This window comes from Hyaena hyaena, unplaced genomic scaffold (assembly GCF_003009895.1).
Source record: "Hyaena hyaena isolate Hyena2069 unplaced genomic scaffold, ASM300989v1 scaffold_102, whole genome shotgun sequence".
NCBI lineage: Eukaryota > Metazoa > Chordata > Mammalia > Carnivora > Hyaenidae > Hyaena > Hyaena hyaena.
Window position 1 is genome coordinate 2886542 of NW_024080734.1, and position 129423 is coordinate 3015964.

Here is a 129423-nt window from a genome sequence, read left to right on the forward strand (position 1 = left end):
TTAGCCTGGAGCTACAGATGGACACTTTGGCACCACAAAGGGAAAGCTTTCCTTGAAATGAAGCCAGAAGGAGAAAGATGAGCCCAGAATGGAGAGAGAGATTCCTGATGCAATCGTTGAGGTGCCCAGATCCGACTGTGCCTGAAACCCAAATCTATCTCTGGACTTTTTTCCCCCCTTGAGACAGTGTGCTTTGATTTGAGACGACCTCTTTCACCTTCACCTGAAAGAGTTCAGGCCACGTTGTCCCTAGGGGTGCAATCAGGGACCCCTTCCTGGCATCCCAGGGCCTCTGGTGCTGCTCATACCACAGCACTTACCACACAGCTGCATCCACACAAGAAATCCGTGCCCCTGACCCTGGTTTTTTATAGTGGTCCCACACTCTTGTTAACCTCCTTCTTGAAAGCAGGGATTTGTCATGGCCATCCTAAAGTCCTGTCCCGAAGAGGTGTTCAGTGAATGACTTATAATGAATGAATGTCCTCCGATAGGTGAGGAGACTTTAATAGAGCAAGAAAGAAGAGCTATTTGTCCAGAGGCCCAAGTTACCCTCAGGACCTCTCTGAGCTGACAAAAGATGATTGTTTCTTAATCTCTCTCTCTCTCCAGACCACATCTGAACCAGCCACACCCGTGGAACACAAAGAAGTCTCTCATTACAGAAAAGGAAATCTGACCCAACGACTCCCCTGCTTAAAACACCTTTCAGTGACGTGTTTGGCAAGAGGTGGTGGAGGCAGTGAGCATTTGGTTCCAGGGAACGTTCCACGTTATAGAACAATCGTCTGTTTATTGATTGATCTAGCAAACTTTTAATTAGCACCTCCTGTGTGCTTGACACATGTCACTTCATCTTGGCAGCAAGCTTTTAGGACCATGTATTTGTTCTGCTTTATAACGAACCACCCCAAGCGTAGTGGCTTCAGCAGCAAACCTTTGTTATCTCACAGGATTCAAGCAGAATTTGGCTGGATACTGCGGGGTCAAGGTCGCTCAAGAGGTCACAGTTGAGCTGTCCACTAGGGCCGCAGTCATCTCAAGGCTCGGCCAAGGCTCAGAATCCATTTCTATGCTCGTGCACAAGGGTGTGGTCAAGCCTCAGGTGGTTCACACACAGCCCTCTCACACATGGCCTAACTCACACATGGCCCTCTCACCACGACCCTCTCACACACGGTCTAACTCACACATGGCCCTCACACACGGCCCTCTCACCACCACCCTCTCACACACGGCCCTCTCACACATGGCCTAACTCACACATGGCCCTCTCACACACGGCTCTCTCACACACAGCCATCTCACCACAGCCCTCTCACACATGGCCTAACTCACACATGGCCCTCTCACACACAGCTCTCTCACACACAGCCATCTCACCACAGCCCTCTCACACACGGCCTAACTCACACATGGCCCTCTCACACACGGCTCTCACACACGGCTCTCTCACACACGGCCATCTCACCACGGCCCTCTCACACACGGTCTAACTCACACATGGCCCTCTCACACACAGCTCTCACACATGGCTCTCTCACACATGGCCATCTCACCACGGCCATCTCACCACGGCCCTCTCACACACGGCCCGCTCACACACAGCCTAACTCACACACGGCCCTCTCACACATGGCCCTCTCACCACAGCCCTCTCACACACGGCCTAACTCACACACGGCCCTCTCACCACGACCCTCTCACACACGGCCCTCTCACCATGGCCCACTCACACACGGTCTAACTCACACACAGCCCTTTCACCACGGCCTAACTCACACACTGCCCTCTCACCATGGCCCTCTCACACACAGCCTAACTCACACATGGCCCTCTCACCATGGCCCTCTCACACACAGCTTAACTCACACACGGCCCTCTCACACACGGCTTAACTCACACATGGCCCTCTCACCACCGCCCTCTCACATACCGCCCTCTCACAGAGGCTTCTCCCCTGGCTGCCTCACAACAAGGCAGCTGGCTTGCCCCAGGGCCACTGATGTGAGTGACAGCAAGAGTGCCCAAGACAGAAGCCACCATCTCTATACAACTCAGTGTTAGGAACAACGTGCCATGACTTCTGTCACATTCTGTTCATTAGAAGTGAGTCACTAAATCCAGTGTATGCTCTAAGGAAGGTGATTGCATAAGGGTATGAATACCAGAAGGTAGATTGATTAGGGTGGCGATTTTAGAGGCTTCCTGACACAGATAAGGTGTCATTATCCTTAATTTCATGCTCAGACACCCAGCTAGTTAAACAATGTGTCCAGGTGGCTCAGCCAGGGGGCTGAGTGACCAGTTGGGGTCAGGCACAGGAAGGAAGGGAGAAGGTGCTGGTAGAAAAACAAACAAATGGGGATAGAGTCTCTAATAATTGGAACTGTGTAACTGATTAACTGCAACTCTGTGGCTTAAAAGAAGCATTTATTATCTCACATAGCTTCTGAGGGCCAGAGCTTCAGAGGCAGGCTGGCCTGGTGGCTCTGCTTCAGGGTTTCTCATGAGGCTGTAGTTAAGCTGTGGGCCAGAACCGCAGCTCTGAAGATTCGACTGGGGCTAAGGATCCACTCCCAGGGTGGGCCACTCACATGGCTGTTGAGGGGAAGCCCTCAGTATCTGGCCGCACAGACCCCTCTATAACGGCGCTTGAGTATCTTTGCAACATAGAAGCTGGATTCTTCCAGAATAAGTGGTTCAAGAGAGCCTGAGCGGAAGCCTCAATGCCCTTTATGGCTTTGTCCCAGGAATCATACACTGTCATTTCTGCAATGTCCTGTTGGTTACCCAAGTCAGCCCTATTTGTCATGGGGGTTGATTACACAGGGCATGGGAACATGAATGAGGGCCATTGGAGGCTGGCTCTCATAGGGTCCTACGAGATGAGTAATCCTAAAACTCGACTTGTATGAAGTTACTCCTCTGGTCCAAGGGACCCAGAGCTTTCTCTCATACGGCAGCACATAACCTGATTTCCTTAGCCCTACCTCCCACTGTCTTTGGGGTGGATGGGTCACCTGGTCTGCTTACAGACCCCCACAGTCTCCCCAGAGATCCTTGTGGATGTGCTCCCCTCCCCATCCCCTCTATTCTGGGGGAGATCCTACTTCCCTGGGAAGCCCCCAACCTGCCTTTGACACAGAGTCTTTGCATCCCTCCCGCGTGCAGGCTCTGGTGGGATGCTGGGATACAAGAGTGAGCAAACAGACACCCATGCTTCCCAGAGAGCCTCCAGTCAAGGTGGGGGAGGTTGACATTAGCCAACTGACTAACCTAATCACAAATTGTGATGGGTTCCCCAGGAAAACTACAGGTGCCATGCAAACATATAAGGGGGGAGTACCTGGCCAATTCTATAGATAATATTTGAGCTGCCAAGTAATTAACTAGTCTGAGCAGGGGTATTAGCATTAGGGTTAGGTGTAAGCACTTGAAAATCCAAAATAAAGGTGGCTTATATAAGATACATGTTCATATCTCTCTTGTTTAGACGTCTGGGAAGCTGTTTGAGGACAGGTGCTGTGTCACTCAGTGACAGGGACCCAGGCTCCTTCTATCTGCATGACTTTCCCCACATGGTCCAGGATGGTGGCATCCACATTCTGGGCAGCCATGTGGAAAAAGGGACACAGAAGCTCATATATCCCAACTATCTCTGAAGTTGCCATGGAAGCTTCCCCTTACATATCAATGGCCACATGTCATGGCTACATGGTCATATGGCTACACAGCTTGCTGCTAGGGGAGCTGAAGCATGCAGCTTTCATTCTGAGCACCCGTGTGCCCAGCCCAAAACTGGAGCTCCATCAGCATGCAAAAATGCCAATGAGAGTCCACCCCACCTTGCATTATTCTGTGCCAGGCACAGCACCATCTTAAGTCCTTGACATATGTCGACTCATTTCTTTTATGTTTTTAACTTTTTAATGTTTATTTATTTTTGAGAGAGAGACAGAGAGACAGGGCACGAGTGAGGGAGGGGCAGAGAGGGAGAGGGAGACACAATCTGAAGCAGGCTCCAAGCTCTGAGCTGTCAGCACAGAGCCCCAGGCAGGGCTCGAACTCATGAACCGCAAGACTATAATCTGAGCCGAAGTCAGATCCTCAATGGACTGAGCCACCCGGCACCCTTTTCTTTTCTTCTTTTCATTAAAAAAATTATATCAGCTCATTTTACCCTCCTAACAAATCTGTGAGAAAGGTTCTAATATTGTCCCCATTTAAAGGATGGGGAAACTGAGATACAGATGTAAAATAAGTCAGTGAGTGGACAAGCTGGAACATGAACCCATGTGGCATGGCTCCAGAGTCTGGGATCTGTTCAAGCGGCTAACAGGCAAGAAGAAAGGGAGAATAGATACTGGAAAAACATGTGCATTCTCTGCCTCTATAGCGGGCGGAAGACAAAGAAGAAAAGTGCTCCAGGCAAAAGTAATAGCCAAGGCAAACCCCACCCCTGTCTGCTTTCAGGAGCAAGGTCTTTCTAGCAGTGCCTCTCTAACTTAACTGTGCCAACAGATCTCTTGGAGACCATGCTGAATGCAACTTGATTCAATAGGGCTGGGCTGAGGCCCAGCAAACAGTGGTTTGGGCCCAGTGGCAGGCCACTCAAGGGCCCTTCACATTTGCTGCTACCCCAGACTTCGAGTTCAGGTTGATTTCCTTCTCTCACTCCAAAATGCCAGGCTGCTTGCAGAAAGAAAGGAAGGAAAGAAAGAGAGAGAGAGAGAAAGAGAGAGAGAGAGACCGAGCAGGGAGGGAAGGAGGGAAGGAAGGAAGGAAGGAAGACAGACAGACAGACAGACAGGAAGGTAATGGGGGAGGTCAGAGGAAGGAAGAGGTAACTGGCGAGGCCACTGTGTATTCTCCAGGGGAAGATTTTGGTTCACCCCCCACCCCCACCCCCCAGTGCTGCCACTGCACATTCTGAATCCCCGCAGAAGAACAGGTACCATGATTTACCTCTTTTTATAGATGAGGAAATTGCCCTCTGGCCCTGCTTTTAGAACACCAGCCTGCACCTTCCTGTGCGGGGATTTTTCAAGCCCTGTGACTGATACCTCGGAGGTGGGGTCAGCAATATAACCCCAGGGGAAGTTCAGAATTAGTTTCCTTGACATCAGTCTCCTGCTACCTCAACTGTCAACTCCTCTGACCCACCAGTCCTGGAGGGAGGTGCTGATGAGGTGTGAATTTTGCAGGCTGAAACCGAGGCTCAGAGAGGTCTGCCCTAGACCAAGTCACAGACTTGGGCAGGCCTCAGTCTGCCCGAGACAACCCGCATGTGCTGTATGGACCTGACTCACAGCCGGCTCTCAATGAATCCTGTTGGAGAGAACCAAAAATAGAAGATGAAAGAAGAGGCAGCTGTCTGGTCCACCACAATCACTTCGGGTGATTGAACCCTCATTATGTGCCAGGCACTGCCCTAAGCCAGTCTCCCCAACTTTTTTATCTGACCCCCAGGAAAAAGTCCCTCGAATGTCATCAGCCTCTTCGTTGCATACGTGAAAGGGGGTGGGAGCTCAGAGATGCCAAGTGTGTTTCCCAGAGAGGCACAGCAGGGTAATGGTGGGTTCACTTTATAAGTCTAGGATTGCCTGGTCTTCTCCTTTCCCAGAGCTAGCCGCTGTGTGCGACCCAAATCTGGATCATTCATTCATTTAATCCTTACAACTCAGGGAAACTGTTTTACAAATGCAAAAGGGCGCTGTGAGGCTGAGGTTTGCCGGAGGCCACAGAGACAAAGCGAAGGAAAACACAGCGGGTGCTGCGAAGGAAGGAAGGCGTCTTTGCGGGTTCCGGGCCCCCCCGGTCCAGTCTCGAACCCCAAAGGTCGGCCCCTCCCCCTACGCGCCCGCGGGGCCCCTTTAACCGGACGGCGGAAGGGGCGGCCGGGGGCGGCGGGCAGCGCCCAATGGGCTGCGCGGAGCGTCACTTCCCGGCGGCGGGAGGCGAGCGGCGGGTGTCGGGGGCGGTGGGCGGCCCGCGGGGGCGGGGCGGCCGGAGGAGGCGTTGGCAGCGGGCTGGGACCCACGCGGCGCCGCGGCCCACCTGGCCTGCAGCGCTCCCACCCCCGGCGGCGGCGGCACGATGCCCTTTGACTTCAGGAGGTGAGTGTGGCGACCCCGGACCCGTGGCGGGAGGTGCCCGGGCACGCCGCGGACCCCTCTTGCCGGCACGCAGAAGCAGCCCCCAGCTCTGTGCATGCCTCGACAGGCCCTCAGGGACCCGGGGCGGGCCCCCTGCAGCACACAAAGCCGGCCGGAACCGCGGAGGGCCCCCTCCTGCAGGGAGAGGCAAAGGCATCCACCTTCGGGCCGCCGCACCCCTTCCCTCAGCGGAGCCGCCTCCCCAGCCTGGCCCCACACCACGCTAACCCGCATCTGCGCCCCCATTCTGGGAAACAGAGGAACTCCCCCCCCCCAGATCCCCAGATGGGGACGAACGAGCCATCCCCCTCCTGCCGTCCGTGGAGTCTCTTTTCGTGGCCCCTGCTGACAGGTGCGTCGGGGCACCTCCAGTGAGTCCGCAGGGGTCTGCAGCCCCATCCCGCCTGGCAGCAGCTGGAGGGTTTTAGGTTTCCGTAGGCTGAGGCTGCCCCAGCCTGGGCAGAACAGGAGGCCTGTGCCGGTCCAGGTCCTGTTCTCTGGGTATGGGGGGCACCACGGGAAGGGGGGAGGCCAGGAGTCCCCAGAGGGCCCAGCCTGGTCTGGCCTTGGCTTTCTGCAGTCACTACAATGGGTCCTTTGTAGGGTCCGGCTGCTTCATAGCCCACGTTGTGCTGGGCTAGGCCTTCTGGAAGCCTGCCTGGGAAGGGGTCTCCACCAGGCTTTCCCCTGAGGTACGGAGCCCCAGGGAATGCCCTGGCCTGAGGCAGCCACATTTCCGGGGTCTGGCCAGGAGAAAGGCAGGACTTTGGAGTAGGGGAAGAGCTGGATTAGAATCCTGGCTCTGCTCCCTCCACTGAGCAGCTCGGTATATTCTGGAAGTTAGGGGCGAAGGCTCTGGATTCATTCAGACCTCCCCTTAGCTGTGCAGCAGGATAACTTGGGCAAATGTCTGAACCTTCTCCGTATCTCTAAAATTTACCACCTGCAGACTGGGGCTAAAATAAGGTCCTCGCCTGTGGGGATTGAATGCATGAGAAGCGCATAAGTCAGAGCCTGCTGTAGGGTTAGAGCTCAGGAGGAGGATGTTAGAGCTTTTCCAGGAGGTCATTTCTTCATCCACAAATGGGGATTCTGATGCCTCACAGGAGGGAACTCTCCCCCTCTCCTGCCCTTTCCCTCCCTCCAGGTGTGAGTGAAGTCAGGGTAAAGTGAGAGCTTTCCCAGGAAGAAAAGCCTGGCAGTGACCCCGATGCATTGGCTGATGTGGTACTCCAGCCTGTCCTGGGCACCGATGCCATCTAGCAAGCATCCCGCCCCTTCCATGAAGCCCAGAGGCTCGCACCCGGGTCTCAGACAAATGCTTGCAGACCCAGGGCAGTTCCAAACAAAGAAAATCCCTCTGATGGAATTCAGGGGCAGTCCTTCTACTGATAGTTAACATCGGGCCGTGAGAGCTGTGGCTGGCACGTTGGATTCCTGGTTCCATAAAGCCTCCCCTTACCAGGCTGATAATAAAGGTTCCAGATCTTCCCCCTCCCATCTCCATGTGATTTAGTAGGTTCTGGTGATTTTGACTTTGTTGGAGAAATCACTGCTTTTGGTCACTTAATCCTGTCTCTCTGCACTTCCTAACCCGTTATCTTAAAAGCAGGAAGTTGATGCTCCACGTTGAGCGTCTTGCCTTGGACCGTCTTGCCTTGGACCTCGTGGGAACTAGACTGAAGGGTGGGCCAGGGTTACAGGTCAACGAGCAGCATCTTACCTGGTGCCCCTTGAGTTGGTGGCTTGGAGTGCCCTGGTACCACAGGGGCCCCAGCTAGATGAAGTGTTGTAATACGTTTTCTTAAGGGCTTGGGCTTACCACAGAATGGTGAGAATAGATTTCACCACTTCGCATTTGCCCTTTGGGGGACAAGACATTTCTGCCCAGTAACCTGTACTTTTAAAGGTCTGTTAACTCCAGGGCTCAGTTTCTGAGGAAGGTTCCACCATCCTGCACATCTTCTTCCTCTTCAGTGTTCATCAGATGTTTACCGTGCTCAGCACTCTGCCACGTGGCCCACAGTACCCAGCTGGGTGGCGGGTAGCCGTGCCCTCTCAGCACTGGAGGGAAGAGAGGAGGGTGTTGTGGGTCCCAGGAGTGGGAGAATGTATGAGCCAGCGTGCTTGGGGCATCTGCCCCTGTACAGGCACTGCAAGGTCCAGACTTGATGTCTGTTCCTTTGTCACCTGTGAGAGGGAGTTTTCATCTTCATTTTAAATCAAAGGACAGGGAGGCTGACAGGTGGAAGCTGTTTGCCCAGGGCCATATGTTGGTGAGCTGGTGGAGTTGGGATTTGAACTCTGGGCTATTAGCTCCAAAGCCTTAGCTCTGGAAGAAAAGGGAGAGCTTGGAGGGTCCCACGGTCCTGTTAGATCTCTTAAGAACTATGGGGGAATAGAAAGGGGTACTGTGATTGGAACCCCACCCCCAGTTCAGTGTCCTATGACTTCAGGTTTTCTCTGTTTGAGAGATGCAGGCAAGTAAAATGTATGGAGCTCCTTACTTCTCCGCCATCTTGCCTCCTCCTCCCCCTCTCCCAGTTCAAGGCCTTCCTGCCTGTTTTGGTGCCTTAAAACCAACCAGAAACAGGAGGAGGCTGGGGGGAATGGCAGACTCTTGCCCTTTCTTATCAGCACTCTTGTTTTCTTAGTGCATGTGGGATCGATCTTGCACAACTTACCTCCTGTGTATTCTCCTGTCTGTGAAATGGACATGAGAGCAGTAGCCCTTCTTGAGAGGATTCAATGAATCAATGTGTGTAAAGCATTCAGACACAGAGTATGCACCCAATAACTTTTGGCCGCAATTTTCATGATTGGTGTTATTTCATGTAAGCACCTCTATTTCCTAACACTGTATAATTCACCTAATTATTATGCTTATTCTCTTTCTCCCTGCCATTAAAACATGAGCTCCTTAGGGCAAAGATTTTTATCTGTTTCATTCTCTGTTGTAACTCCAATACCTAGAACAGCACTTGGGCCAAACTTGTCCTTGGAAATGCCTCTCCAAGTCTGTCCAGGACGCCAAAGACATGGTGTGATTTGATACGTCGACTCTTCCTTTACTGGGCAGATTTTGAGCTCTTGTTGGAGAATTTCCTCCCCCTTCCTTCCTTGAATGTGCCCTGAATTGGTTTTGGGGGTTAGGGGAGGAGGGATCCCGGGACTGCAAAGATTACTCGTGTTTGCTTTGCTCCTGGTGAATTGTTTCATTAACTGCTGGCCCGTTTCTGTTGTGGAACTGGCCTGTGGCTGAGATCCGGGGGCGTTGGCTCTGAGCGTACCCAGTTCCGGCTGGCTGGGGTCAGCAGCACCTGCCTACCACTCCGCCTGGGCTGAGGGTGGAGGACAGTTCCTGGAGCCCAGGCTGGGAGGAGCCTGAGCACTGCCTTCGGAGAGGCAGAGGGGGCCACTTTCCCACAATGGAGGCCCCCAAGTTGGAACCCCTAAGACCCGAGTGTGCTGCTGCCCCGTCACTGACCAGCTAGCTTAACTTCTCAGAGCCTCCGTGTCCTATTTTGAGGACATGTGGTAACCTTAAGTGCCTCAGCTGGTGTGTAGATGGAGGGGCACACAAGGGATCCCTGCAAGGTAGGGCCAGTTACGTAATTGGTGGGGCCCCGTGCAACACGAAAATGGCAGCACCCCGTGTTGGGAAAGTGTTGAGAATTTCAGGACAGACCTAGCAGAGCATTGAAATCAGCATGGGGGCCCTCGGAGCACGGGGTCCTATGTGACTGCCTAGGTCAGACGCCATGCTGTGGTGCCTGGGTTTGACCCCAGACTTCCTCAAGAACCCCGAGTGAGCTTTCCAAAGTTGACCGGTGTGTGTGTGTGTGTGTGTGTGTGTGTGTGTGTGTGTGTGTGTGTATTTTTATAGTGAGCTTTCCCCAGTTCACCTAATTTTCTCGTGTCCTGGTTTCAGCCTCCAAGCAGGGCCCATTGCTGTGAGGATCCAGTATGAACTCCTTAGCTCCTCATGCGGCTTTGTCTGAGGGGGGCCCTGCAGACCCTGAGCCTCCCTCACTCCCTACACCAAGCCAAGCCCCAGCTGCCGCCAGGGACTGTGAGCACATAGTTAACACTCTGCACCTAGTAGTTATCGCAAGTGTCTGTATTTCTATCCTGCCTCATTTCAGAAGTAACTTGAGGAAACTGATAGAAACATACTTCACAACAGTTTTTTTAAGAATATAAATTGACCGGGGTGCCTGGGTGGCTCAGTCGGTTAAGCATCTGACTCTTGGTTTAGGCTCAGGTCAGGATCTCGCAGTTTGAGTTCCAGCCCCAAATCGGGGTCTGCACTGACAGTGTGGAGCCTGCTTGGGATTCTCTGTCTCCCACTCTCTCTGCCCTTCTCCCGCTCAGGGACATGCTCTCTCTCTCTTTCTCTCAAAATAAGTAAATGTGTGTGTGTGTCACACACACATACCACACAAATGGAATTAAAAATGAGGTCAAAAGGGAAATGATTAGACCTGAGGAAAAACGGTGTGAAAACGAAGCCAGTATTTTGTGTTCATGGAGCAGTTACTAGTGCCTGACATGATTGTAAGAATCTTACCTGTATCGACTCATTGACTCCCACAGCACCCCTGCAAGGCAGACACTGTTGTCCCACTTTACAGATAAGCCACTTGAGGTGCAGCAGAGTTCAGGAACGATGTGGGTCAGCACAAGGTGCTCAGGATGGATTGCTGCCTCCTGGCTCCAGAGCCCCACTTGTTCGCTGTAAGTAAGTTCCTCTCAAGTTTTCCCCCTTTCATTTACCAAGTGCAGACAGAACGGGTGTCTCCTCTAACGGGATTCATTGGGTTTCTCATCTCTAATTCTTTTCCTACAGTGCTCATTAAGAAGCTTAAAGTCACTCATTTTTTTCTTCTTTTTTTTTTTTTCTTTTTTCCTTCCTTTTCTTTCTTCCTTTTCTTTCTTTCTTGCTTCCCTTCCTTGCTTCCTTGCTTCCTTGCTTCCTTCCTTCCTTCCTTCTGCCTCTTTTGGTCTGACACCTGTTTTGGAAATTGTCTTTAAAGATGCCAAGTAAGGGTCTCATACTAACTTAGAGCATCTCACTCCGGAGGGTCCAGATTTTCCCACTTTGGCCCCTGGGGCTTTAAAGCTTAGAACATCAGTTTACCTGCTCATTGGGACCCAGAAAAGATGGAAAATCTGTCCCCTCGGGGCGGTTTGGACTCCTGACTGTGATACCTGATATTCTGAGAGGGGCTTTAGCCAGCTGTGGCCTCGATAAGTGCCGTTTCCCATCTGGTAATCCTTTCCGGTTTTATTTTGGAGTTGCTGCTGGGCTGTTTTCATCAGGCATTAGAGGGTCAGGCAGGGCGTGAGGAGGGCATTTGGGGTGATGCTTACGCATCCCCTCTGTCTCACTGACCCTCTCAACACTGGCTGGCTGTGCATTAGAATCACTGGTGGAGTTTAACTCAGGCCACCCTCCAGACCCAATAATCAGGATCGGAGGGGGAGGGGCCCAGGCATCCGTACTTTTTAAAGGCGCCCCAGCACACAACCAAGACTAAGAAGATTGCTTGAAACCCAGAGAACGAGGGCAGCCAGAGGTGGAGTAGGGACTTGCAGGGAAGGCTGGGGTGCAGGGTCTGGTCCCACCTGTCACTCTGTGTGACCTACAGCAAGCCATTTCCCTACCTGGGGACTGTTCCTCACCAGTAAAGGGGTCGATAAGTGGTCTTACCTTTCCACTGACGCCCTTGCTCTTGAGAGTGTGGTCCCCAGACCAGCAGCTTCAGAGTCACCCGGAGCCTGTGGGACATGCAGAACCTCAGTGCCCACCCCGAATGTGCATCTGTGGTTTGATAAGACTCGCAGGTGGTTTGGATGTGTGGTGGGGTTGCCAGAGCCCTGCTCTAGATGACTGATGCAACTCGGCCCCTCCGAGTCCGTGCTCCGTACTGTGCCCCCGCCTGTGGATTCACAACATGTGTGCACCTTTCTAAAGTCACTTAGAAGTCCTGCGTGAGAGTAAGCCGAGTCACTGGTTTCAGTGCAGCTTTTGCCAAACCAATTGTCCAAGCCACCAAGTGGTTCATGAGGCACCCGGTACCCTTTCTCAAAGATAGTGTGGGAGACCGCCCTAATTGATCCCTTAAGGAAGTAGTAATTAGCCTAATTGTCTGCTGTCCACTTTAACATTCAGGTCTGTTAACTTAATTACGTGGGTTGTAGATGCAGGAAAAGTATAGGACAGGAAAAAAACCGCCTAACACTAGCATGTGTTTGTTTAAAAAAAATTTTTTTTAATGTTTATTTCTGAGAGAGAGAGACAGCGTGAGCAGGGGAGGGTCAGAGAGAGAGGGAGACAGAATCTGAAGCAGGCTCCAGGCTGTGAGCTAGCTGTCAGCACAGAGCCCGACGCGGGGCTCAAACCCACGAACCGTGAGATCATGACCTGAGCCGAAGTTGGACGCTTAACCGACTGAGCCACCCAGGAGCCCCAGCATGTGTTTGTTTTTAAAAGTCTTGGCCGTTGGGAGAGGCGGGACAAAGTCAAGGTTCCCTATACTGTCCAGAGCATGGGGTGCATAGGTGCTTTGCAAATCTACTCTCCCTGAGGGGGCATTACTATGCCTGTCGTCCATCCAGGGAAATCGACCTCAGAGATGATGATCGCACAGCCAGTGCATCAAGGGGCCCTGGGGACCGGTGTGCACCTGACTGTGTAGTCCTCCCCCTGAAGCCCCTTCCTCCTGCAGCCCACTGGGCGGCACAGCTGGACAGGAAGCAAAATCCATTTGAAATGGATGAAATGTTCTGTTTCTCCAAAAGGTGAAAACCCTGTTGGAGATGAGAGACCTGGCTGTTACGAAACCGAAGTACAGTCACGGTCCCTGGAACATTGGGTCCTGGTGTTGGGGCAGCCCCTCTGTGGCCTTAGCTCTTTTTCTCCCTCGCCTTCAGTCTAGAGGCCAGACTCTAGAGGAGGAAAGGAGTCAATGCTCATCTCGCGAGTTGTGCCTGACGGTTCCTCAGCTTGTGATGGGCGAGTGCTCTGCTGGGCCCATCACGGGACTTACGTCGCCCGGGCCCCACGAGATACAGTTATTTGTAAATTGGTTTCTTTTCATTTTCTTTTTTGAAATGAACATACCAAAAATTGGACTTTTCTTTTTGTGTTCTCTTCTATGAAATTCGAGACCTTATGTCGTATAGCCACCTCCGCCCCCATATGGATACAGAACAGTTCTGTCACCCTAGGAAACTCGCGTGATCTCACTTTACAGTCACGCTGCTGATTCGGTGTTTTAGAAATTGTGTGGTAAGAATGCTTAAGATGAGATCTACCCTCTTAACGAACTTCTAAGTGTGCAGTAGCGTTAACCGTAGGCACAGTGTGGTAGAGCAGACCTCTGGAACTTTCATATATGACTGGAGCTTTAGACCCATTGAACAGCAACTCCCCATTTCCCCCTTTCCCCAGCCCTGGCACCCACCATTCCACTGCCTCTTTCTATGAGTTTAATGGTGTTGGATACCTCGTGTAAGTGGATTCGTGTAGTATCTGTCCTGTGACTGGCTTGTTTTATTTGCATAATACAGGATGCATCCATATTGTTCCATGTGGCAGGATATTAAGGCTGAATAGTATTCCACTGGACATCTGACCACATTTCTTTGTCCATGGACATTTAAAGTTGTTTCCACATCTTGGCTGTTGTGAATAATGCTACCGTGAGCGTGGGGGTGTGGGTTTGTCTTCAAGATCCTGATTTCAGTTCTTTCGAATAAATATCCAGTTAACAGGATTACTGGATCATATGGTATTTCTGTTTTTAATTTTTTGAGGCACCTCCATACTGTTTCCCCAGTGGCTGCACCAGTTTGCATTCTGACCAATAGCACATGAGGGTTGCTTTTTCTCCACATCCTCGGCAACACTTACCGTTTGACAGTGACCATCTTAACAGGTGTCAGGTGATAGCTCATTGTGGTTTTGATTTGCATTTCCCTGATGATCAGTGATGTTGAGCAGCTGTGCATATACCCTGTTCCCCATTTGCACATCTTCTTGAAAGAAATGTTTAAGTTCTTCGCCCAGCTTTTAGTCAGGCTATTTGTTTTCTCATTTGTTTGTCTTGTTTTGCTGTGGAGTTGAAGGAGTTTCTTCTATATTTTGGATAGTAACCCCTTTTTAGATCTATGGTTCACAAATATTTTCTCCCAGTGACAAGGTTGCCTTTTCACTCTGTTAATTATTGCCTTTATTCAGTTTTATTATTTGTTTGTTTATTTTTAAAGCCGTTGAATTGCACGCTTTATTTTTTTTTAAGTTTATTTACTTATTTTGAGAGAGAGTGTGTATGCTCATGCATGGCGGGGGCAGAGAGAGAGAGAGAGAGAGAGAGGAGGAGGAGGAGGAGGAGGAGGGAGAACACCGGGGGTGCTTTGACCCAGAGCTTGCCCCTCTCTGAGTGGCACCCACGTGGTGACCCTAGACACCAAGGCATTGACCTGTGGTGAGAGCAAAAATGATTGGTGGCATGCCCGGAATCCCTCAGGGCCCAGGCAGGCAGCTTGGTGGGTGATGGGGTGTGGGCTGGGGCCCGCCGGAGAGCAACCCTCCCACCAGGAAGGGGCAGCTCTGGTGTAGCTCTGGGGTTCTTTGCTCCTCACATTCCCCGGTTTTTCAGGAAATGATGAAAATTTTATAAGTTGTGTGAAAATGGCTAGTAAGCATTTCCAGTTTTATTTTTGTTGAACATGAGACTGGGCCAAATCCACGCCTCCTCATGGCCGACAGTGGCCCATGCCGACAGCACGTAGCCCGTGTGTCACACATACCAGTGTGACCACACACTAGCTGGGTGGACAGGGCTCAGGGCAGAGCCCCAGGACTCAGAGGTACTCTGGTGGGCGTGGCCTTGGAGCCTGAGGCAGGGACGTGAGGGTCCCCTGGGTTTGGGGTGAGGCAGCCTTGGGCCACGGGGTGTTCCCTGGTGGATGGTCCTGGGATGGCACGGACGGCCCTGTCGGTGGCCCGGCCCTCCCTCTCCGGTGGTCCCAGCCTGCTCCAGATCACTGGGTGTGTCTTCAGGTGGCCTTCAGGGGCTGTGCTGTGGTACCAGCGGCACCCACAGTGGTCCCTGTGTATCGAGTGCCAGGCTGACGGCCTTCCTCGGATTCCCTCAGTCGATCCTCACATTGAGGAAGAACCATTTATCATTCCCATTTGCCTGGTGAGGCTGCTGGGCACAAAGAAGGGACAGGACTTGGCCAAGGTCACACATACTGCGCGTGACGCAGCTGAGACTCGAAGGCTCATCCACGATGCTGGAGCTGGCTTTCTTAACAACACTCTTGTGTCCCGGAGGCGAGTGGTATGAATTTCTTGGGGCTCTCCATGGACAAGCCTAATGTCATCCGCCGTCCACTTTGTTGTGTTTACAGTTCCTTTCTTTGGAAGCCTTGGAGGGACTCTGGGTCACTGGAGAGGAGGCCGGGCCTGGTGATCATGTCCTGTCACCATACACACCTATGGGCAGGAGGTCACCACCAGTGAGCCCCTGCTGGGGACCCAAGCAGTGGGGTGCAGCCCCTCCAGTGGGGAGCAGCTAGGGCTGGTCTATGGAGCCCCCGTCTGAGGCAGGAGTGGATGGTAGAGGCGGGGCCGGTTCACTGAACATATTTATTGGGGCCCTACCATGTGCCAGGCTCTGTTCTAGAAGTTGGGGATATAGCACTGGTGCAGAGAGATCCTCCCCCATCCCCCCAAGCCCACGAGACTTGTTTTGTTTTGGCATTTGCTTTTCTCTCTCTGTCTCTTTTAAATTAAATACACTTCATATTTGGGAATAATCTAGACTCACAGAAAATTTGTAAAGGTAGTCCAGCTTTCCCTGTGGCTCACAGCAAACATTCCCACATCTGTTACACCTAAAACATTGGTATCAGCACATTATGATTAACTAAAATCCGGACTTTCTCTGGACTTTGCCTGTTTTCCACTGACGTCCTGTTACTGCACCGGGATTCAATCCAAGACCTTACCTTGCTCCAGTGGTCCTGTCTCCCCAGTCGCCTATGGTGGGACACAATCCGCAGCCCTTGTCTTTCGTGACCTTGGCAGCCTTGAAGAGCACTGTGCAAGTGTCCTCAAGAATGTCCTCCAGTCTGGATTTGGTTGGTGTGTTCTTATGATTAGACAGGGCTATGGGTGGAGTGCCTTTCGCAGTGCATCCCGTTCGGGCTGTCACGCGGTGTCAGTGGTGGTGGTGACCTGAGCTGGCTCGGACAGCATTGCCAGGCTACCCCCGTGTTGCTCCTCTTTTCTTTTTTTTTTTTTTTTAAATGTTTTATTTATTTCTAGGAGAGAGAGAGAGAGAGAGACAGCGTGAACAGGGGAGAGTCAGAGAGAGAGGGAGTCACAGACTGAAACAGTCTCCAGGCTCTGAGCTGGCAGTCAGCACAGAGCCCTATGCAGGGCTCGAACCCACGAACCACGAGATCATGACCTAAGTGAAAGTCGGACGCTTAACTGACTAAGCTACCCAGGCACCCCTCCTCTTTTCTTTTTCTTTTTTTACTTTTAAGAAAATGTTTTATTTAGTTTTGAGAGAGAAAGGGAGAGGGAGAGCATGAACAGGGGAGAGGCGGGGAGAGAGGGAGACAGGATCCAAAGCAGGCTCCAGGCTCCAAGCTGTCAGCACGGAGCCCGACGCAGGGCTGGAACTCATGAACTGCGAGATCATGACCTGAGCCGAAGTCGGACACTCAGCTGACTGAGCCCCCAGGCGCCCCTCTATTGCTCCTCTTGATCAGCAGTCTTTCTCTCTCCCTTCCTCACTGTGGAGTTGGCCCCCTGTAGGGAAAGCCACTGCAGTGGGGACCATCTGTCACATTGCAGGGGGCAGAGGTAGCATCACGGCTTGGAGCGGTCATTCCCTTAGGCCCCAGGCACTTTCAAGAAAGAGCTGAGAATGAGGCCTGTTAAGAGGAAACTTGGAAGCACTAGGAGTGTTTCATCCAGTGCAGGGAGGTGTTTTAAAGACTTGTCCACAGTCTGATAGGCCCCCTACAGTACACAGGGTGCTGGGCCTGTCCTGAGCCAGTTCCTGTGGATTCAAGAGGTGACTGTTGGCTTGGATGAGACAATATCTCCCTATTTGCCTCCACCAGCAGAAATCTTACCCACCCTCCTCAGCCAGCCTTAAGCACTGCCTCCTCCAGGAAGCCCTGCCTGTTCTTCCTGAGTGGCAATGCCCTCCCTGACCATACCAGCCCCTCCTCTCGCCATCTGGCTCTGTGCTACGTGCCTCCCTTGCTCCCTTCTTCTCTGGCTCCAACGACTCTGGGCTGTGACAGCGTCACACTTGTGCTCTCTCCTGCAGGACCCAGCCTAGGGACCGGCACATAGGACGTGGCATTCCCTGGGTGATGTGCTTTGCAGAGGCACATGGCATTATGACAGAGGAAGGCCTTTGTCTATCTCCAACAGTCCCGGGTTCAATTTTCAGCTGCATTACTTCCTAAATGTTTGACTTTGGGCAAGATGCTTCACACCTCAGCCTCATTTGCTTCATTGTAAAGCAAGTATTTGGTCACAACTGCAAATAGTAGTGTATGGCTCCCAGGATTGTCATGAGGCCTTGTTGCGCTTGTCTCTGTAAAACCCTTAAGACCACCTGGCATCTGTTAGGTGCTCAGTAATTATTTGCTACAGAAAAAAAAGCACCAGGAAATCTCGGCTGTTGTAGAAGATTTATTTCCAGGCTGGCAGGAAATTAGAACAGAGATGCCGCCTTTCTATCAGCCTAAGTCAGCTACTTTCCATAAACAACCTGAAAGTCACAGTGATTGAAGGCAGCAGAAGTTCATTTCTCACTCATGTAGAGTCCCAGGGTGGCTGGGGATGCGTTGCCCCTCACGGGTTCCCAGAGACCCAGGTTCCTTCCATCTTGTGGCTCTGTCTTCCCCAAGGGTATGTCGGATCCTCTCCCAGGCTTGGCACTGGGGAGAGAAGGATGTGGAGGACCAGGTGGAAGGTGTGGGTGTGACACCATCGCTTCTGTCCTGAGCTGGGGACCCGTACCCACGCAGCCGTGGGAGTGGTCAGAGATCCGGGTGTGCCGGGTGCCTGGAGGAAGGGAAGAGGATGGGCTTCGATGTGCCTGTCATTCGCAGAGGTGGTAACTAGCTGCCGCCAGTGCTGCTCAGCCTTCTGCCGTTCTGGTCCCAGTTCCATAATTTGAGGGCACATTCCTAAACAACGTGTATTATTTACTTAATTTTTCTTGAAAGTATTCAGTTGTTTAACTTCACATCCTTATTTATAAAAGGTAGCTTTATAATGTCTTTGAACATGGCGAAACCGTATCACCCGCCATAAATAGATACAAGTAATTGCAGGGTTGTTCCGTTCTGGCCAGCTGGTGCCTGCCAGCATTGTTCAGTCTGCTAGAAAAGGGATCGGCCAGTGCCGGAAGGATGAGAGGCCTGAGACTTCTTCACTGTTTGCAGAATGCTCAAATGAGAACTGAGCAGGGATTAACCACACTGTGAAGTCCAATGCCACTTAACTGCCAGGTCACCCCCTGCCCCCATATTATCTGAAATCACCCTAGGTCACACTGGTGGCAGGGAATGCAGGCTTAGGGGACAACTAGCACACAACATGTACAGATCTAGAACTTGGTGGAGGGAGAGGTAGGTGGGATGTACCCTTTCACCTCATAGCACTTTACCATGTTATAGTTTGCACCTTGATCTGGGGAAACTGAGGCCCAGGGCAAGACATGAGCCTCTCCACCACCACCACCCACCCTTTGCCCCCACTGCCCCCACCACCAAGGCCATACAGCAGATTTGAGTGCTCCTTCCGCTGTCCCTGGCTGCTGTCCTTGGCTAGGGAAGGATTCCTCTGCCAGGTGCGACTGCACTGGGCCGGGGGCGTGTGGATTCGTGCTGCTCTCCCACCTCTCTGTCCCTGGCACCCATTACCCGCCTGGTGCACGGGGCCGGGTTTGCACAGGAGTGCCAGCCTCCCAGGCCTGCTTCAAGGAGCCAGGAAATCAAAAGGCAGCCTGGGCCTGCCGGGGAACGTCACCCAGTCACGGGCCCTGTCGGCGAAATCAATTTGTCTGGTGACAGCATCAGTTGGTACTGGCACCTGGGAAGCCGCTTGGCTGTGTGCTGTTGAAGGGAAGCCTCCCCGTGTGTCCTGGCATGCCCGTTTGACGTTGTTTTTTCCTCTTGACTGGGGCGGAGTCCTCAGAGTGATTTGTTCACAGAGTAGAGGCGCAGCTTCCTCTCCTAATTCCCCATGCCTGATGCACCATCCTCCTCACTTATAGCAACACTAGGCTCTGCCCACTGAAAACAGGCAGTGTGCCCTGGGCTCCCAGGCACACGGCCAGAAGGTATTGTTATTCCCATAGTGGCGATGAGCTGGAGGCCCAGGGAAGTGGGGTTCATCCATCCATCCATCCATCCATTCATTCATTTAAAGATTTACTGGGGAAGATTCCAGTGAAAACAAGACTGATGTTGTCTTCACCTTCATGACACTTCCAGGCTAGTGGGGAAATATGGGCAGACAACGGTGAACAAACAATGGCATAAAAAGTTCTTCTCTGTTGTGGTGAGTACTGAGAAGGCAGGAAAGTAGATGGGGCGCTCAAGAGTTCGTAGAGGAGGAACTAACTGGATTAGCTTGGCCATCTGGTACTCTGCCTCCACAAAGACCCTCCCAGACTGCCTCTTCAGTCTGCTTTGGGTCACCTCCCACCCCTTCCCTGGCTGAACATTTTTATCATACCTGGGAATGTCCTTCAGATCACTGAGCACAGTTGTGATGATCTGTGTGTGCCCTTCGTCATTTAACATTCTGTGTGGATGGAGCCTAAGCTCTTGAGAGCAGGGGCCAAATCTATTTGCTTGTCACCATCACAGGGTCCTGGTGCTGAGGCCAGGGTCTGCGCACAGCAGATGCTCCGAAAGTATTTATCAAATGAAAGAGAGAGGCCGGGAGGAAGGGGCCAGTCCAGCTGGAGTCAGATCCCAAGTATGGGGATGGGGGGGGGGTCCATGCTCTCCCCACCTCACACCTTCCACGAAACAGCTCAGAACCCTGCCCCCCAGCACCTGGCAGAGGGGTCCAGACCCACTGGGGTTGGGCGCTTTGTTGCCATATCTCTGCATTTGGAAAAGTTTCTAGTTTTCTCCTAAGGGTGTAAGTGTGTCTGAAAGGATTTTTATGTCTCTAGCAGTGAGAATGGAAAACGTTCCCTTCCTACTGTGTCCTGAGGAATTGGGAACTCACACATTACTAAGGCCCTGCCCAAAGCGGGAATGGGTAGCCGGCTGCCTGTCCTAACGCGAGGCCACTGGCTATCCCCCACCCTCACTGACTCACTTGCTTGAAATGGCATGTTAGCCCCCTGAATCTGAGGCGGGGGAGTTGGGAGGGAGAGGATACCTGACGTTGCTTGCTCACCCCAGCTTAGGGGTTTAGCCTGATCGTTCCCATTTTGAACAAACAGACTCAGAGCAGTTGAGGGCTTGGCCCAAAGTCACATAGCTGGCAAAGTAACAGAACCAGACCCTGAACTTAAGACTTTCTGACCTCCCCAAAATGATGCTTCTGTTAGATTCTTGACCCCGGAGGCTTAGCCCACCCATTTTCAATTTCAGTCTAGAATGGGCGGGTTTCCCTAGTCACCTCGGCCCTGTGTCCCCCACCACTGTGACCCCCTTCCCGTGGCCTCGTCTGGTCCAGGGTACACCTAAGAGTCTACATTTCCAAAGCATCCTCTGTGATTCTTTTTTTTTTAATATTTTTATTTATTTGTAGGAGAGGGAGAGAGAGACAGCGTGAGCAGGGGAGGGTCTGAGAGAGAGGGAGACACAGACTCTGAAATTGGCTCCAGGCTCCGAGCTGGCAGTCAGCACAGAGCCTGATGCGGGGCTCGAACCCACGACCCGCGAGATCATGACCTAAGCGAAAGTCGGACGCTTAACCGACTAAGCCACCCAGGCGCCCCAACATCCTCTGTGATTCTTAGGGTCAGGTAAGCTGGGAAAAGCCCAAGGAAGACTTCACGGTTACAATTCAAATGTAATTTTGAAGCTGAGTACCACAAATCTGAATGAATTGATAATGATCACGAAAGTGTGAAAGTGTCCTGTGGGACAGAAGAGTTTAGAAAAACCTTAGAAGATGAAGCGCAGTCTGCAGATGATTGTTTTCTCTGTAGATGAGGACACTGGGGTTCAGAGGGTTCACACAGCTGGAAAGGGGCCTCAGGAACACAGCTTTCCTGAACTTGAACCCCATCTTTGTTAGTTTGCCATAGGAGGCGTTTGCATCTTGGTGAGTGCTAGTTAAGGCCTCAGACCCTTCCCAATGACACAGCTGTGGGTTTTGACCCCTCTGTCCCTGGTACAGAGACCTAGACCTGACGTGTTCTCTGCAGTCAGATGTTTCTGGAAGGAAGGAAGTGAGAAACTGCAGGTGCTAGACAGGTAGGGGTGGGGTGATGGTAGAAATACACTGAGTAAGTAAACTTACTGAGCATCTCCTGGGCATTGGGTTCAGTGCTAAACACTATAAATATGTTATCCTATTCACTTCTTAACAACGAACCCATGTGAAGTAAAAATGGAGGCTCTTCCCCATTTTGCAGGTGTGTCAACTGAGGTAGTGATTTGCTCCAGTGTTGGTGTGTGTTAAGGATCTGGGCTAATTAGACTCAGTAAATATGGGAGTTGGGAGGTCCTCAAGATGGATGGAGCCAGCCTCGTGTTTTTGGACTTGGGGGACCCAAGATTTTGAGAGCTGAGGGGTCCCACCTGAGATCACTAAGCCATCAGGTAGCGGGGGCTGGTTTCTCTCTCAGACCTGTCCGACTTTCTCCAATCCAGCTTTGGTCGTCCAAGCTATAAAACTGGGTTACACTCGAAGCCAGGTGGTTTGTCAGAGCTGAGTTCACCCTGAGTCAAAGGAGGTTCCAGAGGGTCCACCCACCTGCCTTCGCCCCGCCCTGGGTCGAGCCCCTTGCAGTGGGGCCACACAGGCACGTCACCCAACTTGGGCCTCTGCCTGCCCTGTCTCACTGGGGCATAACGAGTCACACACCTGGGGCTCAGCTTGTTCTAGAAGGGCTACAGCATGCTGCACCTGGGACGGCGGGGCTTTGTGTCCTGGTGCATCCACCCACGCCGTGCATGTCCTTGGGTAGCTCACCGCACCTCTCTGAGCCTGCCTTCTGGTCTGCAAAGGGGACATGCATCCTGACCGCCCCACCCCCCACCCCCCACCCCACCCCAGGGCTGCTGAGCAGAGTTAAGGAAAGACCCTCCCACCGCTCCTGGCCCATAGTAAGTCCGAAGTCAGTGTCACGGCCCTTGCCCTGCCTTCCCCCGTTTATGAAATTTCCTGACAGGCTTGTTTTGCTACCGCAGAGACTGAACTGGTAGCACTGGGATGTTGAATTCCTCCCCATCACAGATATTCTTTCATCCCCACATTCTTTTAAAAAAACTGAATTAAATGCCAGCATTTTTTTTTTTAAGTTTACTTATTTTATTTTGAGAGAGAGCACACTGGCATGCGAGCTGGGAAGCAGAAGGGACAGGGAGAGAATTCCAAGCAGACTTACAGATTCTATCTAGGACACTCCCTGGGGAAGGAGTAGAGAGGGGGAGAGTGAGGCCCAGAGGTGGCTTTTACTTTTCCAAAAGGCTGGTGCGTTCGGTCTGGGTGCCCTGTGTCGGCAGGCCTGCTTTCTGCTGGCCAGTACCCTCCACCGCCTCACAAGGTCTTCTGTGGGCCCCATACCACAGTGGACACCAAGAACCCAGGCACAGAGGTCTCCCTTGGAAGGAGCCGGTGGCCTTTTGGGATACAGCAGAAACCAGGGTTAAGAGCTTGGTCTCGGAGTCTGCCACCAGGCTGCCATCCCCTTGGTCTGCTGGGTCCCCTAGACCCAGGACAGAACTGAGCACACTAACAGATGTGTCGAATAGTAAATGAGCAGAGTTCGAATCATAGCCGCGTTTGAACGACAGCTTTGCTACCTGCTGGCCCCCTGGTTTGCCAGACCTTGCTCGCGTCATCAGTAGGGGTAGGGCGGGTGCATTCTTGCCGGGGACAGTAGAGCTTCAATGAGATCACGATGGGAAACCGCCCAGTGCCGCACCCCATCACTGGAAGCGCCCAGTGTGTCCGGTTGGGATTATTTTTGAGTTTGCATCGGTATTTGAACTTACAGGCTACCGCATGGGACGTGGCCCTGTGGGTGGCAGTATCACAGCTGTCATTTTGGAATCTTTCCCAGAGCATATTGTCAGTAAGAGCCCAGAGAAGGGACAGTGCGTGGGTTTGGCCGAGGGAGGGGAGCTCTGGGGAGAGCCACCCCTGTGTGTCACAAAAAGTGCCTGTTTGCACTTATGTGTGTGTGTGAGAGTGCAGTGTGCATGTGAGTGTGTACATATGTGAGAATGTGTTCATGTCTTTGCTGAAGGCCCTTGGGGTGGGTGGCCATTGTGCCCCAGCTGGTGTCCCAGTGCGGGGCTCCCAAGTGGGGGGTGTGGGATGTGGACTCGGTGTCCACCCTGTCACCAGGCTTAACTGGTTTGCCATGTGTGCTCGTCACCTGGAAGGATGTTGCACAGAAGCTAAGATACGTAGGGATGTCTATCAGGTGAACTGGCCCCAGCAAGGTTAGCGACTTGTGAGGGGCTCCTGGGTCTGCTGCTTCCTCAGTGGGACCCCTGGCCAGGTTCCCCTCTGCTGTTTTTGTTTATTTTTTATTTTATTTTAATTTTTTTTAATGTTTTTTTTTTTTTTTTTTTAATTTCTAGGAGAGAGAGAGAGAGAGAGAGACAGCGTGAGCAGGGGAGGGTCAGAGAGAGAGGGAGTCACAGACTGAAACAGGCTCCAGGTTCTGAGCTGTCATCACAGAGCCCAACATGGGCTTGAACTCACGAACCNGCGAAAGTCGGACGCCTAACCGACTAAGCCACACAGGCGCCCCTTATTTTAATTTTTTAATGTTTATTCATTTCTGAGAGAGAGAGAGAGAGAGAGACAGAGTGTGAGCGGGACAGGGGCAGGGAGAGAGGGAGACACAGAACCTGAAGGAGGCTCCAGGCTCCGAGCTGTCATCACAGAGCCCAACATGGGCTTGAACTCACGAACCGTGAGATCATGACCTGAGCCGAAGTTGGATCAGATGCTTAACCGACTGAGTCACCCAGGCACCCCCTCTCCACTGTTTTTAGAACACATACCCAGTGTTTCCCTCCTTGGTACCCCATCATAGCCCTGTAGGGAAGGAGTTGCCCATTTCACAGTTGGGAAAATTGAGGCCCAGGGAGTCACAGTCTGCCCAGATGGCTGGGGACAATTTGCTGGTTAAGATGCAGCTTCCCATGGTCCCATCTGGAGATTGTGATGTGGTGCATCAGGGCCCTGGCCTCTATATTTTCAGCAGCCTCTCTGGGGCATTGTAATGATCAGGAGAGTGGGACCCCACACAGGAGCTCCAGGTTTGTGCTCTGGCCCAGTTGTTTGCTCCGTCTGGTCAGTCATGGCGCCCTTCTGGGATGGCTTTGGTTACCTCAGCTGTGAGGTGGGGAGAGTACGATGGTGAAAGTCTAGTAATGTGAACATTCTAGAAGCAGTCGTGTGGCACCCTTAGGATCCAGTGAATACACATTTGTTGTTGTTATTCCGTATGTGACTTGTCACAAAAGCAATTTAAGAAACAAATAGAAACGCCGTCTGTGTAATATGTGAGGTGGTACAGGTCCCCCCCCCCCCGCCCCCTCACCCACCCCCCCAGTGGTGTTTAGAGGAGCACCAGGAAACACTGCTGGGCACGGATGGGGGTGCTGGTTTCCAGGAGGGAATGGGGAAGGGGAGGAAGCACACTCGTCTGCCGCCTGAACCCGGTCTGGATCCAGGGGACGCGGCCCCCGACACCCCCTCCCCCACTTCTCCACTGCGGGCAGCTTGCAGTTTGCAGCTTCCCTTCCAGCAGGGAAGGTGGACAGTTACACAAGTGAGAGTTTTCTGAGCAAGAGTGCCCAGGGGACTCTGGGAGTTCTGATGGAACTTGGCGCAGGGCTAGAGGAGGGCCTCCCCGCAGTGCCACCCCGGGACCTTAGCGACGGGCAGCGGGACCTTAGCGACGGGCAGCGTTAGGTGGATGCCGGGGCGAGGGGTCCCGTCCCGCCCAGAGGCAGGGGCGGGAGTGAAGTGTCAGCACACAGTGAGCCCGAGAGTGCGTCTGGGCCGCGATGAGCGTGTGTGCTGGACCCTTAGCACGATGAGGACGAGTTTGAGCCCGGCTGCCAAGTCCGATTTGCGGTGCGGTGGCCTGCAAGGCTGCGCTGTGGGGACAGGCCGGGGTGCACCCAGCGCGGGCCGGGACAGCAGCTGCTGGCTCTCGTAGCGTTTGCTCACTCTGCCAAGAGGCCTCTTTGATTCAGACTTTCCGCATGGACTTGATGTTTGGAAAATGTTGACCTTCAACTAATCAAATGTCGCTTATTAAATTGTAAGTCACATCCTATTCAGTTAAAAAAAGAAAAAGAAAAAAAAAGGACAATGGACCTGTGTCTTAGTTCATGGTCTGTTGGCAGGAGGCGACTTGACAGCACTTGAGTCCGAGACAAGAAGGGTGCCTTATCAGTGACCTCCCCCACCACCGCCACCGTGTCCCTAGGGGTGGGCGGCGTGTGGTTTCTGTGAGAGGCTGGCTGTCGTTTCTGTGAGGGAGGGCGAGGCTGGCTTAGCAGCCAGGCTGGAGAGGCGCAGACACGACTGGAATGCCAGCCTGGGTGAGTGGACTTGAGCCCTGCTCGCATGAAGGAGAGTCCAGTTGGGAAGGTGGGCTCTGTTGACGCAGGCTGGAGAGGAGTGTGGCCGTGGCAGCGGTAATTCTTGACGAGAGAAGGGGATGGCAGAACGTGCCCAAGCTGGGAGAGAATGAGGGGGCTTCCTGGAGGAGGGACCCCTGAGAGATGAGCCGGGGGAGACCCGCAGAGGGGAAGGGATGGCATTCCAGCTGAGACGCTCTGCAGCTGAGAGATTGGGAGGCAGGGATAGTGGTGTCAGAAAGAGTGGTGGTCACCAAGGCAGGTAGGGTGGGCCTAGTGTGTGGACCTGTCTGGCTGCACGTTTTGCATCACACAGTGGGGAGCCATAGCAGGTTCTTGAGCACAGGTGGTGCTTAGGAGAAAGAAAGGGATGATGTGAACGTCAGCATTCCCTAAAGCATGGATGAAGGGGAACCGAAAGCCTATTGGCGTGGGTTAGAGTGTTTCCCAGGGAAGGCAAGCGAGCATTTTCCCTGATGGGAGGACTACTCATTATTCACACTCTCCCGGAGACAGAAGACAGACTGTGGGGGCCAACTTGAGACTGAATTCGCACATATAAAATGCCTAAAGCGCGCTGCAGACAGACACATAACCCTGGAATTGTAGCCGAGGGTTTGAGGTCCCTGAAAATCTCACTGCAGGAAATTCACAGTTGGGGAAAATAGAATTGGGGCCCCAAGGCCACTCATTGACATTAGGGACATGTTGATGTATTTGAAGCTCATTAGCATAACACAGGGAAGAGAATACCCTTGATGTTTTAGGCATCTGAAACTAGGAATAAGAGGAATTTCTTTAGGCTTCATGCCCTCATCTGTAAAATGGGCATGATGAGAGCGCCGGATAGCACGAGGATCACAGGGGCCAATGCAGAGGAGATGCTTGGCATTGGACTTGGCTGGAATAGGTTCTCGGTTGATATGCCTGGAACAGTCCAATTCCTTCTCCCTTACCATGCTAACTTGGTGCAGGTATGACCATTTCTGTTCCAGCAGTTTCAGGAAGATGCTAATACATTTGTTTCACTTTCTCGCAGGGATGCCTTGAGTAAGAGACTTTTCCCCCTAAGTCTAGAACTCACTGCCCTGTGTGAACAGTCATAGCCCTGGCCCCACCCCCTCCCAGCTGTGGGGCCTCAGACAGGTCCCTCATCCTCCTGGGACTCAGTTTCCTCATCTGTGACAATGGACTAATAATAGTGTCCCACCCCAGCATTGTGTGAGGCAGAATGAGATCACGCATGTGAATTCTCCGTGGCCGCCGGGTGACTGACCTCTTCCTCCTGGGGTCCTGTGGATGCCCAGGACCCAAGGCAGCCCGGCTGCCTTACACATGACTTGGCTTCCTCTCCAGGTTCTTGTCTTCCACCTTCCATTAGAGCTGCTAGAGCAGGAATAATCAAATCTAAGCCCCTCTGTCTGCTTTCAGCCTTGCTTCCTTTTTCATTCCCCCAGGGCTCTTTGATCATTCATTGATTCATTCATTCACTCATTTATTTGCAAATTTTCATCCTTGTCACTGCACTGGGCACCAGGAGTCCAGCGGTGAGCTGGAGGGATATAGCCCCTGCCGTCACGGAACCTTTCGTTTCAACAATTAAACCCAACACCCGATTAAATTTGTTGTTCTCAGTTGACATGAGGGCTGTGTAGGACAACACCGAGGGCTCCAGGGCCAGAGTCTTCTAGGGATCAGGGAAACCTCACTACAGTGGCTCTCTGAAGATGCCTATGGTTGGGTGCATTAGGGATGACGGGGGGGAGGCCCAGGTGAAGGGAACAGCACAGGCAAAGGTTTGAGATGGAGAGGTAACTAAAGGCTGTGGGGCAGGGGACCAGGGAATGTCCGGCTGGAGGATTCAGCCGGGCCAGGCCATGGGGGCCTCGGAGGGGATGGTTGGGAACGTGTCCTTCATCCCGAGAAGCCTTCGGCCTGTGAAGGATTTTAAAATCTTCGTGCAGAGCTCACCCTGGACTGCAGGGGAGGGGCGGCAGAGCAGTTAAGATCCCTCTGCAGTGCTCACGTGAGGGTGGTGGTAGTCTGTACCATTGCACGCCCCAGGTCCTTCTTCAGTCACGCACCAGAGAAGCAGCTCAGCTGGTGCCATCGAGGCAGAATCCTTGTGCTGATACACAGATAAGTCACAGACACCAGGGCCGTGCATCCCAGGATCCTGGGGCGAGATGGAGCTGCCTTCGCCAAATCGCCGGCTGCCACGTGTCCACGATGATTGTGACGCAGGCCGCTCCCAATGAGCCCAGGGAAAGACTGTGTACTTAGACCTACTGTGAGCGCGGTGGGTCCAAGTTCATAGGCTCAGCCGAGCTTCCCAGCACTCTGCAGACAGGTGTGGGAGTGCCCTGTTGTCCAAAGAAAAAACAGGGCTGGGCCTTGGTGAGGGACCTCCCCGAGATCCCAAGGCGCCTACCTGCCAGGTGTTTTGGGCCAAAGTCCGGGCTCTCCCACCCTGTAGGTGACAGCAGGGAGAGCATGCCCGTGTCCTAAAGCACTTGGATGAGTAATGCTTGGTAGGTTCTGTGTGCGGCTGAGGGTCCTGTGGCTGGAGGAACATGCTCTGAGGTCGTGACTAATGGAGTTCACACTGCCTTCTCCTTACACCACCTGGTCCAGGCTCACTTTCAGATTCCCAGGATCCCCCAGGCCCGGGTGGGCGGCGGGTGGCCTCACTGGGTGGGAGGGCTCTGCTCCCCTGCATGCCCCCCGTGTCCCCTCACCCGGTGCATCCTCTCAGGCCTTGGGTGGAGGCAGGGCTGTTCCCTGTAAATACCAGTCCCCTTACATGCGCATTTTTCCTCTATGATTTTTCCTGTTTTGATGAAACACTGCTCTTGGCTGTGTAGGTTCCCAAGAGGGGACTGAGGCCCCGGCCCGGCCAGCCGGTCATTCAGGAACTTTGCTCCCAGGCCCAGCCCCACACCCAGCTCACATTCCGCTGGGGCCATAACCTTCGTGCTCTGTGTGAATGGGGCCCGCTTCCCCCTCCCCCCCCAATTCCCATGGTTCCCACGGCCACCTCCTTATCACTCTTCCCAGCTGACTGAAAAAGGCTATATTCTGGCCCCAAATTACCACCCCTCACCCCGTGTCCTTTCTGTTTTCTGTTTTCTTCCAGACTGAAGGGTGTGAAAGTTTACTACAGTTCACAGTCCCGCCTGCCTCTGAGCGCACAACACTGGGGCCTGACTCTCGGGCTGCCTGTAGGGGAGGGCCAGGGGTGCTGGCCGGTAATGTTAGCCCATTCAATCACCAGGCGGCACTGAGCGCCTACTGTGTACCAGGCATTGCCGCACGCACTGGGCACGGAAGTGGGGGAGGCTAACTGTATCACGGAGGTAACAATGCCATCCACCCACCTGGAAGGAGAGGTGTAGCTGCTGTCATTGGCCCCAATTTGCAGGCTCAGAGAGCTGACACAGGGTGCCAGGCTGAGGCTCAGAGAACTGTCGCGGGGCGCTAAGAGCTCCGGGTCCCTTCTCTGCCACCTCTGTGGGAATGGCTCAAAAAGCTTCCCTCCTTCAGGAATCGGAGAGCCCTACACAGTCCCCATACCAGCTCCAGCTGGGTGGGGGCTGGTTTCCAGCCCCCGCACAGGGGACAGCCTGCCCACCTGTACATGGTGGCCTCTACAGGGCCACAGCACAGCCAGTAGGTGGTGGCTCCGGGATTTGGAAGCTAGGCTTCTCCACCTCCAAATTCCAAAATCTGTTCTTTGGGGTTCTCAATTACACGTTGGCCTGGTTATCTCTGTTATCTCTGTTGCTTTCTTCCCCGCTGTGCCTAAGCCTCTGTCTTAATCACACAACTCTGCCAGCAACACTTGTGTTAGAAGTATTTGTCCTGAGTAATAAGCTTTCAATCTCACCTTTGATGTATATTTACTCATCCCCTACTCATACATGTTTGTTCATTATTTATTCATTCTTTCAACAAACAGCAGTTATTCAGTGCTGGGCCCCAAGTCAGGGCAGGGAGGGACAGGTGAGCCGCGAGCTCACAGGTACATAAGGCCCAATTCTCCCTGGGGGAGCAGAGGAGGGCCGGGGGCTGCGGGGAGGCCTTGATAATGTCATGGCCAATGCTGAAGCAGCATTCTCAGGGTACCTGTACCACTCTGCCTTGTCCTACCTATTAACCATTTCATCCCCACGGCTCCCCTCTGCAGTTATCGGGAGCTCGCTTGCCCAGGGTCACCCGGCTGGCGGCAGAGCCAAGACGCCTGGGTCCGAGTCGGTGCCCTCAACTACTGCGCCGTACCCTGTGGACGTGAGCTTGCCACACGGGGAAGTGGAAAGCGCACGTGCAGATCTCAGGGCGGCAAAGGAGGTTTGTGTGGCAGAATCGAGGCCCGCGGGCGCCTCAGTGGGAACCGTCCTTGGGCTGGTGCCCCGCACGGGCTCCGGACGCAGGTCGTTCCAGAGCAGGAGATGCAGAGGATCTTGTGTGAGGAGGAAGTCAGGGGCGTTAGTCACGCCTGTGTTTCTTTGTGAGCACAAAAACATATTCCAGAGCCAGAGCCCGAGTTCCACGGTGTTTGGAGCCCTGCCCAAGGGCCTGAGCTGGTGTTGTGTGGAGGAGGAAGGGCCTGGCCGGGGTGGACGCAGACTAGGCCAGCCTTGGCTGGAGCCTGGCTCTGTTGTTGACCGCTGGGGTCATTCAGGGTGAAACCCAGCCCGCCCTCCTGGGCACTCAGTGCTGTGCCTCAGATCCACTGTGGAGAATGGTCCAGAGTCCTTTCCCAGCCTGTACGGCCCTGTGCGATCCATCCTCCTTGCTCCTTGCTGACCTCATCCTGTGCCACCTTTGCCTCCCTGTGCGTCAGCCCTGGTGAGCATCGCAGCTCCTTACCCCAGCCGACTTCACCTTCCACCTCAGATCCTTTGCTTGGAATGCCCTTCTAGGCTCCTAGCTTGGCCTGCTCCTTCCCTCCTGTGCAGGTCTCTGATTGGAGGGGCCTGGCCCAGCCACTCAGCCAGAAGTGTCCCCTTTCACATGCCATCACATCACCGCGTGTGCTTCTTGGTAGCTCTTGGCACTTTTCCAGGCAATCACGTCTCCTTTTTGCCGATCACAAATTTTTTTTATTAAAAATTTTTTAATGTTTATTTTTGAGAGAGAGAGAGGGAGACATAGAATCCGAAGCTGGTCCAGGCTATGAGCTGTCAGCACAGAGCCCCACGTGGGGCTTGAACTCACGAACTGTGAGATCATAACCTGAGCTGAAGTCAGACACTTAACCGACTGAGCCACCCAGGCGCCCCTTGCCAATCACAAATTGTATCTGTCCCCTCCATGAGAATGTAAGTTCCTCACTTTGTGGGCCTTGCTCACTTCCGTTTCCCCAACACCAGCAGCGGTGGCTGGCACCATGGACACTAAATATTTGTGAGCTAAATGAATTAGCCTAACATCGCCGGTAACCTGGACACCATGTGCCCTGATGAGGTACACTGACAAAGGCACATCATGGTGAGATTCTTCCCAGAAACGCACACCGTGGCTGGAAGCACCAGAAAACATCAGACAAACCTAGTTCGAGAGACGTTGTCCAAAATAACTTGCAGACGCCCTCCAGAAGTGTCACAGTTGTGACAGGCGAGGGAGGAATTACAGCTGTCACAGATTGGAGGAAACTGCAGTACCCAGCCGCTAAAGGCAGCGTGGGGGCCTGCATCCGACCCTGGACCAGAAAACCTGGGGAAACCCCAATTGTGATTTACTTACTAGTATTGTTCCAAAGTTAATTTCATGTTCTGAGATATTTTTTCCCCCTGTGGGTTTCTAGGGTTCTGTTGATCTTCCCTCAACTTCAGGGCATTTGGGACCTTAAGAAAAAAAGTGTGACTTGGTGGAGGTATTAGAGGTATTCTTATAATGCACTATTGTTCCTGTACAATTCAAAGAACTGGGCTTTGTCATGTTGAGCCGGCACCTGCTTGTCCGGGGGCTGTGTGGGGTTCAGTGGAACAGGGCTTTTAATCGCTGTTGACATTTACCCTCTGTAGGAAATACATTTTATAGTATAACCTGGCCTGTGATGTTTAAAAACGTAATATAACAATGCCTCCTTTATCATGGGCAGTGCAAACAGGTATTTTCTATTCTCTTGTAATCTAATTTTTTTTGACGCTGGTTGCAGTCCACTAAATTGATTTTTCAAGCCACTTACCAGTCATAACATACAGTGAGTAAACGCTACTCTGGAGGGTTAAAGCGTGAGCTGTACTCATAGGTTCCATTTGTTCGGGGGCGGGAGGGGAGGGTGGCACATAACAGGTGCCAGGCCCGGTGGTGAACATTGTCTCCTTTAATCTTAACCACCTTTTGTGGACCAGGTCACCTGATCTCAGAGAGGGCACGACCAAGCCCAGGTGACACAGCAAAGAAGGATTGCCATCTCAGTCAGCCTGACGTGTGTGAATGTAGTTTGGGTCTTGGAACATTTCTCCTGTGTATCTGCCATTAGGCCTTGCTTGGGATTGTTCCCAGGGGAGGTGTCAATAGATACACAAAGGAGGGACTCAGATGTCAAGCTGGTATAGAAAGAAATTCAGGAAATGGTCTAGTCTCTTCATTATTATTCTAAGCCCTTGCAGAGGGTTCCCAAACTTGGCCAAGGATTAGATTTTTTTTTTTCTTTTTAAATTCTTAATTGATTTTTAAATTGAAGTATAGCATGGCTCACTGTAAAGTGCTCTCCTCTTAAGCATACAGCTCGGTGGCTCTTTGTGTACATATACCCACAGCCCCCCCGCCCCCCCGCCCCGATCAGGACACAGAACCTTTCCAGCACCTCCGGAGGCTCCCTTGTACCCCTTCGCAGCCAGTGGCCCCCCCGAGAGGGGGTCCTTCTCCTGACTTCCCTCATCACTGGTTAGTTTTGCCTCGTACCCCGTGGCACGGAAATGGAATTATATACACAACGTGGGGGGTCTTCTTTCATTCAGCGTGACACCTGTGTGTTGCCCGTGTGTGTAATTCATTCTTTTCTGCGCTGTAGTGTCAGATTCTTTTTGGGACTTCCAAGCTTCATAAAATGTCTTCATAGAGTATTTGAGACACATAGCATAGAAGTTAATCCAGCCCCCACACCCCTGTAAGGAACAAACTTAGGCCCCCTTGTTCTTCTTCTGCAGCCCTCACATGTCCATCTTCGATGTATCCCTACCACCATCCCATCCACCGCTGCTTTCCTCAGCATGTATTGATCCTTTCTGTGTGTGTCAGATTTTACTGCCTGTGTATGAATTCTTAATGGATCCATAAATTAGAGAGAGAGAGAGAGAGAGAGAGAGCGCTTTTTTTTTCCCATTGCTGAGCCAGATAAATTTTTTTTTTAATATTCCAAGTCTTTCTGGAATTCAGAACCTCGGCTCTGTGCTATTGAGGTCAGGAGAGTTGGAGTGGAGTCCAGAAGGAAAGGCCAGTTGGGGAGAAGCAGGAAGAGAGCAGAGGAGTTAGAGTGCTGGGGGTGGGAGGAGGGGGGCGAGGTGGGTGTGCAGGGAAGATGCTTCCACCCGTGTGAAGCAGCTGTAACCTGGGGGTCCCCAAGGCCCCGTCTGTGTCTCATCGTGGACCTATGAGGAGCCCACGTGCCCCTCGTTCTGACCTGATTTCTGGGCCCACTGGTGCCCCCTCGCCAAGGCAGCTCTCAAAGGGCCCTGGAACAAGGTTCTCCTTTGGGAAGAAGCAAATGCTTATGGTCCTTTGTTTGTCACACCCTGTGGCCAGTGATGGGTAAGGCGGGGAGCACCCAGTCCTGGGGCCAGGCATGCCCCAAAGTGAGCACTTTCCACATCCTAACACATGGACCCTCTTGGAGCCACCCAATGACATGGGCACTGTTTGACAGTGAATCCCACGAGGTCACAGCTAGAGGTGGTGGAGCTGGGACTCGCTGCCAGAAAGGCCGGCTCCGGACCGGCCGTGACCTGTGTACTCCCCAGCCTCGGTCCTGTAAGAGGGCAGAAGGCGTGCGGGCCGTTCCTTCCAGGCGCTCCCCTCCTTCTCTGACTACACATTTGTTGCGGAGCCTTCCTTGACTTTTGCTCTGAGCAGGCAGGGACTGGCTTTGTTTGGCCCGTGTTGCGTCTCAGGGGCCTCGCCCAGCATCCAGAACAGAGGAGATGCTACTGCTGTCTGTGGGATGGATGCCGAATGGGACAGTGGGCAGCAGTGCAGATGCACCGTGGTGGGGAGCCACCCACAAGGAGCCCTTTGAGTGGAGCCTCTGCAAACTCCAGGCTTGACTCCGAGCCATGGGGAGTCCGAAAGTCAGAGCTTGGAGTTCCAGCTCCAAGGCTCCCTCACAGTGGCCTTAACCTTCCTCATCTGGAAAGTGAGGATCCTGACCGTCCCTCCCTCCTGGGGTCACTGGCACAGCATGGTCAAGGTGTGACATCTCACCACCCATTCTGGTTACAGGTAGGGCACTGGGCCTCCCAGGTGGGCAGGTCCTGTTTGAGTGAAAGGCCAAGGTGGCCTTGTGGGAAAATGCTGGAGTTCTCAGTCAGGCCCAGCAGTTCCGCAGACCTTGCTGATGGGCATGTGTGAACTGTTTGATGTTGTCCCATAACTTTCCCCTGTGTCCCTGGTTCTGCTTCTTCGAGGCCACAGGAACAGCTGCCAACTGGCGTTGGCCACTGCCTCTGTGTTTCAGCCCTCTGCTGTCATCTGAAAGAAGATGGCTAAGCCGGGCCTTGGCCGGCTACGGAGGCATTACTGCCCCTCTTCCTGGCTGACTTCCTCCGGGCGCCGGCTAGGCAGGACAGCTCACATTTTTCCTCACACTCACTCGGCTTTGTAGACACCCGTCCTCTCCTGGCCCTGGTACCGTCCAGCAGGCCTTCGTCCCCATCGTCAGGTGCGCCCGCTGTTTACCTTCCCTGCCTTGTGCACTCGGCAGGGCTGTTCGTAGGAAATGCCAAGGACCTCTCCCACATAGCTGGGAGCTAACCTTTCGTGGGTGCCTCTTGGGTGCCAAGGGCTCTTTCTGCATTCCACTTAACTGATCTCGTAGCACTAAGAGGGGGCTGTAATCCCCGCTCCACCTCCACTGTACAGATGAGTAAACTGAGGCTCAGAGAGGTCTAGCCAGTTGCTTCAGCACAGTCAGGATTCGAACCCCAGCCTGTGTGAGTCCAAAGGCCTGGCCCGTCTCCACTTCCTCCCGCGCCACTCTGCAGAGAAGGTAAGAGCAAACCCATGAATGCCAGAGGCAGCCACAGTGCCAGGGCTGATGATAATTGCAGCTAACATCTGTCACGTGCTTGCTCCATGCTGTGAACTGTAATCAGTGCCCTGCATGTGCTTGCACATGCAGTCCTTACTCCCCTGAGGCAGTCAGTATTTTTATCCCCATTTTACAAATGACAAACACTGGGGCGGGGGGGGGGGGGTGTTCAGAGAGCGGTTTGTCCAAAGGCATGCAGCTAATGCATGGGGCCGCAGCACACCTGGCCCTGCAGATCCGCACCCCAGGGATCGCCACACCAGGTGCACTGTGACTTCCAGACGCTGAGATGACTCAGTGCTGGAAAGAGAGGAGTTACTGAGCCGTGAAAAGGCCTGGAGGAACCTTAAATGCGTAGCACGTGAAGGAAGCCGATCTGAAAAGGCCACATGCTATAAGAACTCCAACTGTATGCCATTCTGGGAGAGGGTAAAAATATTCTGGAGAATATTCTGGAGCCAGTAACCAGATGAGTGTCGAGAGGGGAGGAACGAAGAGGCAGAACACAGGATTTCAGGGCACCGAAACTATTTTATATGACACTGTCCTGATGGGTACACATGGTTCCACGTTTGTCCAGACCCACAGAATGCCCAGCACCCACCAAGAGTGATCCTAGTGTAGACGGCGGCCTCCGGGAGGTCGTGGCGTGTCAGTGCAGGTTCATCCGTGGTGACCAGTGTCCCACTCTGGTGGGGGATATTGACAGCGGGGCAGCCCGCGTGTGTGGGGAGCAGGGGTCGTATGGAAATCTCTACCTTCCGCGAGGTTTTGCTGTGAAGTCTAAAACTGCTCCAAATAAGAGTCTGTTTTGAAAAGGTGGGCAGGTACACAAGGCACTTGTTAGTGCCCGAGCTGCCACCAGCTTGTCCCCTGACTTTGCTCTTCCCACTTCCCCGAGCAGTGATATAAAGGGGAGCCTGTGGCTCCCCGAGTCTGCGGGCTCGTCTCTTCCAGGTGTCCTTCCAGGCCCGCTGTCAGGTGTGGCTGGACGTCGAATCCAGGAGCATGGACCACGTGGGGAGCCAGCGGGAGGTAGTGGTGCAGGCGGGTGGGCTCCGCTAGGAGAGGGGCCGACGCTCTGTCCCGTTTGGGCAGAAGGAAGGAAAAGGTAAGGGGAGGTGGTAACCACATACTTTGGTCCCGGTTCCCCGGGACGGCGTGTGCTCCGAGCAGGCTGGCCAGGGCATTGCAACATTCAGGCTTAGTTGAATCAATGGCCTTTGGAAAAGTACATTTTGCTCAGGAGCCAAGTAAAACCGAAGGCTCTGCCACCAGCGCAATGAAGTCAAGAGCCCTGACTCACACGGAGCGGGAGGGAGGAGAGCCGACGGCGGGCCCTCGGGTGGGCCCGGGCTCCTTCTGCTGCCAGGCCCCTCGGCCAGCTCAAGGCCCTCAACCAGGACCGTGTGTGTGCAACTCAGGCAGCGTCCTCAAATGGCTGTGTCAGGGCTCAGACCCCGTTCACAGTTTAGAAAAGGTCCTGTTTCTAAGAAGCCATGGGTAACATGAATCACCATAAAAATCTAATTTCCTTATTGACTTGAGTTGTCGGTTTAAAGATGACTTCTCTCAAAGATGAGGCTTTGGTAGATAGAAGTTCCCAAAGCCCAAGGATTTGGGGCATCTGGGTATTGTGGAAAAAGCTCTGTTGGGACTCACAGGTAGTTCTCACTTGTGACAATTAGGCAATTTAGCGTAGCTTCCTGGACCTCGGTCTTTCTGCCTTTAAAATGGATCTGGACTAAATTAGCCTTGCCAAATACCCAGGAAGCTTGTCGCTGGTGTCCCTGTGGTCTTGGCAGACGTCGCTAATCCTTCTCAGCCTTCACAGCGGGGCAGCCTGGAATGGATCCCAGAGACAATCTTCCTGGCCACTTGGGGACTCCATGATCTCAAAGTTCCTTTCTAGCTCTAGAACATTTAGAGCTCTTTGCCTTCTCCTGTCTTTATAGTTGTACTGCCTATTCTGATACAAAAACTTGAGATTTAAGACCAAGTTTACAAATTTGAGGCACAGAAGTATTTTAATTGGTGATTTCACATGCAGCCCAAGATTTCTGTTGGGATTTTTTTTCCTGATTTCCCGATTTTTTTCCCGATTTTTGGCCACCCTAAGGCATCTTGTTTTCACCAAGGGCCAAGCTGGGGCCTTTCTGCTCCTTTCATTTTTTAAAATTATTATTATTTTTTAATGTTTTATTAAAAAAATTTTTTTAATGTTTATTTATTTTTGAGAGAGAGAGAGAGAGAGAGAGAGAGAGGGGAGGGGCAGAGAGAGAGGAGACACAAAATCCGAAGCTGGCTCCAGGCTCTGAGCTGTCAGCACAGAGCCTGATGGCAAGGGTTGAACTCATGAATGGTGGGATCATGACCTGAGCCAAAACCGGATACTTAACTGACTGAGCCACTCACATGCCCCTGTTTTATTTATTTTTGAGAGGGGAGAGGGGCAGAGAGAGAGGGAGACACAGAATCTGAAGCAGGCTCTAGCCTCCAAGCCATCAGCACAGAACCCCACATGGGCTCAAACCCACAAACCTTGAGATCATGACCTGAACTGAAGTTGAAGTCGGACTGAGCCACCCAGATGCCCCTCCCTCCTTTATTTTTTTATTTTATATTTTGTAGTTTCAAGTTTTTATTTACATTCCTTATTTAATATACAGCATTGGGGTGCCTGGGTGGCTCAGTCGGTTAAGCATCCAACTCTTGACTCCAGCTCAGGTCATGATCTCACGGTTCCTGGGAACAAGCCCTGTTCCAGGCTCTGCACTCACAGCGTGGAGCCTGCTTGACATTCTCTCTCTCCCTCTCTCTCTCTCTGCCCTTTCCTCATGCATACTTTCTCTGTCTCTCTCAAAATAAATAAGTAAACATTAAAAGAACCCACATAGTACTGGTTTCGGTTGTCTGCTCCCTTTTGAGAGGCTGTGGGCCCTTCACTTTGCCACAGGCCCCACCCAGCCCTTTTCTCTTGTTGTTGGGACCTCCCTAAGCATCACTAGGCGTTTTCCCGCTTTGGGAGTATACTTCTTTCAGGGATGCGTAATGCTTGTTTCTCACTGGGGTTGTGAGCAGTCGGTGATCAGGGCCCGGGCCCATTGATTCATTTGGAAGGTGGGCGTGCTCACCACTGTACCACCAACGCACAGCCCTGTTGATTCACTTGGGCCATTTGATGTTTCCTGGAATCTTTTTCAGAGGGAAAAGGTATTTTCTGTCTATGAGTAGTCACTCCCTAGTAAATTGGTTTTATATTTTTATCTTCCCACATGGGCTTTCCTTACAGCAAATGCTTCGATGAGCCATGGGCTGTTGAGGAAAGCAAAGGTGAGGCAGATGTTGGAAATTTGGGGTGGGAAGGACACCCCCTTGCCATCCCTCTCTCCCTCCCTCCCTGCCTGTCGTACACCCCCCCCCCCACCCCGTAAAGTTTTCTTGCTGGTAGGTGGTTAGGAGGCCAGTGGCTCTGGAAGGTGACTCACCTGCACATCTCAGGTGGGCTCTCTGCCCAATAAAGACCCAGTTTCTGTGGCCCAGTGGGCCTCTCGCTACTTCAGGATGAGCCTCCCTACTTAAGAGTGCAGCACCAGACACTAGGGACCCCAAGAGACCAAGGCCAGCTCCTGCACTGCAGGAATTCACAACTTCCAGGGGGGAAACCTAGTCAGTACTAATGAGACAGAGTGGGTTGTGCTGTTCATTCACGACTGTGGTCCACAGCCACACATGTGCCAGGTGGTGACAGACAGAAGCTCAGGGACTGTGGGCAGCCCCGAAGGTGGGGCCTCAGCCAGCCTCCAGCTAATTAGAGACGAGTTCTCAAAGAAAGGGCTGCGTGAACTGAGTTTTAAAGAATTACTGGGACTTCTGCCCTTTCCTCCCCCTCAGCTGTATGAGGGTCCTTACTGTATTCCAGGAACCTGCCAGATATGCTTCCTGCCTCAGGGCCTTTACACTTGCTGTCCCTTCTGCCTGGAATGTTCTTTCCTGGATACCCACGTGGCTGCTCTCCCACTTGATTCAGATGTCCGTTTGCATGTCACCTTACCAAATGGGGCTTCTCTGAGAGCTGTCCCCCCACTCCTGTCTAAGACAGTACCTATATTATACTCCGTCTCCTAGTTTGGTTTACTTTTCCTCATAATGCTTATGGGCATTGACACATTCATTCATTGTTTGTCTCTCCTACTAGGATGTAAACTAGGTGAAGTCAGGGAGTTCTGTGTCTGACCACTGTTGTATTCTTAGCGCCTAGAACAGTGTTCCGTTCCCAGTAAGTGCTCATTCATGACAGAAAGAATGAGCTGGTGGAGGAGGGGTGAGCAGGGGTGATGCAGACAGAGGGCGCAGTGCATGTAAGTAAACAGAGCTGGGACTGAATGGGCCTTTCTGGGACAGAGTGTTGGTGGGGGCACAAGTCGGGTGGGTGTGAGGGCAGGTAGTACACAGGGACTCGCCAGCCCAGGTCAGTTCTCCTAAAGCCCCTACCTGTCTTTATCTTTTCATTTATGACCTGTTTATTATCAAACAACTGAAAAATTTTGAGATGCGCCCGAATGAAAATGGAGGACACTTTGATCCCTTTCCTTATGCCCTTTAACATGGGACTGTTGAAAATTTCGCCTTTACTTTGTCAGCCCAGACCTCGTTTTCTAAAGCACCCTGACGCTTCCCAGCCTGGCACATAACTTCACCTTCAGATTGATGATGGTGCAAATCCCAGTTTTGCCACAGGCTGATTGAGTGACCTTGGGCTTCTGGAGCCCTGAACCTGAGCAGAAGCTGTTGCTGTACCTGAGACACCCTTCTGCCCTTTCTCCCAGCCTCATTTCTGCTGGTCTTTCTAGGCTCAGGGTCTCCGCCTGAGAGACTGTCGTGTCTACACAGTCTTTTCTGGGTTTCCATTTCCTTTTCTGTAAAAAAAAAAAAAAAAAAAAAAAAAAAGGACTGTTCGGGCGATTCAGTGAGATGTCATGAGTGAGGACGCTGGCTTAATAAATACTCTCTTTCCTCTTTCCATGACCTCAGATCCACCTCCAGCTTTTGCTCTATTATGCTTTCTTTGACGGCAGACCTCTTAAAATCTTGATCCTATCTTAGGGCTTTTATCCCCAGGCTTCACCAAAACCCAGCCCTCATTTCTTAAGGTAGCTAAGAATGTTGTTCAAAAGGTCATCTCGTGGCAGAGAGTAAAATTGAATCCCTCCGGCAGATCCAGGTCAAGTGATATTTGGGCTCTTCTGAAAGGGTGCACCTTCCACGCCAATCCAGGCACGGCTGTCTTTCTCCCAAATACTTTCCTCCTAAACCTAAAAACACCGGCACCGGTAGTTTCTTCCTTTTAAATCTCTGTCGAAGGCCGTGCCCTGGCTGGGAGCCGCAGGGATGAGAACCCAATCCCCGGAATAGCTCCTGCCGCTCAGCATTTAAATGCCGTCTGTATTTTTATCCGATGATGGGTCATTTCTGAAAAACCCCCACTCATGTTCTGCCCCTCTAAGAATACATTTCCATTTATAGCTTCCACACTCAGGATGATGTTGCGTCCCGGTGTGGGGCTGGCGGCTGCGTCCTGTTTCCAGTGATTTGGAAACACTCTGGGGGCCCTTGCTGTCCCCTGGCCTGTGGTCCCTGTGGCCTTGACAGTGGGAAGCCTGACTCCCAGCCAGGCCCTGGCTGCCTGACGTCCTGAGGCTCTGACACCAGGCCTTTCCGCTTTCTATGCGAGCATGGACGCAGTGAGCTGTCACAGCGTGTGGGAGGCACGTGAGGGTGAGGAGCCCCCCCATCCAGCTGTGCTCCGCCAGGGCCTCAGGGTGGCATCACACCACAGTTCCCAACCTCCCTTACTTGCTCACCAAGTGCCCACTGCGCCCACAGCAGGTGCCAGGCTGCGGGCAGGCACAGGAGGGGGGCAGTGAGCATGGACCACCAAGGTGCTTGGGGGCTAGTGCGGAGCTTCTGGGAGCCCTCGGGTGAGGCCGAGCAGGCTTCCAGCCTGACTCTGCCTCTGGCCGGTTGTATGAACTTACAGCTTCAGAGAAGCTGAGCCTCAGTCTCCACATTTGTGGGTGGCATCTGGCAGCAAGAATTCAGCAGGACAGAGTAGGTCAGATGTCCTAAGTAGCACTTGGCTCACAGGGTTAAGGAGCCCAAGAAATGCCAGTCCCTTTTCTCATCCCTCTGTTTACCTGTGGTCCTTGGGAAATAAATCTGAAGTCGATAGCTGATAGCTTAGCAATTCTAGCATGCACCAGCATCTCCTGAAGGGCACTTTCCCCACAGATGCCTGCCCTCCTTGCACCATCCTGGTTCAGTTCACTCTGCAGCGGGACCCTGGAACCTGCAGATTTAATCAGCCACCCGGCGGATTCTGAGGCAGTGGTGTCAGGACCACACTCAGAGAAAAGCTGCCTCCTCCATCCATCCCACAAGTATTTCTATGGGGCTGTTTTATGCCGGGCACTTTTCTAGGCCGTGGGGATACAGTGGAACTCAAAGGCAGACATAGTCCCTGTTCTCCTGTAAGTTACATCCTAATGGCAGAATCAGGCGATGAACAAATGCACGTAAGACAACATAAATTCAGGCAGTGATCTTAAGTCCTACAAAGAAAAAGACGGTAGAGTTAGGAGATCGAGAGAGGTGTTTCAGTCAGTGGCCAGGACAAGCCTCTCTAAAGAGGTGACATTTGAATATAGGCATGAATGTAGTGAGGCAGCATTCATGCAGATATCTGAAGGAGGAACGTTCCAGATACAGAGAGGAGCAAGGACAAAGGGCCTCAGACGGGAGCAAGCTTGCCTGACTGTTCAAGGAACAGATCACGATGGGATTTAGAGCTATTAGGCTGGGGCTCCCTCCCTGCTGTATGTGAGCTTTGTTCTCCCTGACAGCCAAAGTCCAGGTAACAGGTGAAAGGCACTGTCCAGCCCAGTGAAGCCGCTCCCTTTTTCCTGAAAGACCATCTAAAACCCTCTTTGAGGGGCACCTGGGTGGCTCAGTCAGTTAAATGCCTGACTTCGGCTCAAGTCATGATCTCACAGTTCGTGGGTTCAAGCCCCACACTGGGCTCTGTGCTGACAGCTAGCTCAGAGCCTGGAGCCTGCTTCACATTCTGTATCTCACCCTCCCCTGCTCACACTGTCTGTCTCTCTCAGAAATAAATAAAAAATATTAAAAAAAATTTTAAACCCTCTTTGAGAATTCCTTCCTCCTCTTCCTGATTAGCCAGTCTGACCCCGTTGCTCCTCACTGTAGCCCCTGCAGCCAGCACAGCACACCTCACCACTCCGGGCATTTGGGAGCCCCCAGGAGGACACAGGTGGTGACTTGGAAAGAGTCAGGAGGTCTTGTCTTTTAACACAAAATGCTGCTGCCCTTTCCCTTTAACTATCTGAAGCTCCATGAGTTTGGATCCACAGTCCCTGATGTTCCTTCTGGAACCTTAAGACCAGGTTTTGTGTGAGAAGCTGTTGAGTTTCGTTCTGGACATATCAAGTATGAGGGGGCAGGGAGGATGCCCCTGGGAATGAGGAAGCTCCTTGGGCATTACTGTATGAACTCGTCAAGGACAGGGACCACATCCACATCTGTCTTGTTGGCTTTCTTCTGTCTCTTGGGAACTTAGCTTGGTAAATTAAGGCACGGATGAGTTGGCCATGGGAGCTAGAAGAGAAGAGGTCTGAATACAGACCTCTGCTGGCACACCTGGATATCAGGGATAGCAGGAGGAGAAGGAGCAGACAGAGAGGATGCCAGAGAGTGAGAATGCCATGGTACTTCAGGCAGCCAGGAGAGATCCAGGAAGGAAAGGACAGTTAGTGGGTTCAGTGCAGAGGCAGTACTGAGGAGAGCCAATGGCATCTGGCCCTTAGTGACTCCTGCGTGGTCTTAACGTAGCATGGGAAAAGAGAATGGTGGGAGGCGCTGATGTCAGAGGCCAGACTGCTATGAGATAAGGATTACATGGAAGATGAAGTGTGATGTTGTTCTAGACCAGTTATTAAGAAGTGTGCAGTATACTTCCGATTGCATTGCAGTGAGAGGTACAGAATAGAGGTCATCTCCTCTTTGAGATACTAAGGTTAATCATTGGGTCCCAGTGTCTGTAGCCTGGTCCATCTATTATTAAGTTTCTGATTGTGCTAAGATCCAGTGTTTTATCAAAGGATTTACAGTGATGATTTTTCTAGTTCTGTTAGTCTTTCTGCATTATTCTTTGAAATTATTCTGTAAAATAGAACTTCGCCTTCATCAACTATTTGGTTACCTAGAAATGCATTTGGATAAAAAAAATAGTCAGAATAAGCACTTTCTCCTTTATTTACTAGTTTTCAGAATAATGAGTTGGTGGCCTAGTATCTCCAAAAGTGTCCAAAGAGGCTTTTGTTTTGTTTTGGTTTTTGAAGTGTCATTATGTGCTTATAGATTGTTTGATGTGTTTTAGCCATTAACATGTTTTAACAGCTTTATTTAGGTATAATTGACATACAATAAATTTCACATACCTAAAGTGTACAGTTTGAGGAACTTAACATGTATCCACCCATGAGACCATCATCACAACATGGGGAATATATCCATCACCCCTTAAAGTTTCCTCATGTCCATCTCGTCCTTCCTCCCCAGGCAACTGATGACCTGCTGTCACTCTAGATTAGTTTGTACTTGTCTAAAATCTTATAGCCTCAAAAAGAAACAATAAGTATAACCAAAAGCTAACACAAATAATACTCCTATTATTCTTAGGTGATGCATAAAAATACTAAATATTTAGGGATACATTTGACAAAAGAAGTTCAAAACCATTAAACACTGCTGAGAATTTTATATGGATGGAATCCTACCACATATACCCTAACTTGTGTTTCATTCATTATAATTATTTTGAGACTCATCCATGTTTTGGCTCATGTCAATACTTCATTACTTTTTATTGCTGAGGAATAGTCCATTGTATGGATATGCCATGATTTACCTATCCTTTTGCTTGTTGATGAACATTGTGGCTATTACAAATTAAATCTGTGGCTGTAACATCACAAATATGAAGATATAAGCCTGGATGTAAATTATTTTTTATCACTATCCCCCCCCAACAAACATATGCATAAGATTTAACAGAAATCAGGGTTCCACGGTTTGCTTTTTTCTATCGCTATAACGAGACCTTCCTCATTCCCTTTACAGTGGGAATATCCTCGACTTGGTCTATAGTTTATTAACTTGGTTGGACATTTGGATGGTATCCAGTTGTTTGCTAGTATAGCCATGCTGTGTTGAAGAGCCTGCACGTACGTCATTTTGTATTTTCATCTAGAATTTGTTGAGTGCCACCAATGGGCCAAGCCCTGCATGCTCCACAGGAGATTGAGGGGTAAATCTGGCTCGACTCAGTCCAGTTGGAATAGGGGACCCTGCAGCCACTTTGGGGCTGTGCGAGGAACGTACATGTCCACAGAGTCTGGGGAGGTAGGGCAGGCGGTGTCAGGGGGTGCCTTCTAGAAGCTCTTCTTCCTCTTTGGCCAGACTTGGTGGCTTCTGTGGGGAGGAGGAGAGGGGGAAGACCAGGACTTTGTGGTCAGAGAGGGTATTCTGGGATGGGAAAGGTCACATTGGAGGCAACCAGAGAACACCCTATAGATGGAGACTGCCACACAGGCGCCGAGATTTGGGGTGAGCTGGAGAGAGAACACTGTGCATGTGGAAGTGCTCTGCGCAGAGGGTCATCCCTCAGACCTTCATGCCTTCGGCTCCCAGCCTGTCTCCCTGCTTCAGGCAGGCTGTGGCATGGCGGTTAGAGCATAGGTCCTGAAGCTAGATGGCAGGCGTTGCGTCCTGCATCTGGGGCAAGTGAGGTGGGAAGAATGATGGTGTCTACCGCACAGAGTTGTTAAAAGGACAGGAGCTAATAAATGCAAAGCCTGAGCTCACAACTGGGTGCACAGTGGTCCCCTCACAAAGGGGACAGCCGTAGTATAGCTGAGATGGTCCTCATTGACCCTCCGAGCTCTTTTATCTGGGCTGGAGAGGGAGACAGATTTTTTCCCCCTTTCTTTTGACAGAAGAAGGATTGGTATGCCCTCTTCTTGGCAGTTTGAATGTCAAGGATAGGATTCAGGGGGCTGTGAGAGTGATTCCAGGGCTCAAGAAGGACGGGTGCTTGTAGGGTTTTTTCCCTGCCCATGCTCGGCTCTGACATACTCATTTACCTCTGTGAGCCCTCTGGCATGCACACGCATGTGCGTAGGTGTGCGTGTGCACACCCCCCCCCCCCCCCCAGTGGTTCTCGGTAAGGTGGAAGAAATGAGTAAGTGAACGAGCAAGCATGCCTTTCACCTGACTCCCTGGTACTTGGCGTCACAGACTCTTGCAGTTGGGTGGGCAGGGTTGGCCAGGCCGCAGCACCCACCGAGAGCCTTGCTGGCTATTTTTGGGACCAGTGACCCACCACTTCCAATGACTTGCTCCTAAATGGCGTCTAATTTCATTAAGCCTTGGAAACGGTGACGTCACGAGCGCCTGCCTGCCTCGGAGCCACCCACATAGGGCGAACCACAGAGTGATCCGAGATTCGGCTCCGAGAGCAGGGGGAGCAGTGAGGTCCCAAGCAGCAAAAGTTAAAATAGCAAAGCTGAGCCATTCTGCTATGAAAAGAAATTACAGAAGAAACCCATTAGTCAGAGATTTCCAGCGGCAGTTTCCTTGCTTGGGAGCAGAGGAAGACGTGTGTGTTTATTTTGGGTGAGGTTATGCAGCCATTCAGTAGGCTAGATGTAGGCTCACTCAGTGGGTGAGATGTCGCCTGTAAAGTAATTTCTGTTAAGTAAAGCCTATGTTCGCATCGGCTCCCAGTACCCAACTTAAGGTAAAATGTGCTAGACGCACAGATCCAGTGCATTTGATTAAAATAGAGACACTGGTACTTTACTGGACCGTCACGGTGAGCCCACAAGTCTAGGTGGACTTTACTGTCTCTCTGTGGGTTCCTTTGCCCAGGTCTCTCTAAGTGAGCTCTTCCTTCTCAGGCATAGAGCAAAAAGGGGAGGGAGAGACTGCTTACTCCAGACTGCTGGTCTCCGTGGGGGCAATCGAGGCCGTGGCCATGACTTCACCCAGCGGGAGCAGAGGCAGCTGGCTGCCTTTCAGACAGAACACAGACTCGGTGGGAAAATGAGCTTCCCACATGTGAAGGTTTGGTCTGCGTACGACAAGGATTCTCAGCTTCAGTTCTCTGGACATTTGGGGCCAGTAATCCTTTGTTGTGGGGGCGGGGAGGTTGTCCTGTGCACGGTAAGATTGTCGGATGCATTAGCATCCCTGGCCTTAACCCGCTAGGTACCAGTAACACGCCCACCCCCTAGTGTGACAGCCAAATACATCTCCAGACATTGCCAAGTGTCCCCCGGGGGGGGGGGGGGGGGGGGGGGGGGGGGGGGGGGGGGGGGGGCAGAAGTGCCCCTGGTGGAGAACCGCTAGCAGATGACTTTTCAAGAGCACGAGCCATAACAAGGATTTCATAAGCTTTTGATTGGCTTGTTTCTGTTTTAAATACTCTGTGTCTAATTACACCTTGAACTGGACGAATCAGTCCTCTTCTTGGGGCTTCCATTTTCTCATCTGTAAAATGAATGGGTAGGATATAGTGATCTCAGCGTACCTTCTAGACCTGACAGTGGAGGGTTTTGAGGGCAGGAGGCCCCTGTGGGGGTCTCTGTGTTTGTATCCTGTCCCAGCAAGTGATAAACCTCTTACCAGCCGAGCTCCAACCACTACTCCCGTTGTCCTAGCCCTCGGCATTCGTATCCGGCTTCCCTAAGTCCAGGTGATGGTTTCTCTTCCTTTACTTTAAGCCCACTCTGCCCCCGCCCCTGCCCCGCTTTGCAGTGAAAATTTCTCAATATCCAGTACGAGGAACACCTGAGGAGTCAGCTTCCCCACTCTCCATTTCAGCCTAATCTTGTTTTTAAGACCAGCCAGTGGATCTTATCTTTGTGCAGATTCATTCGTTGACTCATTCATTCAGGTCAGTTTCCCAGGGGCCTGGCTTGGGCAGGGCTGGGCAACTAGGAGGCCCAGGTCCTGGCCTCGAGAAAAATCATTCTCTAGTGGGAGGGCAGGAAAAGAGCATTTTTTGCTTGACAGTAACGAAGAATCCATCTCTTGGCTTTCTCTGTTTGAGGCTAATCGACTCCAGTTCTGTAGCCTTTTTTTCCTAAGTATATTCCACTGAAATGTTGGTTTTGTCCCCACATTGTTGGAAAAAACAGCAAGAACATAAATTAGGCCTGGATTCAGGTTCCTGCTGTGTGTACCTCACAGGTATGTGAACTTAGCCAAAGCACCAGCCTCTCTGAGCCTCATCTATAAAACGGGATAAAAATCCCTAACATGAAGGTTGGTCAAGAGAATTGAATGAGAACATACCAGTCAGAGGCTTGGCACGAGCTGAGCACACACTAGATATGTACGCACTAAGCATCTCTTCTCCCTCCTCCACTCTCCCTACCCTTTCCTCCATAGTCTCTTGACAGTGGGTGGCCACAGCTAATCGCATCACTGCATCACCGCAGTGAGGGACTGACTAATGTCAGCCAGAGAGGACGGCTCACTTCCCCGTCTGTCACATGCCTGGGTTCTCACCAGCCTTCCTGTGGCCCATTTCTTAGTGACATACACTGCTGACTCACTTGGCTTGTGGTCAGCTCTGAACCCAGGGTCTTTTTCAGCTCTCCCTTTACCCCACCACCACTCCCCCAGCTTGGATTGATGGTGTGGGGATGGGATAATGATTAGAGAACATTGTGTTTTGGTGGTCCTTCTCAAGGAGTCAAAAGCATTACTAGATCGGCACCTCCATGAGGGTCGGGGATGTGTCTACCTTGACCACTTTCCTTTTCCCGCATCTAGAATACTGCCAGAAAGTACTTCATAAATATCTGTTGAATGAATTAATGTATTTTGAGCTGGTCCCTGTCTTTTAGGAGATTCCCACCTGCTCTGGGCAGCATCTGTGGAAAAGTAAGCAAAACCTTGAGACTTTAATTTACCAGTAAGTGAGCTCTAGACTGATTCCCACGAGTATAGGGCCTATGACTCAGACTTGGGTTTGAATCCCAGCTCTACTAGTCACAGGCTTGGTGATTTTGAGCAAGTTGCTTACAGCTTAGCCTTGGTCTTCTCCCTGAGAAAATGGGCTCTCAGTGTCTGCCAGGGTTACTATAAGACTCGCACGTGAATATGTATATATAAAAGTGCCCAGGCTGGCAGTGATTTTAGGTTTCACATCAGTGACTCTTACCAGAGCACCTCTTTCCTTTGATCACTGTTGCTTCCTGTAGTTTGGTCCAGGTCTACCCTCCTCTCTTAGACCTTTGCTCATGCAACCCTCCCCTCACCCTTCCCACTCCCAGCAAAGATGTATTCTTGACACCCAGCACATGCAGCAAACATCTGTTAAGCCAGCACCTCAAAACCAGAAGCCTACAGGGACCAGGTATGTATGAAAGAAGCAGGCTGTGTGGGATTTTTATGTGAAATCTCCCCCCTTACAATTTATTTAATTCCATTAAATTAAAAAAAAAAACTTTAACTTTTTATTTTGCCGTAATTTCTGGCTTACAAAAAGATTTGCAAAACTAATACGAAGACTTCCTGTAAGCCCTTTACCAAAACTTCCCTAAATATTACCATGTTACAAAACGAAAATACCATTATCAAAACCAGGAAAATAACACTATATAGTAATATTTAACCAGAATACATGGGTCTTATTCAAATCCCAGCCGCTGTCCCACTGATGTCCTTTTTCTCATCCGAGACATCCTGTGTGATTTACTTGTCATGTCTCTTTAGCCTCCTCTGGTCTCTGCAAGTCCTTTAGCCTTTACTTATCTCCATGACCTTGATACCATTGACGAGTACCGGCCAGTCATCTTATAGCATGAACCCTCTGTTTGGATTTGTGTGCTGTTTTCTCATGATTCGTTTGAGCTTGTGCGTTTTGAGTAAGTTTCCCACACGGGTGTATGGCGTGCCCTCCCCAGTGTGTCAGACCAGGAGGCACATGATACACATGATATGTCTCCTTACTGGTGACACTCACTTGGGTCACTTGGTCAAGATGATGTCAAGTTTCTCGACTATAATGTTACTCCTTTTCCCTTTGTAGTTAATGAGGATTTTGTGAGGAGGTACTTGAAAGGTATATAAATATCCTATTTCTCATCAAATTTTGGGGTTATTTGTTTCTTTTTTTAATATAATTTTTTGTCACATTGATTTCCATACAACACCCAGTGCTCATCCCAACAAGTGCCCTCCTCCATGCCCATCACCCCCCTCCCCTCTCCCCCACTCCCATCAGTCCTCAGATTGTTCTCAGTATTTAAGAGTCTCTTATGTTTGCCTCCCTCCCTCTCTGTTTGTAACTGTATTTTTTTCTCCTTCCCTTCCCCTGTGATCTTCTGTTAAGTTTCTCAAGATCCACATGAGAGAAAACATATGATATCTGTCTTTCTCTGACTGACTTATTTCACTTAGCATAATCCCCTCCTCTTCCATCCACATTGCTGCAAACGGCATGGAAAATACGGAACGCTTCACAGATTTGCGTGTCATCCTTACGCAGGGGCCATGCAAATCTTCTCTGTATCGTTCCAATTTTAGTATATGTGCTGCTGAAGCGAGCACTGTTCATTTCCTTATATAGATTCATGGCTTCCTATTTTATCCAATGGGTTCTAATCTATTACTGTGATTATTGATTTTAGTGCACACGTTGTCCTTTCTTTGGCCAGTGACCCCACCATTCTTTGAACACTTTCTCGCTTTCTGACATAAGAAGATGTTCCAAGTTCATCTTGGATTTTCCCCACGTAGCCCTGGAATCAGCCATTTCTCCAAGTAGAGAGTGATTTTTAAAAAAATTTTTTTAAATATTTTTATTTATTTCTAAGAGAGAGAGACAGCGTGAACAGGGGAGGGTCAGAGAGAGAAGGAGACACAGAATCCGAAACAGGCTCCAGGCTCTGAGCTGGCTGTCAGCACAGAGCCCGACGCGGGGCTCGAACCCACGAACTGTGAGATCATGACCTGAGCCGAAGTCGGACGCCTAACGGACTGAGCCACCCAGGCGCCCCAGAGTGATATTTAGAACCCAGCATTTGAGTACCAGATATGCCGTTTGCTATCTGGCTGTTGCGGTGCCTGGACCCTCTCTGAGGAATGAGCTAGGAAATATATGTGACTAGGGTGTGTATTTCTTTATTTGTGTATATTGAGAGTCATGAATCCCCCGTGAAACCTCTGTTTTTCCTCTAGCACCACAGAGTTTATTCTGCTTTTCCCTCTGTATAGACAGACCTCCCTTTCCCAACAGTGAGTCCCAAGCTTCCATTATCCTCACTGTATTACATATTTGATTAGTGCTCCCCCCACCCCCGCCATCAGTCTCCCATCTCTGCCCTCTTCACCCTTATCAGATTCTGACATTGTGCCCCCAGCTACCCCCACCTCCTCACCCTGAGTGGCCCCTGACTTCCCGTAAAACTCCCAGTTTTAAACTGTGAGGTCCAATTTCTGCCTGTGGGCCCTGGATGGTGACCTGGTAGTAACTGGACAGGGAAGGTGGATCCAGCACGCCAAGTTTGGGCGTCCTTCTTGGCCCCTGCTTTTGCTGTTCTCACTGCCTGGACTACTTTATGCCTCTGCGTACCCTGCCTCCCAACCTCCTGTACTGTTCAGACGTCACCTGCTGCCGGAAGCTTCACGGACTACCCCAGGTGCCCTTTCTGGGTTCCTCTAGCACCTTCAGCAAGCCCCATGAGGGAGCACTGCTGTATCTGCCTTCCATTTCCTTCTTTGTCTTTATTGCTAAACTGTGGGCACACAGGGCCAAGGGCCGATTTTTCTACCTGTGTCCCTAGCACCTAAGAGAGGGCTTAGCAGATAGTTAGCTTGTAGATGTTAGATGAACATTAATGATAGTAACTGCAAATAGATATTCACATAGTACCTCCTGGGTGCCAGGCACAGTCCTAGGTGCTTTATATGCACTAAGTCTCTTAACCTTAACCAGTATGCTGTGAGATAGTATCGTTGCCGCATTTTACAGCCAGAGGAACCGAGGCACAGAGAGGTTATGTAAGTGACACACCCAGGGTTGCACAGTGGTGGAGGCACGTTTGAGCCCAGTTGGGCTAATTCCACAGCACACACATACCTCTTATCTCTTAAATGCCTCCCCTGGTTAAAGGGGTCAGCATTTTCAGAGTAAGGGAGATGAGTAGGTATGGATAATTGAGTCATGTGGACCCCTCCCCCTCCCCCACCCCCCAGCACCAGTTTCTAGTGCCCCTTAAGGGCCCAAGAATGGAAGACTGGCAGCTCAGCAGGCTGGGGAGAAAGCGTTACCTCTTAACTGGGCAGCCCACAGGAGCATCCTCTTCCCCTGACGTGTTAGGAAACCCAGCGCATTAAGGTTTAGGATGAGCTCACGCTAATCAAGTATTAGACCTTATGCAAGACTTCCAGGCCCTTGCGTTGAGGTTGGCAGGGTGCTACCAGCTTCTCCCAGTCAGCGGAGGGGAACTGCATGCCCGCCACATGATACCTGGGGAGCCAGGCAGCCCGAGGGCTGGGGCGGCCAGCTCCTTGGCCGTGCTTGGTCCTGCCGGGGAACACTGTGTGGATAGGACTCTGCTTTGCAAGAAGCGTGTGCTCAGGCCCAAGTGACAGGAAGGAATCCACATGTGTAGGCGCCTCCTCTGTGAACACTGTGTAAATCTGCCACAGACGTCCCTTTCCGTTACTCATCCTGATGGCCTGGGCCTGGTAACGGTAGCCATGAAGAAGGAGACTGAGGCCCAGGAGGTGATGTTGTTTGCCTAAAGTGACACAGCAAGGAAGACTAGCCCAAAAGATTTGAACCCAGGGTGATCTGATTCCAGGACCCTGACCCTTAATTAAACAACTGGCCAGAATCACACTGTGTCTGTGTGACTCCCAAACCCAGATTCTTCCACCGCACCCCACCACCCTCACTTGCTGGGGTGGGACCCATATGAAAGAAGGGCATCAAGGTATCTGCTCTGCGTGTGGGGAGGAGACACCCATTAGACATGAGCCTTGGAGTCTGGAGGAATCTCCAGGAGCACGCTGCAGGCTCTGGGGAAGGGGGAGTGGAGACAGGAGGGGGAGGGGGAGTCAGGACAGGGTGGGGGGAGGAGAGGTGATGGCAGGCAAGAATGCAGTGCTGTGAGGCGGCTCAGGGAAGACCGTGCATCTCCCTATTTCCTTCATCATTAGAGAAACCCAAGATGCAGGTTCAGGTCATTCCACAAGTGCCTCCCGAGTGCCTTCTGCACACCCGTGCTAGGGTCTGCGGACATGGCAGAGGTCAGAACCTAACAAGATCACTGCCCTCGTGGAAGTTCCATTCTGATGGTGGGGAAGGCCAGCCCAGGAACGGAACGGAACGGAACGAGGGCCCTGCCTGGTGGCTCTAGGTGGTGTGAGGAAGCACTACAAGGGGGTGGGGTGGGGTCCCACCAGAGGGCTTTCCCTCAGGCCTCCTGGGGGAGGGGACCTGAGGGAGTGGGAGGGCCTTGTTCCCGAACTCTGTGGCTTGCTGACCACGTGGCAAGCCAGCTGGAGCCATCTTCCCTGCTGCCTGAGACCCACCCCTTGCGCCCATCTCACCCCTGTCCACTTTGCTCTCTGCAGGTTTGACATCTACAGGAAGGTGCCCAAGGACCTTACGCAGCCGACATACACCGGGGCCATTAGTGAGTAGCCGTCCATCTTGCCGGTGCCCTCACCCCCTCCCCACCTCCCGTACCCGTTACTGCTCTCCCCGTGCAGAACTGCTGAACCAGGGAGGAAAGAAGGAGAGGCGGGAGGAGAGGACGAAAGGTGTTCCTCGTCTCATCTCTGTCCTCACCATAACCCTGCAAGGTATAGGCATTCTCTGCTTCTGGAAGGATATACCCGGAATCATCAGTACTAATTGCCCCTGGGAGGAGAGACTGAGGCTCAAGGGCTCAGGAGGGCTTTTCTTCCCTTTTAGACTACTGAAGTTTTTGACATAAGCACGTTTTTAATCATTAAAAAGAATAATAATTGCACCAGATTTTGGTTTCTAAATGCCAGTGTTCAGTCAAAGGACCTAAAGTGTCCTTAAAGAAGTAGCTGGTTCCAGGGCCAGGGCAGGAAGAGAGCAGAATAAGCTTGGATCGTCTTGGGCTAAAAAGCAAAGAAGCTCCGGAGGGGTGGGGGGAAGGGCTAGGGGTGTGTCAGCAGGACACAGGAGCCACATGAAAGAGGCCAAGGACCAACACTGGGGCCATCTGAGTGACAGATCCTGGCATGATTACCTTATATACCAGAGAATTACGAAAAAGGCATGTGAGTCTGTACTGCTGTAAATCCATGGCAGAGAAGGGAGGACTCTTCTTAGAGAAGAATTCCGACTCGTGTATGGATAGATATCCCCTCCAGGAGGTAAAGCCTAATTCTCCTTTCCTGGAGTATGGGCTGGACTCAGTGATGCACTTCCAGAGAGCAGAGAATGGAAAAGAAGTTGTAACTTTCCTGTGAAGACACCCAGAGACAACCAGGTGATGAAGGTCGACATGAGCCAGTGAGACGTCCTGTGGACATCACGCGCCCCCAATGGGGTGTGATGGGAAGGACACCTCCCCGCCGAACAATCTTCCCCAAAAAGCACAAGCCTGCCTAATCATGAGAAAGCATCAGAGGGTCCCAGGTTGGGGGACAGTCTATAAAACTCCTGCCGGTGCTCTTCAAAGGGGACAAGGTGTCCACGGTTTCAAGACTAAGAACACAGGATGACTAAATGCAAAGATGGATCCCAGGCTGGGTCCAGGACCAGGAATAGGGGGGTTGTGGGGAAACTGGTGAAACGTGAGTAAAGCCTATAGCTTTGTCGTGATCCTGTGCAACGTTAGTGTCTTCATTCTGATGAGTGCACCGTGGTCACGTAAGATGCCAGCGCGAGGAGACGCTGGATGAAGGCGCATGGGAACTCTGTACTATCTCTGCCTCTGTTGTTTCTCCGCAATGAGAAGTTGATTCAGAACAAAACAAACCCCGAGGCACCATGCAAGCAGGAATACCTTATAGTCTCATTTTCTAGATGAGAAAATGGGCCCAGGGAGGTAAAGTGAGTTGTCTGAGGTATCACATCTCTCGGAAGGTAGGCTTCCCTGCATCCCACGGCCCGACCCCCTGCCAGCCTCTCCAGTGCTTGCTGTGAGAGAGGGACCCTCCCCGGGGACTGTCCCCTTAGCAGGGCCCTGGGGTTGGGCCATCACATTGGTAGCCACTGCTGCCTCCCAAGGTAGATCATAGGGGCGTGACCTTGGGGATCCCCCTGCCCCCGCCCCCGGCTGGTCCTGCCCAGCCCTTCCTCGTTAAAGCTGTGGGTGCCTTCTCCAGCCCTGGGTCTCCACATCCCTGGGGAAGGGGACACAGCAGCCAGGACCCAGGGCACACATCCTGCGGGCTTCACATCTGGCAGAGCTGGGTTCATTCTCCCATCTAGTGGCTGGGTGACCTTGGGGAAGTGACCTCTCACCTCCACTCTCTCATCCTCCGGTTTCCTGATCTGTGTGGAGTATGTGCTAGGTTCTCAGTGCTTGGATGACACTCCTCTTGTCACTGACCTCCAGGAGCCCCCAGCCTACGAGGGTCTGTGACAGAAGACGCTCTGAGGCTTTGTGCCTGGGTCCCCACGGAGAAGATACTCAAGGCACATGAGAGGAAAGGGGCTTGTTCATCTCTCTGTTCAACTTGTTTTTGAGCCTGGCCACAAAAATTCCAAGTAAGGTGCCCTGTCCCTTTCCTCCCACCAGCCAGCAGTCCGGACCTCTGCCTCCCAGTCTCTCCCCTCTCACCCTTATTAGGTATGTGTAACAGTCAGGTCTGCATCCTCGAATTTTTAAAAAGCATGTTGAGGCTTTGATATGCCTGTATCGTTGTTTTCAGCAGAGACGGGAATGTACTGTGTGGCCCAGTCCTCCCTGCCCTTTTTCCCACTGATGTGTGCCGGACACCTTTCATTCCAGCACGAACATGGCCCACTGCATTCTTCCGTGCAGCCGCGTCTGACAGCCCACTGTTGCCGTCACCTGCGTGACCCACAGTTTATGTAACCAGTCCCCTGGGGGGTGGCCGTTCTCGATTCCGATTTATTGCTCTGGCAGACAGCCTCGTCCATATATTTTTATATCCTTGTTTGGTTATTTCTGTAAGGTAACTTTCCTAGAAGAGGAATTACTGGGTCAAAGGGCACGCACGTGGTAAAATTTAGAAGTTACTGCCAGATGGCCCTCTGGGGATTTGGTCTGATTTGCAGTCCCAGCCAGTGTGACAGACAGTGGATTCCTTTACACAAGAAGAAAAAGGCGTGAGGCATGGGAAAGCAGCCCTTAGCTACTATTTAGTGAACAGATATTTATTAACTAGGTCCCGGGGCCAGGTCCCGCACCAAGCACCAGGGTCATGTTGATGAATGGACTTCAGTCTTTGTCCTTAGGGAGCACCTGGCCTAGCAGGGCCGCAGAAGCAAAACCATACCATTGCATGACGCCTCGATAAGTGCTGTTAATAACTGAAGGAATGGGGAAGGGGCCTGCACACTCCCGGATCGGGGTTTGAATTTTGCCTCCTCCACTTAAGTGGCCACTTGGCCTTGGACAAATTCCTTGACTTCCCAGACCCTTGGGTCTCGGGTCCTGGGTCCCCCCTTTGCTGGCTGCCCCAGGTTTCCCACTCATACACATTCCTATGGGCCACTGCCCGAGTCACTTTCTGAAGTGTGGTGTCAGAGCCTTAGCTTCCTGCCCAAACATGGGTTGAAAACCCTCATCAGGCCTTCAGTATCACAACGGCCTTTCTGGTTGAAATACTTCATACCTGCCTTCATGGCTTTCATTCCTTCATTCACTCAGCAAATATTTCTTTTGTGCCTTCTCTGAGCCAGGCACTCTGCTAGACCCTGTGACCATAATGGTACTGAGACAGTGTCTCTGTCCATAGTTTGGGACAGTGGTTGGGGGAGCAGTCACAGAAGGTATATGATCAGGGCTGTCAGACACTGGTTTCAGCCGAGTAGACTCGGCATTTAGCGTGTCTTCCTGCTCGGTTGACCAGGCTTCATCCAGGCCTTGAACAGAGCACACAGATTTCAGAAAGAAGCCTTCCATCCGTGTCCCTTCCCCACCCCCCAGCATTGGAGTGTTGGGGCCCTTTTGCAGGCTTGGGGCAAGGAAGGCAATTAGATGACCTGGATCAGTCTAAGTCAGCCCCGACCTTCACAAATACCTCCCTGTTTCATGCCTGTCCATTACAGCATGTGCTAGGTGGCTGGGGCCTGAGAGGGGGGTGGGAGGGCTGAAAATGCTTCTGAAACATGGGTCCTATGTCATGCTGTTTAGGAAGATTCCAGGTGAAGGGTGTTCTGCTCGGTAGTGGGATCCCTGATCAGGCCTCATAGCTGCAGTTTGCAGGTGACAGGGAAGGACGTGGGCCAGGAAGTTGGGATTGGTGGCTGCAGGCGTGCCGTGGACACGTCCAGCAGCCGGAGAAGACACTGGAAATTAGGGTCTGTGCCACAAAGGCAGACACACGTGGTGTGGCATGTATTTAGACATAGGCTACTGAGTGAGCAACGCGTGGTTGAAAAGGACGCATGTACATCGCGCTGCTGTCAGCTTAGAGAAAGGAATTGTTCATGTATATTTCAGTGCCTGTGGAAAGACGCAAGACCGTGACGCTGATCCCTCTGGGCGGGGAGGGCTGCAGATCAGGAGCGAGAAAGAGACTCAGCACACTATGCCTCTTTATGCAGCTGGATGGTGGTTCTTATCACATGCATATATTACCTCTTCTGGAAAGAAACAAAAAAAAGCCCTTGGATCCTGCCCCATAGAGCTTTTTCAGTGTTGGAGGAATTGGGGGAGTAATTCTAGGATCCCATGTGTTGATCTGGTTTTAGGGGTGTGGGGACTGTGGAGATGTCCCTGTCTTGCTCTTCACTTGGAGTCCTAGGTCTTGGGGTTTCTTTTCTTCGGACATTGTCTCTAGAATTCACGGAATCCAGACCTGTCCCCCCACCCACTTTCCAGTGTGTTCCTAGGCCAGTCTCTTCCTCTCTGAGCTTCCATTTCTACATGCTTCACAAGGGTGCGTGCCCCCATCAGACAAGAATGTGAGGTGACAGGGTGGCTGGTAACGCTCCCACAGCAGGGCACCTGGTAGTGGCCCAGCAAACACTTGTTCCCATCCTTCTTCACTCAGAAGTCATCTTTGTGCATTTTAAGATGGATGGGATGGGTGGGTGGGTGGGTGGATGGATGGATGGATAGATAATGACTAGGTTCAGTGTTTATCACAATTGCTCCGCCAGTCCAAGAGCAAGCCATCAAGAATGTATCAGAATCAGCAAGTACGACCAGGAAACTAGGGGTCAGTCACTTTCCGCAAATCACCACCCCCTCCAAGGTCTCCCTGATGAAAGTCCCAATAATGAGCAGATACTCAAGCCTTTATTACCCGCCAGGCACCATTACAAGCCCAGTTTCTGTGTTGTGGAAATTCTCAGAGCAGCTCCATAAGGCCTGTTGCCATTTTACAGATGAGGAAACTGAGGCAGGGAGAGGTAAGTAACTTACCCAGAGATCCACAGCAGGTGAGCAGTGGGCATATTTTGCAAACCCTTGCCCACTGTATGCCTCTGATAAGCCCAGGTGAGGCATGCTCGGCCCTCATTCTCTACTCTTGGGCATTCCCTGCCTATTATTCCCTCCTGTACGCCAAGCCCCGGGTTAGGCACTGGAGCTGTGGAATTTCTGCCTTCAGGGGTATCAGTTTTGTGAGAGAAAGAGCCACAAAGAGCCAATAAAATGCGGAAAGTGTGAGAAGAGAGGCTGGGAACAGAGGAAAGAGTGACCAGCACCACCCCGTGGGGTGAAGGGAAGCTTCCTACCAGAAGAGACATTTGAGCTGGACCTCGGCCTGGGAGCATAGGGAGGAGCTCACCTCACAGGAAGGATGACAGGGAGGAGGAGGAGGAGGAGGAGAGAAGATGGGAAAGGACATTCTGGACAGGAACCATGGGAACAAAGGAAGAGAAATAAGACACGTATTTACAGAACAGCCCGTGGGTCAGCGTGGCTGAGTGGTTAGATGTTGGGGGAGTATCAGGAGCTGGGGCTGGTGTTGAGAGCCACCTGTTATGCCTTGTCCCGGGGAGTGGCTCCAGGGGTCACAGATTTCCACCCCGTCAGGGGCCGTGGACCAGATAGATATGAGTGACGTGGGCCAACTCTGGAACTCTGTTCCACTCTCCACATTTCAGACTTAGCTAAAGGATTCCTTCCATAAAGAATTGCCCCTTCTCTTGAAACACAAGTGCTCAGTGTCCTCATTTTCTGACCTGATGAGGACATGGGCACACTGTTGATGGTTCCACTGGGGATGGTGATAAATGGCGACAGACCGTTGGCCTCAGCCTTGGAATCGAGGAGGCAAGAGGGAGTGGTAGGGCCTGTGGCAAACTGGTGAGCTCAGGCCCCATTGGGAACAAGGCCTTGAGTGTTCTGGACTTTGAGGTGCAATCACATAGTTCAGGGTCAGCTCTAGATTTTGAAAGACGTGTCACTGGAGCTGAACAGAACACATTTGTGGGCCCCCAGTTTGCAGCCTCTACTTTTTTTAATGGTTATTTATTTATTTTTGAGAGAGAGAGTATGAGAGAGGGGCAGAGAGAGGAGGGGGACAGAGGACCTGAAGCAGGTACTGCGCTGACAGCAGGGATTCCAGTGCGGGGCTCGAACCCACGAAGCACGAGATCATGACCTGAGCCGAAGTCAGATGCTCAACCCACTGAGTCGCCCAGGCGCTCCATGCAACCTCTATTTTTGACCAACCTCTGCATTAATATGCTCTTGTGGGAGGAAGCCAGTCTGGCCTCCCGGAGGACCTGCCCGTGTAGGGGGTCAGTCGCTGTGGAAGGGTCACGTCCGTACCAAAGGAAGTCCTCTGGGAGCACGGCTGCTTAGACTAAGAAGGGCTTTGGACAGTTGGCGGGGCCTCTTTCCCCCTCCCTGTAAGCAGTTTTCCTTGGAGGCCAGGGGTGGGGAGGAGAGAGAGATGGGGGTGGGGAGGGAAAAGGGGGAGGGGGGAGGGGCCAGCCCATCTCCCCCATCCTGTGCCCTCCACCCTTAACTTGTGTCTCTGTATTGTTCCTTCCAGTCTCTATCTGCTGCTGCCTCTTCATCCTCTTCCTCTTCCTCTCGGAGCTCACCGGATTCATAACGACAGAAGTGTAAGTTCCATTCCCCAGCAGGGGACATTCCAAGAGCTTTCTGGGATCCCAGATGAGAGGAGGGAGGGGCTTTGAAAAGAAGCAAGACTGTCAAACCTTCCTAATGCTCTCATTTCCAAGCCCGTGGCGTCCGTCACTCCTCTGTGTCTCAGAAGGGTTTTGAAGTTAGAGCAAAAGCAAACATTGCTTTGTTGAAGCTGAAGAGAAAATCTGGGTTCCGTTCTGTGGGGGGCCTCCTGGGTCCGCAGATGACAGAAATCATTTGCCTGTCTCTGCTGTCCTCCCTTGTGTGGCCAGTGGGCTCTTTCCCCCTCTGAATCATCCTAAGGTCATTTGATGTTAAAGCTGGAAGAGTTCAGAGAAACGGGTGCTGCTTCCTACCCGAGGGGGGTGGGGTTGCTGACATCAGAGCCCAGCCCCCTCAACTAAGCCCCCTTCCCTGTTCTCAGGCCCACACTTAGTGAGGAATCAGCGTGGGCTTCCTGGCAGCGGTTGACGCATTGTGAATCGATCCCTGATTTCTAGAATCATCCGTTGCCCGGATAGCCTGGTAAATGCTGTGGGGTATGTGTAACACAGAATGCCATTGGAATTATTCAGTCACAGCCTCATCAGCCGCCCTGAGGTGGAATTAGACCCCAGAGCTTCCTGCCTTGGCCACTGGCTCAGGGCATCCAAGGCCCTTCATTCCTGTGTTTACAACCCAGAAAGTCATCACGGGGCTGGGCCCTGGCCACCCACTGCCCTGTTCAACACTGGAATTTTCTTTTTTGCTCATGGAATGTCTTGGCTTCCTTTGCCTCCCTCTCGGCCACAAGACAATAGGAAACTGAAAACATAGTTGGGCCTGGTGGCTCAGTAAGTGTTACCGCCTTTAATCCGCAGTCCTGAGAGGTAGTTATCTTGTCTTTACAGATGAGAAAACTGAGGCTCGGAGAGGTGAAGGCATTTGGCAAGGGTCGTATCGTTAGGAGGGCGCCCCCGAGGCCCTCCAGTCTCCTGAGTCCACAGGCGTCTCAGCCTTGTCCATTCGCCACCACCACCCTCCGGCCAACTCATTTCTGGTTGTAGCCTACCCGGCTATGGGAGAGTTTGCCTTCCCTGTCCCTCTGCTCCTATTTTTAACCCCAATGGCACTGGAGACTGGGGGGCTTCTCTTGGAGTGGTGGAAAGAGCTCTGGACAAGGCATCGGGAGACCCGGGGCCCGGTCTCTCTGCTTGATTACCACTTTGCTGTGTGACCCTGGGCAGGTTGCCAAACCTCTCTGGCTCTCAGTATTGCTGGCCAAACAAGGGAGGGTGCATCAGAGTCAAGGCTTCCAGGTCTGGGGAGGCTTGTCTACTTCCTAAGACGTGACCCCCTGACCAAGCAGGGGTCAGAGAAGGTTCTTTGTCCCACTCAGCTCCTAATGGGGGGTGGCTCTGTATAAATTTGGGCCACTGGATGTCTCAGAGGTTACCCCATCATGAGTTGGAATTAGAAACTGGGACAGCAGCAAGAGATTGAGAGCTGCTGTGTGCCATGTACCTGCTGGTCTCTCCAGGCTGCACCCCCATTTTCTGGGAGCGGGGCTCCTGGTCAGGTCACTCGTGTTCTGAGCAAGATGGGTGGGGTACCTGTGTGACAGTAAGGAGTGAGCCCCAACTATGTCCCAGGGACCAGAGAGGCTTTATATATTCTAGACAGGGCTACTGGGAAGTGCAAAGGCCCTGAGGCAGGAATTACCTGGTGTATGCGCAGAGCTGATAAAGAGCTGGTGGGGCCAGAGCAAAGTGAGCAAGTGGGGAGGGTGGAATATGGAGTAGGCAGGACCAAGTTGGGCTAGGTCCTGTACACTGTTGTATAATAATGGGCCTCATTCTTGGTGCTGAGCTCCCAGAAGTCAGAAACCAGGTCTGCCTCATTCCTTGCTGAGTGGTTCCCTGCTCAGAGGAGTTGAAAATGCCAACAATGAACACAGACCGTGAACAAGCAAGCAAAACTAGAATATATATAGATATAGATCAATTATAGATAGATCAGATGTAGATCAAATATAGATATATACATCAGTTAGTGAAAAAGGCTCTGAAGAAAAAAAAGCAGAGTAGGAGACAGAGAAGGTACGTGATATTTGTGAGGTTTAAACAAGGTTGTTTACCAGAAAGGTACTTAATGTTGCACCTGATGTACTTTAAAATCAATGGATCTGTAGCTCGTCATGCATTTATTCATTTCATATTTATCCCCCATCTGTGCTAAAAAGGCTGGGAGGCCCCTCAGCACCGGGCACGTAATAAGCACCCCACGAATGTGAATTCTCTCGTCCCCTCCCTTGAGCTCAGAGCAGCCTCGCTCGCCTCCTGCCGGCACTGTGAGGGGCAGCTTATTATTATTATTATTTTTTAATATTTTTATTTATTTCTAGGAGAGAGAGAGAGACAGTGTGAGCAGGGGAGGGTCAGAGAGAGAGGGAGATACAGACTCTGAAACAGGCTCCAGGCTCTGAGCTGGCAGTCAGCACAGAGCCCGACGCGGGGCTTGAACCTATGAACCGCGAGATCATGACCTAAGCGAAAATCGGACACTTAACTGACTAAGCCACCCAGGCGCCCCAATGTGAGGGGCAGCTTATTAAGCTGCTTGTTGGCTCAGCCCGTGGTGAGGCAGTGGGCCCCAGACAGGTAAGTTGTGCCCGGAGCAGGCAGCATGCCACCTGCCGCGCTAAGAGCCACTCAGGTGAGCTCGGACAGCTTGCACTGTTAGCCAGGACAGGGCTCGCTCCTTTCCCAAGAGCTCAGTGTGTCCCCGCTGCTCTACCCTCTACCCTGTTCCGGGATTTCCCCTTCCTGACCCCTGGGGGCACCCGGACACCCTGGTCCCAGCACCTCCCTGGAGAGGAAGAAAGACGAGGGGTGAGCCGAGCAAGCAGCCGACGAGTGTCGTTCGTGGCATGTTTGTCTCTGTCCGGCCTGCACCGAGCTCTTCTCCACTTGCGGTGTGAGTGGCCAGAAGGAGGGAGGGAGGCGGGAGGGAGAAGAGAGACCGTGAGAGCCCCGAGGCCACAAGCTCCAGCCGTGATGATGCAGTGACCCTAATGCCCCCTCTCCCCCTGCTGCCGTGTGACCACGGGGCAGGAGTTGCCCGGAATGAGTCTGTAGGGGTGAGGACTGAGGACTTTACCCGAGAATCCAGTGGTGAAAGCATTGCTCCTGGGTTTCCTTCTATCAGAAGGTTCTCTGACCCCTGGGAAGGCCTCTGCCAGTTTGGGAAGACATGAAGGCCACGGTTCTGCTGTAGTGGGTGTCTGGCCTTCCTTGGCAGTTCGGTGACCACAGTGGGTCAACCCCCCAGACCCCCCATCATGAAATTGTATCCCAAGGAGATGAGGTCACTGCTGGTAGGATCAACATCGCACCAACCCTGACCTGTGGTTATCAGTGACATAAGACACTATTCTGGCCCAGCCCGGTAAGGAAGGAGGCCTGTTTGTTTGGGTGGTTGGACTCTAACCTGGGCTTTAGACAGGCCATTAATTATCCTTGGGAAAGTAGCCCCGTAGGGTGCCCTGTGGCTTCAAGTTTCCAGGGGAGCAGGCCCCCCTTCCTCAGAGAACGTGGCTGCAGAACATTCCAGCCTTTGACTTCCCAGGCTTGGCTGCTTTGTCTTACTAACCTGATGAGGATTTATAAGAAGGAAAGGTAGTAGCCGGAACTCTCCATGGATAATTTACAGTACAATACAACGTATTCTACCTCCCAGTTATGGTTTATAGTGGGCAGTGATGTGCCAGCCAGCCACCTAGGTCCGCAGTCCACAGTGATCATCTCATTTTATCAACACAGAACCCCTTGAGGTAGGTTCTGCTGTTAGCCTTAGGCCCACTTCACGGCTGGGAAAACCGAGGCGCCAGGAGGCTAAAGCCACACCGAGGTTAGGAAGTGGTGGAGCTGCTCCAGTCAAAACCTCTGCACTCCTGCCCTGTCACTCCACCCTTTTCTGCCCAGAGCATTCTGGGCCCCCAGGTGCATCATGGGAGCTGCTGCTTTTTGGTCAGAACAGTTGACCAGAAGACTCGGCAACACCCTTCCAGGGGGAGGTGGCCAAGCAGGCAGTTGGAACTCCAGGAAGCCATTGCCCGCCTAGCGGGCACTGGGAGGTTCCTTGAACAGTGTCCCCAGATGCTCCATAGCAGACCCCCAGCGGGGAGGCCAGCGGCTTAACCAGGCGGAGGACGTGGACGTCTCCCCCAGAGCCCGGGTCACCCGCGCTGAGGCCTGGATTATGAGCGAGGGCCAGGTCAAGAGACCCAGGGTTGTCGCACGAAGGAGCGCTAGCAGGCCTGAAGGCTTCTGAGCATGGGACGACTGGACGGCCTTCACGCTGCGGCAAGGTCACCGCCTGTGAAGATGAATTTGGGGCAGGGCGACCCTGGAGGCCAGTGCCCTGGGGACGAGACTGAGCGATAGCTGTGGAGAAGAGGGTGTGGGCAGAACTCGGTGGCCGAGAAGGGGTGATTTTCGGCCCTCCACCTGCTAGGGAATAGATGCCCTTATACCTACCTCGAAGGTCAGGATTGGAAACAAGGTCCTGGAGAAATTGCTTACATAACTTTCATCCCTCCCCTTCCACCGCAAGCCCTTGCTGTGGGCCTCACTGCTGTGTAAGTTTCCGTTAAATCAAATTACGAAGCACGGAGGTCAGCGACTTTGGGCAGGAATCTGAACTATTCAAATGCTCTTCTAAAAGCAAATAAAATTGTTTTCCATAGATGTCATCAGACTCACGCCTCAGCCTAGAATTTCAGGGCCCTTCGTTACATTCCACCTACGCTCCCCCCACCCAGACCTCCCCAGTCCCTCTCTTCCTCTCCCTACATGGCCACTGCTGACTGACCCCCACGCAATCCGGCCAACTCCCTGACGCTGTCTGGTGTCCCCCGACTGGAATGCGCCCCCCTCTCCTCCATCCACACACATCGGTACCTCCCCCGTTCATTCTGCAGAGGTGGTGATCTCGAGCTCGGTGCTCCTGGCTCAGGGAGCCTTCGTCCTGCTTGGTCGGGAAGTCAGATGCGGCAGCCCACCAGGGTGTGGCAGGTGGAGGTGACAGAGGCAGGCTTGTGGGGCGCAAAGGGGATGGACCCTTTACACCTGCATGCCCTGTGGGTACTTGGGCCAGGGGTGCAGTTGGGATGGGCATCTGAAGATTATCAGAAAGATGATAATGCCTGCATCACAGGTCTACTTGGGGGCACTTGCCTCTCAGTTTTTCATTGATTCCGTGCCCCATCCATTTTAATTCAGTGGAAAGAGCATGGCTCTGGGTTTCCATGGCTCCAGGTTCAGATCCTGCCTCTGCCTCTTCCTGGCCATGTGATCTTGGCCAGTCTTTTATCTGTCTGCCTCTGAGCCCAGTTTCATCCTGGTGAAAAAAGAACAGTGACCCTACTAAACATTGTCTTGCTGGGGGTATTACATGAGATACTACATGTGAAAGCCCCCAGCATCGTGCCTGCCACCAGCTGGCTGCTCAGAACTGGGACATCGTCTTCGATTAGTTATAAGCAGGGCCACCTTTATGCGGGCCTCAGAATATACCAGGGGCTGTGCGAGCACCTTACTATATCCACTAACACTTTTAATCCTTGTGACAAGAAACCCAGCTTTTGAGGAGAACACACTTTGTTTTTTCTGAGTTGCTGCCTACGCCTTTTGCAGTGTGATAACGCTGCTCTCACACCCAGAGTCTGGACATTTAGATAAGGACTCGTGTTTAGGATGCCCGCCACAAGTTCCCGCTTTTATTTTGCCCCGGGCATCTTTTAAAACACCTACTTAAGAGTTAAGCAGGAGGAGAGTTAGTGGCCTCTGCCCCATTGTAAGTAATAAGGGCTCGCTACCCTGTTCTGTGTCTCCTGCTGGCTCCTGCCCTCCCCTGGCTCCCTGCACACACACCCCCCCGCTCCTGCAATCTGCAAGTAATAAATCTCGGGACTCTTTCTTCCTTTGCGTGGGTGTATTGAAACTGCCTTCCATTAAAACGACCCTGTAGGTTTCACTTCCCGAAAGCGGGAGCTCGGATGCTGAGCTACTGGCAGCCCTGTGCGGGTGGCGAGTGCCACCTGGTTCAGCAGGTCATGATCGGCATAGTCTCGATTTAATAAACCAGCTGTGGCCCCTCAGCGCAGTCCTCACCACAGCGCTGGGAGGCGGATGCCTGCTATTCCCAGCTCAGTCAACGCTGCTGTTTGTAGGGACAGTAAAAGTGATGGACACTCCTGCCATGTCCATGACTGCGCCTGTTTTACATCTGGGGAAACTGAGGCTGGTAGAGGTAAAGCCCCCTCCCTGCATTATGAAGTCAGTCAGCCCGTAGGCGGGGGAGCCAGGATTTGAACACCGAGAGTCTGGATTTTCATCACGATGCCTTATGCCCGAGCTAGGCCCTCAGATTAGTGGGTAACACACACCCCTCACTCCAGGGGGCCTGCAGCTTTATCGCTCACAGCCCTGGGAAGTAGCCCGACCCCCGACCCCTCTTTTGTTCTGTCTCCCTTCTTCCTCTTCCCCCTCCCCTCCTTCCAGGTTTTCCCTCCTTTTCAAGACGTATGTATAATGTACAGATAGCAAAGCGCATACATCCTCAGCCACCCATGTCAGCATTACTTCATCAAGACAGCACATCTCCACCACCTGGAAGGGTCCTTCGTGCCCCCTCCTAGTCAGTATCTCCTACCACGGCCACTATGACTGTTATTACCCTAGATTATGTTTGACCGTCTTCAAACTTCACAGAAAACGCCCCCAGTTTTCCAGTTCAGGAAACCGGGGCTCAGAGAGGTGAAGCAACTTGTCCCAGCATACCCCCCCCCCCCCAGCATCTAAGTGGCAGGAGGTGAGCCTACATGTGTCTGCCACTGCCCTCTGATGAGTCTTCTCATCACCCTTGCTCGTGACAGGACGAATCAGGCCCCTGAGTCCCCAGGTAGCAGTAAATCCACAGAAGGCTTTTCTTCAGGTGGCGGGTTTCTGGCTGTCCGTTCACCTTTTGAAATCCACCCAGCCCCAGCCGGGTTAGCCTTGGCAGGCACCCATGGGGTGGTGGGCTAGGGCGGGCTTGCAGTGATGGCTGGGGGTGGGAGGACGCCAGCAGCCCTGGAACATTCTGGACTCAGAAGGTGGTTCTCTTGGCCTCCTTGGGCAGGTGGTGCAGGTGACTGGACTTGGTTTCCCTTGCAGCCCGGGGCCCTCCAGGAATGCACCTGGGAGCAGCCAGTTCTGGCCTCACTTGTCCAGACTGGCCCATGCTCTGCAGCCGGGGGCTTCCCGTCCCTCGCCAGCACCTTGGCCCCTTTATTCCAAGTGGCACTGGGTAGCCCGGGCTCCCTGGGCTGGGAGAGGCCCGCTGGGGCCTCGAGGGTGAGCTCACCTCTATGCCACACCTGGGATTCACTTCTGTGCGCTGAGATCACCTCCAGAGGATTGCCAGGGGGGTGACATCATCCCACAATGCCTCAGTGATGTGCAGAGGCCCTGCCTCTCAGGTGGGAAAGGTGAGCGGCTTCAAGGAAGAGTTTGGGAAAGGAAGCCAAGGCGGGGGGGCGGGGGGGGCAGCCCTCTCCCTCTCACACGGTGACCATTCCGTTAATCACCCAGCAGTGTCATTAGGCAACAGCCCTCTGGAGTTGCGAACCACGGCTGGGTTGGAAGCTGGGCGCTGAAGGCCAAGGATGCGCACGTTTGGCTGTGGAGATGTCCGCCCTCCAGCATCGCCTCCTGGGGTCCTGCTTGCCTCTCTCCCGCTGGCTACTTTGTTCTTCTTGTTCTCTGATAGGGGCCAGTGCTGTGAGCCTGTCAAGTACAAGCCCCCACCTCTGTTCCCCACACCCTGTGTATGGCCTCAGAGAGCCGCCCCCCTCCCTGTTTCCTCCTGCGATCCTAGATGTTGAGGGTGAGAGGGAGGGGAGATAGCATGAGCCCTAGAAAGCCTGGGGCTCAGGCCGAATGCAGACCTGGCTGGGATTTTAGCTCTGCCATTTCCTGCTGTGTGGCGTTGGAGACGGCACTCCCCCTCTCTGAGCCTCAGTTTCCTGGTTCTGAAATGGGGATCAGGACATTTCACAGGAGCGGATGGGAATAACACGAACACACATAGGCCCAGCTGGGATTTTCCTGACTTCATGGGCTGGAGGCCCAACAATCTGAAGGCCAAACCTCATCTTGTCTTCAGGGACATCCTTGTGACCCCCACAAGGAAACAAGCCCCAAGTGACTTTTTGAGCCAATTAATTATATATATATACATATATGCATATGTATGTATATATGTGTGTATATATATATGTTTACTTATTTATTTTGAGAGAGAACATGTGTGAATGTGTAAATACAGGCATGTACACCAGTGGGGGAGGAGCAGAGAGAGAGAGAGAGAGAGAAGGAGGGAAAGAATCCTAGGCAGGCTCCACACTCAGCACAGAGCCTGATGTGGGGCTCAATCTCACAGCCGGGGCCCACTCTTTTCTTTTTGAACATTTTTTAAAAGTTTATCTATTTATTTTGAGAGAAAGGGGCAGAGGGAAGGGGAGAGAATCCTAGGCCGGCTCTGCATCCCATACAGGGCTAGAACCCATGAACCATGAGATCATGACCTGAGCTGAAACCAAGAGTCGGAGGCTTATCCTATTGAGCCACCCAGGTGCCCCCGGACCCTGCTGTTTCTTAATTGAGCACTAGCTACACCACATTGAGTGCTAGGGACATAAAGACAGGGTCTGAGTAAAAACAAAAGGCCCTTGCCCTGGCCCCACTCATTCTTTCCCAAAGATGTGGCCATTTACAAGGCTTTCTTAGAGTCCAGTTAGTTCTTAGAGCTGCAAGCCTTTATTTTACAGCCTGTGGACAGGACCCCAGTTAACATGTTCAGTAGCCACAGTCCAGCCACTTCAGGCACTGTCCCCACAGCTGCACACTCAGCTGAAGTGGGCTTCAGACACAGCCACCCAGGGTCCACTCAGCGGCTCCTCAGGGGTGTCTCCAATCCACTTGGAACTCAGTACCTTTCCCTCCTCACTGCTCCTCTTCCAGGAGCTCCCAGTCCAGCCAGTGGTTCCAGAAAGAAACATGGTGGTCTGCCTGCGTGTCCCCCTCAAGCCCCCCACGGCCCAGATCTTACGTATCTGGCACATCAGATCTTACATCCCTTCCTCTCATACCCCCTCCCGCAACACACCCAACCTGGGCCATCTCTCACCTCCCGCGTGGTCTCCCCGGTGCACAGTGGCCCCTCAGGTCAGCCTTCCCTGCAGAGGAAGCCTGTTAAAGTGCAAGCCTGATCATGTGGCTGCACTTGGGATGAGTGTGGAGGCCTTCCCAGGGACCCCGAGCCTGCCTGACACAGCCCCTGTCCATTCTCCAGCTACGTCACTCAGCCCGCTTCCCTTCGCTCTACGCTGCGTCACGGTGACCTTCGCTCGGGTCCCCCAAACAGCCACTCTCAGGCCTCCGCACACTACGTCCCAAGGACCCTCCCCACATCTTTGCTGGGACAACCTCCTCACTCTTCAGGCCTCAACTCCCGTCTCCTCAGAGAAGTCCTTCTGGCCCATTCTCCCCAGAGGTCAGTTGTCCTGTTCGTCCCTTCCACAGCTTTCCAGCAAAGCAGGAATCATAGTTGGTGGAAGGTACGTTTTGAGAAGGCAGTGGTGTCTCTAAGGTTGATGAAGACATGGGGCGCCTGGGGGCTCAGTCGCTGGAGCACCTGACTTTGGCTCAGGTCATGATCTCACGGTTCGTGGGTTCGAGCCCCGCGTCGGGCTCTGTGCTGACAGCCAGCTCGGAGCCTGGAGCCTGTTTCAGATTCTCTGTCTCCCTCTCTCTCTGCCGCTCCCCCGCTTGCGCTATGCCTGTCTTTCTCTTAAAAATAAGTAAACATAAAAAAATCCAAGGTTGATGAAGACAGAGACCATGGCTGACTGGTCATCCACTGCCTCTAGTGCTTGACAGGCAGTAGGCACTTGAAAAGTATTTGTTGGATAAATTCATGCTACTGACAGATCCCATGCGGTGCCCTTGACCCAGATAGCAAGCTGCATGGCTGTCCATGGGGCCCCAGGCCCCCAAACTGTGCCTCTCTTCACAAAGACCTGAAACCTGTGAGTGTGTGACCTTACGCGGCCAGAGGAACTTTATGCATGTGATTACGTTGAGTCTGTGGTGCCAGGGAGATGACCCTGGGTTGCCTGTTGGGCAAGACAAAGTGACAAGAGTTGCTATAAGATGCTGTGTGGCTCTACCCGGTTTGGAGGTGGAGGAGGGGCTGCGAGTTTAGGCAGCCTCTGGAAAGATTCTCCCCTGGAGTCTCCAGAAGGAGCACAGCCCTGCAGACCCCTTTTATCCTTTGGACTTCCAGAAGTGCAGGATCATAAACATGACTCGTTTTAAGCCATCAGCTTTGTGGTAATTAGTGCTGCAGCCACAGGACACTCATAACCTAGTTCTGATTACGTCCCGGACCTCCTGTTCGCCCCAGGGCTTTGTGAGAGCCAAGCATTGAGGATGAGCACCGGGCAACCCCCGCTTCCCAGCGGAGTGGGAGAGGGCGCAAGAGAGTAGGGACTAAGGTGCCACGTGCCTGGAGGTACCGGGCCCTGAGGCCCGGGTGAGACTCCCATTCTTCACTCTGGTGTTCAGGCCACCCCATGCGCGGTAGGTGGTGACACCCCGTTTAAAGACGGCTTCTGCCAAGTTCACATGGAAAACGGCAGGGTTAGGATTGGAATTTGAATCTGTCTATCTCCAGAAGCCATATCCACATCACCACCCCGGCTCCCCTGTGCCTGAGATGACATAGGCTTCCCCTAGATGGTTATCTGAGCAGTGGTCATCAAGGACAATGGCCCCTGGCTGTCCCCTGCATCTGTGGTGGGTGCCCCATCTCACGAAGGCTTCTGTACTTGTCTCCCTTAGCGTGAATGAGCTCTACGTTGATGACCCAGACAAGGACAGCGGGGGCAAAATTGACGTCAGCCTGAACATCAGTTTACCCAATTTGCACTGTGAATGTGAGTATTCCCAACAGCCCCCTGCTCCGGCAAGACCCCTCCGATAGGCAGAGCTGAATACCGAGTACTCGAAATTGCTAACAGGGGTCACCTCTGGAGAGTAGCCGCATCGGTGTGTCAGGGGCTGCCTCTGGGGTCAGGTTCCCGAGAAGCAGAGCCTGAGAGTTTCCGCAAGGGATTTATTGAGAAAAGACTCTTGGGACTCGCATCTCCCCCTTCCCGCACCCACCACCTCCCCAGGGCAAGGGGGTGGGGGGGTGAGAGGACAGCAGAGGTCTGTGTTCAGGGGAAGCCTGATGTCAGGGGGGGCTGTGGCATGTGACCCACAGCACGGTGTGTGCTGCCCCATAACAAGGGGGCCGGGCTGTTATTACCCACATCCTTGGCTAGAGGCTGTAGGGTGGCGTGGGGTGGGGGCAGCGGTCATATAACGTCTCAAGCATCTCAAGGCGAGGCGAGATCTTGGACCTCTTTTTGCTTGCAAAACTGTGTGAACCTGGGCTGAGGTGTGACTTCTCGGAGCTTGTTTTCTCGTCTGTGAAAATGGGTTTCTAGTGCTATCTGTTGCCTGAGGTTTCTGGGAGGCTTTGATGAGCTGGTTCCCAAACTTCTTACTAAGCGGACTGGGTGTCCCTTCCTGGCCTGGGGTTCCTAGTGTCCCTTAGCCCCAGGCTGGCACGTCACTCGATGCGGGCCCTTCTCCCACCCCCGCCCTTCCTCCTGAAGGACAGAACCCTGGGTGTGTCCGCGGGCAGAGAGAGAGATTCGATTCTGTTATTGCTTTTGGTGAGAATTACATCACAGTGTTGAATCCACGGTGGGCCCCCGGCCAAGGAACCTGTTGAAATAGGTCGGTTTTATTTTTATTTTTTTCTTTCTCTCTTAGAAAAATAATTCATCCGGCAGCTTCTCAGTCAGCAGTAGATCGTGTCTCTGGAACAAGGAAATTCTTAGTCAGGCCAGAGGACTGGGAGCCGTGGGGCAGGGGAGGGAAGGGATGTGGTTGCGGGCTCTGTGCCAGCTACGGGCAGGGGCCCGGGAGGGGCCAGGCAGCCTCACACTTGGGGCTGCACTAGCCCACGGGGTCCCTGCCGCTCTGGGGCCGTAACCTGAACCCAGGCCGCTCCCCCTCAAGCCCCGCACCCTGGCTGTTCTTTAAGTGAACAGATTTTTATTATAGAAAAAAAATGCATGCTCATCATTGTACCTTTGGAAAACTCGGAGCAGCAGAGAGAAGAAATCGCCGCTAATTCCACCCCCCAGTGACAGCATCGGTCAACATTTGACGCCATTCCATCCCATTGGCCTTTCTTTCTGCGCATTTCTAAACACAGCCGTGATCACGCTGCTTGTGGGATCTCATATCCTGCTTTAAAAAGTAGTATTTTATTGCTAACTAATACAGGAATGTATTTTTCTGCTTAAAATAAAAAGTCACTTTCAAAATACAGACACCTATGAAGAAAAACGTTGAAGGGTATGTTCCCTAGTATGCCGTCCACCCCAAAGGAAGCCCCCCACTCGCAGTTGGAACCCCTTCCCCACCCCTGTGCGTGTGTGCCTGCCTGTATGTCTCCCTGTCTATAAACACACATGTTTAGGTGGGGGCGGGGGGAGTTGTTTTTTCCTTTTTTCTTTTCACATAATTGGGACCCAACTACATGGTACCTTTCTGGGGGTTCTTGTTTTTTAGGCTAATGTCTTGGAGCTATTCTTATATTACTCAGAATATTAGTAAGATGATTGCCCCAGCTGCCGTTTATTCTGCTCCTACTCGGAGCCAGGCTGTGTCCTGAATCCTCGGGCTGTGTTAGTGCATTAAGATGAGAGGTACTCTAGCGGGGAGGGGCCAAAGGGCGTAGCCTCTGGATCGGAGCTCTGCAGGTTCTAATCCACGCTCCATTGTGTCTTAGCTGTGCGATCCCAAGCAAGTTACTGAGCCTTTCTGTGCCTTAGTGTCCCCCAGAATAGAATGGGTCTGATAATATTATCTTCCCCACAGGGTGCTCAAATGGCACGTTCCTATGTAAAAAGAGCTTGGAAGAGTGTCTAGCACATAGGAAGTACCATTTTAATTTTTTAAATCCTCACAAGCCTGGGATAGAGGAGGAGACCAAGGCACAGGGAGGCTGGGGAATTTGCTCGAAGTCCCACGGCTGGTAAGGGGCAGAGCCACCGACAGCGGCAGCCCCAGGGCCCAAGCTCTTAGTCACTGTCCGGCTCAGAGCTGCCTCTCTTCCCACACGGACTCAACTCAGTTCTTGTACCTGCTGCACTGCATTCGAGAGGGGACTGTTCCATTGACTGGCCCCCTGTTGACAGGCAGCCGGCTTGGCCTCCACTTGTCACAACTGCAAATAAAGTTGCCCAGAGCAGCTTCGCACACACGTCTGCACATGTGTGTGTCCAGACAACAGGCTTCCACGGGCGGAGCTGCTGAGGCAAACAGGGGCCTATTTGCATTGCTCTTAAATCACATGTTACGACATCAGCATTTCCCACGCACTCCAGACCCGTGAGCATCGTTTTTAAAGACTACGTCACATTCCCTTCTGTGGATGGGCCCTCCCTCACTCCCCCACCCGCACTGAGGAATACGGCTGTTCCCATTTTTCCCTTTTAGGGTTGGCCCACATAAAACTTTTCAAGCAGTTCTTTCTCTGTCATAACCTCTGCTTTGAGCAGTTCTTTCTCTGTCATAACCTTTCCAGTGCGTCTTTCAGGGAAATGTCTGTGTTTTCGTAGTTTACAGAGCCATGTCACCTAAACCATCTCAAAGAATGCAAGTGGCGTGGGCCTGCCCATTTTACAGATTGGGAAGCTGAGTCACAGGTGGAGAATCACATTGGAGTCAAAGACCAGGACTCCAAGCCCCAAATTTCCCATTCAGTGTACTGAGGAACCCAGAAAAGTACCTACGCTCCAGGAGGGCAGGGCCTGCAAGAATAGGCGTTGGGTAAAAGAAGGTGTGAATGAATGAATGAGGAGTGAAAGAATGCCTGCCTGAAACTGTTCACCCAACAAACCCAGAGACCGAGACCTATTAGGGACCGACATTCATTAAACACTTGCTGTTTACTATACATCAGCCCCTGTTCTAAGCATTTTCTACACATATTATTTGATCCTCATAACTCTCCAAGGAAGGTCTGATTATCACCCCGCATTTTCCAGAGAAAGACAGAGGCATCAAGAGCCCGTGTGCCTCGGCCAGGGCTGTACAGCTGACAGAAGGTGGGGCCGGGATTCAGACTAGCCTTTTCACCACGACCCTCTGCCACCTCCCTGCAGTCTTGAGTTTAGCACAGTCATCACCCCTGCACCCCACAGTCCTCCATCCCTGGCCCCAGGCAGTGGCGGGGACCTTGTGGACTTGCTCCCTTTGAGTCCGGCCCTGCTGGCCACCTTCCTCTCTGTGGCTCTGGGCCCTAGACTGTGAGCGCCTGGAAGGCCCGGGGCCCACCTGTCCCAGGGGTGGGTTAGAGGAGGGGGTCCCGGGAGGAAGGGCTGGACCCCATCCCCGTTTCTCTGGGTGTTTGTGACTCTCTCCTCCCCTTGACCCCTGCAGTGGTCGGACTTGACATACAGGATGAGATGGGCAGGCATGAGGTGGGGCACATTGACAACTCGATGAAGATCCCGCTGAACAACGGGGCCGGCTGCCGCTTCGAGGGGCAGTTCAGCATCAACAAGGTACGGAGACCCTTGTCCCCACTCCCCGCCCCTCGGTCCCCTTCCTCCCAGAAACCGGGTGTTCAGAGCGGTGCGCCTACTCAGCCATCCCCCAGCCAGGGCCTGACAAGCATCAGGGTGGCTGGCAGAGATTCTGGGTGGGGGTTCCAGGCTCCCAGAGGCTCCGAGCCCCGCCAGCTGGCTCAGGAAGGGGCTGCTCGCTCTTCTTCGCAACAGGGAAGGGAGTGGCCATTGAGAAAAGCAGGGGATTTGCAGCCCTGAGCCCTGAGCGTGTGTCCCGGCTCTACCCCCTCTTGGCCAAGCAGCGCCCTCTGAGTCACTCCACCCACCATAGGCTGTTTTTACATCTTTAGGGTGAGGATGTGATGATGGCCATAATAGAAGGGTACCACCCAGTTCGCAAAGTTTGGATGAGGATTAAATGAGCTATTACACATTCATTAGGAAAACGCTTATTGGACACCGTCTGTGTTCCAGGGAACACAGGGAGGGCCGTCAGCTGTGGGGCCACACGGAGTAGGTGGAATGGAACGGGCGAGGTGGGATAGGTGGGCGGGGCTCCCCGCTGGCAGAGCTCCTGTGCTAGCAGCGGGTGTAGACAGTGTACAACCTGAAAAGCATGTGGATGGGTAGTGATGCGTGAGGAATGAAGCGAGGAGCAGGGAGAGTAGGTGCACTTGAAAGTAGCCGGTAGGCCCCGAAGGACCATTCAGGTGTTGCCATTGTTTTCTGGCTAGAACCAGGAACTTCAGATCCTGAGTCGAGGAGGGGAGCGCAGTGTGTTTAGGGGTGCTAGGGGACCCTGGTGGGAGCCGGCAACCTTGACTCTACACATGCTGCACCCTTTACAGCTCTTCTGTGCGTTATCACAGTGGAGCCTCCCAAGAACTCTGCGAGGGGGCACCGTTTTACAGATGAGGAAGCGGACGCCCAGAGAGGTTAAGTGTCTTGCCCAAGATCACACAGCTAACTCCCGGTCCCGGTCCCAGCCAGACCGAGCCACTGGCCATTCTGCTTGCCCTCTTGTAGCCTTTGCTCAGAACACCCTTCCTCTGGTCCCTGACATCTGAATCAGACCTTACAAACTTGCCAGCCACACCCAGCCCAAAGACAAGTTACATTTGTCCTGTGTAACCTTCAGACACGTCAGAGCCAATATCTAAAGACTGGGAGTCCAGATTTCCAGCTTTTCAAAGTCAGAGGCTCTAGGGGCGCCTGGGTGGCTTAGTCGGTTAAGCGTCCGACTTTCGCTTAGGTCATGATCTCGTGGTTCGTGGGTTCGAGCCCCGCGTCGGGCTCTGTGCTGACTGCCAGCTCAGAGCCTGGAGCCTGTTTCAGTCTGTGACTCCCTCTCTCTCTGACCCTCCCCTGCTCACGCTGTCTCTCTCTCTCTCCTTGAAATAAATAAAACATTAAAAAAACAAAAAAAAAAACAAAAAAAACAAAGTCAGAGGCTCTAGCCACTCTGGGGCCACATCCCATTGTCAACGGCCATCTGGAGCTGCCCCTTTAGATGGGGCGTGCACCCTCCCTTCCCATAGGTCCTGCTGGGTGGCTGCAAGGCTGGGCTGGGATACCAGTGTGACTGGGCCTGTCTCTCCCCACATAGTCTCACGTCCCCTCCATGGCTTGAGATTCCCTCTCTCTCTCTCCCTCCCTCTCTCTTTGCCCCTCCTCTGCTCACACGCACACGTATGTGCTCTCTCAAAAAAATTGAAAAGTTAAAAAAAAATAAAGAACTATACCATACCAATATGGTAGCCATTGGCCACGTGACGCTATTTAAATTTAAATTCATTAAAACTAAACAAAATGAAGTATTCATTCCCTCGGTCTCACTAGTCACACTTCAAGTACTTACTAGCCACGCGAGACTAGTGACTGCCATATTAGTGCCACATAACCTTTCCATCACCAGAGAAAGTTCTCTTGGACTGCAACACTTTAGAAAGCTCATGGTGATAGCCGTGGGGGAGCACACTTGAGGGGCCAAGGGCAGAGGTCATGGTCACTGGTTGTGCAGTGGAGTTGGAGAGAAGAGGCCGGATTAGGGATGTGGAGTCGACCAGACTTACCGACGGGTAGGATATGGGTGGCGAGAGCAAGAGTGGACTCAAGGAAAGCTCTTCGGCTTTTGTGTGGACGAGCAGGAGGTCTCAGTTTCTAGATGCAGGAGCACGGGCGATCATGGGTTCTAGGGGCAGTAGGGCTGGGGAACTGTAGTTCAGTTCTGGGCGTGTTTCATTTGGGAGTCCCCACCCAGGGATATTACACTGGAGGCGTGTTTCTGGGGTTCAGGAGGGTGTTCTGAGCCGGAATGTAAATGCAAGGTCATCAGTGAGTAGATGATGTTGACAGCCCTAGGTCTCCATCAGCGCTACTGAGAGTAGGCCCCCAGCAGCCGCAGCAGCACCAGCTCAGCACTTACTAGGCATGCAGATTCTAGGGCCCCGCCTCAGACCCACTTAATCTATGCTATGACGAGCCTTCCAGGGGATTCTGATGCCTCTAATGTTTGCGGATTATTGGCCTAAGCAAACCTACCCAGGGAGAAGGGGTAGGAATTTTTCCAAACCTGGAGTTCACAGACACCCCAGGGGTTATAGATTGAATTTAAGGGGTCTATGAACTTGGATGGCGGGGGAAAATGGCACGTTGATTTTTATGAAGCTCGAACTCAAATTTAGCATTTTCTCCTATGATGCCTGTGGGCCACAAACCATAATAGCATTAGCAGCACCCGTGACCTGTTGCCAATAAAATTGCCGATATTTATATCATATTAAAATAGTTGCTGATAATTTTGAGAGACTATTGACATTCATCACTGTTCTGAAATTACAGTAATTAGTTGACCTGTGATCGGATCTTATTATTTGCTGTGGTAGTAAGGAAGCCTATTTAAGTATGCTTTTTTCATATTTTAATCACTGTTTAAATAGCATTTATTTCCTCCATAATCCTACGTGTTGGATACATTCAACACATTTTAAGCATTTAAAACATATGTATCACCAGACTGGCAAAGGGATCCGTGGCACTGAAGTGTAAGAACCCAAAGTCCTGATGCAAATGTGGTCCGAGGCCCGATTGCTGGTCCGCTCCAGCGTTGAGGAGTGGGAGATGAGGGGGTGACGAAAGGTGGGAGGAGGAGCCGCCGGGCAGGCGGGAGGGAAGCAGGCCTCGGCGGGCCCTAGAACCTGGAAGAGACTGTGGGTCAAAGAAGGGGAGGGCTGGTACTGCGTGGGGGGGGTGACTGACCCGGGAGCCACAGGGAACGCCAGTGACGTGGGAGAGAGCAGCGGGCTGGAGGGGCGGCCTTGGAGAGGAGGCAGGGCAGGAGTGTGGGCGTGCAGGGGCATGGGTGAGTTGGTAGGAGGCCCAGGCTCTGCAGAACTGCGGCTCATCCACAGTCCTCGTTGACGTGGGTCCCTCCCAGGAGTCCCTCCTTCCCCTCACTCCGTTATGCCCCTTGTGCTGCTGCCGTCCGTTTCACTCCTTGACTTCTTTGGGCCATTGCCCCCCGGCCCTTGCTGATTCACTCATACCTCATGCCATCGAGCGTGTGCTTTATGCCTGGCTTTGCACTTGGCACTGGGATGCAGTGCTGCAAGGAACGGCTGTGGTCCCTGGTCTTTTATGGCCCTGTGGTCTATTATGGGGTGATAGCCAACCCACAGGTAACCACTCAGACAAGCAACGGTGTGGTTTTAATGAAGCAGCCATGAAGAGAATAAAGAGGGTGTTAAGGTGAAGAAGAAGAGAGCGAACCCACTGAGACAGGGGTGTAAGGGGAGGCCTGTCCGACGGGTGACAATTGAAGATGAACAGACACACACAATCCCAGGTGTGCGAGCCTCCCCTTGGGGGTATTAGGATCACCTGCCTTACATATTGATGCTCCAGACAGTGAGCGAGAAGGGACCATGTTGGCACCCAGCCTGGGGTGGACACGGGAGAAACAGGACCACCGCCCAGCACCACACCCTCTGCCACACGCCCAGGCTGCAGTCAGCTGCTCGCAGATGGGCTATGGTGGGGCCCCCTGAGTGGGGAGTGGAACCTGCTCTTTGGGGTCAGACAGATCTGTGGTCCAGATTCCTGGCTACAGTGCTCACTAATGGAATGAACGACTCTGGGCAATTTAGCCTCTCTAAGCCTCAGTTTCCTCATCTGTAAAAATGAGGATAATAATATTACCCTCACAGGTTGTAAGACATGAGCAAATTAAACAAAGCATTTGAGGCACCTGGTGGCCTCAGTCAGTTAAGTGTTCGCTCAGGTCATGATCTCACGGTTCATGGGTTCGAGCCCTGCGTCGGGCCCTGTGCCGGCAGCTCAGAGCCTGGATCCTGCTTCAGATTCTGTGTCTCCTTCTCTCTGCCCTTTGCCCGCTCACATTCTGTCTCTCTGTCTCTCTCAAAAATGAATAAACATTTTTAAAATATTTAAAAAATACAGAGCACTTAACACTGCGGGGATGAGGACATGCCTCGGTGCCCTTTCCCTGGCCTGCTTTATCTGCATCAGTGGGAGTACCTGTGATTTCACCAGCCGGCCCACCGTCACCTGGGCGCAGGTGTGCATGGAGGGTGCTCAAGAAATTGGTCTCTGGCTGGCGAGGGCCGGGATGCTAGGAAAGTGTGAAGCTGGCCTTCGCCTTATGGCTACCACCTCTTGGGTTCTTTCCTGGCCCTTTCCCCTATTAACCTATTTTCTCCTTCCAGCAGCTCTGAGGAAACTGAGGCAGAAGAGATTAAGTAGGTTTTGAACCCAGGCAGCTGGGAGAGAGAGAGAGAGCCCCTGCTCTCCCCCTGCACCCCCTGTTGCTGCTTCTCGCCAGCGTCTTGGTCACACGAGCTACGACCACTTGTATGCATGCACTCCAGGTCACAGCCCAGGCCACCCTCTGCCCTTGTACACTCACAGGGAGGGAGACTCCAGCTCCGCCTGTGTTCAGCGTTCCCGCCTCCTAGGAGCTCTCGGTCAGGGGCGCTCAGACCAGAAGGCAGCAGCGACAGTGTGCCCTGGTGATGGGCGAGGTTGGCAGCTGGCCCCCACCCCTTTATCTCCCAGCATCAGGCTTACACTTGCCCCGTGGCTTCCTTATCTGTCCATCAGGAAGGCAGCCAGCAGTCAGATGTCCAAGTTGGCGCGTTCCAAGCCGCCCTGGCAGCCCCCAGCGGCCCAGACTCCTCACTTAATCACCCGGCCCCCAGGAGGAGGGCGAGATGAGCCTGGGTTTCGGGCCTGGCTCCATCTATATGCTTCTAAAATCTATCAGAGACACTGACGTAGGTTCCTAAGTCACAGGCTCTAAAAGCGTCGTCTTTTCTTTCTTCAGCCCAGCGTGTGCTGGCATGAGTCAGCCACCTGTGATGGGCTCCTCGCGGAGGGGGAGCGGGCCACTGAGTCACAGCCTCGCGGGGAGGCAGCCTCCTTGACTCACTTCACTCTGGGAGCGTGAGGCCCAGGCTCCGAACCCCATTCGGAACCCTGCCCACCAGAGGCCCCGTGTCCCTCGCTTCATGGAAAGGTGCCAAAGGACACGTGCCAGACACTCTTGGTGTCTTCCAGAGATGACAGACAGCGGGACCTTTAGTCCTCACCTGATTGTGTGCCTTTATTAAAAAAATTTTTTTTAACTTTTTTTTTATTTTTGAGAGAGAGAGACACACAGAGTACGAGTAAGGGAGGGGCAGAGAGAGAAGGAGACACAGAATCCAAAGCGGCGTCCAGGCTCTGAGCTGTCCCCACAGAGCCCGATGCAGGGGTCAGACTCGTGAACCCTGAGATCATGACCTGAGCCCAGGTCAGGCACTTAACCGACTGAGCTGCCCAGGCGCCTCAATCATGTGCCTTTTTTATAATGTAAATGTATACGTTATTGTTTATATCAGTAAAAATCAAGGTTAAAAATATTTATGAGGCACAGTGGGCCTTTCCCCATGCCCTGCCTGTGTACATGTGGTTCTATCTTCTAGGAGTTCTTCTATCTTGGCTCTGAGGACGAACACGTTCATGCCAGGAACCCAGCCCAATAAGAGCCACCACTGGCTTTGCACCCCGCACCTTGTTTAATCCACCCACTAACCATTTGCGGTTCACATCTCCATCTTGCTGATGGGGAAACTGAGGCACACAGAGAGGTTACTGGCCTTGCCCAAGGCACCCCAGCTGGGAAGTGGGGCTGGACTGGAGTGTGGAGCTCAGCTGCTATTCTGCCATGGGTAATTTGGCCCCTGAGCCGTGGCCAGGCCATACCCTGTCAGCCTGGTAGCTTCCAGGAGAGTCCAAAGCCCAGGCCCGAGTGAGGACAGGAACAGTGCTCTGAGCAGCCCACAGCTTTGTGCTTCCCAAATAAGTAGACTTTGGTGGACTGTTGCCCAGCCGGAAGCTGTCAGCCATAGTCCTTCCTCTAATGCAGCTCACCAAACCTTCATTGAACTGGAATAAAATAAACTGCATTTTTCAGCATGCCATTTGGGCCTTTACTGAACAGTCCCATCTCCCTCTTCTGCCTCTTTATTTTCTGCTGCTACCACCCCCTGCGGGCTGTTCTAGTTCCTTACGCATGCCCACCGACCAGGCACTTTCTGACCTCCGTGCTCGCTCATGCTGATCCATTCACTCTGATGCCTTTCCGCCTCTTCCCCAGTAATGCAGACTCCTTTTCAAAGCCTTAGCTTCTTCTGCTGGGAAGCCCTCTCTGAACACTCCCCACTGAGCTGGGGGCCATCCCCACGGCCTCCACGGTCTGTACATCTCTCTGGTTCGGTGTAGGTCACGCAGTCTCATTTTCTGTTCCAGGCTTGTCCAGGGTCAGATCCTTGTCTGGGCTGACCTCCCCAAACCACATCCCAAAGGATGACTGTGCGTGGCCATCAACCCGGGGCTGCTGAGGCACATGGTGGGAGGGAGTGTCATGTCCTGCTTCGGGGTGCGTAGTCCGGAGGCCAGCATCCATCAGTTCACACCACAGCTCCAGACGGGTTTCTTAGCAAGTGTCTTCACTGTTCCAAGCCTTAGTTTTCTATTCTGTAAAATAGGAATTATCAGATGTCAGAACCACAAATGATATTTTAAGAGTTTACTTATTTTGGGGGTGCCTGGGTTGCTCAGTCGGTTAAGCGTCCAACTTGGGCTCAGGTCATGATCTCACGGTTCGTGGGTTCGAGCCCCGCGTCAGGCTCTGTGCTGACAGCTAGCTCAGAGCCTGGAGCCAGTTTCAGATTCTGTGTCTCCCTCTCTCTCTGACCCTCCCCTGCTCACGCTGTCTCTCTCTCTCTCTCTCTCTTTCTCTCTCTCAGAAATAAGTAAAACATATAAAAATTAAAAAAAGAATTTACTTTTTTATTTAAAAAAATTTTTAACGTTTATTAATTTTGAGAGAGAACGCATGCGCGAGAGAGCAAGCGCATACATGAGCTCCAGTGGGGAAGGGGCAGAGAGGAGGAGAGATAGGATCCCAAGCAAGCTCTGCACCATCAGCCCAGAGCCCGATGGCGGGGCTCGAACTCACGAACCATGAGCTCCTGACCTGAGATCAAAGCCAGACACTTAACTGTGTCACCAGATGCCCCACAAATGCTATTTTAAGAATTAATGTCATTCTTCGGTTTGTTCATTCATCTAGTACATAATGTAGTAGGCATCTCCCAGGGTCTGGGGAATGCAGAGGAAATCAGACACAAGTCCCTACCAGCGTGGAGCGTATGTTCCCCGGGGAGGAAGCAGAATAGAACGAGATGAAAGGGGCAAGTGCCGCTGAGTGCTTTAGCAGACCAGAGGTGGTGGGGAACCGGGGGTCAGGACGCTCCCTGAGCAGAGGACTGCAGGAAACCAGGGAGGGGAGAGCCATGTCAAAAAGGTTCTAGGAAGGGGTCACAGGATTGAAGGACCGAGGTAGGACCCCGGCACCGTTCCTGGCCAGAAGACCGGAGGGAGGACACAGAGGCAGTTGTGAGCAGAGGAGAGACACAGTCACATGTAGGGTTCAAAAGGACCCCTATGCCATTGTTGGGGAAGGGCCTGGGGTGCCAGGGGTGGACGCTGGGAGCCCAGTGGGGAAACTGCCCCAGGGGAGCACGGGAGGCTTGAGAAGGTCAGGTGCAGCTGCCGGCCTTTGCTGGTGAGCAGGAGGTCAGGTGTGGGAGGAAGACGGAGGGCCAGGATGACACCACGGGTTTGGCCTGGGGAGCCTGGTGGAGGAGGGGCCTTTCAGCGCAACAGAGATGCCCCAGCAGAATGCACGGAGGTCCTTGTCACAGGACAGCCGCACCTCTCCTGGGCTGTGCTGTGCCTCCTCAGGGCCCAGGGAGGAAAGGAGGCTACCACAGTCCTGCCTTCAAGGATGCCCCGGACTAGGGTGATGGTAGTGGTGTTGATTTGGACTTTGAGGGGGTTCAGTTGGTCCATGGGCCAAGGTCGTGCCCCCAACCAGCCATGGGGCTGGCGGCCAGCAAGTTGGTGGGTGGCTGCCATTTCGAACTGTGGCCCGTGCCAGGGGTCCCACTGGAGGCTTCGCACGTATCCCCTCATACCATAATCCCAGCAGCCCCCTCGGGTAGCTTCTGCTACTGTGCCCATTCTATGGATGAGGAACCTGAGGCTCAGAGAAGGGCCGTAGCTCCTTCAGAGTCCCATGGCGTGGACCAGGCTGGGAACCAAATCCAGATCTGTCTGACAGCAGGGCGAAGACCCGCCCCCCACCCTCTGCGGCAGCCAGCGACATTCCTGAAATGTGTATCTCCCCTCCAGGTCCCAGGCAACTTCCACGTGTCTACACACAGTGCCACAGCCCAGCCTCAGAACCCGGACATGACCCATGTCATCCACAAGCTCTCCTTTGGGGACACGCTGCAGGTGAGCAGGGCACACGCAAGGTTACATGACTGGGGTGGGCGTACAGCGAGGGGGCCATGTCACATGGAGGCTTCGGCCCTCTCTGGGCAGAGAGAGGATGCTGGGGGGGTCAGCCCCCGAGCCTCTGCTCCGTCAGACGGCTCCTCCATATTAGTCCTTCTGGACTTGCGACTGCAGTTTTATTGACGGTGCACTGGACTGAGAACCTCGTGTTGAGGCCTGGAGTCTGGGGACAGGACTTGGTTTTCATGAGCAAGTACTAAGTGCTAGTGCTTTCTCCATGCTGGCGCAGCCTTCCGAGGCACAAGGAGGGGGGAGGGGGGCACCACGTGTTACGGCTGTGGAGCTGGGCCCGGAGGAGCCACCTGTCCAGGGTCTGCCGGCCGATTTGGTGCCAGGGTCCAGCCTGCTGCCTCTATGGGCCTTTTTGTCTTCCAGCCCAGTGCCCATGCCCACCCAGCAGGGGGAACACAGGGGATGAAGCCTTCTCACGGTCCTTGTTGTGATGCTGAGGGCCGCCTTCAGCTGGCCGGGCCCAGCAGCTCTGCACTCACGGCCGCCGTGCGAGGGGACTGAGCCCCTGCACCCCTCTCCCCCACCCCGCTCTCCACCAGCTGCAGGCAGGGAGCTTGGATGTTCTCTCTTTTCTCTACGGCTCACCATGGGCCTGAAGGTGGATTCTGGAACTGAGGCTCAGAGCGGGGATGTACTTGCTGCAGCCACAGTGCTGGGTCCTGCCCCTGGGCCTTGCTTGATGAGAATCCTGGATCCTGGTTGGGGGTGCTGGAGGATGGGGTCCCTCCAGGGATGGTGGCATGCGCAGGAGGCCCACATAGGTCCCCAAGCCCAGCGCACCCACCACTGTGCCACTTAATATACACACACTCATCACACACACTTGTCAGACACACAGGTGTGCCCTGACATGCCTGTGCTCGTACAAATACCCTAAGATCCATCCCTAACCACACATACCAAATGATCACATGCTCAGACCCTTGCACAAACAGCACACACACACATACCACCCAGAGAGGCACAGACTCACCCACTCACCCACGTTGGAACATCTCACATACACACACGTGCCCGCACTGCCCCCCTCACGTGGACCTGCCAGGTGCCCTTCTTTATAAGCTTGGCCTTCTCTCATGCTTAGCAGTCCGAGAGGTGGGTACTTTATTGCCTCCATTTTACAGGTGAGGAAATTGAGGCACAGGGAGGGAGCCCGAGTTTGAATCAATCGTCTGCTGGTACTGTGTCCCCATGCACCCTCCTGAGGGCACACGGCCCCTCAAGCACACACACGTGCTCACACCTCCCCTCTCCACTGCACATGGCTCATGCTTCTTTCCCTGTGGGCACCTTGTGCCCAGCCCGAGTGGCCCAGTCATCACCTCCCCGGTCCCTTTGGAAGCCACAGAGATTTTTCCTCTTGGAGACAGGGCTTAGGAACAGAGAAGTCCCGGCCTCCCTGAGTGCCAGGAGCCAGACTCCCTAACTACACGCTCAGCCTGCCCCAGGACTGCAGACCAACTTCACACCTGGTTCATCACCCATGTCGTCCCATCTCTGCATTCATGGGGTTGCCATGTGGGCATTCCCCAGCCTGCCCTTCTGGATACAAACCCTGGCTCCACTACTGACTAGTTGTGTGACCTTGGATAAATTATTTATTCCTGCTGAGCCTCAGTCATCTCATCTGTAAAATGGGATTAGTAATAGTACCCCCCTGATAGGATTGTGGTGAAGATAAAACGAATTAAGGCACCTAAAGAGCTTAGAGCAGGGCAGGCACAAAGTAAGTGGTCGGTGAAATGAGATGTTACCACTGTTGCTGCCCTTTGTACCCTCACTCTGCACCCAGCCCTGCAAGACGAAGCATGCTGCCAGCCCCGGGGCACCCGGGGGGCTCAGTCGGTTAAGCGCCCGACTTCGGCTCAGGTCATGATCTCGTGGCCTGCAAGCTCAAGCCCCACGTCGGGCTCTGTGCTGACAGCTTGGAGCCTGGAGCTTGCACGATTCTCTGTCTCCCTCTCTCTCTGCCCCTCCCCTGCTCACACTCTGTCTCTCTCTCTGTCTCTCAAAAAATAAACAAACATTAAAAAGTTTTTTTAAAAAATGCTGCCAGCCCCTGCAGGGGTTCACACGGCCATGAAGGAGACAGTAGGACCCCGGTGGGACGGTAGCTAAGAAGCCGCAAGCCCGTGTCCGGCAGTGGCCCTCCGTATACTCGGCGCTGGGCGGTGTCCTAGCTGCCTTGGGCCGCACCACCACCCTGGGAGGGGTCGCCGTGAGCCCCGGTGGCCACATGGAAATGGAGACGGGCCACTCAGCTCTGTGCCGGCAGGAGTCACCCCAGTGTCTGTGGCACATCACACTCCTTCCTGCAGGGGCTTTGACACCCGCAGCCTGCCCTTTCCACCTCAGCATTACAGGTGACGTCTTGCTTAATTCTCACAAAAACTCCCCTCAAGGAGGCTGGGTGGCATTTATCTTTCCTGGTGGGGACACTGGGTCGGAGGGGCTCAGTGGCTTGCCCAGGGTCACCCAGCTGATAGGAAACCAGGTGTCTGGCCCCAGGCCTCCTACCGCTGCACCTCCTCTAGCCATGGATTCCTCAGACCCTCTTGAAATTCCGGCTCGGTGCCCGGCTCTGGGGTTACACGATGGGTAAACGATACAGGGCTCGTGCTCCCAAAAGAAGAAGCGATCCAGTAATCAACCGTGACGATACAGGGCAAGGAGGGCTATGGACGAGAGGCGTAGGATTCTGGGCAGTGGTGTGGGAGCAGGCCCAGGGCACCCCCCAGCCTGGGAGGTCAGGGAGGTGAGCTCTCCGGTGACGTGTAAGTCAAGCCCTGACGGGGAGGGTTTGGCCAAGCTCGCAGGGAAGCCTCATGGGCACGGGCGTCTTCCCCCCTCCCGCTCTGTGACTGGGACACACCCAGCTGGTCACTTCCACATAAAAGAGCCTCAAGGTGATTTTAGAAGAAGTGAGTTTCTAAAGTGAGGTTAGAAGAACACCATGGGCAGCATGGTGTTCTGTGATGAGGCCTGGAAGCCAGCACTCCTCAGGCGGCAGAGAGCTTGTGGACGTGCCCCGGAATGGGAGCGGAGGGCCGACTTTTTCTAGATTCAGGGAGGATGGGGTGTCAGAGTGCCCACCTGCCGTGGAGGATGGCCGTGAGGCCAGGGGAGGTGACGGAAGGGCTGCAGCCAGGGCCAGGGGAGACAGCGGACGGAGGCAGGGTAGCGGGGAGAAGAGGAGGGGACAGGCGGGTGGGAGAGATAACAGTTGGCCATTGGCAGGACAGGACAGTAGCAGCCTTCCGCTTGCTCATGGTTATGGTCGAAACAGGATTTTCTTTAAGCGAAAGAAACAAGCTGGGGCTCCATCCAGCCATCCGTTATCCAGCATCCGTGCCACAAGTATTTCCGGAGCACCTATTCGGCACCTGATGTGCCCTGTCCATATTGCGGAGGACAGGCATGGTCCCTGCCCTTGGGGAGCCTGCCGCCGGGAGGGGAAAACGGAAAGTGATCCAGTGAGCATACAAATGCAGGTGACGTAGAGTCGTGACACGCTGCTGTGGGAGGCAACACCCTTGCTCTCGTGTCCACAACCACCATCTTCTCGGGCAAGAAGCCAAGTATTCAGATGGCCATTCCCCAAGGCAGCGCGGGACAGACCTTCCTTTCCTTGGGGCTTGTTAAGGGTGTGCCGCTCTGGTAAGTGCTCCATATACGTCAGCCTCCTGAGACCAGGATCAGAGATCAGGCCACCCAGCTACTTCCCACTGTCCCAGAAGGGGCCCTCTCTGCAGGACCCTGTTCCCACCTACCTCTCTGACCTCCCTGCTTCCTGCTCCTCACCCCCTTCCTCTGGGGCCACACGGGCCTCTGTTGATGCCTCAGTCTCCAGGCTCGTGCCTTCACACTTGCTGCTTGCCAGGTTAACTTCTCACTTTTCCTGGTTGTCAATGTCACGTCCTCCAGGAAGCCCTCCGGCATGCCTAGCTTGGCAGCTCCTATTAACCATGTCCGTGGTAGCATGCCCCATGTGCCCCCTGCCTTGGCCTGCTTTAGATTTTCCTATGGCTGATGTGGTTTCCCCTCATCCTCAGAAAAGAGGTAGGATGTGGCCTTCAGCCCCACTGCGTAGCAGGCCCTGCCAAAGGCACACAGCTGGGTCAGCGGCCATGAGGAGAGCGCTCTTCACAACTGCTGTGTGTTCTTGATAGCAGATGGCAGTGGGAGGCCTGCAGCCCTGGGTCCTCAGAGAGTTGTGAGCTGTAGAGGATCTCAGGAGGAGGTGTGGGACCTCGACTCCCCTGCACTTGGATTTCCTCAAGCTCAGGCTTGAGGTCAGATACCTGAATTCGGAGTCTGGCCCAGCCAGTTGTCAGCTGTGTGGTCCTGGACAAGTTTCAATGCTTCTCCAAGCCTTATTCTGCTCTTCTGTAAAATGGGCTCAACAGTACATCACTAGGGGCACTAAATGAGATGACTAGAAGTACGCAGGACTGAGTGGCACGTTCTAGGTACCCGAGACGGGAAGGAAGCTAGTGCCTACCATGCACCAGGCCCGTCCCGTGTCTCTGTCTTGCTCCCACAGCTTCTTTACGAGACAAGGGTAAGGTCCCTACACCAGGCTGCAGCTGGCCGGCCCCTCACGGCCAGGGCCAGATCTGGAGGTGGCGGCATCCCGGGGTCAGCCCCCTCACTGTGCTTCTTCTCCACAGGTCCAGAATGTCCATGGAGCTTTCAACGCTCTCGGGGGAGCAGACAGACTCACCTCCAACCGTACGTGCCCGTGTCCCAACTGGGGATGGGGAAAGGGGGAGAAGAAGGGGACATTTATCAAGCACTCCCTGTGAGCAGAGCTGTAGATGCTTCGTTCGTTCCCACAGCTGGCCTGCGAGAAGGGGGGCGCCAGCCCTTGTCTTACAAAAGGGGACCTGTCCCCCTGGGGAGAGTATGTGACAGCCCTAGGCACATCGTAAGTGCTCAGTGAATACCTGCTATTATCACCAGTTGTCGTCATGCACATAATTGTGCTGAGGCGATAGAATCACGTAAGATCCCACAGGGAGTGACGGCAGAGCCAGAATTTATCTTGGCTCCGGTGGCACTGCGGGAACAGGGCTGTGGATGGCCCAGTCGGGTCTGACCACCTGGGCCACCGCCCTAACCCCACGCCCTCTTCCCGCTTGAGCCCCTGCCACCGGCCAGTGCCCCCTCCCTGAGCCGTCTACCCGCTCCGCCAATGGCATCTTGGCCCCAACTAGAGAGGGCTCTGTGTCCGTTGACACAGGTACACACACACCTGTCTGTTGCCTCATCTAATGAATTTTTACACACCTACACACGCACGTGTGCACACACCTGGGGCACAGAACGGGTCCGGGTGGCGGGTCTGCTTAAATGCATTCCTCCACTGGGTCCTGTTACCTTGACTTACTTGCTCACCTGAGCTCCCCTTTTGTATCCCTCAGGCTTTTCTCAGGATTTCTTAAAATACACCGTTCTCTCTGATGGTCAGAAATTCAAACAAAAGAAAACAGCTGTCCATGACCTCCGCCCCCCTCCCCTTCCACCCCCCCGCAACAAATCACACTTTTCATTTCTCTGTGTTCCCTGAACCCTGGTCCATCAGCAGAGGCCTTTTTTTTTTTTTTTTTTTTTTTTTCCAAAGCAAGCAGTCGGCAGTTTACCTTCTGATTTTGGCACTTGGCGTCGTTGTGTAACCACAGCTGTGGCACAGTTTTTCCAGGGGTGACAGAGGCGTGCTGGCCCGTCTAGCAGCTCTGCTGTGCTCCCTGAGGCCTTGTCTTCTTGTGGAAAGCGTCTGTCCTTTCTGGTGTTTTACCTTCCAGTAATGCCCGTGACATCCACGGTATTTGCTTTATTTACATTCTCCAGTTCTTTCCCCCCGGGTGCGTGCCCGTTCCTGCCGCCCCCGGCAGCCTCTGAGTGTGAGCAGCGCCTGCTTGTTTTCCTGCACATCTCTGACTGTCACAGAGGCCCATGGCCCTGTGGGTGGTGGGGCAGTCGTTGCAGTGCTGTGTAAAGACAGCACGCTGTACCCCAACTCTTGGAGTTAGCGCGGACCCCTCGGCTGCCTGCCTGCCACCGAAATAGAACCGAGCGAGAAGGACCCAGAGTGTGCCCGCCACCAGAGGGCATGGGCAGAAGCCCCTGCCTGCTCCAGGGCTAGTGACAAAAGCCATCTCGGGGTGGCTTCCGTGGGAAGGAAAGTGCATTAGATCAGACGACAGGCAGCCAGGCGTAGGGCTGGCTTTCCTTCCCTCAGCCCTCCAGCTTGCTGTCCCTGCCGGGGCTTTGCCTTCGCTGCCCACCCCTGCTCCCAGACCTTCCCTCTGAGCGCTGTTTCTGGTCATGAAGGTCTCTGCTCAAATGCCACCACCTCCCAGAGGCCCCCCCTGACCAGCTTGTCTAAAGTAACCCCCACTTGTGGTAACCTGTCTCCCTCCTAGCCAAGACCACCCCGTGAAGCTACTGAGGAGTAATTGTTGATGTTTCTCGCCACGATGATGACATTGTGGTTGTTGTGTTTTGTGTTTTAAGAGTCTTTATCTTTTATGGAGACATAACTAACATATCTGTGGATGAATTGATGTGATGTCTGGGATTTGCTTCAGAATAAAGTGTATGTGGGTGGACAGTAGGGTAGGGATGAAGCAAAATTGACCGTGTGTTAATTGCTGAAACTGGGGAGTAGGGTTACATAATATGCTGCCCCATTTTTTATGTGTTTTCAGTTTTTCCATCATAAGATGTTGGGAGGGGGCGAAAGGGTATGTGGGCCTGCCCGGACCAGGTGGGTGCCAGCAGCCCCTCGCAGGGGTCCACTGACAAGGAACCCGTGTGGGTGTGATAAGGTTCAGTGTCTCTACCAGGCATTTGGCAAACGTTATCAAAGGCCTTAAAAATGGTCATTGCCTTTGAGTCATCGCTTCTACTCATAGAAGAGTAAGCTAAGGAAATAATTAAGAGAGCGTGCACAGATTTAGGAAAATAACGTTCATTAGGTCATTGTTTACAAGAGTGCAAATGAGGGCCAGCGTCCGTGTCTAGCCACGGGGGGTGGTCGGTGGAGTACGTTCTTCACGGGACTGCGCAGGGTGTTGCGTGCAGCCACTGGCCACGATGTGTCAGACCTTCGCTGGCATTCAGGCAGCAAGCGCTTATTGAAGACCTGCTGTGTGCCAGGCACTGTGCTAGAGGATATTGCGGCGAATAAAAGAAACACTTAACAGAGCTTCCTCTCTGCGTCTGGGACCTAAAATGGTGTCTGTGGGGTTTAGTTCTTAGAAAAAGGTGCGGGATGATCCTATTTTAGGAAGATACGGATACGAGTTTAAGTCTAGCAGTTTATACACAAGAATGTGAACCCGTGGTGGATTTGTGGGTGGGTTTTATTTTTTCCTTTTTATGACCGTCCGTATTTTGTACAGATTTTAAGAGAACTGTTACAGGTGCGATTTTTCATAAGGCAATCGCTCCTTCCTCCCCTCGAGGTTTTGGCCTGGGGTCATGGCTATTTGGAACACTGTGTCTCAAGTGCAGATTCTGACCAGGTGTCTGCCTTTTCAGTCCTGGGCGCCGCCCCTGCCCCTGACGGCCAAGGGCCCCTGCATGCTGGGGTGTTGGGATCTTCACGGGCTCAGCCCGGAAGCTGCGGGGCTCTTCTGAGGTTTTCAGAGGGGTCAGCTCTCAAGAGGATTCAGGAAGCACCGCCCTTTTCTTACCAAGATGCAGTCTTAGTAGGAAGAGGCCGTGGCTGTCCTCTGCACCCCCTCCCCTCTTACAGCAAGTGAGTCCCAGGACTCAGAACTGATTCAGCCACTGGACCAGGATGAGACACACAAGGCCAAATTCCTGTGTGGTTTTAGATCCACGATCCCTGACCCGAGACTGTAGAAGGCAGCAGCAGAAGGGTCCTTGGGCTTCTCGTAGCATCCCCGAGGGCCCAAGGGAATCCATACCTTTCCTGGGTGACGCTTGGCAGCTCTCTCCGCCTAGCGTTTGATTCCGGTTACCTCATGCTTATCAGAAGCTGATTCATCTGTTCTTCCATTCATACCCCCGACCAGCCATCCCTCCATCCGTTCATTCATTTAGTAAGCACTTGCTACCGCGCGCTCCGAGCCAGGCCCCATGCAGGGTTCCGGGATAAGAAGATGAGTAATGCTCGGTTCCTGCCTCTGTAGCCTCCCCGCATCCAGCAGTGGTGCGTAAGGGTCACAGTGGAATATGACAGGGCTGGGTGGAGGGAGAACTCATCTTCCATTAATTGAAAATGGGGAAAGAAATTAATTCTGCCGAAATGCTGTTTTTCTGGCTCATGGGCTCTCTCTTTTTGAGACTTTAAGCCCAGCTTCTTTCAAAAGCAACAGTACTCAAATAGGACCGGGGGTGCATCATGAAATGTGATCTTTATCAAATCCCGTCTTCTTCCCCAGAGGCTACAATTGCTAATAGTTTTCTTGGGCGTCCTTCTAGAAAATTCTCTCTATATTCATGCATACAGAGTGAGTCTTCCCTGCCCCCCCCCCCCCCCCCCCCCCCCCCCCCCCAGTACACGGAAACAGGTTATTCACTCCATTCTGCAACTTAGTTCTTTTCGTTTAACAATACGTCTCGGAGCCTGGCTTCTCCCAGTGCCTCCATTTCAACGGTTGCCCTGTTGATGGACATTTGGGTGGTTTCCAGAATCTTAACATCATATACAGTGCGGGAGTAAAGATCCTGATAGATGGAGGCTCTCAGTTCCTGGGGTCCAAAGCGGGGGAAATGAAGAGGGGTTGTCTGGTAATGGAAATTTGGAAACAGCCCCCGGGCAGTGCCAAGCAGGTTTAGGGCTGAAGTGAGGTAGAGAATGCTGCCAGCCGGGCAGCGCCTACACCCCTGCTTCATCCTGCTGTGTCCTTCCTGCAGCTCTCGCCTCCCACGACTACATCTTGAAGATCGTGCCCACGGTTTACGAGGACAAGAGTGGCAAGCAGCGGTACTCTTACCAGTACACGGTGGCCAACAAGGTACTCGGTTGGTGGGCCCAGCTGCGTGCAACCGCGCCCTCTGCTGGCCAGAAGCGGAGGCGACAAGTGTCTGCGCGAATTCCCGCTGGGTGCCTTCTGGGGGCCTTTCCCGTGGGGCTGCTCTGGCCAGGCTCTGTCCCTGGGTAAAGATGAGAGGCCAGTCTCACAGTTGAAGGGAGGAAATCGAACCAGGAGATAGGATGTGAGGTGTTGAGAAAGAGCCTTGCATCTGGTCTCAATGCTTTAGCCTCAGGATCCTGGTAGGCCAACGCACAACAGATGCTCTGGTTCTCGGGCTACAAGCACTTTATCCAAAATCATGAGGGCCTTGAATCACACCGGTTGGCCATTGGTTAACAGGAATGTCCTAGGATCCTAACACTCAAAAGTCATGGAGAAGCAAGCAGGTAGGCCTCGGCGGGCAGCAGAGCACAGTCAAGCCAGAGGAATAGGGTGACTAACAGTCGTTTCAAGCTGTGACGGCCTCTGGCCTCCCCAGAGTTGACCCTGCCAGTGGACATGAGTGCTTGGAACACGTTAGTGGAGGCACCCCCCGAGGACCCCTTTGTCACCAGGACTCTCCTTTTTCTGCTGTTCCAGGGCTGCCAAACCCCTCATAAGTGATACATTGTTTAGCTCAGTTAATCATAGTAATAGAGTAGTAGCTACCATTTATTGGGCACTTATTATGGGGTCAGCTATTATGCTAAGCCCTCTACTTCCACCATCATTTTCAGTCATCATGACAGCTCTGTTTGTCCCCATTTTACAGATCTGGCCACTGAGGCACTGAGAGGTGGTTATAGAGCTACAAAGTGGCCAAGCGGGGACTAGAGCTGGGTTCGCCTTTGGCCCCAGAGCCTGGCCTCTTGGTCACATCACCCACTCGGTCTGAACAGAGGCTGTTGAGTCTGTTGGTCTGGGAGCTGCTCCCTCCTGGACGACTTGAGGTCCCTTTGTGTGGATCTACCTGTGTGGATGTTCTGGTGTCACTTTCCAAAGCGAGTTCCCTTTATTCGACTCACTGTTTCTTGAGGGGCATCTCATTGTAAGTGTCAAGTGCTGCTAACATCTAATGGCTGGAAGAACATGGATACGGTCTGAGCAGAAGAGATGGGGCTGGAGCAGACTGCCAGTTCAGACCCGGCTCAGTCACTTGCTGGCTGTATGGCCTGGGACCAGTCACACAAGCGCGCCGTGCCTGTTTACTCATTTGTAAAATGGGGATGGCGCACCTCACAAGATTGCTATCAAATGAGACAATGTTTTAAAAGCTGCCTTGTCCACAAAGGAAGCTTTGGGTAAATGGTACCTACTGCTGCTATATTTCTTTATTTTCCTCTATCCCTCCACTCTGGGCGTTGACCCAGACAGTCACCCTGCCCCACCAGCTCTCTCGGGAGAAAGCTCATCTTGTTTTGCCCAAGGCTCCTTCCCCTGAGGCTTTGGCAGAGGCCCAGTGCCCAGGACAGCTTGCTCAGCTCTCTCTGTGGCCTTGGCCCCAGCCTGCTCTGGGAACAAACAGGGCCATGCCTGTCAGAGCCGGTGGCAGTCCATGGGAACTGGTGGGGGGTGGGGGTGGGGTCGGTAGGTCTTGGGTCATCCCTGAAGAAGCTTCAGGGCTTGGGGCCTAGCATTTGGGATTGGGGGCACCCCCGTGGTTCAGTCTGGTCTACAGTTATTGTAGACGAACTGGAGTAGCCCAGAGGTGTCCAGCAAATGCCCAGATCGGAGAGGACACACATTAATTCAGCTCCTTAGCCTCCTTCTAATCCTACCCAGCCAGGTACCAGCTCAGGAAGCCTTGTCGTAGGGTCCCTCTCTCTTTCCGGTTCTGTGTGCCTTCTTTGAAGAAGCCCACTCCCCACGTGGCCTTTATACTATCTCTCTTACACACGTGCACACACATGCGCCCGAGGATGTTCTGTGTGGCCTAGAGTGCCCCGTCTTCACTAAGCCTTCCACGTAGCCTGGGGAGAATTGTTCATTTGTTCTGGGCCCCCGCAGCCCTCCGTGTCTCTGTATCACTGCACGAGAATGTGGCAGGATTGGAGATATTCTTTTACATCTGCCTCCTTTCCAGATTGTGACACGCCCTGACCCGCTCTGGGCAGGGGGCAGGGCTTGCTACCCTTAGAGTCTCCAGCAGCCAGCAGGGTGGCCAGCACATGGGAGAGGTGCTCAGTAAACAACCAGTGAGTAGGGGGCACCTGGGTGACTCTGGGCATCTGACTCTTGATTTCAGCTCAGGTCATGATCTCACGAAGCTGATGGGATCAAGCCCCGTGTCAGGCTCCACATTGACAACACGGAGCCTGTTTGGGATTTTCTTTCTCCCTCTCTCGCTGCCCCTCCCCCACTCGCATTCTCTCTCTCTCTCTCTCTCCCCCCCTTCCCTCCCCAAAATAAATAACCATTGAAGGGGTGCCTGGGTGGCTTAGTCGGTTAAGCGTCCGACTTCGGCTCAGGTCACAATCGCACGGTTCATGGGTTCGAGCCCCGCGTCAGGCTCTGTGCTGACAGCTCAGAGCCTGGAGCCTGTTTCCAATTCTGTGTCTCCCTCTCTCTCTGACCCTTCCCTGCTCATGCTGTCTCTCTCTCTCTCCTAGAAATAAATAAAAAAAATATTAAAAAAAAATTTTTTTTTAAAAACAAAACAAAATAAATAAACATTGAAAATAATAATGGTCAATGAGTAAATGAATGGATTTTTCATACCCAGGAGTTATAAGGGGAAATAGGCCTTTACTCAGACAGAGCCCAGATCACACCTGTCCTTTTACATCTCCACCCTCTGGTTGTGGTGCTGCTTCCAAGTCATAGGGTCAATTTCCAAGCAGCCAAGAAGGGTTGAAAATGTCCCCAGGCATGCTGCCCATCCAGATGCTGAGAGCAGAACCTCCCGGGGAAGGGGTGAGAGGAACTGGTAGAGTCCCGGCTCCAGGCAAGAGAGAGAGAAGAAAGCGGGTTCTTGTGGGTGGGCAGGGGACCCCCTGCATCCCAGCCCCACCCACCAGGAGACATGGTGATTTATCTGACTCTCACATCTCCATTCTCTCTTTCTCCCCAGGAGTACGTAGCCTACAGCCACACAGGCCGCATCATTCCCGCCATCTGGTTCCGCTATGACCTTAGCCCCATCACGGTCAAGTACACAGAGCGACGGCAACCTCTATACAGGTTCATCACCACGGTGAGTAGGTGGGGTACCTGCCGTGGGCTTCCTCTTGGCGTCACCACTGGTTCTCAGAGCAACAGGATGCAGCCTGCAGGGCCAGGACCCGAGGCTGTACGCAGGAAGTCGTGATCCCTAGGAAGTTTAGAAATGTCATCAGAATCACGTCATCCAGAAAGCATTTTCCAAAGAGGTATGTCACCAAACCAATTTCATTTGCTAAGCAGATTTTTATGGCTCAATTAGATGTTTGTGAGTTTCTCCAGTGTTTTGTTTTGTTGTTTTTTTTTTTATAGGTTTAGCAGGGTTTATCCTTTTCTGTGGAAATTCTACAGTGACGGTTCGACTCATTTTTTTCCCATGCCTGTTTTCCAACTATAGCTGCTAATATTGTCAGGTTTTTTCTTTTCTTTCCTGCTTGTGTTCTCTTTTCTTTATTTTCTCTCTTTCATTCTCCCTTTATCTCTCTCTCTCTATTTCTTTTCTTTCTTGCCATTGTCTCTGTCAAGTCCAGTTTTCTGTAAAGCAGCTTCAAGTCGATGTCATTGTTCTTTGATACTCTCAAAGAACTGAGTATTTCTGTGTGCTCTTTCCTGGCCTTCCATTCAGAGTGTCCTTGGGGACAGAAAAGCAGGCTCATAGCACCCTGCTTCAGCCAGGTGGCCCAGAGATGTTTGGTAAGCCAGAGCCAGCTGAGGTGGAAGAGATGGTGTGATTATCCATACCTCACAGATTTGGAAACTGAGACTTAGAGGCCCTTCTGTTTTTTACCTCTTGGTACTTTTAGTAATGAGTCAAGAGCAGGGGTCTTACTCCTGGGTCTTTCATCTCTGGCTCTCACTAGATTTGTATTAGTCAGGCCTCAATTACAGAAAAGACAGCCCCACCTCCAGCTGGCTTGAGGGCTCAGTAAGCCTCAGGCATGGCTAGATCCAGGCACAAATAGTGTCTAGAATAGGCCTTTTTTAAAATCCTGCTTCCCTCTGTCCTGGCTTCATTTTCAAATAGAATTCACTCGTGGAAAATGCCTCTTTCCCAGTAATTCGACCTGAGCCCTGGATAAAATAGTGCTGTCACTGGCCCCAGCCAGATGAACATTATGAAGGGGTGGGCATCCCCAAATCAGGGGTCAGTTGCTAGAAAATAGAGGGGTGGGTGCTAAGAGGCCAAAAGGTCAGACGTCCACAACAATGTCTCCATCTTAGGATCCCCTAAATAGGAGCCTCCCAGACCTCACGGGGCTCAAACGAGGTCATCAAAGGGAAGCTCTTTGCCTTCTAGAAAGCCATGTGGGTACCAGGGGTGGCAGAACCTAGTGCTTTTAGGAGCCTCTCAACATTCTCTGACTTCATAAAATGCAAACCTTCCGGTCAGCAGAGGGCACCCATCAGAAAGCTAAGACCCCCGTCTGACACAGATTGGGAAAAGGTATTTGTCACACGTATGAGACAGGAGTAATCTTCAGAACGTATATATAAAGAATTCCTGCCAAGCAGAAAGAAAAAGCTAAGCGACCATGAAGAAAAATGAGTGAGGACTTGACCGTTTGTAGAAGAGGCCTTACTGGCCGTGAAAAGATGCCCGAGTTCCCTGGAAACTGGAGGAATTTGATTAAAAATACGAGACCCAATTTGGTCCTATCAGATGAGCAGAAATTAAAGACCCCCCACAATAGCGATCGGGGGTGGGGGGGGCACACCAAGGGGACCCGCATACACTGTCTAGTACACAGGTAGATTGGGCCAGCTGCTGGGAGGGCGATGCACAGACCCTTTGGCCCAAAAGCCAGGGAGCTTGTGAGCAAGTGGTTTTACCCATGGTCCCACGGGCTAGCACCCCAAGTTGTTTTCTTTACCCCAGTGCACTTACTGCATACCCAGAGTAAGAAACTAAGACACAGGTAGGTACGTTTGTGCAGGTGTGGTCTGCTTCTCAGAGGCCCTGGGTCTACGGTATGGACAGTGGCAGAGAAACCCTGTGCCCGTGTGTCATTGTAGGGTTTAGAAGGATCTCCGTGTCCCCTTCTCATTTGCTCCTATGCGCCAGATGGCCGAGGCCTGGAGTGTGAACACCCCTTGGCAAGGGGCTGAGAAATGAAGCAACTTCATGTATTTGCTAAACTTTCGCTGGACTTCACCACCTGCCAGGCCCTGTGCCGGGCAACGGGGATAGCTGAATTTGACTTTACCCCTGCCCTCAAGCCGCTCCCCGCTGGTGAGGAAGAGAGGCTCCCACTCAAGAATGGAAGCCCATCCAGCAGGGGCGGCTACACGGGAGCTATGCACTGCGGTAGCAGAAACTCTCTTCTGTTTGAAAGTTTGGAGGAGTAGCCCCAGGGTGAAGAATACAGAGGCATTCTCCAGACTAGTGAGGGAGGGAGAGAGGGTGTTAGCACAGGGAGTAGTCTGTGCAGAGGTGCCCAGCGTAGCATGTTTTGTGAAGGCCGTGTGGCCTTTTTTGAATGGGGTGGGCTTCTGAGAGCTGGAGGTCCCAAGAAGTGACAGGGGAAAAGCCTGTCCATCCGGACCTAGAGGCCAGATACTGCCACGACCCTGTTTCCTTCTCCTCCTGCCTTTGGCCATCAGCGTCTCCTCTGCCCAAGCATGGACCGTGCTGTGGAGGGATCCTAACACCGTTAGCCCGGTGGTTTCTCTGGAAGCCCCACGCCGCCACCATCGTGGTCGCCCTGGCAACCATGGGGTCAGCCCACAGTGAGCCAACCGGCTGTCCCTGGCAGATGGCGTCATTGTGGAGCTTCAAAGCCCCTTGTCACGAGGCGGCAGATGTGGGGATGACGCCCACAGCACAAAGACCCCCGGGAGCCCTAGTAGGGTGGGGTGGGGCCGGGATGGAAGTGGAAACACCTGCTGTGACTTCTCTTTCTCTCTTTTGAAAATCAAACACTTGTGTGCAAAGCCCCCCAAGCCCCAAATGGGGGCCTCTGCAAATAGCTCCTCACGGGGTCTGCTTAAGAGAGGGCTTAGGCCAGGGTGTCGTCATGTGGCGGCTGCGGGACCGCAGGGGCAGCTGTGGGTGGGCTGGAATGAGGTGGGGTGTGGGTGTGGAGGGGAGAGGCGGGCGGGGCCTCCCTGATGCATTGCCAGTACCTGGATCATTCGAGGTTGCTCCTCCAGGGTCTCGTGGTCTGTAAAGGACCCGGACATCCTGAGCCTGAACGGAGGAGGGTGCCTTCTCCTGGGAGTCACCATCAGGCTGCCTGGGGCCCCTCTATCTGGGCACCCGGGGCACCTCGCCCAAACTCCTGCTTGGTGCCATTCCAAAAACCGTCACCACTAAGGGAAGAAACAGATGTTTTTTAACAACACGCAAGTGATCCCCTTCAGAGTGCCCCCTCCCACACATGCACATTTGTCCCCTGACACTGCCACTTGCTGAAGCCCGTTTTTTGGGAGTGCCTTCAAGTGGGTTCTGGTGACAGACTGGATGACTTCAGAAGTGTCACGTCGCTTTCCCTGCGTGTTTTATTCTATCAGGGAGGAACAGCCACAAATCAAAAAGTATCCGATTGGGCCCAACCTTTAGATGGTACTTTGTAATCGCCAGGCCTGATTATGATGAGCCGCAAGTCTGTTTCCCCTCAGCGTCCCCTGCATCCAGCACTGGGGTTCATAGCCTGGATGTCCATACTCAGAAATATAAGGGACGGCTACTTGAAGAAGCGATTATATAGCTACACTTACTAAGCTTCTACTGTTACTGGGTGCTTTTATAATTGTCTTCTTTAACGTTCCCAGGAGCCTTCCAAGGTAGAGCTCATTCTTGTTTTACGTATGAATTCACTGAGGCCCAGAGAGTTAAGGAAACTCATCTGAGATCACACTGCCATTTGAGATCACACTGCCAGTAAATGGTGAGGCTGGGACCTGACTCCATAGCCTGCTTCCACCACATCGCCCGCCCCACCCCCACCACCGCCGTCCAGCTTGGGAGCCTCCGTCTCCCAAAACAAAGGCTCCTGAGGATGTCCCCACTACAGAAGCCCCAGAAACCATGAAGCCCTTGGTAGGACGCCAGGACTTTTTGATATGGTGGCTCCATCCATACTGGGAATCAGGAAGACACGTTATAGCAGGAAACAAGTTGACATCATGAGCATGAGTGATAGAATCACAGTCATATGCACAAACCATCACCACAACGCGTAAACTGTCCCTCCCAGACTGGTTGGCTGGCGGTTTGCAAATTTTCCTGCCCAGTTCTGATTACATTTCACTCATCTGTTTGGGCGCCCGTGAGGATTTGCCGTAGACAGAAGGCATTAGATACTCGGGTGTGGGGCGAGGGAGGCAGTAAAAATAATTGAGAAGAGACCAACTTAAAACCGCAGAGGTTTTACCCACCAAGGCAATAGGAGTTGGGAAGAGACCAGCTTTGTAGCTGGATCTGAATCTCGCCTCCTCAGACTTCCCTTGAAGTGTCTCTCTGACCTGGACCATGAGCCCCAGGAAGGCAGGGCAGGGCCTTAGCCTTGTCTGGTGTCCAGACCTGGGACAGTGCAGGCAGGTGATAATAGGTGTCAAACCATGAGCAAACCAATGGAGGGGCTGCACACCTTGGTCCATGCCCACAGCACAAGGTTCCATTATTTGAGGAATGGAACGAATCTACATTAGCAGCTCTGTTACTCAGGGCTGGAAATGTGTAAAACAAAAACAAAAACAAAAAAACTTTGGTTCAAATCCTTCCAGACGTTTTGAGCAGAGCTAGATCTTCCAGAAGGTTATGTACGAGGGACAGATTGCTCCAACTGGGTCTGAACGCAGATCATCTCCATTGCAGCGGAAGTTCCTGGTGCTTGGCTTTTTGAAGGCAGATTCTGAGACATGAAAGGAATATAGGAATGGAGCGAGCTCCCTCTTTTAGAAACTGTACTTGCTCTTACAGCTTCCATCATGCACTTTATTGATGGGGTCCCCTTACTTCGGGACATTTGATTAAGCTTAGCAAGATTGAGAGAGTAAATACACAGAAGCCATTAGGGACTGAGGAACCTTCAGGTTGAGGGGTCAAGTACGGTAGTCTATCAGAAAAAAGCAGACCCTTTGCAGCCTTCCTGACCTGGATTCTCATCACCCTCGCCCTAGTTTGGTAGTTGTGTGACCTTGAACAAGCCAGTCCCTCTCTGAGCCTTCTCTTCCCCATCTGGGAAATGGGGGTCTCCCTGTTTCCCCGAGTAGTTACAAAGATGGAATGAGAAGGCAAAAGAAAATGTCATCTCAGGCCTGACACATAGTAGGTGCTCAACCAACGTGGGTGGGTTTCTTCGGGGGGGTAGGTGGGCATTTTTGCAGCTGCAGCCACTGTAAGAACGGTAGGGGGGAGGGCTCTGTTCCCCCACCAGGCGCCTGTACTGGAGGGTGGGAGTGGAGGGTCTGGCAGGCGTGACCCCACAAGATGGAGCCCACCATGCCCTGTCCTCCCCCACTCGTCCAGAGCCCAGTCATCAGCTTCCCTCCCGCGACAGCCCCCGCCCCTGCGTAGCCCCAGCCTCGGTGTTCTCATCCGCGGCTCCAGCCTGTCTGCCGCCACCGGCATCTGATGGGACTCCGATTCATTATTTATTTCCTCATACTGTGCCTTTTCCACAGGCTTTTCAAGCAGTGCTGGCTGCATGGGGGAAGTGAATGAGCAGTTCGCAAGGCACTTGTGGTACAGGCTGGCCAGCCAGCCAGAGGCCATCCTGGTCCTCACTGGGGGACCCCATTTTACAGATGAGAGAAACTGAGGCTCGTGGCACGGTGGGGAGGGCGTAATCTGGCTTCCCCGGCCGGCATCTGACCGCAGGAATGTTTCCTCCAGAGCCCACAGTCTCCACCGCCACCCCCGTGTTGCCATGTGTGTTGTGTCCCTCCATTGCCCACTGTGGAAAAGTCAATGCGGGGGAGGGGCGAGGGATCCGGGAAAGCATTCGTGCTTGTGGAACAAGTCTCCGATTCAGCTCTCCAGCCAGTGCGGTTAGAACGCGTCCTCTCCATATTACAAGGAATTAAGAGCCATAATTAAAATGTAAGAGAAACACACACACACACACACACACGCACCCTTCTTTTCAAGGTAGAAACGCTGACTTCATTCTAGCCAGAGCAGGAGGTTGGGAAGCCGGGGGAAACCACAGGAAGCCTCTGCTGAAGAACAAAGGGGCATATTATTGAGGACTTCTGATGAAAACAAAGTTAACGTGCTCCTCTCAGACTCACTGGGGCCTGGGTATCGAATTGTCCTTGTTTCCAAGTCTGGAGCCAGGGCTGCTGACCAGCGTGGGGTCCCATGTGGTGGCTTGGGTGGCCCTTCTGGGCTCAGTGGCCCTGCTCCTTCACCACCGTCCCCTGAGGTGGTCCCCCCTGCCTCACGGCCTGGTCAGGAAGTACAGGAACATGGTGAGGGACCAAGGGAACATTCACAGCTGTGTGTGTTACACACTCATTCAGTCTGACAGCTGACCCAAGGGGCGAGGATTAGCCTTCCCGTTTTTTTTTTTTTAAGTACGGGAAGTAAGGATGATGCAAGGGCACAGGACAGGAGGGGTCCCAACCAGAAGTACCTCTGTATCAGGTACCTCTGATACCTTCTTGGTGCTTGGGGCTGAGGTAGAGTCCTGCGCAGATGTGAAGAGCTCCCTGACTGGCCAGAGAATGGAAATAACCTCCAGCTTAGGTAGGTACTCTGCCCCTAGGGATATGCTTCATCACAGACTCTTCTGGGCATGCACTTGAGGGAATATCCTGTCAAGGTCTCAGCTACCCCATCTGTAGAATGGGCCCTTGGAGTGCTTAGGACCTGGGCAACTGCCAGAGAATGCATGTGGTGCCTGGGACACCTTTGCTGTCCTATCTTCCCACAAATTTGCTTGTTCTTTTACTAAAAGAGGCAGTTAGAAAAAAAGGAAATTGAGACCCAGTTTTGAGCATGTCAGAGTCTTGCTCTGGGGAGTAAGTGGTATTTTACCCATCGCTGTTCTTAGAGTGGGTCTCAGGTTTAGAAAATCTCAGATCTTAGCAACAAGGTTGGAGTCTTCCAGTCAGTTGAATGATGAAGTGTTGTTTACTGAGCAACTACTAAGTGGCACTTCCCGCAGTATGACAAGTGGCGGGGTAGGGGTGGTTTTCCCTTGTCGTAGATGAAGAAAACAGGCCCGGAAAGGCTCTCCCATGGCTAGACTGAGTGACGGCCACAGCTCAGCTTCCTGAGACTGAGCCCTTTCACGGCAGGAGAGGCCGCGGACACTCCCCGGGACCCACGTCACCCCAACCCAGTCTGCTCAGGGCCCCCTGCACCATGTACAGTGGGGACGCATGTGACTGGCTTTATCTTCACCCTCTCTCACGTGTGTTCATCACGGTACATGTCCCGTCATGGGTCGGCGAGATGCTGGGCCACCGTCCGCCCTTTCAACAGCCCTCTCCTGGGTCTGTCCTTGAGATCTTGCGCCGCCCATACAGAGAAGCCTGTCATCCTGTCTCCACCAATGCACGGCCCGCGTCCTAAGGCAGACACACTATCTGCTGCAGCCTCATGGCTTCGTTTATTTCCATGTGGCAGACGGAGGACCTGGGGCCTTCTCGGAGTGCAGGATGGCTACGATTGGTCACCTCCTGGTGTTGTGTTTCCGTGGCCACCCACACGTCAGAATCCAGGGAGCACCACAGCCCGAGAGCACCCCAGGACCCCTCCCCGCATGACCCCTGCTTCACTGCATACGGGGCACCCCCTATGAATAGGAGCGTGTCAGGAAGGCCGGAGCGGGCTCATGGCAAAATCATGGAGGCAGGGGCCGTACCAGCGTCAGCCAGGCTGCTGGATTTTTCCTTCTGCTTTTGAGGTGCTTCCCCCTTGCCCAGAATGTACTAGACCTCCCCCTCCTCACTTGGCCAGTGGATAAAGGCAGGTGTGCTGCTGTGCTGGGAAGTATTAGGGGATACACAGGGGCCCCCCCACAGCTGTGATGGGCCGGTTGCCTAGTAGTATGCATGCCCCAGGGCCTCAGCTTCCCCACAGCTGTGTGTTTTCTCGTACCTCGATGCCTGTGCCATCTCCTGCTCCCGGAGACTTCAGACCGGGTGCCAGGTGTATGTGAATCATAGGCATGCTCGGGTCCCAAAGCGTGTGTGCAGATATAAGGGGTGTGTGTGTGTGTGTGTGTGTGTGTGTGTGTGTTTTGTTTTTATTATTTGCTCCATTGCACTTAGGTCACATTTTCCTCTTCTCTAATCCAAGCTCTAAAAGCATTTTGTGGTGTAAAATCTGCATCATCTGATCCAGCCGACCGAAATAAACCAGCCCCTCTGCCGTCATCTTCCTTGAAAAGTGGCCCTGCGTCATGCTCTGAGGCTGGCGGGGAGAGGCCTCGCCTGCCCCAAACACTTCATAATAATCCCCCCAGCGCCCCCCATCCCCTTCACTCCCTGGGGGGCTGTTATTACTGGAACGCCAGCTGCTCCACTTACAGCCCATCCGTACAGACCCGCTCTGTCCGCCTTGGGCCTCACAGGCTCCTGCTTAGCTCATCTTGTGGAAATGTCGTTTTAAAAATAAACACCGGTTCGATCCGCACTTCCCCATCACCTCCGCTGTGTCTCCTGGCCCCCTCTACTTGGCACCAGAGGGCCCATTAAGGCACCGCCGTCTCTCAGAGCCCCCCAGCAGTGGAGTGTCAGCGGCCAGCCGCACACCCGGCCCTGCCTCCAGGGCAGTCTCAGGGGTCCTCCAGGACTGTTCCACTGGGCTTCTGGGTCCCGTGGTCATCTGAGTGCTTCTTGAGTGTGGCGTGGGGGAAAGAGAGCGAGCTCCAGAGGCCGGCAGCCCTCGCTCCACCACACGTTCGCTGTGTGACCTTGGAAAAAACTACTCCCTTGTCTGGGCGCCTGGGTCCGCGACCGAACAGCGGCACGCTGGGTGATGGGTGGCAGTGGTTCTCATGAACGACATAAAGTGTGTGCTCAAGAGGAAAACTACGGTTAAAGTCACCCTGCGAATCTCCTCTGAACTTCTTTTCTCTTCCATCATCCGTACTTTCGTTCTGTTATGGAACCAGCAAGCACCCGGTAGGCGGGCCAGGACGTTTTGAGCAAAACATAGCATTGTTCTGTTATGTCCCCAGTGCTTTGACGGCTTCAAAGCAAAGTTAGTAATTCAGTTAGGTGTGAAGTTTCGTGCCTGAGAAGCCGCAGAGTGTCCTGGTAAGGGTGCAGACTCCAGAGTTCGACCCACTAATTACTGTGGTATTGACAAGTGATTCACTGTCTCGGTGCCTCAGTTTCCTTGGCGGCAATGTTGTGTAAGAGTAGTACTTCCTAGGGTTGGCCTGGGGATTCAAGGAGGAAAGGGAGGCACGAAGTACTCAAGCCACGCCTGGCACAGAGAAAGTGCTACATAAGCTGTTTTGTCCTGGTTATTGTATGTGATTGTTAAGAAGTACAGACATCCAGGTGGCATTCATTAGCATCCCCTGTACTACAGCGGTTCTTAACCGTTTTACCCCCCAGAGACACTTGACAGTGTTTGGGGACATTTTGGTTGTCACGACAGGAAGGAAAGGGCACTACTGGCATCTCATGAGGCTGTGAATAAACATCCTTCATTGCACAGGACGGCCCTCCCATAACAAAGAATTTTCTGGTCCCCAAAGTTAATAGTACCATAAGAAACTTGGCCTTAATACGAGCTTTCCGGTAGTGCCAGAGGCTCCTCTCCGCTGTAGCACTTGCCTTGCTTGTTATTTTGCATTTGTTGGTATGACTATTTGATTACTACCCACCCCACTGACATACTACAAGCTTCAGAGAGAGAGAGATTTCTTTCTCATTCCAGTCCATCCAGGCCAATGCTGCCTACTCAGCCACCCCAGATCTCAGTCACAGGCAGCACTGGGCCCGGACCTGCCAGAGCCGGGTTCAAGTCCCAGGATTTCCACTTCCTGGCTGTGTGACCTTGGACCAGTGGCACTGCTTTTCTGAACCTCCATTCCTTCATCTGCAAATGGGATTGTAAAAATCTGATACATTTCAAGTGGAAGTTAAAGACCACAAGCTCCAGGGTCAAAACATATCTGAGTTCAAGTCACAGCTGTGCTACTTCCTGTGTGAATTTAGTTACCTCACTGAACCTTGGTTTTCTCACTGATGAAATGAGTCTACTAATCCCCTTCCTCGTTCAGAAGGTTAATATGGGATTTAAAGGAGCTGCTGCTGCTTACTTTTATTATTATTACTAAATTCGTCATCTAGTAAGTGGGTTTTGTCAAACCTTGCATATGTGCCAGACCCCATTAGTTACGGGACAGAGCTCATCATCTCGCGATCTGGGAGGGGTGTGGCCTGGCTCTCCATCCCGCGTTGACCTCTGACCCCCCCCCACTTTCAGATCTGTGCCATTATCGGTGGGACCTTCACTGTTGCCGGCATTCTGGACTCCTGTATCTTCACGGCCTCGGAGGCGTGGAAAAAGATCCAGCTGGGCAAGATGCATTGACACCCCGCCGGCCCCGTGGCTGAGGACCCAGGGAGGCCTCCAGTCCTGCTCCCAGCGCCCCATCTCCTCCTGCCCTCTTACCTGGCCCAGGATCTGGCTGCATCCCAAAGTGGGGGTGGGGGGAGGTGGAGGGTGGCTCACGGTTTAGCAGCTACCTCTTTTCCCCATCTTTAATTTTACACGAATTACACTGCCTGAAGTTGTGGTGCCCCTTTTCCTGGGGAACCCCAAAACCACAGTCAGGCAAGGGGCGGGATTCGGGGATATTAGGGACCACTCCTGGGAGGGCTGCAGTTCCTTCCCTCTCAGGGGAACAGCTCAGAATCCACCGTCGACCAGCTCACAGCCAGGCTTTGACAATCTCAGAGCTCCCACCATTTGGACGCACGAATCACATGGTTTCTCCCCTGGGGAACCAGCCTGCACACTGGGGCTCTCGGCTTTGGACCACGCTGCCCCCAGGTACATCCACTCTGCGCCTTCAATAAGGGTGGTACTTCCCAGGCAAGTCCCTGGGATGTGGCGCTAGAGGTGGAAGCCTCGCTTTTGCCCCATCCCTTCTTGCCCGTCTCAGAGCTCAGGCTCAAGTCCCTCACCCCCACCCACTTCTTTTTCTCCTGAGAAGCAGATGCCCCCTTGTTGGGTAGCAGCGGTGGAAACTCAGGTCCGCCCACTGGAAACCGGGCAGGTGGCAAGTTCTCCTTCCTCTCTTCACCTTGTTTCTCTGCACCCCCCCCCCCCACCAACGTGCCTCGGCCCCTGTGCTGTGTGGCAACAGCATCTCTTGGTGGAGGGGCTGGTTGTAACTGGGGAATCATCCTTCAAAAACCAGACACGATTTGTGCACTTATGTCCAGTTGGAAGGCATCCTTCTCTGCAGCCCTGACATAATCATGTCTCACCCTCTCCTGGACAGGTGCCATCAGTCCCAGGGACTTAGGTGGGGGAAGCAAAGTAGATCGGCCCTTCTCCTGTCTTTGGACATCTATCTTTCAGGCTCCCAACAGGTGCACAGCGCTCACACTTCTCTGCATCCCCGTTGTGGCCCTCTTGCCACTGAGTTCCCCCCCATCAGGGGCCATATAGGTTCTCGGTCCCTGGGTCAGCCCCATCGTCTCTCCGTTTGCTCCTGAGGTGGGTCCCTACCCTGCTGCTCACCCACATCCTTCCCATTCAGTCCTGAAAGGGAGCGGCAACAATCCAGGGGTGAATTCCAAATTCTGCCCGGGGAATTTTAGGTATGCCGTTGTGTCCCACGGAGAGAGCCTGGCCTGCCTGTTTTCCATTTATATCAAGATTGTTTGCATACTTTTGTAATTAAGAGGAGTGTCTGGTGGAAGTTTTTGAATGATCTCTATGGATAGCTCAAGTCTCTGCCATTTGTAATTTTGGGCTCTGGATTCCAATTAGAAAAGTGTCTCCTTTTGCGTATGAGTTGACTGATGTTGTGAGTGTAAACTGCATTTGGTTCTCTCTGGTATCTGTGGCGAACTTGGATGGATTTTTTTTTTTTCACCTTCTGTTCCCCAGTTACAGAAAGGAGCCTCTTTGGTGTGTGGGTACCTGCACCTTTAGAGGGTGGGCAGGGTGGGGCAGGGAAATGTGTGGCATGCACATGAGTTGAAATTCCACTTTTATGCTTTTTTTAAGAAAAAAAAAAAACTCTTGAGGACATGGGGGATGTCAGTTTCCTATGGAAGAGACACCTCTGACCTGTTATTCTTATAAACAATCTCAAGGGCAAAAAATGGTTTAGTTCTTTCCCCACTCGTTGGGTTCAAATAGATTAAAAGGCTGATTTTCAGAACTGTTGTTGTGTGTTTATTTCTACTGGATGGTGGCTGGGCTCACAGTCAAAATAGGACTTACTTCTAGAGGGGAAACACTGGGAAACGTGGAAAGGGTCCGTGAGGATGATCGGAAAGTCAAGATCCCTTGGAACCAGCCCTTCCCTTATTGAATCCCTACAGAATATTCCTGGAACTGCCGTTTTCTAGCTGTGTAATCTCAGGTCGGGTTCTTAACCACTCAGCACCTCAGTTTCCTCGGGTGAAAATGGGGAGAGTAATAAAACAGTCTCATAGGGCTGTTATGGAAATTAGATCTACAGTATGCACAAGGAAGTCCCACTGGATGAGAAGGAGCTCATGTACACGGCAAAGGGGTGTGTGGTAAATTTTCAAAAACGGGAGCTGTTTCGTAGAGGTATTTCAAAATAGAATATAATCTCTTTGAGAACAGGGCTAACTAACGTGTTTATCCTCAGCTTTGAACCAAGGGCTGCAATAAATTAAAGCTGCTTCATAAATTCTCCTTGATTTCCAAGGAAGGACCTGGCAGTCCTTGGTCAGCCTTAAGCTCAGCAAAGAGGGACCAGTCCAGCTCCAAGAAGGAGATTTTTTTCCATGGCTGTTTACCATCCCGCTGTCCCCTTCTTCAAGGCCCTCACCTGGAATGGCATGAACGTGGATCACTCATCAGGGATGAATATGGCAGAGAACCACGCTGCAAGAAACTTCACAGATTCTCTCTTTAACATCCGGATACTAGAGTTATTGTGACACTCAAAGCTGAAGGTCCAGAGTAATTTGCCTGCCGGTGGTCAATTACGTGTGCCCAAACCTTTGTATGCCAGCTGTCATGATTTATGCTGTCATGATGTGATTAACCAGTGAAAGAGGATTAACAAATGAAAGAGTCAGGGCGCCTGGGTGGCTCAGTCCCTTACACATCCGACTTTGTCTCAGGTTATGATCTCGCAGTTCATGAGTTTGGGGCCACGTGGGGCCCTGTGCTGACAGCTCAGAGCCTGGAACCTGCTTTGGATTCTGTGTCTCCCTCTCTTTCTGCCCCTCCTCTGCTTGTGCTCTGTCTCCCTCCCTCTAAAATAAACATTTAGAAAAAATGAAAAATGAATCTAGTACAACTAACTTGTACACTTTGCAAAGACCTGCTAAAGGTGAGTAGCCACCCCTTCCTCAAAATACTCCGGAATTAAATATGAGCCACACCTCTTACTGAAAAGACTTGGGGGAAGGGGTTGGGGTGGTGGTGGTGGGGTGTCTTTGAGGATTCTGCATTCGCATGGAAAGGGTCTAAGTTCTCCACATGAACCCAAAATTGGAACTCTCTCAAGTGGGTTTATGTAAGAACAAGGTTTATGCGAAGAAAGTGACCTCAGACGGGAGGTTTCTCAATGAAAAAACCTCGCTTCAGGGTCCAAAGATTGGCAAATGTTTTTTAAGCAGACATAAAACATTTAAGGTATGTGTCATTTTTATGATTTCTCTCCTAAACCAATTCTCTCAACTATGTTTTCACATAAGAGGATTTCTCAGGGATTACAGTGCAGCCTCCTAGAGGGGAGGTGAGAGGTTGGGGGCTGCGGTGGCTCAGGTAGGAATGGCTTCTCGTGGGGCGAGGCGGGGGGGGGGGGGGGCTTGCAGTTGCATGAGGGGCGAGGTTACAGAGGTGCATCAGGCAAGAGAGAAGCTCAAGTCCCACAGCCCGTGTGCCTGGGGTGGGCAGGTATCAGAGGGGGTGTGAAGCTTGGGGAGAAGTGTCGTGTAGCAGTGGGGCTTGGAAGTGGCAGCTCCAATGGATTCTTACTACTGTATGTCACAAATTCATTTTAGATTGTTGCCAGGGACAAAGATACACGTTTTCTCAAGTCCTAATCCCTTCCTAAGAAATTGGTTCATTAAGGACCTTTTTCCCTCCCCAGCAGTTGTCTTTGGTCAGTCATGTAGTGATGAAGCTATGCACTTTATTCTGACCGAAATAAGTTATTTTTATCATAACTCCTGTAGAAATAGCTACCCGTGGGTGGGCATTCTCCACGTGCCAGCAAGGAGTGATTGTTCAGGCCTTGTCTTTCTCTATCCTCACAGCAGTCCTGCATGGTGGATGTTACCTCCTTTCTACAAAGGAGAAGACAAATTTAGTAACTTTCCTCTGTCCCATAGCTGGCAGGTGGCAAAGTTGGAATTCAAACTCCTGTCCGCTTGACGCAGGGGTATGGGTTGCCTCAGTCCCCCAAGATCATCTTGTCCATGTCAAAAGAGAAAAATGACCCCTGACTCCCCCCCCCAAAAAGGGAGGGAATTGAAAGTAGTGAAGGTACTTTGTTTTTTGTTTTCTTTTCTGAACAGCCTGCAAAGGAAGCTAAATTGAATATTGGAAATCTTAAAAATTTAAGGCCCTGAAAACATGGTTTTAATTACACAAATAAGACATGCTCATGGCCCCAGTGGAGGAAAATCAGAAGAGCAAAAAGGAAAAAAGGAAAAATTAAAGGGAGTCCTGATTCCACTAACCAAGATAATCATTGTTAACATTTTAGTGATATCCTCCCACAAAGAAAAGGGGATCGTGCTGTTAATATTATTTTGTAGTTTACTCTTTTCCACAATAGACCTCTTCCTATGTTACTGACTGTGGACCTCGTCATGCACTGGCTACAAGATAACAATAAGCATGTTGAGGATGTAATGGTGAATCACATTCACTTTCTGTTCCCATCTCATTCAGGACCTGTTTTCTCACCTGTAAAAAGGACCAATTCAGAGGACTGTTTATCAGATTAAGTCAGGTAGTATTTGTAAAACTTAGCACAATGCCTGACATTGAATGCTCAGCCAAATAAGATTAGCCATTGCTATCCATTCATTAAATAAACAGTAATTTCTACCATTTATTAAGTGCTTTTTTGTAAAGCCAAGGTTTGTGCTAAGGGTTCATTTAATCCTGACACCAAACCAATGATGTAACTAGTATCATTATTCTCATTTCTCAGATGAGGAAAGTGAATGACCTCTAAGGGGCTAAGTATCTTACCCAGACCTACACAGCCAGGAAGTGATGGAGATCCCAACCCAGGCAGTCAGAATCAGGGCTCAGATATTTCCCCAGCATACCCCCTTCTGCCTCTGAGACATAAAAATATTTCCCAGGCGTTTCCTCTGCGCTATCACTGTACTAGGTTCTGGGGCAGTTCCCGTGCAGTTTCCAAGAGTCGATGTGAGGCAAGAAGTCCTCATTAGAGTGACAAAGACTCAGGCTCTCGTGATCTTAACTGGTGATGTCATTGCACCTGTCTTAATTTTACTGAGCCATGGGAGAAGCGGTGTAAAGTATTGCCTCCCACTCTGGTTGATCATGAATATCCCTCGATTATCCAGGGCTGTGAGGGTCTGTCCTCATGGTTGTCCCGCACCAGTGAGGTTCTGGGCTCCTTGTAATCAGGGACTAGATAGAACTTCCTCCTCACCAGAGCTCCTTGATGGAGGCCCGTGCTATGGGCTAAATTACTAGCACCTACCGATAAGTTAATGAACAAGTGGATGAATGTTGGAATAAATGAGTAGGCAAATAAGCTATGCCAGTGAGAGACTGAATGAACTTATGGGTGGGCGCGGGGCTAGGGGACCTTGGGTCTGATGAACACTGTAAGGGCTGCTTGAGGAGAACCCTCTGACTTTCTATGAGCAGTCAGTCATAACAGCTTCTATTCCTGCCTTGCCCGTGGGGAGTGACATCCTTTTTTCTTTTTTGGTCCCACCTTTGAGCTATAACGGACCTACAGCTTTACGAGTTTAAGGTTGAGCTGGTATCGCAAAATGATGACCATGATAGCTTAGCTGACACTTCATCACCTCACGTAAAAGTCTTCCTTTCTTGTGCTTCTCCCTCCAACCTCCTGACTCTTGGAGTCTGGGGCACACACAATGGGTAGCGTTTCAATTGCTATTGCCTCAAGTTTGGCACCGCTCACCCTGCTGCCCTGGCTTCTAAAAACAGGCCAGATGTTGGCCATCAAGGCCAGAAGTCTCCAACACGCACTGCAACGGTTCTGGAATGAAACCTAAAATAGGACCCATCAGGTTCAGGGATCAAGGCAGATGTCCTGGTTGATCGTGAGTAAGAGTAAATGCTGGTGTTTAACAATTGCATCACCATATGCCCGGGGACACTAAAACGGAGAAAGCAGGGGACCTGCCCGAATCTGGCAAGACATCCCTCTCTCTGAATTTCGGGCCGCCTGTTAATTGAGCACCACAAAGGCTTCTGACATGTGCCATAAAGTAGGTGCTTAATACATATGAACTATGTAAAATCTAGGAACAGAAAAACCTTTCATTCCCAGCTGCCAAGCGTGCGCGGTGTCTGAGCCTGACTAGCCGCAGGGTGGCGCCCGCGTCTCCGGGCGGCCTTCCAGGGAGGGGAGGCGGGGCTAGGACACTACTGGGCGGGGCGAGGCGGGAACGCGGAGGACCAGAGGTTGGGACTGGAATAGGGGCGGGGGCGGGTGGGAGCGGCTGGAATCGGGGCGGGGGCGGGTTGGAGGGAGGGGCTGGGATCGGGGCGGGGGTGAGCCAGGCAGGGCAGCTGCCCTCAACCTCCAGAGGAGCTGGAACGGCAGAGGCCCAGCTGGCTTTTCCCCAGGGTGCCTTGAATGTGTTTCCTTCAAACACAGAAAGCTTTACAGTCTGCGTCATCGAGTAGTTAATGGTGAAAGTCTGAATGTGAGGACTCAAGGATGTGAGGCCGGCTTCTGGGCTGCCTGGAGGAAGCCCACACGTAGGCCTCTGCTTTCATTAGGAATAACAGCCTACTGTAACTGAGAGCTATGCGCCAGACATAAACATTCCCAATGGATTAGCTCATTTGGTCCTCATAACTTTTCTGGGAGGCACGTATAAGATTATCCCCACTTCACAGATGAGAAAACAGACTCGGAAACAAGGAGCCATCTCCCCGAGGTCCAGCCACATGAAAAGGCACTTGGGTCCAGGTCGGCCTCTACAACCCCAGCTCTCCGCAACAGGGCTAAGACACTGGGGTAAAGTTTTTGCAAGACCAAGTGGTTGGTTCTCAACGCCCCTGAAATACTGTCGCACCTTAAAATCTTTGGGTGGGCGGGAGGAGGGGAGTGCTTGCTTTAAAACCCCGACTTACCACTGCGTGGTTTCGTACGACTGTGATGGAGCACAAAAATCTTCAATTTGAACAAGCTTCTCGCTGATTCTAAAGAAGCAAGTCAGCCGACTGCATTTGGATCATCATGAAGCCTTCACATGCCTAGATCCCCTCGGCAGAGGGTAACACAGGCAAAGAAAGCTTGGAAGGAGAAAGAGACTACTGGTGTACCGATTTTTAAAACACCAGTAGGCCTCTATGGCAGGCCCTACAGAAGTATGCCCCTTCTCCCCGGCGGTGCCAGCTCTTCCTGGTTTCAGGCTTGACCCCCGAAAGCGGCACAGCCCTGGGATGGCTCCCTTAGAAGGAGGCATTGCGATCCCACCCCAAGTCGTAGGGGGCGCCATTCAGTCTCGTTCTCACGGGACAGGGGCTCCGCTTCCTCTCTACGCTTGCGCGGCAAGGAAGACTCACTTCCGGTCTTGCGCGCGCATCGTCTGAGCCTATCTGGTGCAAGGTGAGTAGAGAGGCAGGTGTTGTGTCCAAGCGAGAAGCGTTCCGCCCCACTGGAATCTACGCCCAGCGTGCCGCGGGGCCGCCCATCTCCGTAGGTATCTCTGCGTGACCTCCAAGCATGCATTCTTCCCCAGCCGCCCACACCTTGCTCTGGCGGTGAGCCTCGAGGCCCCGCTGCCGCCTTGTTCCCACGACCCCTCTGGTCAGGCACGCGCTCCCAACTCATACCTGTGTCACAGCCAGACCCCTCCTTCGCCCCATTCTCTTCCCGCAGGGCACTTGGCGCGGGGATGAGAGGAGTGTCCTGGATGGAGAGCGGGCCGTGGTACCCGACTGAGCATCCATCACTCTTTCCCCCGCCTCTGTTTGCAGACGGCCAGCATGAAGTTCAACCCCTTCGTGACCTCGGACCGCAGCAAAAACCGCAAACGCCACTTCAACGCCCCCTCGCACGTGCGCAGGAAGATCATGTCTTCCCCGCTCTCCAAGGAGCTGCGGCAGAAGTACAACGTCCGCTCCATGCCCATCCGCAAGGACGACGAGGTCCAGGTTCGCGGGCTCTAGGCGTCCGGACGCGTGTCACTCTGGTGCCGGCTTTGCCTAAGAAGGCCATGTGTGTTTGGTCGTGGGGGAGCCGTGCCCTCAGGACTGGCGGGTCACCTTGCAGCTGGGTCCACCGCCACCAGAGTGTGCCCACTCAGCTTAATGGAGAGCACTCAGACACAGTTCTTTAGTAGTCATGGTTGTTTAGGGTAACAGTACACCAGCCAAGCAAACCTTGCCTTTTCGACTTAGTCCGTTGGCTTCATGTTTGCCAAGCATTGCTCAGGGTGGCTCTTTGAACCAGATTCTCCAGGAGAAAGTGCTACCAGTATCACTGGGTTTCGTGGAGGCGGGGCGTTTGGTGGTACTGGGTTTGGCAGAGAGAATAGAGAAGCAGCGAGTCAGAAGCGTGAAATTCTGCAAGAGAATGACCCGTGTGAGAACGTAGAAGCCTTCTCTTCTTCCTAGAGCTTAGGATGTGTGGTTAAGAAAAGGAGAGTGAGAGATGAACGAAATAAAAATATTTCCAGATGTTATCAAATATCCCTGGGAGGAGGGGGAGGCAAAATCCACTCCCTTCCCTCCCCTAATTGAGAACAGTTGTTTTAGAGAATCTAACGGGATAGCTAAGGAATTTGGTGTAACTTCTAAGGCACTGGGACTCCCTGAAGGTTTGAGGAACATTTTGAGGAGAGGATTGAAACCAGAGGATAGTTTAGCCCGAGCAAATGACAGGAATAGAGTGGGAAGAAAAGCCAGTTTGATCAGAGATTCTAGATCCTTCCCGTCACCCATGTTCTAGAACAGGGGGATTGCAAATGTGTATAGAGGCTGGACAGGCAGATTTCAAAATAGAACTTGGGTGATGGCAAGAAGATGATAACTAGAAAGCTCATGATTCATTTGAAGGAGATAGTGGTGTCCCTTCAGCCCATTGCTGCCACAGGGAATGCAGGCTCCTTGCTGTCAGTCTTGATTTTGCAAGAGAACTGGAAAATTTAGGTTCTCTCCCAGCCCCACATTTCCTTCCAGTTTCTACTCTCTGTTCCACATGTATGGCCAGCCTCCTCAAAAGAGTTGCCTATGCTTCCTCACCTCGTGTTTACGCGTAGAGCCTCTCGCATCTGATCTCTTTGTCACTACTATATAGAAACTGCTTTGGCTGAGGTCAGTAATGTGTTTATGACTCAATCCAGTGGACGCTTCTTGGCCTCAGCATCCTTAACTTTGTCAGCAGCATTTCGCATAGGTAGCACTGCCTCACTTCTCGAAATAGTCTGTCTTTTTGGCTTCTGCAACCATTCGGGCTCAGTTTACTTCTGACTTCTCAGACTCCCTTGCTGGCTGTTTTTCCTCTGATCTCTAAATGCTGGAGTTAGTCAGGGCTTGCACCTGGTCTGACACCTCATCTACGTAGGTGATCATACCTGCTCTGAGAGCTTTAAATGTCTGTCCTGTGCTAACAATGCCCTCTTTTATATCCCAGGCCAACCACTTTCCTGAGCTTAGTCCTGTAGATCTGACTATCTGCTGAGCATCTTTATTTAAAAATCTCATAGTCATCCCAGGGGCGCCTGGGTGGCTCAGTCGGTTAGTATCCAACCTCACAGTTCATGAGTTCAAGCCCTGCATGGGGCTCTCTGCTGTCAGTGCAGAGCCCACTTTGGATCCTCTCCTCCTCTGTTGCTGCACATACACACACACAACACACACCCCGCATGCCTGTGTGCGCTCTCTCAAAAATAAACATTTTAAAAAGCTCATAGTCTCAAGCTTCTAACTTGCGAGTACTCTTGATCAAAAAACTGCTACTGCCTTTATAATCTGATTCTTCCATCTTTCACACTTCAGTAAACAATGCTTCTTTTTTTCACTTGCCTATGCCATAAACCTTTAAATTCTAACATCTCTCTCTTCCTAACCCGTTTCTAATCTGTTATTTAATCTTACTGATTCTGTCTCTGTAATATGTCTTGAATCTGACCCCTTCTTTTCCATTTCAGATCAAGATCTCTCCAGCTTCTGCTCTTAACCCTGGTCAGGCATTCTTCACAGAGTGGTACTTTTTGCAAATCAGGTTTTACTTAAACCCTATCAGTGGTGCTTGCTTGCTTGCTTACTATAAACCTAAAATCATTGACAAGGCCAGTCCTGGTTTTCTCCGACCTCATCTTACCCTATTATGCCCACCTGCCCTGTACTTCAAACACACTGGCCTTTTACGTCCTTAAGTGCATCTTGGTCTTTCCTCCCTCATTGTCTTTGCCTGGAATATTCCCTCTGCCTGGAATGTTCTTCCTTCTCCCCTTTACCTGACTAACCCCTCATTTTTCAATAGTATCTTAAATGTGAGTTCCTCAGAAAAGCCTTTCCAGATACTTTAATCAATATTCTATCATAACATCCTTTATTTACATTTCTTTCATAGCAGTGAACAAAATTTGATTTTATTTCTCTTTAAACTGAGGCATGCCAGGCCCATCTGCAGCCCCCAAAGGCATGGCTGCCCCGTCGGCATCCCATTCCAGGGCTGCGAGCACGCGTCCTTCAGCCTGGAGCAGCTGGCGCTCATCTTCCTCGGGACCTCATTCCTCCACAGCCGCCTGTGCCAATGCCTGCGTGCACTCGTCCCTGAGCCCAGGGTCCAGGTGTGGTTCTAGAAGAGGCGGCCGAGTCACGCCGTCACAGCGGGGATCCTTTCCGCCTTCAGCCAGGCTGGACCTTTTGCTGTACCACTCTGCTCATGGAGCCGGAATGAAATGACTGAAGCCTGGGCTGCCTCCTGAGATGGATGTGAACTGCCGGCCACATGCCAGCAGGGTTGGAGAGGGCAGTCTCTGGCCCTAACTCTCAAGGTCAGAATTTTGAAACCTATTCTCTCCCTGAAGACACTGATTCAAAGCCGGACTCATGGGAGGAACCCATCTTTTCTGCCTTTGATAACTCTTGAGGACTCAAGGCAAGTTCAGGTTAAGCTCAGAGGAGCTGTGACTGATAGCCAAGGAGACACCCATCAGAATACTGTCCTTCCTGGCTTCAGGGCCACAGCCGTGTTCTCCTCATGAGGGTTTGGCCAGTTCTCTCTTCCCTGCAAAGCCCCCTCCCCTCTCGCCTGTAAACATTTACCCTTGCCCAGTTCTTCTCTCTCTGCAGCACATGCCCCCGGACCCCCCTGGAGTTGTGGTGTTCACTTTGACACATGCATCTCCAAATCTGCGTGTTCAGTTCGGTGGATATCCCTGCTCCTTCTTGACGGTCCTCTTATTTTTTGGACTGGTTTTTCAGAACTCATTATCTGCACAAAAACACTTGCTACCACAAGTAACTGGCATATCTGGCCAACAGGGCAGTTTTCCAGATCTTCTGAAGGTCACCCTTCACAATGTCTGTCTGAGAGCTCCCCATGTCCATTTGCAACCAAATGAATACCTCTTTCAAAACGTGTGAGGTCTCTCCCCCCAACAGACCCCCTTCTGAAGTCTGGAACTTTCTGTAGTCCTGATTTTTTGTGCCTATTCAATCATTCCAACATTCCTCTTAGCACTGGTTACTGTACTTCTGTGCAATGTTAGTGAATTATTCAATGTTTCAGCAAATGAAAGAAAAATAGGACTGAAGCGAATTTACATGCAGTAAAATGCACAGGCGAGCTTGAGCACACATAAAGCCATGTAGCTGTCACCTTAGTTAATGATCCTAGTAACTTCCCCGATGGCCTGTTCCAGTTAGTGATCATATATTTGCATATTTATTAGTTAACTGCTTACTCACCATTACATTTAGATGAGGCCAAAGAACTTCCTTTTTTTGTTGCCTGACCTCAGTGCAGAGCCTGGCACCCACGGGGGCACAGCCACTATTTGTTGGATGAATGAAAAAATTATTGAGTGGATGGAATTAAGATGTGAAAGAAAGAAAAGGAGGGCAGGGGAGAAGATGTGGCCAGTTTTTCAGAGTCTGTGAGGTAGAATTTGTTTCACTGTAGAGAGGAGGAACCTGAAAGTCCGGCTCAATGATAGATAAGGCAAGTCAGTGTGTAGGCCAGGAATCCAGGTCTGAGTCCACTGGAAGAGTAGAGCAGTCCCAAGTGGGTTTGTTGAAACTGCCTCTTCTCCTTTGGGATCTTCCGAATTTCACATGCTTTTTTGTCTGCTCAGGACCATCTGTCCTGCTTCACAGAGGAAAGTACAGCTGTCAGCCTTTCAGAGCTCCTGGCTCCATACCCTCTGGCTCACCTCCGCTTCCACCCTTGCCACCTTTGCGCTCTCGTGTTGTATTGAAAGAAATGTTCCTGGGGCGCCTGGGTGGCTCAGTCAGTTGAGCGTCCGACTTCAGCTCAGGTCATGATCTCATGGTTCATGGGTTTGAGCCCCGCGTCAGGCTCTGTGCTGAAAGCTAGCTCAGAGCCTGGAGCCTGCTTCACATTCTGTGTCTCCCTGTCTCTGACCCTCCCCTGCTCACGCTGTCTCTCTCGCTCGCTCAGAAATAAAAAAAATAAAATTAAAAAAAAAAGAAAGAAAGAAATGTTCCTGTTTCTGTCTGGAGCTGATGCACTGTGTACACTGGTCTTCCGTTCTCTTCCCTTGAGATTCTCCTATCCATTGTCCCCTTTCTGTATAGTTACCTTTAACTTTTCCTCCATACCTGTTCCTTCTCAAAAGCATTTCGACACATTCATGTTTTTCTCTTTTTAAACATAAAAAATTTATCACTTACCTTCACATCTCCCTTTAGTATATATTCTCTGTCATCCTCTTCACAGCCAGGTTCCTTGGGACTGTTGCCCACCTTCTCCTTCACCTGCGTGGGAAGATGATGGGACAATGATGTCTTACTGTAAACGCCTTCAGTCTCTCTGCTCCACTGAAAGCACTGCAGCCGTGATCACCAGTGGCCAGCTTGTTGTCACACTGTCCCTTTATCCTTCCTGCAGTTGACCATTCCATGGCATTTGACTTTTTTTTGGCTACTGTAACCCCACACTTCCCTGGTTTCCCATTCTCTGGCCACTTCCAAGCTCCCTTATAAGCTCTTCCAAAATGTTGGCTTTTCCTCGGATTTCTGCATTCTGCCCTCATACCACCAGCACCCTGAGCCACATCAGGCTCCAAATCGCCGTCTCTGCATGACTCCCAGGCCTTTATTGCTGACCCACTTGGTCTTCCAGCTATGTATGGAATTCTCTACTAGAGTATCATGAGATGCCTCAAATTCAACATGTTCCCAAACTAAATTTTTTTCTCCTGAAATACATTTCTTCCCCCATGTTCCATGCACCTGGGAAAGGCATATCTATCCATCAAGTTGCCCAGCCAGATTCTGGATACCATCCTTGCCTCTTCTCTCTTCCCTTTCCAGGCCAGTTAGTTTAGTCTTATCCTCCCCTCTCCTCACTGCATCTAGTGTTTGTCCAGTTTCCTTTAGCCGGGTGTTTTGTTAACATCTTCTTTGAGTCTTGATGATAGTTAAGAGAGGCTATTTCGTAGACTTTACCATGTAAGAGTCTCTGGTCATAGAGGGTATGGTGGAGTTACAGTGAGACATGATCTTCAGCCTGAAAATCACCTTGATAAGTAGGTTGAACAAGCTAAATAGACATTTTAGGAGTATTGAGATTCTGTAGTTTATTTATATGTGGTATTTTCTCTATGTTTATTACCAGCATCAACTATATCGTGTTTAATAGGCTTGTGCCTTCAGGGAAACCATAATCTTATTAGTTTTGAATTGCATTGGAGTGGAAGTAGTATATATATTTTTTTAATGTTTTATATTTGAGAGAGAGAGAGAGAGAGACAGAGTATGAGTGGGGGAGGGGCAGAGAGAGAGAGGGAGACACAGAATCCGAAACAGTTTCCAGGCTCAGCACAGAGCCCAACGCAGGGCTCAAACTTGTGAGTCACAAGATCATGACCTGACCTGACCTGAAGTCGAACACTTAACTGACTGAGCCACCCAGGCATCCCAAGTAGTAGATTTTTAGTACATAGAAATAGCCCAAGAGATTTTAACATTTTAGTTTTTTGTGACTATAAAATATTTGTGTTAATTATAGAAATCTTGAAATTTGAAAGAATGTAAATTTTTTCTTTTTTAAATGTTTATTTTGAGAGAGAACTCCCATGCAGACAAGCAAGGGAAGGGCAGAGAGAGAGAGGGAGAGAGAATCCCAAGCAGGCTCTATACCATCAGAGTAGAGCCTGATGTGAAGCTCAGTCCCATGAATTGTGAGCTCATCACGCTAGCCAAAATTAAGAGTCAGACAGTTAACTTCCTGAGCCACTGAGGCACCCCTGGAAGAATATACATTTTTAAAAAAATTTTTTTACGTTTATTTATTTTTGAGAGAGAGATCTCAAGTAGGAGAAGGGCAGAGAGAGAGACACAGAATTGGAAGGAGGCTCCAGGCTCTGAGCTGTCAGCACAGAGCCCGACGTGGGGCTCGAACCCACGAGCTGTGAGATCATGACCTGAGCCAAAAGTCGGACACTTAACCTACTGAGCCACCCAGGCACCCTGAATATGCATTTTTTAAAAAGCCATCTGTAATTGGGGTGTCTGGGTGGCTCAGTCAGTTGAGTGATTTTATCTCCGGTCATGATACCAGTGTCATGGGATCAAGCCCTTCTGAGCATGGAGCCTGCTTAGGACTGTCTCTCTCTCTCTCTCTCTCTCTCTCTCTCTCTCTCTCTCACTCACTCTCACTTGAATGGAATAGAGAAAAGAAAAGATCTCTGTAATCCTATGTCCTGCCTAATGGCAACAGTTATTGACATTTGAATATATTCCATTCCGTCATATGCCATATATATGAAACACAAGATTCAGACTGTATTTCATATAAAGCTTTGTTTTTTTTCAAACGATCATATCTTGAGCATTTTCCTAGGTCATAAATTATTCTTTGAAAACATGGGTTTTAGGGGCTCCTGATGGCTCAGTCAGTTAAGCATGTGACTTCAGCTCAAGTCATGATCTCACAGTTCATGAGTTTGAGCCCACATCCGGCCCTGTGCTGTCAGCATACAGCCTGCTTTGGATCCTTTGTCTCTGCCTAGCGTGACCCCCCTCCCCCACCCTTGCTCGTATACACACACACTCTCTCTCAAAAATAAATAGAACATTGGGAAAAAAAGAGCATGGGTTTTAAATGGTTGTGTGAGAATCTCAGGATAACATCTTTAACCATTCTTCTCCATTTAGATCTTGAGAGTGATTCTGTTTTTTCTTTCTTAAATTTTATTTATTTTTATTTAACTGAGATACATAGTTTTATTTAACTGATATATAAGATTGTGTAGTTTTGAGTGTGTAGTGATTATACCTTGTTACTCTCAGAACTAGTTCTGTGATACCCATCCTAGTTCAAGGAATTTTTTTTTGTTTTCAAATAAAAAAAATCAAACGAAGAATTTTCGCTTGACTTAGAACACTACAGAGCAGGAATATACCCAAAAAAAAGCTGACTCTTGACTGCCAGGGTTAATTTGCTTTGTTACAAAACGTTGTATGTTAGTCTGTGTGTTCCTGATAATTAGTTTCGTTGCAGTTTCTTGTCTGTGTTTTAGGTGGTTCGAGGACACTACAAAGGTCAGCAAATAGGCAAGGTGGTCCAGGTGTACAGAAAAAAGTATGTCATCTACATCGAGCGGGTGCAGCGGGAGAAGGCCAATGGTACCACTGTTCACGTGGGCATTCACCCCAGCAAGGTATGGTGGGACCGGGCGGGCGGCAGCTGTGGAGCGGGGCGCTGCCGTAAGTTTTCAGTGTGTTGCCAGCATCTGCTCAGGTGACCCAGGCAAGGACTTCTAGAGGGACTGGGAGCAGGCCTGACTGAGTCACTGGCTTGGTGATGTCAGAAGGATCCTGATTCTCCTCTTGTCCATTTTGTCATCCTTGGTGAAGGTTCTGCCTTCAAGCCAGTTGCAGGAGGGTTCCAGACCTCCCTTTCCTACTAGATAGGGTCCAGAGGGAGGAGAGAGAGCATCTCTTCCTGGGGAATGTGCTGTTCCTCATTTGCACTCCATTCCATGCACTATATTCTAGGGTCTTCCTCCTCCAGAGTTTCAGATAAGGGCAGGATGGTTGGGGTCTTACTTATCCTTATGATCGCTGTTGCCCACTTAGCTGATGGAAATGCTGATGTTTTTTAAACAGTGCATTTTGCCGGCCAAGGGATTATAGACAAACCAGAAATATGTTGGTGGTATCATTTTTCCCAGCCCAAATGGTAATTGTTATCACCGAACTAATTGGTCTCCTAGGTCCTTGGAATTTGGGTAACAGAAGGCATCCAAACTACTACTGGTGGGAAAAGATCTGCTGTACAAAATAATGATATGGTTATAAGTCCTTTCCACTTAAAAAAATAAATAAAGATCTACTTTCTCACTCCTAACAGGTGGTTATCACCAGGCTAAAACTGGACAAAGATCGGAAGAAAATTCTTGAACGCAAAGCCAAATCTCGACAAGTTGGAAAAGAGAAAGGCAAATATAAGGAAGAACTTATTGAGAAAATGCAGGAGTGACTGTAACCTGTTGTGCAACCGTGTTTTAACGGTAGATGTTTAGCCTGGTGTGTATTCCTTTGGCATGTTTCAAGATGTCTGTCAGATACTTCCGTCCTGTCTTGTGTTTGATAATGTAGCTCTGTAAATCCGCTTTTGCTGTTTTGATTAAGAACTTTATGAATAATGGTTAAAAATGTTTCCTAATTCTGAAGGGAATTTGCATTGTTTTGTAGATAAGATCCATCCTACTGTCACTTCCTTGATGCCATTTTTTCATGTGTGTATAACATACGGAGCAGCAGAATAGCATTGGTGAAACGGCTCTGCTTCCCTGGGCCCTTGCGCTGACGGCATAGACGGGGCAGGGCTCTTGTTCCTAATTCTGGGGTGTATCCCACTCAGCTTGGTCGTCATGTCACGTGAATCAGCACGTACAGGGCCTCACCCAGTGGCTGGCGCTGCTTTGCACGCCTGTGTCTCAGGTCTTGACGGATTGCTGGATTGCTGTCCGGCCAGCTTCCTCTCCCTCATGCTCCAACCAAACCAAACGTCATATAGCTCCCTGACCAGGCAAGGTCCCCTAGCAAGCTCTTGACTTTGCAAGTGTATTTCTGACTGACTGCAATGTCCTTCCTCTCCCCTGGGGCTAACTCAGGAAACTGACGACAGCCTGTAGGCAAGATGTGGCCCACAGATTATGTTCGTCCTTCTGTTGTTTTCATGATTTCTTAGAAGTCAGTTTCCAACACTTGAAACTTGAGAGGTTGCACAGAGAAATGCGGATCTTGCTTTGTCTGGTTGCACAGGGCCCTGATCCGGCATAGCCTCATCTGTGTGGAGCCTGGGGCTGGCTGCTGTACACAGCCTGCTCCACTCGCGTACCCAATCTTCCTGCCCCCACCGGCATCTTGGGTTTTACACTCCAGGTCTAACTGCAGCCAAACTAATGTGAGTTCACTCCCTGGGGAGTTACAGATAGAGACTGCACCAGGTGGAGTTGTGGTTTTTTTGTTTCGTTTTTGTTTTCTGTGTTGTTTTTGTTTTTGTTCTCTTATTTTGTTTTTGAGAGAGAGAAATTGACAATCTTAAGCAGGCTCCATGCTCAGCGCAGAGCCCAGCGCAGAGCTTGACCCCACAGACCTGGGACCACGACCTGAGCCGAAATCAAGAGTTGGACGCTGAACCGACTGAGCCACCCAGGCGTCCCAAGGTGGACCTGCTGCACAACAGAAACTTTATTTGCAGCAAATAAGGGAATCACAGGGAATGACTTTGAAATCTGTGACTCCCTGAGTAGGGGTGGGTGGGTTTCTTTTATTTAGGGCTAGGATGGGTATTCGGAAAGGGGAGCTTCAGTCCTCATCACCGGTACGGGTGGGCACGAGGTTGCTCGCTTGTCTTAAGGGAGCCTGCCGGTTTGTGCATGGTATGCTGTGTTCATGAAGATCATTTCTGCCCTGGTGGAGACTTTAACATTCTAATGAGGCAGAGGTAACTGTTGGACCTGGGGAAAGCTCTGGGCCTGCCCAAGAACCAGTATAAACTGGTTTGGGGCTTAGGCTCCTTATCTTGGGGAAGGAATGAAGGGCCTTGCTTACCTTTGAAATGGCCCAGGGAGTTGTGTCACTGATTTGTTCTCTCTCATATGGTTAGGCTACCTCCTGGCCTAGTTCAGTGTTAGTTTTGGCATTCTCTTTCTTCCCTTAGAGTCCTTGGCTGTTGAGTTTTTTGTGTTTCTTTGTAATTGTGACACCTTGGAAGTTCTGCAAGAAGTGTGCTAGAACAAGAAGAGCTAGGGGGGGCGCCGCCTGGGCAGTGCAGTGGGATAAGCGTCCAACTTCGGCTCAGGTCACGATCTCATGGTTTGTGAGTTCAAGCCTCGCATCCGGCTCTGCTGTCAGCACAGAGCCTGCTTTGGATCATCTGTCCCTTTCTCTCTCTGCCCCTCCCCTGCTCAGGCTTTCTCTCTCAAAAATAAATAAACACTAAAAAAAAAAAAAAAGCTGGTTAAGCATATATCATAGAAAATAGCTGGGGCCTAATAGAACTTTTTTTTTTTTTTAGGTTTATTTATTTTGGGAGAGTGAAAGCAAGGGAGGGCAGAGAAAGGCAGAGAATCCCAAGCAGGCTCTGTGCTGACAGCACACAGCCCAACACAGGCTTGAACTCACGAACCATGAGATCATGACCTGAGCTGAAATCAAGAGTTGGACACTGAACTGACAGGCACCCCTAAAATGACCTCTCTCTTTTTCTGGGGACCGCTAACTCTTTCTCCTTACATAACTTCTAGTTACCCTTCAAGATTTAGCCCCAGATCCGTCTCTAAAATCCTCCCTTGCTTCTGTGAAAAATTATTGATTAAAATGCACAAATGATAAAAATGCATAAAAAGAAAATGCCTCTAGTGACACATGGCTAGGCACATTGGAATTTCTTAGTAAATGTTGATTGAGTCTGCTATTCCCCATTTCGAACGATGAAGAAAGATGACCTTAGATTAATTGTCCAGATCCCAGAGAATATAAAGATGGAGTTAGTATTTAACCCATACCTCCCTGGCATCAAAGACCATTCCCATCCCGCTTCAGCCCCCCATCCCTGGTGTCCATTCTTTCACCCTGTCTGCCCTTTCCCGGAGTCAGCCAAGAGACTAGACGTGTGTACGGGGGAGAAGAAACCATACATTTGTAGCAGTAGTGCTGCTTAGTGGGAAGAGCATTGTCAACCATTTCTGCCACAGGACAGCTCCTAAGCCTTTGAACAAGTTACTTAGCTCTGCGCTTCCATTTTCTCAGTAGGAAAGCCCGTGGTTACTAACCTGTGCTGCCGTCCCGCCTCATGGGAAATGGCAGGATCACATAGGTTCTTTCTGAGGACTCTGAAAACTGTACAAATGCTAGTACTGTAATTGATGTTTACTTGTATTTCCAACCTAAGATTTGCTTTGTACTGAACGAGGTAATGACGTTTTGCAAAAGAAGTCCATGGAATCGGAATCACAAACTACAAAATTGAGTATGCATTTTCTGACTCAGGCATTGACTTCAGAGTAGGCAGAATGGTACTTGTCTTGGCTCTGAAGCCAGAGGGATTTGGATTCAAATCCTGCTCAGGTTTTTGGGCAGTCATTTTTGTGAGCTTGTTTCGCTGTCTAGGTGAGAAGCTAAAAATGTTTCTCTTTGTGAAAATGCTTTGTGAAACGTGAACACTAAAGTGGTCCACCAGACTCTTCTGACCTCAGGAGTCACTTGGCTGCTTGCTAACATTAGTTTCCACCCCTTGTTTGGAGATTCCGTGATGCAGTAAGAATGGAGAGAGACCTCTTCGGGTCTTGTGTGCATGTGTATTTCTGAGGTGGCTCTTGTTAAACTCCGGGGAATTGTGGATTAGGATGTATGTAAAGTATACATATACACACAGAACATAAAATGGAGTAGGTGCCCCATACATGGCAGCTATGTTATCATTACTAGTAAGTGAGTAGGGCAAACAGTAAAATCTATAGTTTTTTTTCTAATTTGAATTTTGTCTTTATTCTCAAACAACACATGACTTAATACCCCAAAGATTGCATAAAAGTCAGATTCCATACCAGATTATGGTAAGGGTGACATATTCTGATACCTGGGCTGGGCCCAAGGCTCCAGCCGTAATTCTCATCAATAAATTATGATGTTTCCTATGAGTTAGCCTTCGCTGACTTGTTTTCAGCAACCTGTTCACTACAAATGTTAGACCAGAGCTTTGAGAGCTGTGATTCCCACCACCAGCCCCGACAGGCAACCAAATCATACCAGAATGCTTATACTGAGCCATGTGAGTAATAATGCAGGGTCCAGAACAGGAGCTCCGCATCACATGTGAGTCCTAATCCCAGCTCTGTCAGTTCCCAGCTGTGTCACCTTGGGCAAACTGCTTAACCTCTGGGCCTCAGTGTTGTCATTTATAAGATGGAAATAAAGAGTTGTCAGACTCAATGCCTGAGATACCACATGTAAAACAGAGAGTTTAGCAAACTTTCCCTTTTTTATAGGAGATTGGCAGTGGTTTGTTTGCAGGAGCTGGGGGAAAAGTTTCTCAGGGGAATTCTTATAAATGCTGGGTTTTTCTTTTTTCTTTTTAAGTAATCTCTGTGACCAACGTGGGGCTCAAACTTAACAATCCTGAAATTGAGAGTTCCATGCTCTACTAACTGAGCCAGCCAAGTGCCCCAGATGCTGGGTCTTGAATGAAGGGGAGGATGTAAGGGAAGTTGTATTTGTTTCGGCTGCTGCAGGAAATGGGGACTGAAGAATGCCACATAGGTGGGCGTCCCCTATCAAGGTTCAGGCCTGAGGATTTTAGCATGTTTCCTGGAATGACTTTGAATTAAGCAGTTTCCTACTGACCTTTTCATCAAATTTGCAGATGTCCATTCACTTGAGTGAGTCTCCTGCAAGCCTCCAAACTTTTTTTGCTTTTAAATGTTTTACTTATTTTGAGAGAAAGACAGAACGCAAGCAGGGAAAGGGCAGAGAAAACTCACGAACTGTGAGATGATGACCTGAGCCGAATTCGGATGCTTAACCAGTTGGGCCACCCGGGTGCCCCACTGGAAGCCTCCAAACTTTTATTAAACTTTGGATAACTGCTTCTAAATGTCTGCTTTCATATTGCACTCTGGCATCTTCCACTACAGAGCTCTCAACGTGAGTAGGGCTGGCAAGTAATTCAAAATTCTGGGAACCAGACAGAATTCTACTGACCAAGAGTCCACCATACTCTGCTGATACTACAGACTGGGCTGTGCCCATCTGGTGTGTGTCTATTAGTTTTGTTTTTTTGTTTTTTTTTAAGAAGTAATTCTTACATATGGTGAACCATAAAAAGATACAAAAGGCATATGATGCAAAGTAAATTTCCTTGTCCCCTTGATTCTTGGTTACTCAGTTTTCTCCAGAAGCAGTCACTGTTTCCAATTGCTTTTGTATCCTTCCAGAAATATTCTGACTGGGTGCTTACTGAAAGTTTGTGGGGCACTTGGGTGGCTCAGTCGGTTAAGCGTCCGATTTCAGCTCAGGTCATGATTTCATGGTTGGTGAGTTACAGCCCGGCATTTGGCTATCTGCTCTCTGCTGTCAGCTCGGAGCCCTTCCCTGCTCACGCACTCTCTCTCTTTCTCGCTCTCAAAAATAAATGGACATTCATAAACATGAATGTTAATGTGAATGAAGACCTTCTTTGGTCTTTGGAAATAACTAAGTCAGGGCATCTGGTTGGCTTGGTCAGTGGAGCTTTCAACTGATCTCAGGGTTTGAGTTTGAGCCCCACGATGGGTGTAGAGATTACTTTAAAAAAAATTGGGAGGGCACTTAGGTGGCTCAGTCAGTTAGTGTCCAACTTCAGCTCAGGTCATGATCTCATGATTCATGAGTTCAAGACCCACATCTGGCTTGCTGCTGTCTGCGCAAAGCCTGCTTCGGATCCTCTGTCCCCCTCCTCGACCCTTTCCCCCCATGTTCTCTCTCTCAAAAGTAAAGAAAAAATATTTAAATAAAATCTTTAAAAAGAAAAACAACTAAATCAACCACATCCTAGCCTACCCCTAACTGGAGAGCCTAAATTCTAAAACAGGCTTTTCACAGTTCTCATCTGATGAATTAGCTGTCTCTGTCTGGTAAAGCTGGTCAGATTCAGGGTTTTTGGCTGACTTACTATCTGAGACAGGAAAAGCAGTATGGCTTAGTGGGAAGAACAGAAGCTACGAAGACTTCTATTCAGATCCCTGTTCTGTTACTTAAAACAGACTTTGGACACCTTACAGAGCTAAGCCTGCCTTGCCTAATATATAAAGTGGATTTAATAAGGTCTCTATAAGATGCTATGAGTATTGAATGGCACAGGTAATTCAAAGCACCTAATTCAGGGGCATATGACTGCCATGCAAGAAATCTGGAATTGGTGGCTGTCCACCATGTGTGTCCACGCATACGTGTTGAGAAAATGAATTGTGAAGTGTGTTGGGGCTTTCAGCTCCTCCAGTAACCTCTCCAAGCTTCCAGATCAGGAAAGGAACTTTATGACTCCATGGCTTGGTGACTGTGCATGCCTGTTCTTATTTACAGGGTCGAGCTTAGGAAAGGGGGGGATCCTCAGGGTTGCACTAGAGCGTTTTAGTCCGCTCTTGTTTACTTTATCCTTCTGGGGTTGCCTTGGAGGCTTTTCCTCTAGGAGCTGATCTCAGACCTTTTGGTCTCAGTACCTGTTTACACATTTTTAAAATTTATTTTGAGGGATGGGGAGGGAGCACGAGCAGGGTAAGGGGCAGAAAGAGAAAGGGAGAGAGAATCCCAAGCATGCTCCGTGATGTCTGACATGAGGCTTGATCCCATGAACCATAAGATCATGACCAGAGCCGAAATCAGGAGTCGGACGCTTAACCCACTGAGTCACCCAGAGGCCCCTTAATACCTGTTTACACATTTAAAAATTAATGTGGGGGGCACCTGGGCAGCGCAGTTGGTCAAGCCTCTGACTTCGGCTCAAGTCACAATCTCACGATTTGTGGGTTCGAGCCCCACATTGGGCTCTCTGCTGTTAGCACAGAGCCTGCTTCGGATCCTCTGTCTCCCTCTCTCCCACCTCTATCTAAAAAAAATTGTGGACCCCCAAATCTTTCTTGTATATGAGTTATATTATTTACCATATTGTAAATTAGAACAAAAAGTTAATACTTTAGATTCATTTTAAAATAGTAATCATATAAAATGTTAACAGAAATAACATTTTTATGGAAAATATCTTTTCCAAAGCAAAATTTGAAAATGTGGAAAGAGTGACATTGTGTTGCATTTTTGCAAAACTCTTCAATGTCTGGCTTAATAGAAGACAAATGGATTCTTACAATGCTTCTGCATTCAATCTGTTGCAACATGTTTTCGGTAAAGCACAGGGAGAAAATTCCGCTTCACACACATTGGAGAATAGAGAGACCC

General features: G+C 51.7%; 2 protein-coding genes and 1 non-coding gene across 7 annotated transcripts; 2 read left to right on the forward strand and 1 right to left on the reverse strand.

Annotated features, from left to right (window-relative positions):
• The first annotated feature begins 5992 nt into the window (after positions 1 to 5992).
• Positions 5993 to 107764, forward strand: ERGIC1 (endoplasmic reticulum-golgi intermediate compartment 1). The gene is made up of 10 exons (XM_039235723.1): positions 5993 to 6119; positions 53002 to 53063; positions 59554 to 59626; positions 70577 to 70671; positions 74240 to 74364; positions 83125 to 83229; positions 87975 to 88035; positions 92194 to 92294; positions 95365 to 95487; positions 105850 to 107764. The coding sequence occupies exons 1-10, from the start codon at positions 6100 to 6102 to the stop codon at positions 105955 to 105957; spliced, it is 873 nt and encodes a 290-aa protein (XP_039091654.1). The 5' UTR covers positions 5993 to 6099; the 3' UTR covers positions 105958 to 107764.
• On the reverse strand, positions 49862 to 49968 carry LOC120234114. The gene has a single exon (XR_005528992.1). It is a non-coding gene; the product is annotated as a U6 spliceosomal RNA (small nuclear RNA).
• A 5586-nt stretch (positions 107765 to 113350) lies between the features above and the next one.
• Positions 113351 to 122755, forward strand: RPL26L1 (ribosomal protein L26 like 1). 5 transcript variants are annotated; one of them, XM_039235743.1, is made up of 4 exons: positions 113351 to 113392; positions 113764 to 113940; positions 121503 to 121643; positions 122336 to 122755. In XM_039235743.1, the coding sequence occupies exons 2-4, from the start codon at positions 113773 to 113775 to the stop codon at positions 122462 to 122464; spliced, it is 438 nt and encodes a 145-aa protein (XP_039091674.1). In that variant the 5' UTR covers positions 113351 to 113392; positions 113764 to 113772; the 3' UTR covers positions 122465 to 122755. The 5 variants fall into 5 exon arrangements, with proteins under 5 accessions (XP_039091674.1, XP_039091676.1, XP_039091673.1 ...); XM_039235745.1 differs by lacking the exon at positions 113351 to 113392 and adding an exon at positions 113399 to 113486; XM_039235742.1 differs by lacking the exon at positions 113351 to 113392 and adding an exon at positions 113399 to 113482.
• Positions 122756 to 129423: the final 6668 nt, after the last annotated feature.

Bases quoted from the DNA above. Each gene is read 5' to 3' on its own strand.
- ERGIC1 (XM_039235723.1), top strand. From the start codon at position 6,100: ATGCCCTTTGACTTCAGGAG. The intron at 70,672-74,239 runs GTGAGTATTCCC...TGACCCCTGCAG, and splicing joins ACCCAATTTGCACTGTGAAT to TGGTCGGACTTGACATACAG. The intron at 95,488-105,849 runs GTGAGTAGGTGG...CCCCACTTTCAG, and splicing joins TATACAGGTTCATCACCACG to ATCTGTGCCATTATCGGTGG.
- RPL26L1 (XM_039235743.1), top strand. From the start codon at position 113,773: ATGAAGTTCAACCCCTTCGTGACCTCGGACCGCAGCAAAAACCGCAAA. The intron at 113,941-121,502 runs GTTCGCGGGCTC...TCTGTGTTTTAG, and splicing joins GCAAGGACGACGAGGTCCAG to GTGGTTCGAGGACACTACAA. The intron at 121,644-122,335 runs GTATGGTGGGAC...CACTCCTAACAG, and splicing joins TGGGCATTCACCCCAGCAAG to GTGGTTATCACCAGGCTAAA.